This window comes from Rattus rattus, chromosome 7 (genome assembly GCF_011064425.1).
Source record: "Rattus rattus isolate New Zealand chromosome 7, Rrattus_CSIRO_v1, whole genome shotgun sequence".
In the NCBI taxonomy this organism is placed as follows: Eukaryota; Metazoa; Chordata; class Mammalia; order Rodentia; family Muridae; genus Rattus; species Rattus rattus.
The window spans coordinates 59,584,339-59,728,517 of NC_046160.1; positions in this window are offsets into that span (position 1 = coordinate 59,584,339).

Here is a 144,179-nt window from a genome sequence, read left to right on the forward strand (position 1 = left end):
ATCAGAGATTTAGATATGAATAGGATTGAAATTTTGTCTATGAGTTTGAGAAAGCCAAACAGGCAAAAGGGAGGAAAAGATACATGCTCGAACACAGATGAATTTCCTATGGAGATGGAAGATAAGAAGAAAGGGGTAGATTAGGGACAATAAAAAGAATATACACAGAAGAACAGAAGAATAATGAAAACATTATTTCCTTAGAATTATTGAGTTTCTTTCATAATTATCTACATTATTTAGACAATCAGTTAAAGTCAATAATTTTAAACTCGTTTTAAAATATAAATCTAATTTTCAAAGAATAGCAAAATGAGCAAGTTTCTGGTTACACAGAATTTCATCTGCCTGTAGACAGAAATTCATAATTTAATTTTATTTAAGTTATCAATATTATTTCCCAAGGACATGTCAGGTCACATAACTTAAAGACAGTTAGTGTCACATGAATTAAAAGATGAAATTTCTTGAAAAACTTTTAAAAAACAACAATCTCTTTCTTAAATATGTGTATGAACTACCTCTTAGAGACATAACCATTGTCTCCAGCTTTTATTTGTTTGGTCAAAACGTTCAACTTTCTATGTTATATAGTACTAGAAATATATTTTTATTGTTTTCTTCGTTGAATTCTGTTTATTTTTGTAAAATAAACATTAGTATAAGCTTTGGGGGTTGTTGCATAATAAGAATGCCTAGGGCAAGGCATAGTGTGGCAATGTGTGTTCTGGGTTGACAACAGTATGAATGGATTGTCTTTTGGAAATGAAGTAGATACTCAAGAAATTTTGAGGCAGACCAAGATTTTCTTTCAAATGGGCAAACAGGTAAAACCATAAAAAGGAATGTAGACATGAAACAGCTCTTTGCTAGCAATTTTACAAGGAATAGATATAAAAACCAAGTATGTACATCCTGTCATGAGACCTTGGTTTTTTTCTTGCTGTGATTGACATACCAAGATAAGGGCCCATTAATGCAAATGAAATATAAATATTGAAACTATAATGGACTATCAGTCTCCTGTCTTAGTGCTAAAGCTCCTGGAGTTTATTCAAACTATCACTAACTCTCAAATCAAAAGCATCAGAGGATGCCAGGTTGAAGAATAAGGGTAGAACATTAATCCAAAAGCACCAGGTATCAGTGCATTGCCCTTGATGGGAAGTTTTGTTCAGATCCTACTGTTGCAGACAGACGTGACTTCCCAGTAATAAAGCATATGTGTTTGTTCAGAAGAGTCCCAGATAAAAATATGATATGCTCAGAAAAGTTTCTAACAAGTTGTATTTAGACATAGAACATGTTGTAGGCATAAATTTCAAGAAGCTGTGGTTTATTTCCACAAATCATTCACTGTAGAAACTCCTTGACATCACTGACATCAGAAAAAGGCAAAGTGAATATTTCTCTGAAATTGGAAGAGGCCAGCAGGAGAGTCTATAAAAGAAGGATGCTTAAGATCAGCCCTCTCACTGATTGAGTTTAGTGGTTGAAGGTACTTTTCATGTCGCAATGGCAGCGTAAGGAAAAATGCTGGGATTTTTCTATGGATGGATAACTTAAGAGTCTTATATCACAAGAAATACCAAATTCTGCTAAAATTCATGAAGCATTGCATCAGACAGAATACAGTTACTTGCAGATATGAAAGCATAGAGACAGTGATCTGGGGATCTATAGATGTCTCAATAAGTTTTCATCTGAGTACCATTAGGATATGCTTGGGAGGAAAATACCAGTGCTGGGGCAGGAATAATCAAAGAAACAACAGGAGTTTGCCATATTTTCTTTTATATATAGTAGGTGGAAATAACTATAGTGGATAGACTATTGGATAGAGTTCTCAAAATGGTTATATCTCAGTAGAAGGCACAAGTAGTCCTAAACCAAGATCTGCCTATCTTCTGCTGAAAAGAACATGAAAGCAAGCAATAAAAGGATGAAAAAATCCAAACGGCTGTATTACATATCATGGCAAAACCCCAAAGTATTTAAAATAATACCCCAAGTACACTAAACAAAGGAAAGAGCATCAACAACAATAATGAATGTATAGCATCCGATTACAACTTTCTAAGAAGACAGGCTTTGTGATATAACACTTGTCCGGAATGCCTGAAGTCAAATGTTAACTCTTCAGTGTGCACATGTGCATATAAACATGTGTGCACATGCACATATAAACACACATGCACACATATACTTACACACAATACATATAAAAATTAAGTAAGTTGAATCTCTAATAAGAAAAAATTAAATAAGAATAACAGAGCTACAAATAATGGAGAAAATTTAATTTATATAGAAGTATTTTAAGGTTGCATTTAAAAATATGTTTCAAATGCTCAAAAATATTAGCAAAGAGTGAAATAGGAGAAACAGACACATTGATGACAGATACACTTACAAATATCTATTTATCCATACATAAAATACTTAACACATACTGCTTCAGACAAATATTACATTGATTAGGATGACAGAAAATTGAACACTGCACAAAACGTTATTTAACATTGGTGTCAGATAATACCTACCCAGATTATAAAATGAAACATGAAGAGAAAAGTAAGAAAGCGTCAATGAGTTGGGAATCAAGTAAAAGCAACCTACTTCACATGAAGCGGGGTCTCAAAGAGAGGAAACAAGGACATAAAGGGTAGAAAAATAAATTTAAATAAGTAATGGCTGAATTTTTCACAAAGTCAACATTATAGTCTGAAAATCAATTGAGCCAAAGTATAAGGCTGATACATCAGACTATACTAAGACATCTTATAATCAAACTACCTATAGCAATTAACAATGTGTATTTTTTTAATTGTTTGAGCTACATACTCACTATGTACAGAGGCTCAAAGATGGAGAAAGAGAAAATATATCTGCAGAAATAATGTAGCTCACAATGCAGAGGGGTATCACACTGTGATTCAAGGGTAGGAATGAGTAATACCCAAGAAAAGTGGCTTTCACAGTTAAGAATGAAAAGTTTTGTTTTTTTTTTTTAGTGTAAAAGCGAAAAAGACAGATAAAAAGGTTACTGTAAGTAATTGCTAATAAGATTTCTTGAAATTTAACAGAAACATCAGTGATAATAAATGAAAATGAGATCAAAATAAATACTAAAGTAGAGAAAGGAAATAGATGGTTGATATGATTGTATTTCTTTTAAATATGTATGAAATTCTCAAAATAAAATTTTAAGAAGACTACTCATTTTTACCACCTCTAGTTGGTATTATAGTATAAGTTCTAACCAGCATAGCATACAAGGAAAACCATGAATACCCTAATATAATTTTATGAAAAAGTAAACCTGGCTTTGTTCACAAACCACATGTACTTTTACATGTATGATATCAAAGAATCAGTGAATAATTACTAGAAAACTGAGATCAGCATGTAGACAGGAGCCAAAATCAATATCTAAGATATAATTTCCTATCTCTTATGTGTTTATTTAACAAAAGTAAATTTAAATTGGAAGTCAAGTGCTGTTTCTAACAAGATAAAAATACAACCAAAGTATATTATATATATGTATTAAAGAAAGAGAAGTTAATATCTCGAGGAAAATAATTGTTTAGAATAACTAATATACAGTAATAAGAAAATTAAGTAAAATGGAAAACATTAACTGTAAACATTTTAATACTCTTTTGGATTTATTTATTTTGACTTTACAGATATTTACATGTATTTCAGTGTACCACATACCTAGAGTTTTACAGGAGCTATAAGAGCGCCTCCAATTCCATGCAATTTAAGTTGTAGGTTGCTTTTAGTTGCCGTTTGGGTGATTGGAGTCACTAGAACCATCTCTTTAGACCCCTAACTGATAAATTTGGTGGAATATTGACCAATCTTATACAGCAAAGATGTACTGAGGTGCTACAGTCAGTGGTTATAAGTAACTTTGGTGTTATTAATTCGCCCCAATTTAATCTACAGAAGGAATAATTCAATCAAAATCCTTGGAAATTGTCTTGATGATTTGAGATTTATGTGAAATTTAAAAATATCGTATAACTGAGACATTTTAAAACACGAATCTCTCTCACATACATACATTCAACACATACTTCCTGATTTTATGATATTTTTCTTCATAGTTAAACTCATCAACAGAGCTGAATGGACATCAAGATAATACGTTCTAAATCTCTTGAAAGCATCATCTGGGGATCAAGTGTTGAAATGCATGAAACTATGTTGGACATTTCTTATACAAACCATGACATATCATCATGAACACTGAAGTTAGAGGGCAGTGTACAAATACTTGCCAAACATACATGAAAACCTGAGATTGAGGTTGAACTACAAACCTTGGTTGTGACAAATGCTTATCTTTCCTACTTAGAATATGTAAAAGATCATAACAATTTTAAAAGAGGAAAAAAACAACACCAAGTATCAACTACAAAATGGTCGCAAGTTTAAATGTACTCTTGAATAAGAAGGCATATTTATGGTCAATAATAGCCATTAGAGAAAAGCAATTTAAATCACAATATAATAACTAGTTATCTACTGCAATGATATTTGGAGCCCATGTAATCATAAATGCAATTATTCAGCCATGACCGCAGTAATGCATGGATGTGGTTATATTGAAATAAAATTTATTAGTGATTACTAAGTGGAAATTTTCATAAAGTTCCTTTTTTTTACTTTTTCTTAATTGATAAAAAGTAGAAGCACTTTCATAAGTTGCAGCAAGTACTGGAGCAGATGGAAGCCAGACTCAGCCAATAGAACATCGTTTCTAGAACCTTCATGTGCAGTGATAATTCAAGTGACAATTTAAAATAATCCAACTACTTTGAAAAGTATTTAACAGTTTCTTAAAGCATTGGTTAGGCGTGAGTCATCTGATTCAGCTCTTTTATTTTACATGTTTATCCAGGAGAAAAGGCTGGCCATGACCACATAAAGACCTGTCTAGGTGTCGATAGTAAACTGGAAATAACTCAAACATTAATCAGCATATGGATAGTAATGTAAATAGATGGTGTATATAAGAAATGGAATTTTGGCCATATGGAGAAAGAAGCTCTTAATATACAACAGAGAATGTCTCTTATATAACTATGCTCCATTACACATGGTAGATGGTTTTGTTTATAGTAAATTCAATTTATAGAACTTAGTTCAAGAAAGCAGGAATAGCCTAGGCAGGTGAGAGAAGGACTGATTAGAAAAGGCCACAGGGATGACCCTTTCGTAATGGATGGAAATATTGATTACACAGTTTCAATGGTAATGATTTCAAAGCGAATACAAGTCATGCACAAGGGTAATGATTTCAAAGAAAACACAGACTTGAACACAGAGGTAATAAACTTTAAATATCTAGGCTTCATTTTGGAACAATTAAACCTCAATGACAGTGTAAGAAATCTGTCCTCAAAAATAATTTTATACATTTGTACATCTTATTCTAAGCCAAAATTAATGGGAGTCCCACTAGGACAATTTCTTTTTACAGTCTGCTTCCAATTAAGCAAGTGTCTGCCTAATTCTGTAATTCTTTCAATAGCACACTAGGATTTAGTAAACAGCTTGGGGACATACTTAGATAGTGAAGCAGAGAGTAGCTAACCATAAGCATTTCTACATAGAAGAAGAAATAGGTTACATGAATACATAATATTTATTGTGTATACAGTACTTAAACATTTGCATTATTATGTAAAAGTCTGGAAAGTCTAAGAATCAAAAATTGAACTCTCTTCTTTCTAATCAGTCTTCCATTAACAAATAATACCAAAGTAAGTTGATCGTGAATTATCTCAAACACACACACACACACACACACACACACACACACACACACACACGTGAATGCTGTGCAGAATGAGTCATCGTGCAAAAGATTTATCTGCAAGACTCCATATAAAACAGTTTGATGGACACCTGTAAACTAACACATTGACCCTAAAGGTCAATAAGTGGAGTTTACAAGTTTAGTTATAGTCACACTGAGAGCTATTCTAAAAAAGAACAGAATGCAGTGTTTTCTGTTTTTCACATAACATAACTTGCATTCACCACTGATTTAAAAGGTTAAAATAAGTTCAGGCATTATTGCTTTCATTTTTACCGGTGACTCCCAGGTGGCAAATGTGAAGCAAAATTGATGTACAAAGCCCATTGTTCTCATGTGCTTCTGCCTTGTAAAACTTATAACCCAACACAGTATTACTTCATAAACAAAGGCTTTGCAAGGTTATCTTGTTTTTTGTCTGGTTTACCTTGAAGGTCCCTCATCACCTAAACTTGCATTACACATTCTGAATAATACCCTGTGAACACAATTAAGGGTTGCATCGATGATATAAAGAATAGAGGGTGAGGAATTAATTTCTATGTTTCTCTTCCATGGGCTACAGGATCGATTTGATGTCTACTGTTCAATTCTGCAATATGGAGCTTAATGGACAAGAGAAAAGTGGCTGTTTTCTCCATGATGAAATGGAGAAGAAAAGAGAGGAGGAGTGAGGAAGAAGAAAGGGAGAGAAAGAATAGTATTAGAGTTTATCAATTTCTTTCAAGGCTCGTTATAAATGAACAGTTCAGGGTGTGCACTCTGCTTAGAAATAGTTTCCTGTAAAGTTTAGAGCTAAGGAGGTTTTTGTTCAATGTCTTTTGTCTTTTGCTCCCAACTTCTGCTCAGCTCATCAACATCTTTAAAAGACAAAGTGCTCTTCCAGGTCTCATCTGCACAAACTGACCTATTCAGAAGGAACAACAAGCACAATCTAAGGGTGGTTATTGGTGATGTGAGGGAATCAGAGGAGCTGCATGGAGCCACTATTGCAAACATTCTGACCACACCCAAATGTGGTTTTGCAATGGAGTGTCTATGATGTCACCAAGAAGATTAAAACATTTTGAAAGACAATAACACATTAATCTATGTAGTAGTGACTGAGAGCAGCACAATAGTGGATTTGGTGGCAATTTCCTAACACGTTTGCATAAGCATGAGTCACTTCCTCCTACGTAACATTCTAGTGAGTGGGATTTCTCACACGTGGTATTGAGTTCCTGTCTCTGGATAGCAGCCAGGCTTCCAGGACATCGAATTAAATCAGTCTGCTTACAGCTTTGCGACTAAATTTACCAATTTGTCCAAGTATTAGTCAATAATTATGACAAGTCAATAGTGCTGCTTTTACTTGTGAAGTTATAGTACTTTGAAATAACAGATATTCATTGTCAATATTGGCAGAATCCACCATATTCCCAATAGAAGGGTACTGTATATGCTGGTTATATTCTATCTCCTTACTTCTGTCCCTTCTCCACATCAACATACTTCCCAGGCTTTTATTATCATTAATCTACTTTAAGCTAAATACTTTTATTGTTTTCTCATGAGAGAGAAGCTATGCACTTTTTTTTTGTAAGTCAGGCTTATTTTGCTTAACATGCTATGAATATATGCTATACATTTGCTGCAAATAATGACTATATTCTTTAAGCTGAAGACAGTTTGTTCAACATGTCTATCATATCATCTTTATCCAATTATTTGTATTGTTAACAGATTTGTAAGAGCCTATATGCTAATTTCTAAAATGGATATAATAAGATTGTTTATACTTGCTTTCTATATTTTTAATAATTTGTTTTTGCATTTAATCTTTAACCATTTCTTTTATTTCATTAATTTTCACTATGTATGTCTGTGTGCATGCCCGCGTGCATGTGTATGTGTGTATGCATATATGTATCTGTTTGTGGGTATGTGTCTGAGAGTACAGATGTCTCAAAAACCTAGAGGCATCAGATCCTCTGGAGTTAGAGTTGCAGGCAATTGTGATCTGCCAAATATGAGTTCCAGGTAGCAAACTCAGGTAACTTGGAAGAACAATAAGTTCTTTACCTGCTTAGGCATATCTTTAGCTCCTACGAATAAATCTTTTTTAAAAGTAAAATCTGTAGAAGCTTCTGGCTCCACCAGAGACTAATCCCTAGGTAAGACCCCACTAATAAACCATAAACACTTTCTCAAAGCCTGCCCAGCTTTCCCCATCAGTTCCCATTATACCCACTTACCACATTACCATAGTGTAGCCTACAATTCCAAGAGAAGTCACTGCTATATCAGAAATCATGGAGTTATCTAGAACCACAGATAATCCCTAGCTGGCAGACCACCGACACTTTTTCACGACCAGCCTAGTCTTTCCCCAACAATACTTTACTTTTCATCAACATATCCTAGCTCTCAACTGTATAAAAGCCCTATTCTCTACTACAGTCTATACCAATTACCAGAATCCAGGACCCCAAAGGCAACTCTGGAACTGAAAACCCCAGAGGTCACACTGACTGATGCCTAGGGTCACATAGGCCACTAAAACTTCTTCAGAGGCACCCTACTGGATAAGAAGACTCACCAGTCACCAGAAACACAGGGCACTCAGGCTAGAAAATTAGAGAAGAAACAGAAACCAAGGGAAAAAACATACTTAAGTATACTATTAGATCATCTGCAAATAGTGATATTTTTACTTCTTCCTTTCCAATTTATATCCCATTGATCTCCTTTTGTTGTCTAATTGCACTGTCTAGGATTTTGAGTACTATATTGAGTAGGTAGAAAGAGAGTGGGCAGCCTTGTCTAGTCCCTGATTTTAGTGGGATTGCTTCAAGTTCCTCTCCATTTAGATTGATATTGATTACTGGTTTGTTATATATTGCTATTACTATGTTTAGGTGTGGGCCATGAATTTCTGATCTTTCATCATAAAGAGGTGTTGAATTCTGTCAAATGCTTTCTCAGAATCTAATAAGATGATCATGTGTTTTTTTTTTCCCTTTGAGTTTGTTTATATAGTGGATTCCATTGGTAGATGTATTTCTGTATATTGAACCAACCCTGCATTCCTTGGATGAAGCCTACTGGATCATGATGGATGATAGTCCTCATATGTTCTTGGATTTGGGTGTGAGAATTTTATTGAGTATTTTGGAATCAATTTCATAAGTGAAATTGATCTGAAGTTCTCTTTACTTGTGACTTTGTGTGGTTTAGGTATAAGCATAAGTGTGGCTTCAGAGAAAGAATTGAGTAGTGTTTCTTCAGTTTCTATTTTGTAGAATAGTTTGAAGAGTATTGGTATGAGCTCTCCTTTGAAGGACTGATAGAATTCTGCACAAAACCCATTTGGTGCTGGACTTTTTTTAGCTGGGACACTTTTGATGACTGCTTCTATTTCTTCAGGGGTTATGGGACTGTTTAGATGGTTTATCTAATCCTGATTTAACTTTGGTCCCTGGTATCTGTCTAGAATACTGTCCATCTCATCTAGATTTTCATGTTTTGTTGAGTACAGGCATTTGTAGTAGGATCTGATAATTTTTTGAATTTCCCAGTTTCTGTTGTTATGTCTCCCTTTTTATTTTAGAATACCCAAGATACCACATGAAGCTTAAAAAGAAGGAAGACCAAAGTATGGATGCTTTGGTCCTTCTTAGAAAAGGAAACAAATATTCACAGGAGAAAATATGGAGACAAAATGTGAAGCACAGACTGAAGGAAAGGCCATCCAGAGACTGTCGTACCTTGGGATTCCTCCCTCATAGAGTCACCAAACCAGACACTATTGCGGATGACAAGAAGTGAATGCTGACAGGAGCCTGATATAGCTGTCTCCTAAAAGGCTGTGATAGAGTCTAACAAATACAGAGGCAGATGCTCACAGTCATTCATTGAACTGAGAATGAGGTCCCCATTGGAGCAGTTAGAGAAAGGACTGAGGTAACAAGGGATTTACAACCCTATAGGAAGAACAACAATATCAATCAACCAGATAACCTAGAGCTCCCAGGGACTAAATCACCAACCCAAGAGTACACATGAACCATGTCTCCGGCCAAATATGTAGCAGAGGATGGCCTTGCTGGGCATCAATGGGAGGAGAGGTCCTTGGCCCTGTGAAGGTTTGATGCCCCAGTGTAGGTGAATGTCAGGGCAGGAAGGAGGGAGGGAGTGCGTTAGTGAGTGGGGAAGCACCCTCACAGAAACAGATGGAAGGCGAATAGGGTGGGGCTTGCTGAAGCAGAAACTGGGAAAGGGGATAACATTTGAAATGTAAATAACAATATATTCAATACAAAAAGATTACTTAAAAATTACAAGAAAGACAAATTCAAAATTCAGCATCTAAAACTATGATTACCCTAAACCCAGTTGCCTAGAGGTCAACATAAAAACACACTCAACAACAGCCCAGGGAACACGACACCACCAGAGTTCAGCTATCCCATGACACAGCAAGACCTGAATATTCCAACACAGCTGAAGCACATGGGAATGACTGTAAAACCAACTTTATAAATATGATAAAGGTCTTTAAAAGGTAAAAGAAACCCGAAAGTCATGAAAAAAACAGTGGGAGAAAAATGAATAAATCCCTTAATGAAAGTCAAGAAAAAAACAGCTTTTGAAAATATACAAAAATATAAAACCACAAGAGGGTAGACTCCATAGAACCAAATAACACTATTAAAATGTGGAGTACAGAGTTAGAGAATTCTCAACCAAGGAATTTCAAATGGCTGAGAAACACTCAAAGAAATGTTCAACATCCTTAGCCATGAGGGAAATGCAAATCAAAACGACCCTAAGATTCCACCTCTCACCAACAAGAATGGCTAAGATTAAAAAATGCAGGGGACAGCAGATGTAGGCAAGGATGTGGAAAAAGAAGAACAATCCTCCATTGCTGATGGACTGCAAGGACCTCAAAGAACCAAATAACCCTATTAAAGCATGGAGTACAGAGTTAGAGAATTCTCAACCAAGGAATTTTGAATGAGTGAAAGCACTTTGGAAATCAGTCTGGTGGTATCTAAAAAGATTGAAAATAGTTCTACCAGAAGACCCAGCTATACTACTACAGGGCATATACCCCCCACCCCCGAAAAAACAATCCAACATATAACAAAAACATATGCTCTACTACGTCCATAGCAGCTTTATTTATAATAGCCAGAAGCTGGAAAGAACCCATACGTCCCTCAACAGAAGAATGGATGCAGGAAATGTGGTACATTTACACAATGGAGTACTACACAGTGATTTAAAACAATGACTTCATGAAATTTTTAGGGAAATTGATGGAACTGGAAAATATCATCCTGAGTGAGGTAATCCAGACACAAAAAAACACACATAGTGTGTACTCACTGATAAGTAGATATTAGCCCAAAAGCTCACAGTGCCCATTATACAACCCACAGTCCATATGGAGCTTAGAAGGAAGACCAGGGTGTGGATGCTTCAGTCCTGCATCAATGGGGAGAACAGGATGATTGAGGGAGGTGGAGGGAGAGGGAGACTTCGAGGGAAAGAGGAGGGGGAGGAAATAAGTGGAATAGTATCATGAACTGGACGAGATGTGAGAGAGGTACAGAAGATTAGGAAATAGAACAAAAATATGTAGTGGGGAGATGAGGAACTAGGGATAGCCCATGGAGAGTCCTAGAAAACAGGGAAAAGTGAAGCTCCTAGGAACCAATTTGGATGACTTTAGCTGAAATATGTAGAGAAGGGCAAGATAGAACCCGTAGAGACCTTCTCCAGTAGATAGGCATGCCCCAGGTTGAGATATGGGGCCATCAACCCATCTCAAAGTTTTTATCTCAGAAATGTTCCTGTCTAATGGAAGAACAGGGACAAAAAATGGAGAAGAAACTGAAGGAAGGGCCATCCAGGGACTGCCCCACCTAGGAATTCATCATGTTTGCTGACACCACAGGCAACAATGTTGTCGTGGTCAAGAAGTGCTTACTGACAGGAACCTAGTGTAGAGGTTCCTGAGGAAGTCCAGCCGGCAACTGACCAATGCAGATGTGGATGCTTGGAGCCAGCCAAGATGTGGATGCAGAGAACCTGGAGAACTGGAGGAGTGGAGGGTGATTGCAACCCCATTGGAAACAACATAGACTGACCTGATCATCCAGTTCTCCCAGACACTAGACCACCAACCACAGAGTGTACCTGGAGGGATCCATGCCTGTAGATACAGAGGTAGCAATGGATTGCCTTGCCTGACAGGGAGGTTTGATTCCCCAGCATAGGGGGATGCTGCAGCGGAGCGGTGGAGTGAGAGAGGATGTGTAGGTGGGTAAGCACCCCCCATACAAGCAAAGGGGATGGGGTGGGCAGATGTGGGAGTGCAGGTTGGAAGAGGGTTAACGGGAAGTGAGTTATCATTTGAGATGTAAACAAACGTAATGATTAATTTAAAAAAGAGAAAAAGAAAATAGAAACAATAAACAAAAACAAAAACTGACGGATTCCTGGAGATGGAAGCACTAAGCAAGAAACTACAGACACAAACCTCACCACCAGAGATAGAAGAGAAATATCTGAGGGGTAGAAGACATTCTCTAAGAAGTTGATCTGTCTGTCAAAAAAAAAATGTTAAATCTAAAAAATCCTGACAAAACATCAAGAAAATCTGTGACACCTGCAAAGACCAAACCTAAGAATGATAGGAATTGAAGGAGAAAAATCCAAGTGCTAAGGCCCAGAAAATATTTTTAAAACAGTTATAGCAAAAACTTTATTAACCTTAAGAAGAACATGCCTGTAAAGGTTTTTTTTAAAAGTTTATAAACACCAAATGATTTGGACTAGAAAAGAAAGTGCCCCTGCCACATACTAATTAAAAATTTAACATACAGAGCAAAGAAAAACTAGCTGCATGCAAAAATGGCCAGGCAATAAAGGCAGACCCAACTTCTCAGTGAAGACTCTAAAAGCCAGAGTGGCCTGGAAAGATATCTTATGGACTCTAAGAGACCACAGATGCCAGCCTAGACTAGTATGTCCAGCAAAACCTTCACCTATAACCATGAGTGGAGAATACAAGATATCCATAAAAAAGTCCAATTTAAACTATCTATTTACAAATTCAGCCCTACAGAAGGTAATAAAGGGAAAGTTAACATCATCCATGTAAACCCAGGAAACAAATGATCTCATACCAGGAAAACAAAAGGTAGAGAAGGATACACACAATCACCACTTTCACCAACTACAAAATAACAGGAATTAATCATTGGTCATTTCTCACTTTCACTATTAATGGATTCAACTTCCTATTAAAATGACACAGCTAACAGTATGGCTATGTAAATAGGGTCCAGCACTCCGTTGCATACCAGAAATACATGTTAACATAAAAAAAAAAGACATTATCTCAGAGTAAAGGGTTGGAGAAAGAGTTTCCAATCAAAAAAAAAATTGAAGAAAAAATCTGGTATAGATATTCTATTATCTAACAAAATAGACTACCAGCCAAAATAAATAAAAAGAAATAGAGGACACTTCATATTCATTAAATGAAAAATCCATCAAGATAACTTCTCAATTCTGAACATCTCTGCCCAAAATGTAAGGGCACTCACATTTGTAAAAGAAACATTAGTAAAGCTTAAATCACACATCATACCTCACCCAGTAATATTGGGAGACTTTAATATCAGACTCTTACCAAGGAACAGGCCATCCAGAGAAAAATCTGAACAGAGAATAAATAAAGCTAACAGATATTATAAATCAAATGATCCTAATATATCTACAGAATATTTCACCAAAACAAACTGACAAATAAATATACATTTGGCTTAGTACCTCATGGAAAGTTCTCAAAAATTGGCTACATAGCCAGGCAAAAAACAAACCACAACAGATGAAAAGAAGAAAGAGTTACCTATATCCTAACAAACTACTATGGAATAAAGCTTGATTTCGACAACAGAAACAACAAAATTCCTACAAACTCATGGAACGGACCGACTTGCTTTGCAGGCAAAAAATAAAGACGGAAACTGAAGACTTCCTAGAGTTCAGTGACAATGAAGGGAAAACATCCAACTTATGGGATAAAATAAAAGCAGAGCTAAGAGAAAAGTTCATAGTACTGCCAGTCGACATTTAAAAATGGGGTAGATCTTATTCTTTAAACTAAAGAGAAGATTGGAAAGCTCTAGAAAAAAAAACAAAAACAAAAACAAAAAAAAAAAAACAAAGGAAAAAACATCCAACTGGAATTGATCAAAGAAAATAATCAAATTGAAGACTGAAATTTAAAAAAATTAAAACAAAAGAACAATACAAAAAATAAACAAAGAGTTGATTCAGTGAGAAATTAAAAAAGAGAGAAATTCTTAACCAATCTAGCTAAAAGACAAAGAAAATGTACACAAATTAGCAAAATCATAAATAAAAAGCGGTCATAACAATAGACAACCAGGAAATCCAAAGACTCACTATATCATACTTTAAAAAAACCTATACCTCACAAAATTAGAAAATTTAAAAGACATGGACAATTTTCTCATTAGATACTATATGACAAAAATAAGTCAGTGTTAAATAAATAATTTAAATAGACCTAGAACCCCTGAAAAATAGAAGCAGTCACCCAACCAAACAAGTCTCCCAACCAAAACAAGTCCAGGTTAAGACAATTTTAAAGCAAATTTCTACCAGACTTTAAAAATACAGCTAACACAAACACTCTTCCAAGTATTCCACAAAATAGAAAGAGAAGAAACATTGCCAAATTCATTCTAGGAGGTCACAGTCACTCAAAGCCACACAAAGAATCAACAAAGAAAGAGAATTGCAGACCAATTTCCCCTTGTGAATTTTGATACAAAAATACTTATATATGCACAAATCAAATCCAAGAACACATCAAAAACATCATTGAAAATTATCAAGTAGGCTCTATTCCCAGAGATGGAGGGGTTCAACAGACAAAAATAGGTACATGAAATCCATCATAGAAACTACCTGAAAGTAAACAAACAAACAAAAACACATGACCATCTCATTAGATGCTGAAAGATGATGAGACAACATCTAATACCTTTAATGATAAAGGTCTTGGAGAGATCAGGGACACAAAGAACATACCTAACCAGAATAAAGGAAATTTACAGCAACCTAGAGCAAACGTTAAATTAAATGGAGAGAAATTCAAAGCAATTCCATTAAAATCAGGAACAACAAAGGCTCTCTACTTTCTTTAATCTATTTACTATAGTAATTGAAAATCTAGCTAGAGCAATAGCAGGAGATAAAGGAAATACATATTGGAAAGGAAGAAGTCAAACTATCAATATTCACAGATGATCTGATAGAATACATAAATGACCTAAAAAAAATTCTACCAGGGGAGAAAAACTAGAGCTGAAAAAAAAACTTCCGTAATGTAACTGGATACAAGATTAACCATAAAATCAAACAAACAAGAAATAGCAATAATCTAAAAACAGAACAGTAGCTCTCTTATATACGAACAACAATTTGACTGATGAGTGAAACAATACCCTTCACAATAGTCACAAATAATATAAAATATCTTAGTGCAGCTTTAATCATGCAGGTGAACAATTTACACAAAAATAACCTAAGTCTTTAAGAAAGAAATTTCAAAAGATATCAGAAGATGGAAGATTTCCATACTCATGGATCAGTAGAATTAATAGAAAAAAATGCTATCTTTCTGAAAGCAATCTATAGATGTCAAGCTGTACTACAGGGATAAAGGAACAATATCACATAGTTTTGGCATAAAATAGACATATTCAACAATAAAATTAAATTGATACCCTAGCATTTACCAAACATACTGAACCTAGATAGAAGAGAAAGGAAGGAATATTCTTCAACTCATTGGCACAGGAGACAACTTCCTGAAGAGAATACCAAATGTGCAGACATTAAGATCTATAATAAATGGGACCTCATTTATACAGTTCAATATTATCCAGATGTTAAAAATGATTGGATGGAACTAGAAAAAAAATCATCCTGAGTGAGGTAACACAGACTCAAAAAGACAGGCATACTATGGCCTCACTTACAAATGATGTCAGCTATAAAGTAAAGAATAACCATGCTACAGTCCACAGGTGTGGAGAGGCTAAGTATCAAGGATGGCCCAAGGGGGAACACATAAACCTCCCTGAGAAGGGAAAGTAGAATAGAATTTGCAGGTAGCCTGGGACCAGATCAGGATAGGAATAGGGCAGGTCAAATGGGGAATGAATATGGATGGACAGAGTCCTGGAAGAGATGACTGGAATTCGGAGCATTTCAGGGGTAAGGTAGAAACCTAGAGCAATAGATACTCCCAGAAATCTATAAGGGTGAGCTTAGGGAAGATTCATAATAACGGGAAATGTGGAGCCTGAACTGACCATCCTCTGTAACCGGGTAAGGTTTCTAGTGGAACACAAACTCAGTCACAAAACCCTAAACCTACAGTTTGTCCTTCCTGCAAGATGTGCCAGGGCACGGGTGGTCGAGAACGTTTTGGAGTGAGCAACCAGTGACTGGTCTAACTTGAGACTCATGCCATGTAGGGGGCCTGTATCTAACACAGACTGGAAAACCAGGAACCAGAGGCTAGATATCCTAGAGACCTAGGACACAACCAAATATGCCTGCCCCTCCACCCCAAAAAATATTCCTAATGATACTCTGCTATACTTGCAGACAGGAGACCAGCATTATCATCACCTGAGAGATTTCATCAACCACTAATGGGAGCAGATCCAAAGGTCTCAGAACCAAACATTAGGGGAAGCCTGGGAAATTCTGCCTAAGACGGAGATGAAGAATTTTAAGAGCCAAAAGGTTTAGCAATACCACAAGGAAATGGACAGAAATTAAGTAAACAAGGTCATGGTGTCTTAAAGAGACTGAATCAACAATAAGGGACCTTGTATGGATTCAACCTAAGTCCTCCTCATATATACTGTGGTTGTGTAACTTGGTGTTCTCTGGGACTCCTAACAGTGGAAGTAGGGACTGTCTCTGACATTTTACTTGCTTTTGGGACCTTTTCCTTCTTACTGAGTTGCTTCATCCAGCCTTAAAGTGAGGGCACTGGGATCCTTGTTCCTGTCAGAAGGAAAAAGCAGCAGAAGGACTAGATCTGAGAGAGGGGGGAGGTGACAGGGAGGAACACCTAAGAAGGGAGTAGAAACTGCACTTAGAAGTCATGTATGAGAGAAGAATATTTTAAAAATTAAAGTCCTGTGCATATATCTGGTTGTGCATGTAGACATACCATGGTGTACACATAAAAGCCAATTATGTGGAGTTATTGCTCTTCTTCTTCTATGTAGATCCCAGAGAATCAATCTGAATTTGTCAAGCTTGGCAGCAAACCCATTTACCACCTGAGCGCCATTTGCTGACCTTGTGTGTGTGTGTGTGTGTGTGTGTGTGTGTGTGTGTGTGTGTGTGTTTTAAATAACCTTCTAAAGCCTGGCACTGAGGAGGCAGAGGCAAATGGATGGCCAGCCTACAGAGTTGTAGGTGCATCAAGACTATGTAGAGAGACCTTTCTCAAAATCAATCAATCAATTAATTAATTATTTAAAAAACTAAAATAGCATTCTAGCTGAGTATTTTATGGTACTCTTGATTTTCATTTCCCTAATACTTAATGATATTATTGAACTGAACAGTTTTGTTTTTGTTTTTTTTATCTATTTATTTTATTGGATATTTTATATATTTACATTTCAAATGTTATCTCCTTCCCCCCTTTCCCATTCTCCCTCTCTCTCCCCCTGCTTCTATAAAGATGATCCCACTTTCACGCACTCACTCCCACCACAACATTCTGGCATTCACTTCCACTGGGGCAGCGAGCCTTCACGGGACCAAGGGCTTCTCTTTCCATTGATGCCCTATAATGCCATCCACTGCTACAGATTTAGCTGGAGCCATGAGTCACACCATGTGTACTCTTTGGTTCCTGGTTTATTTCCCAGGAGCTCTGGGGGGAGTGGGGAGGAGGGTCTGGTTGGTTGATATTGTTGTTCTTCCTATAGGGTTGCAAACCCCTTCGAGCTGAACAATTTTTATGCTTGTATTGGCAGTTTATAGTTTACTGTTGGACTATTAATGCAGAAAGTTGCCAATTCCTTCAGATAAGATATTTTCAGTTTCTTGCACTCAGTCTTCGTGTGTTGTGTCAAATGTGGCTCTCTTCTCTTACTCTGGCCTCTACCGTTCATTTATTCTGCTGAGCAGCAGCTTTTAGATTGCCGCAATCCCATCATTTGTCTTCCTTTGCGTATGTTTTCTGGGCTAAGGGCATCCTACCCAGAAAATCATTGCCTGTATTAAGATACACATGCTTCCTATGCTTTCCTCTGATAATTTTAGTGTTTTGGATCTTATAATGTACTTCAATTTTGTACTAAGAGTTAAATTCAAAGTCTCACCCATGTTGATCAGGGGTTTTGCCACTTAATTAATGTCCCTAGGCTTTTAGTTTAAATTCAGAACGGCCTTGAATGTGGCACCTTTGTGCCTCAGGCCCCTCAGCAGCTGAGACTAAAGGCATGTACCACCACTCCCAGCTTCATGAGACACTAAAAAAGATTTTATAGAGGGTAAAGAGAGAGGCCTGGTTTCCAATTTCTGCATGTGGGATTCCAGTTTTCGCATCCTTTATTGAAGAAGCTGTTCGTTCTCCATTGGTTGGTTTGATATTGTTGACTAAAACTGATTGGTTGTAGACTATTGGGTCTAATCCTTGGATTTGCATTGAGCTTAACAATTTATGTACGTATCTAAAAGCCAGTATGATTTTGTTTGGGTTTGTATGAATCAGTTACATATCTTGACTTTAGTATGCTGATGTCTTCATCTTTGCTCATTTTGCTGAAGACATTTTGCTCATTTTGTCTGTTTGGGTAATAACATTCCAGGTCAATATTTGTGTCAAAACATAATACTGACTGTGATTTTCCAACTTTTTTTTTTCGAGCTGGGGACCAACTCAGGGCCTTAGCATGCTAGGCAAGCGCCTACCACTGAGCTAAATCCCAACCCCATTTTCCAACTTTTATCCTACATATATTATTGTCCCAGAATTTTTTTAATTTGTTGAGTAACTGATTATGTGGCTCATCTCCAGGAGAGAATTCGTTTCCCACTCCCAGCTGTCATTGGCTGCCTCAGTTCCCTTGAAATGTGACCTTTCCTAGTTGGGATACTCACTGATTTTTTCCTTGCTCAGGTTTTCTTCAGGTATATTGTTGAGGTATCATAGTGTAGATTTATTGTCGTCAGAGGAGGTACAATCTCCCAGCAGGCTTCCCTAGCTTCTGACTCTTACAATGCTTTCTGCCTGGGGTAGGGCAAGGCAGTACAGAGGTTTCTCTGTCCTAGATTCTTTCTGAGGTCATTCCTTGCTTAATTAGAATCCGGGCTCCTTGCTTGAGAATCCCATGGAAAACTACTAAACTCTATTCTAGGAACCAAAGGCCATGTGGTCCTAGCTAACATAGCTTCTGTTGAAACTGCGTGCTTCAAACTGCTTACCCTATGGAATGTCCCTTTCCACTGCAACTGCCTAGCAAGGTACTAGGATATGCTCTTTGCCTTTTAAAACCCTGTATTCTGGATACTGAGGGCAATGCCCAGGTCCCTGAGCACTTGAGTATGGTCACAGAGAGTTGGAAGTAAAGACTTTCAATTGACTATACAGTGTGTCTGAGTGGTCATCTCTGCTGAACTCCCTGTAGCAATGCCCTTATTCCATTTAGCTCTGAAATCATATCCCCACCAGACACAGCAAATAGACTCAGCAGTATATAAATATACAATAAGTATGGTGTACATACACACCAATAATATTCAAACAAAAAAGAGGACATGATTTGAAGAGTTGTGAGAAACATATGGGAGAGGTTGGAAGGAAGGAATACGGGAAATGTTGAAAGGAAGAAAGGGAAAATGAAAGTAATGCAATTAGATTTTATTAGAGGAATGAAGAGAGGGTTTAACAGTTAAAGACACTGGTTACTTTTGCTAAATACTGGGGTCCAAACCCTAGAATTCAAATGGTGGCTCATGACAATCTGTATCTCCAGACTCAGGGGTTATACTCAAGGGGCCCAAATAGTACATAGACATCCATGCAGGCAAAATACTCAAACACATAAATATAAATAATATAAAATATTAAGTGAGTAAAAAGCAATATGAAATGTGAAAATAGATGTATTACTATGGATAGAATATAACTGAAACCATTTTCCTTTTTAAAATTTAATCTATAAGTTAAATATTTATTTATAAACAAAGACTGACTTTCATTTTTCTTTTTATTTATTTATCTTATTATTATTCTTTAATAGTTTTTTTATAGTCCAGTCGTTAGCCCCCTCTTGTTCCACCCTCTGACTGTTCCTTATCCCATACACCTCCCCCATCTCCATGAGGATGTTCCCCATGCCCACCCCACTAGAGCTCTCCATTCCCTGGGGCCTCAGGTCTCTCCAGAGTTAGGTGTGTCTTCTCTCACTGAGGCCAGACTGGGCAGTTCTCTGTGTAGGGTGCCTCATGTGAATTGATGTAGGCTGCCTGCTTGGTAGCTCAGTCTCAGAGGTCCAGGTTATTTGAGGCTGCTGGTCTTCCTATGGGCTCATTTTCCTCCTCAGCTTCTTCAAGCTGTTCTCTATTTCATTCACAGGGGTCCCTGACTTCTATCCATCGATGGAGTGTGAATATCTCCACCTAACTCTTTCAGCTGCTTGAGCCTGGCTTCTTTCAACATATTTCTTTCCAAAGGAGAGTGCAGGAATCCAACCAGTTGCTTTCCTGCCCAAACTCCCACCGATGTTGTTCTGTCTTCAACTGTATGCCCTGCATACAATATATATATTGTGTGTGTGTGTTTGTAAGAAAACTAATTATAGTACACAAACACAAAATAACTTCCAGAGCTGAAAATAATGAGCTAATTAGGAGAGCTACCTTACTTAAGAAGAGAAGATTGGAAGAGCTGAAGGGGCTTGCATCCCCATAAGAACAACAATGCCAACCATCCAGAGCTCCCAGGGACTAAACCGCCACCAAAGACTACACATGAACAGACCCATGGCTCCAGCTACATATGTAGCAGAGGATGGCCTTGCTGGGCACCAAAGGAAGGAGAAGCCCTTGGCCCTGCCAAAGTTGGACCCCCAGTGTAGGGAATGTTGGGGGGGCAGGAAGGGGTATGGATGGGGAGGGGAACTCCCTTATAGAAGAAGGAGATGGGGAGGGGATGGGGGCTTATGGACAGGAAACTGGGAAAGGGAACAACATTCGAAATGTAAATAAAAAATATTCAATTAAAAAAAATTATAAAATTCCAAGATAAGGAAAATGTTGAAAACATCAGGGTGAGAAGGTAATACTTCCTTTAATAAAGTATTCAGCACATGGCAGCACCTCGCTGCCTCTCAGTCTTGGATGCTAGAAAAATGGAGGGCAGTTATTTAAGTCTTTCAGATCTTTTTTAGAAGATGGTGTAAAAGAAAAGAATGGTTGGTTTTCTATGAGACCATACCAGCTTAATAGACTGTCTGGTTTTGTCCCGTGTTTTATTGTACATTATTTTATTTGGTTACCATACACTTAGTCAGATTCGTTATGACATTTTCATAAAGTATGTCATAGTATGTTCTTAGTCATCCTCCTGGCACCCTTAGTGTGCTACTCCTGCCCTCCACACAGTTACTGGTCACCTTTCTCTTAGCAAAGAGTCTTCCTTCTGCCTTCCTGAAGCATATATTCCATTTTGTTTCTTCTTTTCTTTTCCTCCTGTTTCCATTACCTTTTCATACTGGGCTTTTAGCCTTCATGTCTTACATACACACACACACACACACACACACACACACACACACACACACAATGCATGAGTGCACATGGGTACACACACATTTATATATATAAATTTAATCTAGGTTTTACATGTGGGAGAAAACAATATTTATTTTCCTGAGTATGGCTAATTTTGCTTTGCTTACAATAATAATTTATGTTCCCATTTATTTTTTTCTGCAAATGTAATTTTATTTTTCTTTACAGGTGCATGAAATTATGTTGTGTCAATATGCCATATTTCTTTATCCATTTATCTATTGATGGATGTCATGACTAGCTCTGTGTATTTTTATTATGTTATAAATAATGCAGAAAAGGGTTGAATACTTTTGGTATTTACCCAACAGCAGTATAGTTGGACCACATGGTAGTTCTTGTTTCTAGGTGTTTTGTTTTGTTTTTGAGCAATTTCCATGATGATTTTTATCGTAGCTGCACATTTATATTACAGCTAGTGGTGTGTAAGTGTTCATCTGTGCTCGCATCTTCATAAGCATTTGTTGTCATTTATTTTCCTGCTGGTAGCAATTCTGATTGGAAGGAGATGGAATCTCCGTATATATTCCTTATAGCATTTGCCTGATAGTAAAGATGCTGAACAATTTTTCAAATATTTATAACCATATATATTTCTTCCTTTGAGAAGTGTCTCATGAATTCATTCATTTATGTATATACTGAATGGGAATTTGGAGGGCGTCTGTCTGTTTATGCATTACTATCACCTGTGACTTAAAAACAGTGTTTAAATTTTAGAAAATAAGTATCACATATAAATAATATGTGACAGTTATATTTCAATATATAAATAAACCTTTGTCTGAATGTATCCAAATTCATTTATTTATGTTTATCCTCTGGTTGATAGGACAGGATGGAACATATATAGCATAATGACAGCACCCACCTTATCACGTTCAAAGCCTGATAGTCTCCCTCTGTCCTTTTCAGTGCCAGCCCCCATTTTACACTCTGTGACTTTTAACAATGTTTTGGTTAATCCTTGTGCATCTTATGAACAATATACAATGCTGTGTTCTCTTTCCCCAGAGCAGCCTAAATCTTTTGCTACCTAGAATCCAAGACAGTGAATACATTAGCAGCAAATAATCAATCTAAAAGACAAAAGACAATTCCAGCTACAATAATCTCCACAATCGAGTGTGAAAACAGAATGGAGTCAGTGTTGGACATGCATGGACCACTAAATTAACACAACCTCTCAAGTTGACATTCTCAGGCAGCAAAGTGGGCAGAAGAGGCTTTATGTTATTTCAGATTTAAAATGACAATGGTGGAGTGTGGTTCGGGTAAAACAGAGCAAAAGGAAATTAGAAGAGAATCCAGTGGAGCTTGACACACAAAGCATTTTCATTTGAGCAAGGATTAATAACAGAATCAAATTCACTCCTCCATCAGTTCAGTCACACTGACTGCATAGCTAGAGTGAACGATAGCCATATAAACCATCAAATGAGAAAAACTAGCCTGCATTCTGCTGAAGTTATCATACGTAGCCAATGGATAGAAAGTCATTAGGATGATTTGTACTTATAGGTCAGAAAATATACTTGATATAGTTGTTAATAAAACTGCAATAATAGACTTCATATAATAGTATGGATCTATGAAAATGATTCTATTTCTAGGCTCCAGCTGGTGAGGAAGTTTAGATTCTGGAATTTGTGAAGCCAATTTGATTTCATTTATATTTCAGAAATTCTGTTGTTTGGCTTCATACAATATACTGACAGTAAAAAGTCCTCAATTTCTTCTACTGCTCACAGTGCTAGCTGACACTGGCAAGATGACAGCAGATGGGATGAGGTACAGACAGGATTTGGAATTTAGGATTATCCTTGACTATATGGAATATTCCAGTGTAGTAAGAGAATGAAAGAAATAAAAGAAATTAAGGAAGGAAGCACAAAACAGACAGTAAAGTTGCCATTATATATTAGAATATAATATTTCAATAACACAAAAAGATAGAATTTTATGTAGCTAAAATAAACTAAACTATATATATCCTTCTTAGGTTAGAGATGAGAATAAGGATCTCAGGGCCTGTAATGGCCCATTCAAAGGACCTGCTCTTGACTCTAGAAGCAGTTGCATACTCTGCAACAGTTGCTTATAGGTAAGAAGAGATTGCTTTGACCTAAGGCTATTCTGGGATCAAGGTTCAAACAAATGACTGATAGAAGTACAGACTGAGTCAAACAATGGTTATTGATGCATTAATCTTATTTAACATTTGGCCTGATAGCCCAGGTGGTCATGTGGATGAATCGAAGAACATTGTTTAGTGAGGTAAGAAGTCAATTTGGATAAATTTTGGCATGTGATATAGATTCTGACTGGTAGACTATGGCTCCTTGGGCTTAACTTATCCCAATGTTCTATGTGCAGTCAAGGTTATCATAAAATAGCCCATCTCCACAATACAGCCACTGAAGGGGCAGGTGTCCCAAGAACAATATCTTTCCTTAAGGGCGAATATCAGACTAAAGTCAAACTAGTTCCTACTAAGCCCAGATAACTGGCTCACTCAGCCTGAGAAAGTCTTATCCATCAGACTTACTCTCTACAAGTGTTTTCTCTGTAAAGCAACATAAAATGGAAAGAGAGTAGCAACCAACCAAACCACACAGAGCAGAGGAATATCTTTTGTAGATAAATTACCTTGAGAACTAGGCTGATTTTTATTGTTAGTCTTGCATCTCCCCTGTTATTTCTTGTCTTCACACAAATACAGGGTTGTGGAATCTACCACACACGGGATTCACATTTTGTTTACTACCCATGTTTTGAAGAATTTCATGAGAAATTCGAAATTCTTGGGGGTATCGTTTTTTTTCTTTCTTGTTTTCATGGCCCTGACTTTGTAGTTTTAAAAGTAATTTTTATTTCCAATAGCCAAGGCTCCTATCTTATTGAAATTGACTTTCCTTCCTCCTTAGTTTCCCTATTTCCCCCTTCCTCTAGCAAGTTTCTGTGCTTCAGAAAGCCCTGAAGTATTTTTCTCTGTCTCTCTGCCTGTTTCTCTCTGTTTGTCTATCTCTGTCTGTCTCTGATTCTCTGTCTCTGTCTGTCTCTGCCTCTGTCTCTCTGTCTCTGCTCCCTCCTCCCTCCTCTCTCTCTCTCTCTCTCTCTCTCTCTCTCTCTCTCTCTCTCTCTCTCTCACACACACACACACACACACACACACACACACACACACACACACACACACATTCTACTTATCCTCCACTTTCTGGTCCCAACTGCTAATCATATCATTTCTCTACAGTAGATTAGAGAATTATCCTGGGGCAAGAACTTCCAACATGAACATTTCTTTGCAGTTCAAAAATATTTTAGGCAGCAGGTAAATGCTTAGTGAGAGTCCTCTCCAAGCTGTACACAGCACAATTCACTGTGGCTTAATTGAAGCTTCGGAAGCAGAAGATAAGGAATCATAACTTCATCACATTGTTTCTCCCTGTCTGCACTTGGTGCTTATCAGTGTTTCAAGGTCACCACTGATATGGCAGCCAATGACGCCTAAGTCCCTCTACTAATGAGTGACTCTCCTGACTCCCACTTCGTACCTTTGCAGGGTCCCTCTTTAACCTTCTGAGTAGAAAAGCAACTCTGCAGCCTTGTTCCCTTTTTCTTCATCCCTTAGATTTGCTCCAAATCTCTGCTGAATTATATTTGAATAATTCATCCCACTCAATTTTTACTGAGTGACTAATGTGCTAATTAAGAGAGGAGTCATTTTAAGGTTGGATTCGGTGCTCATTACTAAACATCACTATAAAATATTCATACTGTATTTGGGAATTTGGGGGGAATGCAAAAAAGGACAGACATGTGTAAGCATGTTAATACCTTTCCAGAAACCATTATGAGAATCAAGATTTTTCTGATTCTTGAAATGTTTATACCATGTGGTAAACCCTTGGCTCCTCGATATCTTGCTGGATAAAGTGCATTTAAGGAATGGATGATACGGTTTAAAGCAAAATATCCCAAGCCTGTCTCTCTGCCTGAATTGCTTAAGTGTGTCAAAAACAATTGACTCCAGGAAGCAGGCTGTGCTGACTCCATGAAGCACTCCCTATTTCTCGGTCCTGCTTCACTTTCTTTCCTGTGCTTCTGTAGCTTCTAGGCTTTATGTGGGGTTCCACACAATTGTACGAAGGATGTAACTTTTGTCTGGTAAGGAAATGGGATTTCAGAGAAAGTGTTTAAAAATTATATGTTAAATTCTACAAGCTAGAATTCTGGTTGAAGAATTTTTTCTAGAAGTTATAGTCTGAAAGCTGAAAAGAAGACCTGAAATTTTTGATATTTGAAATACTTCTCAGATAGTCTTGATTAGACTTCCTATCCTAAAATATAGTTAAAAATAATAATAACCAATGCAAAAGCTTTAAGAACAGCATGTTCTATTTATTTTAGTTCTGAAAAGAGACACCTCTTTCTGTTTTAATTAGTTAAAAGCATTTCTCACATGCATGATTCTTTTTTCTTTAATGTCACGAGGATCAGAAATCTACTTATCTTTGATGATGTAAAATTATAAAATCATCATCCTCTAAAAAACAGTGCACCATAAATTCTTACAGATGTGTAAAATTTAAAAGATTGTATATTTTTGCATACATACACACATAATTATGTATACATATATAAAATTTTGGATTCTGTACATCTCTATGTGTTTATTAATGCAGTATTTCATCTAAACCCCAGAATGTATTCCACATAAATAGCTGAGTTTGCATTATCCACTTATTAGTTACTTGATCAAGATATATTCTGTATTCTTTCCAGAACTGCTAATGAACTCATTTTTTCCTGGTAAACTAAGCTTTAGGAACATTCTAACACTTATGGAAGAACTGAGGATACCTTGCCTTTGTATACATTTGGGATTAAATACAGGCACATCTCAGTGTATTAAAATTTAGGAAATAAAACTAATATGCAGATAGATCCTTGACACAGTAGACATAAAAATGGTTAATAATTCAACTTCCTGTGGCGCAAGTTGTGACTTAGAGGTAGAATGAAAGCAGTTTCAGATTTCAGCAGTACCATATAAGAAGCTTCCCAACAGCTCAGACTCCTGTGGAATGGGCTTCTTTTTTCTTTCAAGACTAGCATTAACCTGAAAGCTGCATTCTCTCCACCAGAAAACCAGAGGACTCTATAACTTCCCTATTATAATGGAGATTAAAGAAATATTTCTATATTATGCTAAGTGACTTTAACTAGGCAGCAGAAATATCAAAATGTACAGAGAGAAGGGGAGACATTTCATAAATAAAAAGGTACAAATCATAGGTAGTGAAAGAAAAACATCTCAAAATTAAATACAAACTTTGAGAAATGTTAAACAGGGACAGTGGAGGCTTAAATATGACTATTTTTAAGAGTCCTCACCTGCTTCTGGAGAAGGAAGCAAACACTTGGGATGGTAGAAGAATGTAAGATAGATCATTGAAGGATGCAGAGCAAGAAACTCTCCACCATTCAACCAAGATAGTGGGGGCAGGGGGACCTGAAGCAGAGTCTGGGGTTTTACTAAGTCCTTGTGAGGCTGTTCAGTTAGAATGGGATGTGAGGGCTATGACACTTGTCCCAGGCTGTTAACAGATAATTCCTTGACTCCCAGTACTTTCCCATCAAAACAGTGACATTTGTCCTACAGGTTCAGAGATTTCAGTCCATGGTTCAGAGCTCCACTGAGCTTAAGTCAGAGGCAGAAAAAAAAAACGGTAACAACACCGGGTGGTAACATAGACCTGCTTACGCCCTGACAACTTGGAAGGGTCTGTAAAAAAAAAAGCTGTACATCTCAAAGCTATGTTTCTCTAATACACTTCCTCCACCTAGGCCACATGCTCTCCAGCAATGAATGGGTTAATTCATTGATGAAGTTTGCCTTCATGACCAACTTTTCCTTCAAAAGCACTGCCAAGTTGAAGATTAAGCTTTTAACACACAGGCCTTCCTTGGAGGGGTCCTCATATCTAAATCACAACAGATCCACTAGAAGACCAAGGCTTGGTATTAAGAAAGCAATTATTTTAGAGATTTGCTTATAGGTACTTAAGAAAAAAAATTCACAGCAATCATTTGATTTTCACAGCAGCATTGATAAAGTGACTTAGCAGCTTACAAATGGAAAAGTTATAACTGAAGGAGAATTTTCCCCAATGTAGAAATTTATAATCATAAGTTTTCTGAAGCCTTCAAAACCGTTAAGTAGGTCAGTGAGGAGTATGATTTGTTTCGATGTATAGCTATGATGGGACATTTCTTTCCAAGTAACAACGTAATGATTAGAGCCAGAAAAGGAGGCTGCTTCATCTGAGGAAATGCTAAAGCAGCGAGCAAGTCATAGAGAACTCCAACGTTGTAGATAAATGCTATGAATACTAGTGCAAAGTCTGGACCTTGACTTTAAATTTCAACACTAAGTAAAGTTGCAATGAAAACAACATTATCCAGGAATCAGGCAAAAAGTCAATTTGTATCTCCAAACACAGATGTCCTCCCAGTCATGATTTGTCAGTTATTTCATGCCTAGTGTACAGAGTATCCAGACCCCTTTAGAGTTCCAAGGCAGAGGCCAACATGGCTAGAAGAGTCCAACAACTAATGACTTGATAGCTTCTTGGTTTTGAGAATTGCATAGAAAGGTTCAGGAATCTAGACTACTACCCAGTTCAACATCCACACTTTTCAAATGAGAATTTGCAATTTCCAACAGAGAAATAATAGAAAAATGAATAAAAAACTGCAATAAACACCAAGCCTCCTGTTTCCTAAAGCAATCTTTGTTGTATCACCCTAAGCAAATTATTATTTATTTATTTATTTATTTATTTATTTATTTATCTATTTATTTATTTACTTAGTTATTTATATTTTGCAGCATATAATCTTCAGGCAGATTGTTCTACATACAAGCACAAGTCTTTTTCTTTCCAAACTGCTATTTCCACCTTTCAAAGTACAGAGAAGAGTCAAAGTGAAGATGGTGATTTGATTAGGAAGAAAAGGCAAGAGATTTGTTTGATGTTGGTCAGACCAGGCTTAGAGCAGGCTTAGGGCTGGCTTAGACCAGGCTTTCAGAATCTGTGACCTCTTTAGAGTTACCATGCCCATTTTTAACTTCAATGCCTCCAACTATAGCAATAGTAATCCTGTCCCTATGCTTTGTTGTGTATTGTGGCCAAGGACATCATTGAATAATGAGCTGCTATCAGCCGAAAAGATAAAACTATCATGAATCTCTTCACTAATTAAGGGTTAAGAAATTTATGGTATACAGTAATACATTTACAAGGTGAGGAATTGTCTCAATTCTTTCTGACAGTGCTGCTTCTACTGATATTTTAAATAGACTAGAGCAGATTTAAAGTATGTTTGAAGAAGGAGGTGTGCAAATACAAAGGTAAACACAAATGTCTTTTGAACACCTTATATTAAAGTCAGTGGGGGAAAACCTGCTATTTGGAATAAAATAGATATACATTAATTAAACATAAGAAAGATACCAGTAGCATAAAATAACGCAATAAAGCTGTCATAAGGGACTCAAAGAAAACAAGGGCATTTCACAAATACTGCAAATACCAGAGAGAAATAGGCCTCCTAATAAATGAGGAGCATGAAATTAATGATGAGTCTAAAATGGTAGAGATAATGAACTCATTTGTAAAATCAGTCCTTAACAAGAAAAATGAAGATAGGAAGTTTAAACAATTAAGGGGTAATGAAAGCCTTGCAAAAATAGCTGTTGACAAAGAAACAGGAAAGAAAAGGCCAGTTCTATTTTAGGCTGGACCAAAAGTGTTATCCCACAGCAATGAGGAAATTTATTATGTCAGTAGTAATGTACCTAAAATACAATGCAAAGTTTATGGCCACTTGATCAGCTTTATTCTGGAGAATAAGAACAGCAGAGGTCTGCTGGGTCTGGTCTCAGTGAGAGAAAATGCACCTAACCCTCAAGAGACTTAGGGCCCTAGGGCATGGGGAGGTCTGGGGGTCTGGTGGGGTGGGGGAGGTGGGGACATCCTCTTAGAGATGGGGTGGGATGTGGAAAAGTCGGTTGGTGGACCAGGAAGGGGATAGTCTGGACTGTAACAAAAAGGTTAAAATATAAACAAAAAGAAAAGAAAAACAAAAGAGAATTGATATACTCAAATCTTCTCCAAATTACTTCAAATCATGCCAAGACTTGGAACGAAGAGGAAAAAACTTATAAAGACACCATTTTCTTAGCTTGTACATGTTCAAATGAAGATAAATACGAGAAAGAAAGAAAAAAAATTTTTTGTGGTGCTTACTTCTTTCCACCTCTAGTAGATGTGTTACGATCTGAACAGTTGAAAAATATGATTTGCTTATAGAAAATTTTTAATACTTTCCTTTAAAAAAATGATCAGTGAAAAAAAATTGATTGGCAACTTTAACCAGGATAACAGAAAGCAAAGAAGGATGATGTAATGACAAATGTCTCTGTCTGTCCGATGATTACACACCTAACACTTGTTGAAAGGTATACAAACATGACTGAGAAATTCACAGTAAAGGAGAAGCCTGTGTCCCTTCATTGGCAAAGCCTCATTGTGCTCTATTCCAGATACAGCCTCTGTAAGTCAGATTTTAAGAAAGCTGTTTAAAGCAGGACGTGCTTCTCCTTTCAATGCTTACAGCCACACAGGTGGCTTGAGACAATCAGTAGAACCATGGTGGAACAAGGAGTAGAGGGCAGGGACTGATGGAGCAGGGAGGCCACACCTGAAGACATCAGGCTATCTCCCACCAGAAGCCTTAAACCAGTGAACAGGAGTAAAACAATATAGAGAAATTAAACATGCTGGTCATTTTTAACTTATTAAAGAAACAAGTTTTTTTTTGGAGACTTTATTATATGACATCGAAAACCAGGAAATAAACAGTCAAAATTTGTACTATAATAAGAATAAGTACTCAGACTTTTGGAGATCTAGAGAAAGAAACAAGTAAAAATAGCAAAGCTCGAAAGGCAAGAATAGGCTTGGTGAATCTACGAGCTCTGAAGAACAACAATATAGCTTCATCCTGTTAAAGGAGAGAGAAAACTCATCCTAACTGTGAAAAGGAAGAGTGAGGTTGGGGTGTATAAAGTCGAGTAATGTAAACTACGACTGAAAATTTAGATTGCATACTAAATGCAGAAGGAGCTATTGAAATATTTTTAAGTAAATTATGGTGATGTTGTTTACCCCTTTGAAAATCAACCTCCTTCTTAGCAAACAAGAATGATTGTCTTAGCCTCTGAGAAGAAAATGAGCATGAGATTGCTATTGGAAAATACCGCAGATGATTAACAGCTTCAGATGAAAAAGAAACCACAGCCATATATTAGGGAAGCCCTGTTACTCCTAGTGGTATCCAACAGGTAAGCTGGAGAAATTAAAGGACTCTTCCCTTCAGGATTAAAACACAAGGTGCCTTGGCCCAAAGTTCAGGTATTTTTCCTGAAGAATCAAATAACGCTCAGACTCAGTTCTCTCCTGCACTTTGAGAAGAAACAGGGAAACATGAGACAGTTTGGAGCACCGAATATATGTGGCTCTACGACATGAGGCAGGAACACAGATTCTCTAACTATACTCTATCCCATAGGATATGGTGAATAGTCACTGGGGATTCTTACCCTTAGGCTGTTGGAGGCTACCATGCTGAAAAGCAACCTCATTGGAATGCTGAAGTAATTCCTGTATGAGGACTACTTGGAGAGATCACAAGATAATCAGAGATGGAGAAGAGCAACATTGCTAAATCATGAGAGTATGGAGATGCTTGATGTAAGTGATGAAAACGATAAGAAGGAATGAAATAAAGAAATATATATGTAGAATAGAAACCACACTTTTCCAGGATTTGTTATTCCTGCCCCCTGCTCCAGATAGAAGCATGTGCCTTCCATGTTCAAGGCTTATGTCTTCAGACTGAGTTAAAAGAGTGCATAGCTCTCATATATTCAAAAAAAAAGGTCTGACTCCAAAACCTCCAGACTTGAAAAGGAAAGGAGTAGTCACTGCGTATGTAGCTTCTGCTCTTTTAAGAAACAGTAATCAGTCTGTGTATGTAATTTGGAGAGCAATGTAAATTCGGATAGGGTTTGTTTATAATTGGGTACTAATGTGGGAGTATTGTGCTAACGAAAGAGTCAAGAGGGAGGCAGAGGCTGCTCTTTAATGGATAGTTTGTAATAGGAGTTATTGTAAGACACAGTAATTTTACCTAACAACTACGCCATTAGTCGGTTTGTGAAAGCCCTGTTATATTTTTCTACACCATCTATTCAGTCATGTTAGGTAGAAACTTGGCTTAGGTTTTAGCAACAGTGTGTGGATTCATGGAACAGTTATTTCTTTCTATGGAAAGCATCTTCAGGTACACTGGGTGATGTTAAATGGCACCGCATGGTCCAGGAACAGCTGACTCAGTAACAAGCAGCAATGAGTAGGTGGTTTTCCTGAGACTGCATTACTAAGGTGGCTACTGCTCATAGGAGGTCCTGGGTCGTCCACTACGTCATGCCCATGGCCAGGAGTTTGGAGCTTAGATTTCCAAAAATAAGAAAATATGAGACCATGCTGGAGTTCTCCAACAATAGGCAGTGTAATGCAATAATAAAAGAGCCAAGTGGAAATTAAAACATCCAGGCTGGAGTCCTGCAATTCTATAGTGATTACTTTGTGGATGTAAGAAACTCTTTGAGCCTTAGTAGTAACGTAAAAGTAATAACATACAACCCCTTGTATTATAACCCTAGAATGAATTAATACAGAAACTGTATAATTTAGCTCCTGGGTTATAGAATCAAATTATTACTGGAAAAAGTCTTTCCTAAGTTCTTGTATAATAATCTAGAAACCAACTGATCAGTATGCATAATCTAAAACATGAAGAATTATGGCTATAAAAAGCTAGCTCCAAGTGACTAGGTAAAGCATGGAAGAAGGTGGACACCAACCTTAAAGAGCCACAATAGTGCTGTAGTACACTTTGCAGACTAGAAATGTAAATGGGAATGATAACTCCAAAATTTAAGCCATAAGTTGCCTCGGCAAGAAGATGAACAAAAGATGATAGGGCCAGTAAGAGAAGGAGGAGAGATCTCCACTGCATGGGGTGGGGTTTCTTAGTCTATGCTATAGGCAATGGTATCTTATTTACTATACTTTTCACTATGGACATTTTAAATTAATTTATTTTCTACTTCCATTTCTCCTATATTAGAAGAAAGTCATAGAAACTATCACTGCTTACTAATTCACAGTTTGCTAATAGCGGTAATTTGTAGATACCTTTATTGATATTCTCTTTTTATTGAATATTTCTTTATTTACATTTCAAATGTTATTCCCTTTCCTGGTTTCCTGTCCATAAACCCCCATCCCTCTCCCTCTCCTTCTTCTATAAGGGTGTTCCCCTCCCCATCCTGCCCCTTACCCTCCCTCCACAATCCCCTACTGGGGGTCGAAACTTGGCAGGACCAAGGGCTTCTCCTTCCATCCCAGCAAGGCCATCCTCTGCTACATAACAGTTGGAACCATTGGTAGTCCATGTATAGTCTTTGGGTAGTGGTTTAGTCCCTGAAAGCTCTGGTTGTTTGGCATTGTTGTTCTTATGGGGTTGCAAGCCCCTTCAACTCTTTCAATACTTCCTCTAATTCCTCGGACGGCGGTCTCCTTCTCAGTTCAGTGGTATGCTGCTAGCATTCACTGCTGTATTTGATGTGCTTTGGTTGTGTCTCTCAAGAGACATCTACATCCAGTTCCGGTCAGCCTGCACTTCTCAGCTTCATCCATCTTATCTAGTTTTTGATGGAGATATATGGGCCACATGTGGGGCAGACTCTGAATGGCTGTTCCTTCAGTCTCTGCTCTAAGCTTTGCCTCCATATCCCCTCCCCTCCTATGGATATTTTTGTTCCCCCTTCTAAGAAGGAGTGAAGCATCCACATTTTGGTCATCCTTCTTCTTGAGTTTCTTTTGGTCCGTGGATTGCATCTTGGGTAATTCGAGTTTTTGAGCTAATATCCACTTATCAGTGACTGCATACGATGTGCGTTTTTCTGTGGTTGGGTTACCTCACTCGGGATGATATTTTCTAGTTCATTCCATTTGCCTATGAATTTCATGAAGTCATTGTTTTTGATAGCTGAGTAGTACTCCATTGTGCATCTCTTAATCAATATCAATTCATTTAGACCAGATGATGAGATAGAAAAATTCCTCTTTAAGTTCTTACCACAGCACTGTTATCAATAATTTTTGTTTGTTGATTTATCAAACTAGAAAAAAATTGATTCTTACTCACGGAGAGCTTTCTGAAAATGGCTCATAAATATAGTGTATAGACAGCTTTCAAGTTATATAAATTCACCTCATACTTCACTTCAAGAAATCCCACAGTGAGACCTTCGAACTTTTCCTGAATTTCATATGATGAGAAGACATAAGTGAATCTTTGAAAATCACCACAACTCAAGTTCAGTTATACTCAACACTATAAAGAAGATAAAAGATGGTGACTGGCCAGGGGCTGATGATTACACTCATTACTCAAAAAGAACTGTGTTTAGGCTGCTTGACTGATGAGCACACATTGTTACCAACAGTCAGGATCACAGACACATAAGATTTGAGCCCTTTCCTGGCCACCCCCTTCTGTCTCTCTATCTCTTCCTCCCTTTTTCCCCCTCCCCTTTTTATGAGAGGAGGAGCTATGAGCCTTAAACTCACAATGTAGTTAAGGTTGACTGTGGACTTCTGATTCTTATGCCTCTATCACCATACTGGATTTTATGAAGTTTTCCATGCATGTTAGACTCTATCATTAGCCACTGAGCAGCAAGTCTCTTTTTAAAAGCTTATAAAAATTCAATTGCTTTTTCATTCTGGACAAAGAAATACATTGGACGAAGAATCATTTAAACTTAAAATGCTACAAGTATTAAATGATCTTTGTGCTAATCAGAGCATAGCCTACGAAAAGGCAAAGCAAAAAGTACCAGTGGAGCCATGAGCCAGAGACTGGCTCATTAGAACACATGACCTTTAGCTATGCCTCATTGGCATTTTCTTCCCACAAAATATGACCACTTATATTAGACACCATGGAATCACATACCTGTTATAGTTAGCTTTGTTAGGTTTGCTCATTGCAAATTGGACTGTGCAAACTAGAAATCAGAATAAGTGCTTTATCCAAGAGTGTTCTTTTCAAAAGAAGCCAAAGGTATATTCAATTTCTATGAAGAATGACAGCATCAGTCAAAAATTTATAACCCCACACAAATTCCTTAGAGCGTTAAGTCTTAAAGAAAATAATGTTTTGATGGGAATATTTGCTTTTTATGTCAAAAAATAAAAAAAAATATATTGTGGTGACATTTGTTTCTATTTTCAAGTATATACTTTTGAAATAGTGATATTTACAAACCAAAGTTTTTGAAATGTTGTATTATTGATAAAGGTACAAGCTGATGTTCTCGAATGCTGCTACTAGATATGCTATCAGTCGAGAGAAATTTGACAGTGATGTATAATCTATGCAATCTCATATACCTTTTAATGTAGCTTATCCACTGCTATGGATTTGGTGAAACAAAATCTCAGTAACAAGAGAACAGAAATAATTTGAATTCAAATTGCTCTTGTATTAGTTAAATGTACTGGTACTGTCAAAGATGATTTTTTTGTATATAATTAAGAAAGGAAATAGACCACACACACACACACACACACACACACATTTACACATATATATGTACTGTCTGGGCATTTGTGTGTGTTTGTGTGTGTAAAATTAGCAAAGTTAAGAAATAATTTACATAGAATATTACACATGTGCACACTTGATTATTCATAGAATATTTTTTAAATATTCCAGAAATAGTTGTTTATTCTGGAAAACCAATTAAACCTGAAAGCAAGAAGTATAACTCTTCCTTGTCTAGCCCTCACAATTATTTATTTCTACCATATTATGTATTACTTTTCAGTTAAAATAATATTAATGACATTGAAAAGGGCAATACATAAGCTGGATTCCATTTTCCTGCCTGAGTTTGAAACAAAATAAAAGTAAAAGAGACAAATGGAAAATGTAGCTGTCAGGGTATTATCTAACTTGTGTACTGTCACTCTATACTTGAAATAGACAAAATATTCAATCAAAGAAACACTGGGCAAATAAACAAGCGTTGTAAGAGTGTGATAGCCATAGAAGATCTATGTTTTATGGAGAGTGTTAAGTTTGAAATATACCAAGATACAAGTGTAATCTGATCCAATTATGTTTAGATCTCTTATCAGCAAGGTCCCTCCTCCAACTTGAAGTAATTTTCCTTTCATAATTCTCCCCAAGTAATAGGAAACTAGGAAGTAAATTCTTCTGCTAACATCACACTTTAAAAATTAAATACTATTTTACATTGTGAAACCTGTCTCATTACAAGTCCAAACTAACCTAATTTAATCCATAGGCAATAGTTATTGTCAAAACCTCTCCTATATACATGGTTGTTAAAAAAAAACTGTGCTTAGTACATAAACTCATGACCAATGTACCCATTGTAGGTCTGGGAATATCTAAGATATGAACTGGCCTGAAATCTAGGATAAGAATATCATCAGGAAGAAAATTCTTCTCCTTAGGTGTTTCAATTGCACTTTCATAAAGGTGAGATAAGATAATCTCTTGCCTGAGAAGCATATTGTCTGTCTTCTTTCCATTTGAGTAAAGCAGATTGTCTTAAATGTGGATATCAGGAAAAATGCCCCTCGTTGTCTTGCTCTATTAGAATACTACCATCATAGCTACCAACACACCAAAGTAATCTAGTGATACCAGTCATTTCTCTATGGTGACTCAGTGTTGGGGAAACAGAATGAGGATTTTTTTCTTTTTCTTTTGCTTCACATGTAAACTAAATAAGAAGTTCTTCTAAAACATGCTAGAAATCTCAGAGTCTCGATTGGAGTAGCATTAGAATGATACCAGATGTTCTTGAAGCTGTCCAAGCAGAAACATTAAGTATTAAAAAACTATTGTGAATTTAAGTTCCAGAGTTGGCAGGTAAGGGCATTAGACACTGCCAATTCATTCTAAGAAGTAAAATCCCAAACAAACTGAAGAATAAACAGTTCTTCTGGCACTCATCAGAAGAGTGAGATCACAGGGCAAACTGCCTGCCTGTAAATTGGCAAGAGAAACAAGGAGAATTTTTTTAAAAATTACTACTTCCCAGAACAAAAAACCATTAGTAGAACCCTCTTCAGGAACTAGTTTTGGATCAGGAAAAACATTTCATAATTTCTGAGAATGAGTGAGAATTAAAAATTTTCAGCTACCCAGTTGTGCAGTTTTTGAGTTTTATCTCCAAGAGCTTTACAATGTTTTAACAATAAATAGTAAAAGTAAAAATAAAGAAAAATATAAAGACACACACACACACATACATACATACACACACACACACACACACACACACACACACACACACAAACCCTCTTTCTTGCAGGATAGGAGTGGAAAGAAAACTAACAGGACATTTTCCTTTGCTATGAGATGCTGCTGGTTTATGCTGACATGCTGGGGGTTGGGGATGGGTCCTCAGCCATCCATGAGGACTCAACTGGACAGAGCCTGTGCCTGCTACTGTACACCTAGCCAAATACCTGTGCTGTTGAGGTCATAAACTCTAAAAGTGGATCTACTATTACCTTATTCCATAGATCAGCATAATTTCTAAAATATTTACAGTTTTATTCTTATATCCATGGATAAATGTAGGTCTTACAGTAGAAAGGGACCATCACATAGACCCATAACTGATCAAAATGAAGAAAACAACTAACTGATTGAGTTATGTTGAGATACATATAGATATAACTCTAATAGATGCAACTACAATACCACCTCTATGATCAAGAAAGATGGAGGGAAAATCACTGAAAAGAAGTAGTAAAGATTGTAAGAGCTAAAGGCAAGGACATCTGCTACAACATAGTGTATTCTATATAGGACAGAGGGAATTGGATTTAAGAAATCTTAACAGTATTTTCACTTACACAAGGTCTGAACAAGGATAATGCCAGTTGGTACCCCATTGTACATGGGAGAAATCTTCCCACTCGTAGAAAAAGAGCTATGGACAACTAATGGCTATGATAAAGAAGATCAATCTTTCTCTGATATATTTCTTCAATCCCAAGAAGACAGCCTTAACATATGAGCAACACTAAATAGAGACAGTATCATTATTTATACTCTCTTTATCTCTCTCCATGTGCATGCACACTCTCACACATGCACACGTACATGCAAATACATGCTCAAGCACTCAAATTCATACACCAATAATAAAGTAGAAGAGATCATGCAGTTGAGAGGGAATAAGAGGATATGGAAGAAGCTGCAGTTGGGAGAAATTGGGGTAAAAATAATGTAAATACAGTATATGTATGTGTATATATTTTTTCTCAAAAATAATAATAAAATTAATGTTTAATAAAACAAGAATCTACTTAAAAAGAAAAGGAATACCAACTTTCAACTCCATTCAACCTTTTCAGCAATGGAAAGGAAATATCTACCTCAACCTCTAATCATCCATCCCTGTGGATGAAGGAAAATTCCTTTTGTCTCTTAAGGCTTTCTCACCCTGTGAAGGAAAGGAGATACTCATGCCTTGAACTTCCTAACTGGGGGTGAGGGGTTGGGAGAAACTGGGAACTGCTACTGAAAATTACCAGCCAGGAACATGGGCTCAACAAAAGGCTGGGATTCATTTACAGGATGTAGAATGTCCCTCTCTTCTCACACCTTTGGATCGCAGTACAAAAGGACTTTGCACCACAGATTATATCCAGTACACCATGTTCTGTGTTGTGTGTGGTTTGAATAGGAATGATCCCTAGACTCATAGATTTGAATACTTGGTCACCAGGGGTGGCACTGTACTCAGAGGTGTGGCTTTGTTGGAAAAAATTGTGTCACTGAGTTGGACTTTAAGGTTTCAAATGCTCAAGGTAGATCCAGTATCTCTCTATATTCCTTCTGCCTCCAAGTCAGGTGTGGAACTATTGGTTCCTTCTCTAGAACCATGTCTATCTGCACGCTGCAATGCTTTCTGCCATGATAATAATGGACTAAACCTCTGAACCTGTAAAACCAGCCACAATTAAAGGTTTCCCTTTATAAGAGTTACTAGGGTCATGGTGTCTTTTCACAGAAATTGAACATTGAGTAAGACATATTGCCATACAAACTTTAAGGCATACAGAACAAAACAAACAAACAGAAAACAAGTAATACAATTTGAAGAGGTTCAAAAAGTTCCAGTAACATTCAGGTGCAGCAGAGGAGTGTGAATTATTAAAACAAGAATTACTTAAAACAGAAGATAGGGGAAGGGATGGGATGTTGGCTATTCTGATAGTGACTTGATAAGCCATTCATTCTGAGTGTAAGATAATGCAGGCCCCGCTGTGGTCATATTTTTGGTCTACCTTTCCTAAATCAAATCTATTAACAATAAATTTTCTATTCAAGTATTTATGTTTTCTGTCTCAGGTACAAATATCTCAAAAACTCTTGAACATCAAGGTAAAAGATGGACATTTATTTTTCCAATAACCTAGATTAAACCAATGTTGCTATTTTCTTTACAATTTCTAGCTTATTATATTGCTTTGGTGTCTATAAATAATACTAAGAATTCAAAACTCTGCAGTGATTTTAATACTATATCTTCTGATTCTCACGGAAATATTAAGGGGTTGGGGGAAAAGCAGTGTATTGAATATTTCATCTCAGTGAGGTCTAGGAGGCTTGATTTCCCTGTAGATCTAATTTCTTTCAAGCCTTGAATATTTGAGCTAGCTGAGTTGAGGTGACAAGAAGATATATTGAAATTTAGAAATCTATGGTCTCTTCAGTGAACATTCCTGGGCAGATTCACTTCTTTTTCTTGCCTGCCAGGCTAAAGAATATTTAACTAAAATGTGTGTTTCTATGTTAAATTGTTACTCCACAGAATGCAAATTGACTCTCTGGCTTACACTTCATCAGGACCATCAGCATGACGGAAATGAAATAAACAGTGAAGAAGCCATACTGATGAATGAGACACCCTGTTTGGATAGTCTAACATGTTTCATGGGTAAAGATAATTTTGATTTTCATTACCAAAGCTTATGCAGAGAAATTTGTTTTTGAAGATAATGTGGTTTATTTCTATCTTTAAAATTAGAAAATTCAGACCCGAGTTTGCAGTATGCGCCTGACCAAATTTTTTTAAAAACTAACTTCACAAGCCCAGGTGAAGATTTCCAGGAGTTGAGACATTTACATGCTTATTATGTTTCTCAGTTCAGTTGTGAACTGTCTGATGTTCTTCCTCAAAGCTGAATAAATGACATATGCTCAGAGTTCACAAATTAATAAGCGTGAAACAGTCACATTTTTTGTAATTGGATACAATTTCTAGAGTCTGTCTGGGTTTGCCACAAGCTCTCCTCAGCATTCTTAGAATGTTCTGTTTTGGCATGAAATGGAAGGAATCTAAGATAAAGTAGACGTATGAAACAAATGTCCAAGGAAGGGAGTCTCTAATAAATCTGAGAAGAGAGATAACACATCGTTTTAAAATGTATTTATTCACTAATTAAGTATGGTGGTGGGACCATGTGTATCACAGTGAGGCAGTGGGGCTCAGAGGACCACTTATAGAAATTGCTTCCCTTTTCCCACCCTGTGCTTCCCAGAGTGTGAACTCAAGTCCTCAGACTTGGAAGATGATGAATATCTTTCCCTGTTGAGTCTTCTTGAAGGGCCCGCTACTTTCAAAAAAAAGTGAGGGGATACACTATTCTATAAATTTGATTCTAAAGATAGCACATGCTTCTTCTACCAAGTGCCTTTCCAAATCCTTCAAGATTCATTTAAAAGTAATCAAATCTAATTAAGTCTGTTGGATTTCATGCCAGAGTAGCCCACCGATGCCCTAGAAAGACACCAAATTACAGAGAACAGAGCTAGGAAACAGAAGAAATGAGAAAAGGAAAGGTTAATATTATTGAAAAACTTAGAGATTGAGGATCGGTGTCAGGACCCAAAGGCAGAACTGGAGACCTGGAGGATTATGTTTCTGGAATGAAGGTGTTGCTGGTCTCAGAAGATGCATCCTGCAGTCCTGACCTATTTGCTCCCAGGAATGACCATCATTACTTGCAGTTCAAGGTACAAGCCTCTACACTTACAGAATCCTTAATACTAAAGGGTATCGACTGCCCGCAACCTGCATTGTGCCAATTTGTGGTTTCATTTCCCTGCTACTCTCTAGAGGCAATATTTTTATATCGTAGCAGCCTTGTTGTGAATATTAAGCGATAAAACTTTCTGTCTCTGAAAAATGAGTCAAATATATAACAAAAATAGTACGAAAGATTTTGTACTAATTAGTTGCAAATAAAGCCCAAACATCTCTTGAAAACCAATTGTCCCACAGCCTAATTCTATCAGCTGTTAGGATTCTGTTTTCACCATCCGCTAAATTATATGTTATTCATTATGTTCCTACTTTCCTCATCTTAGGAGACTTGGGAAGGTTCTAGCTTTAGCTGAGAAGATGCCAACAGAGGAACACCTGTGTCATGAAATTTCATGAGGCACCAAATTTCATTCTGACCAGCAAGCTGACATTTTACATTACAGTTCAAGTTATGACGTCATTAACAAAAAGAAAAATCTTGTATTTCATCCTTGCTCAATACAATTATCTCATGAAATCACAAGATTTTCAGCAAAGGTCGCAATGTATGTATACATGTGTTTTGTTTGATTGTTTACTGAGAATGAAAACAGCACAGAAGACAGGACAGAGGAAAAGAAAAGTCCAACCAGGGCCAACAAATGTTTAATGGGAAAAATTGCTCAGTATACCAGCCTGAAGACTTGAGTTCCATCCCAAAACCAATGTAAAACTGGAAAGAGAGAACTGACTGACTGCCCAAATTTGTCCTCCTATTTCCACACATTTCCACAACACACACACACAGACACAGACACAGACACACACACACACACTATGCACACACACATGCACACATACAAATTCACCACATATGCACACATGTATACACACATGCACACACAGAGATAAGTGAGACACAGAGAACAGACATACACACACATACATGCACCCATGCACACACAAAGAGAAGAGATGATGCAGACACACACACACACACACACACACACACACACAGAGAGAGAGAGAGAGAGAGAGAGAGAGAGAGAGAGAGAGAGAGAGAGAGAGAATAGGAATAATTAAATTTAAGATGGCAATTCACCAGAAAACTTTCCTGTGGATAATGCTAACAGGCTGTAATGGCTATTCTTTGTTATAATTTTGAGTACATCTGTAATTAATTAAAACCTCAAAATGAAAGGGCATGCCTGTGAGGGATTGTTGCTTAATTTGAAGTGGGAAGATCTACTTCTATTTCAGATCATTGAGATGTGAAGACACACCTTCAGATAAAAGCTAATTCAAGCACATGGAAGAAGGGAAGTTTTGCTTTTTAACTAACCCTTTAGCAAGTCCCTTCATTCACTGGCATTACAGCCTGCTTATATGGGATTCAAGCATATTCTGAAGAATGGCTGAGATGGGCTGTTATATTTATATGTGTTATATGTTTATATGGCATATAGAATATTGAATGTAGAGTGTGGAATAGAGTGTATATATGAAATTATACGTATTGTATATACATGCATAGAGAGATGCCTTCCATAAATTCTATTATTAATCTAGAGAAGTCTGTCTAATACATAGGCACAAAAATAATCGGGAAAAGATATTCCCTGAAGAGTATATGTCTCTAGAAACTGATACCTTTAAATTGCAGTAGATGTATTATGAAAAAGACCATATAATTGGAAAAGAAGTAGGGTTAAAACAAAGAAAAATGTGAAATTTTTAATCTAATGTTAATATAGATCTTGTTGGTCATCATATGTTGTGTAATGAAAGGACACATTTCTGGGCCTAGAGAGATGGCTCAGCTCTTTCAGAGAATCTGAGTTTGATTCCAAAAGTCTACAACTTTCTATAATGTGAGTACCAAGGGGTTCAATGCCCTTTTCTGGTTTCCATGCACATATTGTGCCCATAAACTCATGCAATCTCATACACATACAAATGAACTAAACAGCAAAAATCTTTCAAAATAAGGTTCATTCTTTCAATATACTACAATATTTGAGAAGTCATTTACTGTGCACACTTTATTAATCCTAATGACAGAAAATTACTTGTCCTGTTGGTAGAATAGTGACAATCTTATAAGTAAAGGCATATTTAGACAGTCTCCTATCACTTCTGGGCAATCAATACTTTGCCTGTTTAGCTGTTAGGCTGTCATTGCTATTGGGATAGGCTTCTTTCTTTTACTAATAGACACAATTAAATGTTTCAACTTTCACTGTTTGTATACATAGATGAAATTATTATGCTACTGTTAACAAACTGTTGTCAATCCTCATAATTTCCAGTGAGTCCCTATCTTAGTCCCTATTGCTGAACCCAAGGGTTTTAGCTAGCTGCTCTTGTAATTGGTCACCATCAGAAGGCCAGTCCTCCAATCTGAACAACTGTTTCAAAAGCACAGGAACCCATTGGTTTTGTTGATGCAGCCTGCAACTCTCAGAGCAATTTTTGAAAGTGACCACACTGTTGCTTCCTTCTTAACAGATATAGGAGAAACAACCTTGACTTTTGACAAACCCTGAAAGAAGGGCCAGGAAGAAAAGCAGTACACAAACAAATCAGGGTATAGTAGACTCTAGAAACAGTCGTTCTTAGGGCCACATTGCCAAACTCTTGGTGATGAGGACATTAAAGTTGTCTTTTTGTTTCTTCCTGTAAAAAAAAAAAAAAGATGATATTTTATTCTTCCCAAGTATCTCTCAGTGTAGATAGATACCAACAGCAAGGCCAAATAAGTCAATCCTAGAAAGATGAAGGTATCCATTCCTTGTATCCAGACTACAGATTCATTTCATGTTTCAAACTTTATATTCCACCTTCTGCCTGGTCCTTTCTACTGGGACAGACTGCTAGCTAATCTGCTTTCCAGAAGCCACCTTATCCTGAGGTAAGCCTGTAGATCTGCTGTACTCATAAGGACACTCCTGAAGTCCCACAACTACCACTGGGAGCTCAGTGGACTCAGGGACCCACCATCTCCCAAAACTGCCGCCTGCTGAAAACCACTCCCCTCTGCCCAGTCATTTCTGCTGGGACAGACTGCTAACTAGTCTGCTCCCTGGAAGACACCACATCCTGAGGTATCTCAGGAGTTCTGCTGCACACCGGATACCACAGCCTGAAGGCATCCCAGGAGTTCCTCTGTAGACATAGCAACTGGACAAATCACAAAACAGACTGAAGACCTCTCCAGGGCTCTGTGGCATGCAGGGCAACTGAACCAAAAAAACTGAAAGCCTCCCAGGAGTTCTGCTGCACACAGGGAAACAGAGACCACAATCCATAGGCCCCCTGGGAGAACAGCTTCACACAGGACAACAGATTGAATGTCCTCTGAAGATTCAAAAGTTTGAAGGCCTCCCAGGACATTCTATTGCAGCCAGGGCAGCAGAGGAGCAGCTTCCCTTCCCCTCTTATAATCTCCAATTGGAAGGCCCCACGGGAGGTCTGCTACAGCCACTACCAGGAGACCTGAAGCAACTCAGCGATAAAAGAGGCAGACTCCAGACAGAGTCACCCAGAACAGCAAACACCAGGGATAACCATATGGTGAGAAGCAAGTATGAGACCATAAGTAACAGAAGCCAATGTACATGGGCATCATCAGAGCCCAGTTCTCTCACCACAGCAAGCCCTGAATACACCAACACACCTGATAATCAGGAAGCTGACCTAAAATCCTATCTCATGAATATAATAGAATCCTTTAAGGAGGATATAAATAACTCACTGAAAGAAATACAGGAAACTGCAGGTAAGCAGGTAGAAGCCCTTAAAGAGGAAACAAATACATCCCTTAAAGAAATACAGGAAAACACAATTGAAAAGGTCAAGGAATTGCATAAAGTGGTCTAAGACCTAAAAGTAGAAGTAGAAACAACAAAGGAAACACAAATGGGGTTAAACCTGGAAATTGAAAACCTAGGAAAGAGATCGGGAATTACAAATGTATTTATCACCAACAGAATATAAAAGAAGAGAGAATCTCAGGTATAGAAGATACCTTAGAAAAGATTGACACAACTGTCAAAGAAAATTCAAAAAAACAAAAATCTCCTAACACAAAACATCCAGGAAGTTCAGGACTCAATGAAAAGACCAAATCTAAGAATAACTGGAATAGAGGAGAATGAAGATTCCCAACTCAAAGGACCTGAAAACATCTTCAAGAAATTCATAGAAGAAAACTTTCCCAACATAGAGAAAGAAATTGCCATAAAGGTAGAAGAACCTATAGAACACCAAACAAATGAAACCAGAAAAGAAAATCCTCTCATCATGTAATAATGAAAATACTAAGTGCACAGAACAAAGAAAGAACATTAAAAGCTGCAAGGAAAAAGGGCCATGTAACATACAAAAGTAGACCTATCAGAATTACACCAGACTTCTCAACAGAGACTATGAAAGCCAAAAGGGCCTGGTCAGAGGTCCTGCAGACTCTAAAAGAACACAAATGTCAGCCCAGGCTACTATACCCAGCAAAACTGTCAATCAAATAGATGGAGAAACCAAAATATTTCAGACAAAACCAAATTCAAACAGTATCTATCTATCAATCCAGTCCTACAGAGGACCTAGTAGGAAAACTCCAACACAAGAAAGGTACTTATACCAAAGAAAAGACAAGAAATTAAGCATCTCACAATGAAGCCAAAAGGAGAGAACTACAAGCACAGAAAGTTATCTAAAAAAACAAATATTACAGGAACCAACAGTCATCTGTCTTTAATATCTCTCAGTATTAATGGACTCCACTCACCTATAAAAAAGGCATAACTAACAGACTGGATACTCAAACAAGATCCAATATTTTGTTGCATAAAAGAAACATACTTCAAAACAAAGACAGACACTGTCTAAGAGTAAAAGGACAGAAGAAAGCCTCCCAAGCAAGTAGTCCCAAAAAACAAGCTGGAGTTGCCATAAAAATAAAATAAAATAAAATAGATGTTCAACCAAAAGTTATCAAGCATAATGAGGAAAGACACTTCATATTTACCAAATGGAAAAATCCACCAAGAGAAAGTCTCAATTCTGAATATCAATGCCCCAAATGCAAGGGCAACCACATTCATACAATAAACTTTATTAAAGCTCAAAACACACATTGAATCCCACACAATAATAGTGGGAGACTTCAACACCCCACTCTCACCAATGGAAGCTCTCACCATTGAAACAATGGAAATGTTTCAATATCATTGAAACAGAAACCAAACAGAGACACAGTGAAACTAATAGAGGTTCTGAACCAAATGGATTTAACAGATATCTATACAACATTTCACTTTAAAACAAAAGAATACACCTTCGTCTCAGCACCTCGTGGTACCATCTCCAAAATCAACCATGTAATTATTCATTAAGCAACCATAAACTGATTCAAAAAGATTTAAATAATCCCATTCATCCATCTGACAACCATGGCCTAAGGTTGATCCTCAATAACAGCGAAAAACGATAGAAAGCCCACATACACATGGAACCTGAACAACTCTCTAATCAATGATAACTTGGTCAGAAAAGAAATAAAGAAAGAAATTAAAGACTTCCTGGAATTTAATGAAAATGTTGACACGTACTCAAACTTACGGAACACAATGAAAGCATTGCTAAGAGGGAAGTTCATAGTTCTAAGGGCCCTGGTAAAGAAACTGGAGAGATCTTACAATAGCAACTTAAGAGCACACCTGAGAGCTCTAGTACAAAGGGAAGCAAACTCACCTAAGAGGAGTAGACTGCAGGAAATAGTCAAACTCATGGTCAAAATCACCAAATATAAACAGAGAACAATACAAAGAATCAACAAAATCAAAAGCTGATTCTTTGAGATTATCAAAAAAATAGATAAACCCCTAGCCAAACTAACTAAAGGGCCCAGAGACAGTGTCCAAATCAAGAAAATCAGAAATTAAAAGGAGACATAACAACAGTAATGGGGGAAATTCAAAAAAATCATCAGATCCTACTATAAAAGCCTATACTCCACAAAACTGAAAAATGTAGATGAAATGGATGGTTTTCTAGACAGATACCACATACCAAAATAAAATCAAGAGCAAGTAAATTATCGAAACAAGCCCATGTTCCTTAAGGAAGTATAAGAAGTAATTAAAACCTCCCAATCAAAGAAAGCCCAGGGCCAGATGGATTCAGTGCAGAATTTTACCAGACCTTCAAAGAAGAACTGATACCAATATTCCTCAAACTATTCCACAAAGTGGGACAGAAGGAAGACTACCTAAGTCATTCTATGAAGCCACAATTACTCTGATACCTAAGCCAGCAAGACCCCAACCAAAAAAGGGAACTTTAGACCAATCTTACCTATGAATATCGATTCAAATATAATCAATAAAATTCTTGCAAACTGAAACCAAGAAGACATCAAAATCATCATTCACCACAATCAAATAAGTTTCATCATAGAGATGCAAGGTTGGTTCAATATAGAGAAATCCATTAAAGCAATTCATTATATAAACAAACTCAAAGAAAAAAAATCACATGGTCATTTTCTTAGATGCAGAAAAATCATTTGACAAAATATAACACCCCTTCATGTTATAAGTACTAGAAAGATGAGAAATTCAAGGTCCATACCTATACATAATAACAGCAATTTACTGCAAACCAACAATCAATATCAAAGTAAATGGAGATATACGTGAAGCAATCCCACGTATTGTGGACAAGGATTCTCACTCTCCCTATATCTGATGAACATAGTACTTGAAGTGCTAGCTAGAACAATAAGACAACAAAAAGAGATCAAGGGGATATAAATTGGCCAAGGAGAATTAACAGTATCAATATTTGCAGATGATATGATAGTATATATAAGCAACCCTAAAATTCTACTGGAAAATTTCTCGAGCTGATAAACAACTTCAGCCAAGTGGCTGAATATAAAATTAACTCAAATAAATCAGTAGACTTCTATTATACAAATAATAAACAGGCTGAGAAAGAAATTAAGGAAAAAATCTCCCTTCACAATAGCCACAAATAATATAAAATATCTTGGGGTAACTCTAACCAAACAAGTGAAAGATCTGTACGACAACTTCAAGTCTCTCATGGAAAAAAAAAATCCAAGATTTCAGAAAATCGAGAGATCTCCCATGCTAACGGATTGGCAGAATTAACGTAACAAAAATGCCATCTTACTAAAGGCAATATACAGATTCAATGTAATCTCCACCAAAATCCTAACATAATTCTTCAAAGACATTGAAAAAGCAGTTCTCAAATTTATCTGGAAACCCAGAAAACACAGAAAAGTGAAAACACTTATTGTTAATTTTTTATTGGATATATTTTAAAAAAACTTCTTTTTTTCTATAGGATTTTTTAAAATTTACATTTCAAATGTTATTCCCTTTCCAGTTTCCCCTATCCCATCCCCCTTCTCTTCTTCTATGAGAGTGTTCCCCTCCCCTCTTGCCACCCCTCCAATATTCCTGGTTCAGCCTTGACAGGACCACAGGCTTCTCCTTCCATTTGTGCTCAACAAGGCCATCCTCTACTACATATGCAGCTGGAGCCATGGGTCAGTCCATGTGTAGTCTTTGGATAGTGGTTTAGTCCCTGGGAGCTCTGGTTGGTTGGCATTGTTGTTCTTATGGGTTGCAAACCCCTTCATCTCCCTCAATCCTTTCTCTAACTTCTCCAACAGGCATCCTGTTCTCAGTTCCATGGTTTGCTGCTAGAATTCGCCTCTGTATTTGACATCATGTTCTGGCTGTGTCTCTCAGGAGACATCTATATCCGGTTCCTGTCAGCATGCACTTCTTAGCTTCATCAATCTTATCTAGCTTTGGTGGAGATATATATATATATGTATATATATATATATATATGTATATATGTGTGTGTGTATGTGTGTGTGTGTGTGTGGGTGGTGTGTGTGTGTATATATATATATATATATATATATATATATATATATATATATATATCAGGTTCTGAATGGCTGTTCCTTCAGTTTTTGCTCCAAACTTTGTCTCCATATCCCCTCCTAAGAATATTTTTCTTCCCCCTTTTAGGAAGGAGTGAGCGTCCATGCTTAAAACACTTCTTAACCGTAAAAGAATGGCTGCAGGAATCACCATCACTGACCTCAAGCTCTACTAAGAGTAAGAGTGATAAAAACTACATGGTATTGGTACAGACACACACAGGTTGATGAAGTAGAATTGAAGACCTAGAAATAAAAGCGCACACGTATGTACACTTTATCTTTGAAAAAGAAGCCAAAAATATACATGGTTTAAAAAAGTATCTTCAATAAATTGTGCTGGTTTAATTGGCTATCTGAATGTAGAATAATAAAAATAGACACATATTTGTCACCATACACAAAGCTGAAGTCCAAGCAGATGAAGGAGGTCAACATAAAACCAGATACAATGAATCTAGTAGAAGGGAAAGTGGAAAGAGCCTTGAACTCATTGGCACAGGGGTATATTTTCTAAACAGAACTCCAATGGCTCAGGCTCTAAGATCAAGAAATGATAAATGGGACCTTATGATACTGGACAGCTTCTTTAAGGCAAAGGACATAGACAACAAGACAAATTGTTAACCTACAGACTGAAAAAAAATCTTCGCTAGCCCCACCTCAAATAGAGGGCTAATATTCAAAATATATAAAGAACTGAAGAAGCTAACCACCAAAAAAACAGACAACCCAATCAAAAAATGGGGTATAGAACTAAACTGAGAATTCACAACAGAGGAATCTCAAATGGCTGAAAAGCAGCTAATGAAATGTTCAAAGTCCTTAGTGATTATAGAAGTGCAAATCAAAATAAAACTGAGATTCCACCTTATACCAATCAAAAACTCAGGTGACAGCACAGATTGGCTAAGATGTAGAGAAAAAGGAACACTATACCATTGCTAGTAGGATTGCAAGCTGGTACAACCACTCTGGAAATCAATTTGGAGGTTCCTCAGAAAATTCAAAATAGATCTACCTAAAAACTCAACAATACCACTCTTGAGAATATACCCAAAAGTTTCCCGACCCTGCCACAGGGGCATGTGCTCCAATATGTTCATAGTGGTCTTATTTGTGATAGCCAGAAACTAGAAACAAGCCAGGTGTTTCATGAAAGAAAAATGGATACAGAAAATGTGGTTCATTTATACAATGGAAAACTACTCAGCTATTAAGAAGGAAGACATCCTAAGTTTTGCAGGCAAATGGATAGAACTAGAAAATATCATCCTGAGTAAGGTAACTCAGACCCAAAAGGACATTCGTGGTATGTACTCCCTAGTAAGTGGATATTAGTGAAATAGATACAGAATACCCAAGATACAAAGATATCTCAAACAAGAACTCAAAATGGTCAACAAGCTGGCCTCAGTCCCACTTGGGAGGAGAAGAAAAAGGCAAGCACAAGGAGGCAGGGTGGGAGATACCTCGGAGGGAAACGAAATGGACGGAGAGGGGAAATGATCTGGTATTGGGTTAGGGGAAAGAACTTAAACCCCGAAGACCAGCAGAAAAAAATGGAAAGCGGTAACCTTGGCAGGTAGGAGGTTGGGGGTATCCTCCACAATGTACCAGAGACATGGGAGGTGAGAGACTCTCAGTACTCAGTGGAGGGACCCTAGATGAAATGCCTTACACTGGGGAGAGGAAATTTGTAGAGCCCACCTCCAGCAGAAAGACAGGGCATCAAGTAAAGATGGGGTTGCTAACCCACAGTCAAAATTATGGCCCATTTCTGTCTGAAGGAACTTCAGAAATAGAAATGGAGAAGAGCCTGAGGAAAAGAAAGTCCAGCAACAGGCCCAAAGGAGGATCCAGCTAAAGTGGAGGTCCCAAGACCTGACACCATTGCTGAAGCTATGGGGTGCTCACAAATGTGACCTATGATGACTGCCCTCTGAAAGACCCAACAAGTAGCTGTTAAGAATCAGATGCAGATATTTGCACCCAACCAGTGAACATGAGCTGCTGATTCCTGTGGTTGAATTAGGGAAAAGTTGGAAGAAGCTGAGGAGGAGAGCAACCCTGCAGGAGGACCAGCGGTCTCAATTAACCTGGATGCCTGAGATCTCTCAAACACTGGATCACCAATCAGGCAGCATACACCAGCTGACATGAGATCCCCAACTAATATACAGCAGAGAACTCTCCAGTCTAGGTTCAGTCAGAGAAGATGCTCCTAACCCTCAAGAGACTGGAGGTCCCAGGGGTTTAGAGGTCTGGTGGGGTGGGTGGCGTGGGGACATCCTCGTGGAGACAGGCAGGACAAGGAAGAAGCATGGGATGTGGAACAGTTGGAGGGTGGATCAGGAAGGGAGTAAAATCTGGAGTGTAAAAAAAGAAAAATATAATAATAAACTTTATCTTCCTAGAGAAAGTGGCAATGGCAAGGTGCACTGTCATATGGACATAGAGTTCCTCACCCTACAGTCTCAAAAGAATACTCACAGAAAGTATGATAATCTTTTTATAAATGCTATACATAGGCAGTAGATCAATGAACAAATAGCAGTTTGTAGATATCCAAATACACATTTGGAAATGCAAATTTTGTTGTTATTGTTTTTGAGAAGAGAAACAATGTATGTTACAGAAATGCTGTTCTTCTGACTACACAGATTACATTTTCTATAATAGCTGGAACTAGTTTACCCTACAGTTGTAACTTCTCAAATACTTCCTTCTCTAATTATGACATCAGTTTGCACAGCTGAAAGGCCCATGCAGTAACTTCTCTTAGAATACAAAAACCCCAGCTTCTAGAAAAACAAGAAAAAAATATTTGCAGCTTCTAATGTGGTTTCCTAACACATTCCATCACACCTATCCATGGTTTTAGGAACTTTAAGCTCAAGAATTTGCAAAATTTAAGATCAAGTTCTCACATGATTTTTAGCACTCTATTGGCTGTCTATTGAAGAAGCTTGTTGGAGAATGGGAACTCAGCACTGAGGTGTTAAACCTCTATGTATTTCTCCAGAGATTTCTAGTTTTCTCCTATATAGGCTACAAGTGACATTCTCAGTCTGATACCAGTTAAATATTTCTAATAGCAAACTCTTAATTACAATTATTGTATAGCACAAGATCCATAAGTTAGTTGACTTAATCTGTTAACAAACAGTGACAAATCTATTTACTAAGTCATATGCAACATACATGCATATACATATCATATATATATATATATATATATATATATATATATATCTTCTGAGAGTCAAGGCCTATTGTAAAAGTCAGAGAAATCATCTTCCCAGATTGTGTAGAAAGCAGTAACAGAACAATTCAACCTTGAAATTTTTACCCCGGCATTATTACTTCATTTTTTACTTTAGTGCATCCTAAGAAGGGAAATCATACTATTTTCCACACATTCTGATCTTAAAAGTGGCAAAATTAACTTTAAGTGCTTCAGCCTGGCTCCATCTCACTTAATTGTACCATAGGTTTGCACTAGTGCATGTTAGAAGGAACAGGAACGATGTGTGTGATCTATATGTAGTATGTGGTGACCTTGTTACATTCTAGACACGGAGTGAACTATTTGTCATGAATAATATCTTTTGATTTTCACATGCCCTTGGAATAGATGTCACATTTTTCTAAATATGCAACTGTAGCTGTGAAGGGTTAGGTAAATTTCTGAGTGCCACTTAAATGTTGAGTCTTAGAAGTAAACTCTAAACCAGGTCGACAGACTTATGGCCTTGCCAACAATATTGTATAATTTCCAGGATACAATTTTCATCCTGGAAATATTGGGTTAGATATGAATCATGATAGTTTAATGAGATGAAACTATTTAAATTATGGTGAAAGGTGAAAATTCACCTCCACCCCCATGTATGAGTCTTTTGGACTTTTTCCATGTAATTTGTTTTACAGTGTTTAATAGATCATGGCTAAAGTGAATGGAAAAGAGGATGACTCCTTGACTACTGGTTTCTAAAATATGAAAAGTCTGTTAGCAGTTTTCCCCTTTTAGATTCAACTCATGAAATGTGAGATTTTACTCATTGCCTCCTCAGTAAGAGGCCCAATTTACATGCATGCATTGCAGTTCAGTATGAAAACATTATTCTTTGTTGTATAATTACTTTGACCCAGAATTCAACAAATAGAAACATGTTTATAAGATTGCAATGCTAATTTACATGAAATGGGAAAGCTTCCAATGTTAAACATTTAACAAAAGAAATATAATCTCAAGAATAGCCAGCTATTTTCCAAAGAAGTCAAAATAGCATCAATACTGCTATTATGCTTGTAATACCTTTATATTCACAGGGTTTTCTTATTTAAGGAATCTTCAAGACATGTTTTTTATTTACAAAATCCTTTTCCCATTACAGACAGGGACTCCAATATAAGGCAACAAGAGATAGGCAGTAAAAAGTATTGTGTATAGTGATAGAGCCCACTATACTATAAAGAACACAAGCATTACATGACATTTATAGAAAGCAAGCATATCAAAATCTTACATTTATTTTTGTCACAAGATTACAGCACTTTGATTTATGTGTCTAAATTGGCTGCCAGAAGGCAGTGAGAACAGACCAACAGTTTCAAAATCAACTTTCAAATGGTTTATTGGCACACTTTCTTTCTGCCCAATACTATTTCCTTTGGGTACACAAAGTCAGCACAGTAACTTTTTAAAACATATATTTGAAATCCAATGACTAGAAAGATATAAGACAGAGCTTAAGATGTGGAATCTAGGTTTCACAATACATGCACGCGCGCGCACACACACACACACACACACACACACAAGTGTATGATGTACATGTATATCAAATGTGTTCATATCTCATAACATGATACCAAATTCCATGCAATTGTAATTTAATTTTATCTGTGTGAGAGCTTCATATATTTATATGTATGTATATATATGTGTGTGTGTGTGTGTGTGTGTGTGTGTGTGTGTATTATATATACAACATTTGTACCACTCTCTCCCCTATCAACTCCTTCTATAATCACACTTCATCACAAATCTGTGACCTCTTCTTAATTGCTCTTGTCATACACACAACACATACATATACATACATACATACATACATACACACATACACACACACACACACACACACACACAAATACAATCTGCTCAGTCCATCTATTGTTGCTTATCAGTATGTGTGCTAACAGCTATCCACTTGGATAACCTAAGCTACTGTGGTGGTTTGAATATGCTTGGCCCATCCAAAGTGGCACTATAGGAGGTAGGGCCTTGTTGAACTAGTTGTAGTCTTGTTGGAGAAAGTATGACACTAAGTAGGTAGGAGGTCTCCTCGTGCTCAACTTCTTTGCAATGTAGTAGAGCCTCCTCCTAGCTGCCTGCATATGACAACCTCCTCCTTCTGGCTCCTTTTGAATCAAGATATAGAACTCTCAGTTCCTCTACCACTATGTCTGTCTGCATACTGCCATGCTTCTTGCTATGAGGATAATGGGTGAACCTCTAAAACTGTGAGCCAGTTTCAGTAAATGTTTTCTTTTATAAGAGGTGCCTTAGTCATGATGTCTCTTCACAACAATGAAACACTAATTAAGATACCTACTGATGGATAACCTACCAGTGTGTTCATCACTGGGGAAAACTGATCTCCCTCTCTCAGAAGCTGGTAGATTCGAGTCTGTTTTCATTGCCATATTAACAACACTATTGCATAGCAGGAATCCTTGTGTCCTTTATCATACATTCTCTCTGAGCCTTATGAGGAGTTTTTTTGTATATGTACCAGTAGGTGTTTAGAACTCTAAATGCTATTCTTCTTTGTACTTTGACTAGTTGTGGTTTTCTGTAATAGGCTCTATCTGCTACAAACAGAAGCTTCTTTGAATGGGAAAAACTATAGTTATATGTTGATGTGGGAACAGGTCTGAGGATGGGGAGTGAGAGACAATGGAGTCACATGAGGAATCAGACTCCAGAGACTGCATCAAGGTATAGATCTGAGTTTATTGCATAGTCTACATGTTTACATACAGTGTTTGAGCCAATCCCAAGCCCCTAAATCCTTGGTCTGTAGTATCTCAGAACACTATCACTATCCTTCAATGAAAGCATTACCTGATGAGGTAACATAGAAAGAGTAGAGGGAGTATTATCCCGTGATAACTTCTGTGAAGACTTGGAAATGGGAAGGGGCAGCCACCACACTGGCTTGAGTTCAATTTGGCAGTCTCACTGATGTGCTGGGAGCGTCCTTAGATCTAATGCCATCAGGACATGTTGGGAAATCATAGGAGCCTAGGGTGCTTTGCTCTCAGTCCTACTTTACCCTTCACAAGGTCAACTTCTGCATCCCCCACATGTAGGTATAGAGATAAGTATTTTTACATAAAAAAATCACCATGCTAAAAGGTAATTATACTTCAATGATTGAGGGAAAATTTGTGTCATATTCATACATTAAGACTGAACACACCATGTTTACACAAAGCATGGTGAATTATCGGAATACAAATTTAAGTGAATGAAACCAGACCAAAAAAAAAATCAAAAACATAGTATGACTCAAATTTTTTGTTGTTCAAAACCAGGAGGAGGGGAAACTGATTTCCTGGTAAACATTTCTATTGCTCTGATGACATCATGATCAAGTTTGCAAAAAACGCTTACAGTTATGAATGTTATTGTTTATAAGTGTGGAAAATATCATGACATGAGAGTTTATATCTTCATCCACAAGTAGGAAAAAAGAGAGAAAGCCTAGAATGAAGTGGAGGTGAGTCTTTTGAAACCTTAAAGCCTGCCCCAACCCTCTCTAACAAGGCCAAACCTCCACATCCTTCCACTAACTAGAAACCAAGTGTTCACACATAAGAGCATATGAAGAAGGGTCCTTCTCATTCAAACTACCACATTCGTCTCTCTAGCTTCCATAGGCTTGTGACCATATCATAATACAAAATAAATTTAGTCCAACTTCAGGAGGCCTCATAGTCTTTTACAATATTTTTACTGCTTGTGTCCAAAGTGTCTCCTTATACTTCGGCAAATATTTAATGAAAAATAAAATTCAGAACAAACTAAATATTTTCCACATGTAATGGCACAAAATATACATTACCAATCCATAAAGAAGGAATGATGCATAGTAAGGAAGTACTGAGCCAAAGTGAGACCAAAGCCTATCAGGTCAAACTCAAATCTATGCCTAATCAAAGGGTTAAGTTAGCTCCAACCTGTTGAGTTGGGTGTCTGTAATACATTCTGCTTTCTTTGACTGTCTTCACTGCCTGTCTGTAGCTCTCTTATGCAATATCCTATAACTCTGGCAAATCTAACATCTCAGAACCTTGAAAGCAGTCCAGGCTTCAATTCCATAGGTTCATACTATAGTCTCTCAGGGTTTCTAGGCAGTGGCTCCCCTGCCACATGTAGCCTCAACAGCTTTCCTATCCACACATGAAGATCCATAACCCCTTTAGTTTTGTCTACTGGAGAGCCACTGTCATATGCAGAGCACTGCCAAGTTCAAATTCCCATTTGGAGTGAAGACTGTCCTGCTACATTTTCAGCAAAATTTGTTTGTTTTTGCTTTTTTGAAGCAGAAATTTCTCATGCATTTTTAAAAATGAATTTTGTCCTGATCCACTTTCTTTATTCCATTCCCAATCAGATTTACTTCATCACTTTTATCACACACCTTGGTTTCAACTTTAAAGTTCCCATTAAAGTTACTATTTTTCCCCAGACTGTAAATTTTGTAATTTTTTTACCCAATTGTTCTTTTTTTTTCTCTGTAGACACTCATGAGAGTGATAACCACATGGCATGACTAATTACCTCATAATAGAATCAACATTAGGCTACCTTGAAATCTCCTCCACTAAGGAAAGTAGTCCATTACTTTTAAATGTAGCTTCATACAAATCTATGTTAAAGGAAAAATATAGCCACAGTCTTTGCCAAAATATCATAAGACAGGTTCCTAACCCAGGTGCTAATTATTTTTCACAGAAACCCTTTTGTGTGTGCCTCCACAGACCACATTATTATCATCACTGTCTTCCAAGTTCTGTCTAGAATACCCCATCAATCTCTGCTTACAACATCAAACGGACTTCATAGTTCAAAGTCCCAAAGTCTTCCAAATTCCTCCAAAAAAAAGACACACGATGAGGTCTGCCACAGCAATAACTTGCTGCCTGGTACCAACTTCTCAGGTTTTTTTTCTGCTTTATTGTAATGCTGCTTTAACATAATGTATAGTGAAAATATTGTCTTCTACATTAAATGTAACCATAGAGTCAAGAAGCACAGAAATCACTAAGATTCTTCTCTTCACATGGCAGGACGTCTTTTTGTTCAATTGACAGGGAGCAGAGTGGTGAACTGTATGCAAAATGTGTATCGGGAAATATTTCCTTGTCAATACCAAGATGTTGTCATATATACATATGTGTGTATGATATATGTACACACACACACACACACACACACACACACACACATATATACATATCAAGAAATGAGGAAGTTAAAAGATCAGAATGGCTCTGAATGCCACTACCTTTAGAATGATGTGATTTTCAGTTAAGACAATGCAGAATTTGAAACAGCACAAAGCTGAAGATATACAAAGAGCAAAGCCCACAGAAGGAAAGAGAAGGAAATTCAGAGGAAAATCACTTATTCCATGAGGATAGAAAGTTTTGCTGCTGGGAATGAAGCATTGGGCTAGCAACTTGGAGTTCTCCCTGGTGACAAGGGCAGTAGGCATAATTAAGTAAAAGTATAACATTTCCTTTGGGAACCACTTTCTCTCGTACTAGTAGCTTTCTCACGAATCCTGGTCTAAAGTGAGAGAAGGGAAAAAAACCTTCCCTCTTTATCTTCTCCGGCAGTTACAGTTTTGACTTCAGTGCTGAGATAGACTTCAGGTTTTGGAACAAAACATATCCCTTCTTTCTCCAAGTTCCATGCCTTGCAGATATCTACAGTTCTGTTTCAGTATTCTGCATCTTTTTGTTCCATTAGGACACAAAACTTTAACAGCAACTACAAATAAAAAAATAAAGAAAAAACAAGAAACAAGTAAGAATAATTCTGCTATGTTTTAATAAGAATAACAAAATTTAAACTACCATTCCTTTGTATGCAATTAACAGAAAATATTGTTAATGAAAAATGCATTTGATTGGATTTTATAGTGAGATTTAAATTCCAATGAGTAATCGCTATCACAATTCAGTTAGACACACCACAAGTGTACAGTAACCATGGCAGCCAGTGGTGCCTGGACTGGAGTGCAGCAGACTGGCAATCCCTAACAAGGAACGTAGAAAGTTATCTAGAGAGACAAACCTGTTCCAAGGAAACATAAGAAGTTTCTCATAAAACAAATAGTGCAGTAGATATGTATTATTTTCAGTGTAGCATTCACTTCTTCCCCTTTGGTGATTTAAACTAAGCTCTTTTTTTCCATGGGTCCAAAAAGAATTAAAACTGGTATTTACATTTTTCCAAATTAACTTGGAAAAGTAAAGGAGTGTTCTTATTGTCTACTTGATTTTTCTTTTCTTTTGTTTCTTGTTTCATTTTGCTGTTTTATGTGCATTGGTGTTTTGCTTGCATGTATGTCTTTATGAGGGTGTCGGATCCCTAGAACTGAAGTTCCAGACAGTGTTGAGCTGCCATACAGCTGCCGGAAATTGAAGCTGGGTCATGTGGAAGAGCAACCAGTGCTCTTAACCACACAGCCATCTCTCCTGTCCTTCAACGTTGATTTTTTTTATTTTATTTAATTGTGGTCTCTGGTATATGAGTCCTTGAAGTTCATTTAATCTTTTTTTTTTCTTAGCTCAAGACATGATCAATATAGCTCACTGGCTTTGTGTCTGCTTGGGGCAAAAAGCTCAAGGTCATTACTTGCACTGTGCAAGTCTTCAGCACTTAGTTCATTTTGTGTGAGGTAAGATGGTTGTCAAATTGTCGACTATTACTTATTCAGCCATTGGCATACTCCTGTTAGTATTTTGTTTTCATATGCCATGAAACCTAGAGTTGCTGAATTTTTTAAACCTAAATGATGTTTTGTATGGTACAATCTTACATTTTGAAGCTACATGCATCAAAGTTTAGAATTCTTTTCTTCGAAGTTCCTTTTATATTAACATATTGACTTCTCTTTGTTTGATATGCCACTAATTTTTATTGGCATTTATTTGAAAGACATTACATGGTTTACACACACACACACACACACACACGCACCCTATCAGCTTATTTCGATTAATCATTTTGGTCATGTTTTAAGCACAATTGTTTTGGCATTCACATATGAAGACATGGTCTCACTGTATGTAGACCTGGAAAGCTTGTAACACACTATGTAGACCGAGCAGGTGGCCTTGCACTCATAGAGATCTGACTGACTCTGCATTTCCAGGACTGAAATCAAGGGTCTTCACCACCATGCACAGCCCTTAATATGTTTGTAGTAAACAATATATAACCAAGTGTATTTTATCAGAATTTTTCTTGGAACCGTTAGACACTCAAAATCATAGTGTGATGTGGACATCCTAAGGTTGATTTTATGATGCTGGACCATGGCTCTCAAAGCACCATGCTACTCTTTTAGATTGGTTATTGTTCAGCTAATCATTTTCACTGTATTATCTGCTCTTCCTACTGATAAAACAGTTATAGTTTATAGTTTAATGCTTTGTGAGCATTCTTAACCCACTATTGTGATTCTTGGTTACCAATATAGTAAATGTTGCTGATTTCTTCTTATAAAAAAAAACAGCAAAAATATTTACCTCTGATCATTCCCATTTCTTTTGCCTTATATTTTATTATTTTATTTTCTACCTCATTTTAACAACCTTAAATTATTATTGTGGTGGTATCTGTTTTCAACATTAAACACTTTACTGACTTTGAACCATTTACTGATTCTTTGCCACATAGGGTATTGCAGACACTTATTCCACCAGGAACAATTTCCTATTTTCTGAAAGTAAGTCTTTTGTAGTTCTGTCAGGATAACATCATAGTCTTCAACACATCCGTTCACCTTTTCTTTTCTCACTATACTACTTTATTCATGCATATAATTCTCAATTGGCTGTTATTTCTGTTAACATTTTGAAGACATAATTTCCATGGGTTTCTGGCCTCTTTTGTGTACTGTCAGTCTAATTCTGGTTCTTTTGTAATAGATCTGTCTTTTCTCTTTACTTGCATTTTTTTTTAAACCACTGGCTTTAGCGGTGCATTTCACCACAACGGACCTAGTTTATGATTTGTTTATATTAATTCTGCCTAGTTTTAAAATATAGCTAGAGCCTCAGATTATTACCTTGTAATCATTCTCTTTATTCTTTTTTGATGAAATGATTCTAAATATATGTTGAAATTTGCATTTTCTTCCAAGTACATTTAACATTACTTTTCATTCCTTTCTTACTTCATTTGGACAATTTAATTATCAATTTCATATATTCAATACTTAGTTTTTACTGGTTTATTTAACTGGACCACAACTCCCTTTTAAAGGCTGTATTTGTGGAAGAGGAAATAAGGGAGCATATACATCTACGTGTATGTAGGGGTCAGATTATAACCTTAGTTGTCATTCCTACATTGCCATCCACCTTGAGATTTTTGAAGCAATACCTTTCAGTGGTCTGCAGTTCACCAAGTGTAGACTAGGATACCAATACAGAAAGCACTAGAGGGCTACCATCATGCTTGGATAGTGTCGTAGTTAGAGTTCCATTGCTGTGAAGAAAAACCACGACCACACTACTGTTATAAAGAAGCACATTTAATCGGGACTGGCTTATGGTCATGCCTTGGACATATGACACTTCAAACCCTTCCCTCCACAGTGACAGCCTTCCTCCAATTAGGGCAGACCTACTCCCACAAGCCACACTTTCTAATAGTGACACTACTTATGAGCAAAGCATTCAAACATGTGATGATTCTTTGTGAGGTTGGGTGGTAAGAAGGCATTCCTATTCAAATAATCACGCATGGCAAATGATTTCCTTGATAAAGTCTTTCTATAGCCCTGGATTATAACTCTTCATTTACTGTCCTAGCTAGAGTCAATATCAATATACTAATTTCAATTCCTATGCAAGTATCACTTATTTAAAAAATATTGAAATATGATCATTGTAGCTTGCTTTTAAAAACATATGTTTAAATATTTATAATTGTAATATATCTTCTTAAATTTTCATTGAACATCCATGTACCTTTGGTTAAAAAATAATCTCTGAAATATTTTATCTGTCAGTTTGTATCCAGAAATCCAGTAGCATTGCCAGCAAGGAATTGGGTGCTCATCTGGAGGCTATGTTGGTCACATAAATTCAAGCTTCAAACCTGTTTTTGATTTCTGATCTCAGTGAAATTTGCATGTCTCTTCCCCATCTTGTGTGAGGAAAGCCCCAATTCTCTTCCTGATCTATGGGTAGATATTATTTAAATTGAGAATGAAAGGCCAGAAATATGTCTTACCAAACCTGATGGTTTGATTTGTGTCCATAAGTACCACATGATGGAAAAAGATACTTGCCTCCTACAAGTTGTGTTACTTGTATATCATGCTCCCTCACATATAATATAGAAAGATAGATAGGTAAATATATACATACATACATACATACATACATACATACATACATACATACATGCCTAAATAGGATAGACAGGCAGGCAGGCAGGCAGGCAAATAGACAAATAAATGTAACAAAAGTATTGAAAATGAAGTGTTTTCTAGTGGTATCAGTTGGATAAATTTAAACGCATAGTTTCAAATGTTGACTGTTTTGCCTTTTTTCTCCAGATGCAGAGAAGTTAAAACTTTTTCCTGTTGACAAAGCCATTCACAGGCCCTGCCTTCATGACAGAATTTTATTATCACATACCTAGCTTGAAAGGTTCCTTAGTTTTTCAGGTAAGGTGGAACAAGATTAATTCCTGCTTGCTTCTCACCCAAATGCAACCAAAAGTTCTGCACCTAGAAACAAAATCTTACTTTCTGTTTTATCATTGTTCTCATTATTTTTATTATTCCTTTTTCTTATTCAAATTTCAGTTATGTTTTGACATATTGTCATGAGTGATCTTACACTTTCTTAAATAATTCTAACTATATGGTCATTGTAGTCTACCCTCTTAGTAGAATCCTACATGTCATTTGAATTTTCATCTACTTTAATATTAATGAAGACTAAGACATGTTCCTATTCATAATAGTTATTGATTTTGACACAAGTATGCCCCCATAGGAAACATATATTTACAAAGACCCCTAGGGAAGTATTACTGAATCTTTAATAGGCTCATGATTCACCTTAAAAATCTCATTAAAATGCAGATCCCTTGTTTAGAAAGTGAATTATTATGTGATGTCAAGGTCACTGAAACCTCAGGGCTCACATTTTGAGGAGTAAGGCTCAATGAGGTTATGCCATACTTTATTTAAGGAGATGACCCTCCAACACCCATTAAAAATATTAATAATACTACCTAATTCTTTCCTCAAGGTATTCATATTATTTATATTTAATGTATTATTTCTAACTTTCCAAAGAGATATACAAACATTCCTCTTAAATGCTATGTGTCATATTTTCCCACAGCTATTTGGGGTAAGTAAGTCTTGTAATAGATATTATGTATATTTCTGTATCCTTGAGTTTCCCTACTCAGGGAAGACCACAGAGAAAAAACTGAGAACACAATCACTTATTTAAGAAAAATAAGATAAAGAGAGTCGATGGACATTATCCAGGGATGAACATGATATCAATGGCCTTGTTTTCTGCTTTTTTGAAAAAACAACAATAATATACACAATGACAACAGCAATTTTTACCTGTCTACCAGCTATGCTGGACACTTTAAAAATTAGAAACAATCTGAAGATACCCTGTGGAGAGTGAGTCTGGTGTCCTTAAGAATTATCTGTCTTGTGTTATTAAAGGTGAACATTATTGCCTGTGGTGAACCATAATACATTGTTTTCTAGCTGTGATATTGCTTAAGGAAAAAATCTACAGTCTACTAACTTCCTTACTTCATAACCTGATTGAAACAAACTCTCCAAAGAACCTTAATGGAATGGTCTTTTTTATATACTTTAATATGGATTACTAACTGCCCATATAATAAGAATCAAAAACAAAAATGGATTTAAAATGTAGAGTAGAATCTTGGAACTCAAGATAATGTTTATGTCAATCATCAAAAAATGAATATTATCTTTCATCCTATTATTTCACTGAGTTTGATTTATACCGATGAGAATTTTAAATTGTATGTGTGTGTGTGTGTGTGTGTGTGTGTGTGTGTGTGTGTGTGTGTGTGTGTGTGTGTGTGGTTCTATTTAGAGAGTATATATACACTTACATACATACACAAACACACAGATGCACCTTTTCAAAATTTCTTAACACAGTAAAATTTGTTTAGTTATTATGTAATATAAAAGGAAAGGGTCACTTATATTTAGAATTAGAAAAAACTGCATGCTTGAGAGAATATGTGTTTGTGTCAAAAACACAAAATTCTTCTGAAGAACCTTTATAGGTTATATTTGGCACAATTCAGGGCTTCCTGCCAGAGCATAGGATAAAACTAAGTATGTGCGTGTCATTCAAGCTGCAACTGTGTTCTCAGATTCCCAGCAGGCCATAGTTTGATCAACAAGTTGAAAGTCAGAGTCATCCAAGATGCTCTGCAAGCTACATACTTTATTTTTAATACTGCCCCTATAGTATGCTTCTTTTATCTGTGTACAATTTCAATGTTAACTCAAAGTATCTGCAGTAAGAGTAGTCCAGCCTCTTTCTCAGGAAAGTATCCAAGGGGATCTTATCCACCACAGAGGTGCTCTGGGTGTTAATAGACTCCCAGGAAACTGATGCAAAGTGTTCATAAAATACCCACTCATAGTTAAACTGTTGGGGAATGGATTGCACTGCAGAACTGATGATTTTCTCCTACCCTAGATAGCACTATAACTCTTTTACAATAGTCCCCCTATCCCATTAGATATATATTAATGATCTATAAGTGATTATTCTTTATGAACTGAAAAGCAAAAGAAGCCTAACAATGTTTACCATTTTTAAGAAGAACTTGATTGCCCTATCCAGAATTAACAGTAAATGCTGGTTCCTCTTAATCCAAAATGTATTAACCTTTAAAGGGATTTATTTGCACAGGCTAGATACAAAAGAAATGAGACATTTGCCTATGGAAGATTCTCAAGTTCCACTTTCATTGGTAATGGATACCAATACCTTAACAGAAGAGAGCTAATGTAACTGATGGAAGTTATTGTCTTTTCCATCCTACCACTGTCTTTCTATAGTAGAATTGCCCACCTGCATGAATTTAAGACACGAATCTTCAGAGAACAAATGGTTGCCATGTTATCAAGAACATCTTTCCCTGTGTGGATCTCTTGTCTAGTAATTCCCTCCAAGATCAAAATATTTCCTCATGGAAGAAAGCTTCTGAAAATACATGATGTTAAATGGGAGGCAAATCATCAGGAAATTTTAAGACAGATATTTTAATGGAGGCTGTCTTAAGGAAGAAGCTCATTAAGAGGTAGGGTGTTTATAAGTAGGGAAAACAATAAGGTGTTCTAAGGGAAGGTGGAATAATCCATCTTGCAGGGAAGCTCCTTAAGCTCAGGAAGTAAATAACTCTTAATATCTTTAGGAAGTCCCTGAAACTGACGAAATTCAATAGAACCTTTCCCTTCTAAGAGTATATAAGGAGTCAAGATTGAAGAGAGTTACTTTCAAACAAGCTGTCTGCTTAACAGAAAAGCTACGTAGCCTGAAAGAAGCAGACACCAGGAAAGCTGCATAAAGGGCTCTGCTTCGAGAAGAAGGCTCAGACCAACTGAGCTAATAACGAGACACATAAAGGAGCCTGCTGAGTTGCCTGCAGGTTGGGCATTTGGTGGTATCCATACTTTTGTCTGTTATTGGTTCCCTATCTGTGGTGAGTAGACATTTTTCCATATTCCCACAGGAATAGTGAAACACAACAGTAATAAATTATGAGTGTCTGGTAATACTCAGTCTACAGACCCTAACAAGGCAGGGAACTCTGTGGAGACTCACTGGGCTATGTGTTCCAAAAATCAAGGACATGTCTTTTTATTTTGTTTTCTATTACTTAATTTTGTCCATTTTTATTTAGTCCACACTAGATAACATATTTCCTGGTACATGACAGATCATTAATTTACATGCAACTTTGTATCAGAGATAAGAAAAATATTGGAAAGAGGGGAGAAGAATGAGAAGCATTGAGATGTGTCTATCAGGTTATGCAGTGAATTTTGTTGCTTCTTATTGATGGAGTAGCATGGCGTCCTCTATTTTTAATTTTGCAAAGATGCTAGCAGTTTTTGAACATCATGGTGTACTCTTGACTGATCCTTTATCACCGTATGCCCTCATCACCCATTGAGGTCTGAATTGGCAGCTACTCAGTGCACCCCAAGAATAACTTTGTGACCACAGGAGTCAGTGTTTTCTGTAATTATGCTCCTGGGCGGTGAAATCTGTTTCCTGTTGAGATTAAGAGAGGAGCATCTGTTTCAAAAATTAGGTTAAAGTGAAAGAGGTTCATCTATTTGCTGACATCTTTAATCTTCACTCTGCTGTCATTTGATTTTCATTTGATTTTATTCACCCATAGAATCGCCATCTGAAAAAGTTTAGTAATTGTAATAACAACTCACAGAGTTTTCCTGAGTGCCAGACAGCATTTAATCCTCCTATAAGCTCCTTTAAATGTCTTATATTAGCATCATTTTAAAGATAAAAAATTTGAAAAGCAAAGAGGTTCAGAAATCTCACCATTGCTTTTGAGCAACAGAATCAGAATTCTGTCAAAGCTGTCTCCAACTAAAAATATAAATTTCAATTCTATATATAAATATATACTTTCTATATGTCTATGGCTGAATATGTAAATATAAAATAGGCAGTGGTAAAACTTTAACAATGTCAAAGATTGAATTAGGCAGCAATGTAGAAACAAATGTACAAGAACAATCAACATCATAGTTTAGACACCATTTTTTAAATAGTATATCATGATTCTATTTTAGAGTAGATAATTGGTTTGTCCAACATTGTTTCAAGGTATCAAACTGTAAGTGTCATTGTCATGACTCAAGTTAAAACTGACTCTAAACTATACTCTTAGAGTATATGGACATAATATCTCACATAGTTTATTCACATATTTAAAGACTAATTTATTAGGATTCTGAGTTGAACATCAGGGAAAGACTTGGTAGTTGTGTTATAGACCTGATTTCTTGCTTTCTTTCATTATATCAGCATACATCATCTAGAATCATCTCCATATATCATGTCCAAATATTACATATATGTGCAAACACACCACATACAAAGAGTGGGAACTAGGTAAAAGAACTTCTGAGTGACAGAATCAAAGGCTGTGAAAAGAACAGATGAAAGCCCTTAGAGAAAGAACAATGGCCTGTCATCTATTAGGTCTACCTATTATGTATCACCATTTGTGATTTAGTTTTTGCAGTATTTCATTTTTCCTAAAGAAGAAACAATTAATAGTATATGAATAAAGTGGCTCAAGAGTCTCTGGAATATATAGCCTGTGGATGTATTGCTATGCTTAATCTTTGATAATTCAATATCCAGGGGTGTCCCTTTTTTTTTCTTCATTCTCTTAAATATAGGTTGAGAGCTGTTTATGTGAATTCTTCCAGGATGAATATAGAACATATGTAAAAGGCCCATGGGCTTGAAAGTACTTTTCTCTACTAGGTTTTATCGAGTATATACCAAAGAGTTTATCTGTTTTCTGTATTCCTCCCACCCCAAGAAGATACCTAGAAGGCAGGAGTACACCAAATCTAGAGCTTCTATATAGTCTCTGGCCCATTTTATCCTTTTTTTTTCAATAATTAATTATTCAAATTAAGGGACTGCAAGATATCTGTTTGTAAGGCATCTTCCACACAGCCTGAAGTTTAGGAATAAGTATCTACAAAAAAAAAAAAAAAAAAAAGACTGGCATGTTCATGTATATTTGTGACCCCACTATTTTAGAGACAGAGACATTTAAGATCCTGAAACTCACTGGCCTGTTAGCTTGACCCAATCCATGAGCTTCGGGCTCAATGAGAGACCCTGTCTCAAAAACTAATAATGATGAAATAATCAAATGATAGAGAGATCTCTAGGAAAGCTACACCAAGCCTACCTTACCCTCCCTATATGCATAGCCACTCACACCACCCCCACATACATGCTCCACATGTATGTGTGCATATACCTATACTAACACATGCATATACTACACAAAACACACACACAAACACAATTAATGTAGCCTTCCAATAAAGTATGTATGTGTGGTACACATGTGATTTATTTCAAATAATAAAGATTTGATTAAAATTAAAGAAAATGTAAAGGCCTGGATTAGTGGGATTGCTTTGCCAGCTTGAAGCACAGAAGAAAGTTTTGTGGGTAGAGTCCACAAAAACAATATTCTAGATGAGGAGTACAGAGATGTTAAGACTAATTAAATTAAGGATATGCTCACACTGCTTAGCTTAGTGATATCAACCATAATTTCTGGCTCATAATAGAGCAAAAATCAGCCCTCTAATGACCTTGATCAGCTACAGTGATCCAGCCAATCATCTCTCAGGACCTCTACACAGAATGCATATTTTGTTTACAGGTATCCTTCCAATTTCATAGCCAGAAAGACACCAAGAAACATTATAGATGATGTTTTCACTGTGCTATATGGAAGATCAGAGTTTTTCTATGAGTGTTTCGATATGAGTATAAATTGTTTCCCAAACAACATGTGTATTAAGGATTGGTTCCCAGCATGAAAGAGCTAAATTAATCAATGGATTAAAATGCTATAAAAGACAGAAACTTGGTCTAGGAAGCACATCATTGAGGTTATGACTTTGAACTCTACTCCCCAACCCTCCTGACTCAACCTCTCTTGCTTACCCCTGAAGTAATCAGGTTTTGTCTATCATGCCTACATTTATGATGTTTCCCCTTTACCACTGACTGGAGGAACAATGGAACCAATAGAGCATGAAGTGGAATTGTAAGTGAAAACAAACATTTCCCACTGTGTTTTTCTTGGGTATTTTGTCACAGCAATTATAAGCAGCTAACTAACACAGTAGAAATAAGGTAATACTTGAAGTCACCCTACAGTCCTGATCCCATGCAGCTTCCAAGAGACATCATGAGGAATCTAATTATTTTCTATTTATTTGGGGAAGGGGACAGAGGCACAGGCCCAATGTGCTCTTTCTCAGATATAAAAATTATGGTCAAAAAGGATCCCAAAAGAGAACTGATGAATTTTCACCCAGGAACCAGGGACTTAATGGCAAATGTCATGTGGTATTACTTTATAGTAGATTTGTATAGCATCTACTGTGAGGATAACATGTAGACATGTGTAGAAAGGAGTGGTGTAACCTCAAATCTATTGGATTTAGGAGGTATATTTTTGTATGTGTTTTTATGGGGAGTTTTTTATTATTTTAGTTATATGTAACTGATATCTAATTTTCTATCATCTCACTATGTATATATCTATCATCTATCATCTATCTACCTACCTATCATCTATTAATTATATACTGAATACCTGAATATATGTAATGTATAGTTTCACAAATGTGGCACTTACATACAATTTCAAACTATTATAGTAAGGGCTATTTGTTTCCCATAAATTTTCATGGATCTCTTTGGATTCTTTCTTTAGCCTCTCAATTTTTCTTCCTCTCTATCTTTAGGAACTGAGCAATCATCATTTTGTCACTATAGATCAGTTTGCATAATTTAGAAAAGTATATCAATGAAATTACATTGTATACAATGATTTCCCAGATGGTTTAATTAAGTAAGTTATTTTAAGTGATCAACATTACAGCCAATATGTTTTCAATCTACCGAGCATAGACCTGTAAACAAAATTTATTCAACTTAGATAGGAAACCAATGCTAGATCAAAATAAGGAAGCCATAAAAGTCCAACTTTGTGAGTGAATGAGTTTATTCTGATTACTTCGAGGTATATGAGTGAGATATTACTGACTCAAAGGCATTGTATAACAAAAATTCCAACCTAGAGTGGGTGAGGGCACATGAAAACTCCAGCCCTGGAGGTCTTCTCAAAACTTACAGGCAGTTCTATGGGCCAGAGAGTCTTTTCTCCTGAAGAGTAGTTACTAATTATACATTCATTAAAAAAATGTCCTTGTAAATCTAGAAATCTTTGTGATTTCCTGAAATTTGTGTGTTGTTTGCTTCCTGAGTCTTAACGATTTTTCCTCATTGATGAAATGCTTCAATCTGTAGACAGTTGTTATACAACATAAGTGTATTTTAAACACAATCCTCGGGTTTGTCTTCCCTTCAACCTGCCAACATAAGAATCTCCTAACAGACTTTCAAATTGACCCTTGGCCTTTCACAAATTCACTGGAATTAGAAATTAGTCATCCTTACTCTTTTGCTGTATGTCTCCTACACTTTCTTAAACGATTTATTTATTAATTATATATAAGTACACTGTAGCTGTCTTCAGACACACCAGAAGAAGATATCAGATCTCATTATAGATGGTTGTGAACCATGATGTGGTTGCTAGGATTCAGTCAGGGCTCTTAACCACTGAGCCATCTCTCCAGCCCTTATCTCCCACACTTAATAATCTTAAATAACATCAGTTCTCGTCATCATTAAAAATACTGCTCGTCCAATTCTTGAATGTTTTAGTTATTGCATTTTCAGAAAGTCTCCTCCACAAGTATCCTGTGTGGTTTACTACTGTTAGAAGCTTTAATAATCCCATCAGCTTGAGTGCCACTAATAGTGAGGCTCTCGATGTTAATGAAAATATGCTGATCCAATCACTGATATTTAGTTGAATACTTCCTTATAAGTTATCGTGATCATATTTCCTAGAAATTCCCTAGATATGATATACATACACACACACACACACACACACACACACACACACACACACACACACACATATATGCAGGAAGCCAACTGATAGCCTCTGGAACTATCTCTGTGAGGAAATAAGGAAAGCAAGCCTCCCTAGAGTGAGATATTGAATGGAGATACTTTCGTAAATTGAAATCTAACCTGTTTATAATCTGGACCTACAACTGGATTTGTGCTTCAAAATCTTACTCAATTGAGTTAAGCAGCATGCATTTCTGAGCTACATCTTGATATGCTGTGTTCTTAGGGCCAAGGAAAACCACATTGGGCAAAGAAGCACCCTGTGTCAAAGGCAGCCTCTGAAGTTGTTAATTTGTATATTGTCTGATTTTTTTTTCAGTTGAGGAGATGGGGTCCTGAAAGCAGGATCAGCATGACACCATAGCATATACTCTCAGTTCCCGAGTCAGAGATCGGCACAAACATTGAAATAACTATCTTACTTTATGTTTTGGTCTTATTATTCCTATTGCTGATATACCTTCCCCATTCTCTTCCAGACTAATTGCCATAAATGTTTCTGATCCGTTTTCTGGGCTGCTGTGGTACTCTGTATTTACTGACTTGTTGCTGGACACCATTTTGAAATACATGGTATTTTGGAGTGCATGATACTCTCTCAGTTGTTCAGTTACTCACTTCTGCTGGAAAACACCAATGACTCAGTATGACCTGAAAATATTTATTTTATTTAAACCGTTAGTGATTTTGTTTCTTAAAGAGTATCTTTAACATTTATTTTAATTTATTTAAAATTCTATACATAAGTGCTGTACTTACATCATTTTTACACCACCCTTTCCTCCCTTCTCTAGTCTCTCTCTAAACTTCCAGCTCTCTCAACTTCCAGACCTCTACTTCTTTAACTACCATTGTTACATATCAGCATACACACATAAACACACACACACACACACGCGCGCACACACACACACGCACACACATACACATAAACACACACACGCACACACACGTACACACACACACACATGCACACACACAAATACATCTTGCTAAGTCCATTTAATTTTGGTCATCATATATGTATGTGTATGTGTATGTGTATGTGCATGTGTATGTGTATATGTATATAGGGATGATCACTTGGAGATTGGTTAACACATAAGGGACTCATTCTTAAAGAAATCTGAATGCCCAATTTCTTAGCAGTCATTAATTTCATATAAGCACTTCATTTGGTGGGGGAGATTTTTCACATTCAAGTTGACTGTTGATGTCAACTGGTATTGTCATTGTGCATTATTTATGAGACAGAATTATTAACATTTTATTGAGCAGCTTCCCTATCATATGTAGGAAACACGTACCTGGCAATATATTCTGATCATCTGATTTTTATGATCTTATCACTTCTTTTATCTGTAATGTACACTGAACTTTAGGTGTAGTGGTTGTGTTATACTAATTTTATAGAATCTCTCAACTTGACGTCTCACTCTTTTGATTGTGTATACACATCAGATTCAAATGCAATTAAAAGTATTGTTCTGCCAAATATCTTCCTGAAAACTTCATCTTCCTATATGACAGTAACTTACCTTTTATGTGTCTTGAGTTTTTCTTTTCCTTTCTAGCAACTATTGTCTTTTTTACCACATATATGAGTGAGATGTCACATAAAGCAGGTAACAAGTACATTAGATGATGTGAATGAGATCAAAAAAGAAAACTTGCTAAATCAAGTCACATCTCTCCATATGCTAAACACCACCTTACTTGGAACTCTGAAAACTAAACAAATCTGTTATTCACAGATAGTTTTTGTCAAGTAGAGATAACAATTTTTCTCATAATATATTTTTTCTTCTGGTTTGAACAATGTATTTGTGTGTACTGTCTTTATAAAGTATGGTTCATGTACCACAAGTTTAATTGCTATTTTCTCATAGCCATTATAGCATGAGCTTCCAGACATGAATTTTAAGGAACACACCATTTGCTTTTGCAGAGGTTTATGTAATCAACTTTGAACCTCTAAGTCAGTGGTTTTCAACCTTCCTAAGGCTATGACCCATTAATATAGTTCCTCATGTTGTGGCGACCTCCAACCATAAAATTATTTTTGTTGCTACTTCACAACTTTAATTTTACTACTGTTGTGAATCAAAATGTAAATATCTGAAATGAGACTCCTGAGAAAATATTGTTTGACCCCTAAAGAGGTCATGACCCACAGGTTGAGATTCACTGCTCTAAGCTAATGTAGGCAAATTATGTTGAGAAAAATATAGCTATTCACTAACTGCTAGATTAACTCGATTTTCAGTTTTACCTTTAATATAAAGAACTGAAATGGAAAGGAAAATATTGAACCTAATGTTTTTCTATTCATAGAACAAATTTTTTGTGAACATTTCTTTGATACTAAATAGTAAAGAGGATTTTTAGCTCATTTCCTAAGGCCTCAAATTAGGATTGATTGATTAATATTTCGGTATAACTTCTGTCATCTCGTTTCATCCATGTGGCACTTTAGGCCTTTTCTCTCTTGCATCATTATGCACTGACCTTTCCATTGTTAATGCTTCTATTCTATGCCTGAGTAGAGAGAAAAATTTCCCTCTTTTCAGAGATTAGCTGCAAAGAAAATTTATGTGACATTCAAAGGAATTATTTTCAACCCATCCTTTCAAATGCAATTCTGACATTTAATGATGTAATTGACCACATTAATTTTAGGAAGCACCTATATTTGCATAATAAAAATTTGATTTTAATGTACTTCAAAAGTATGCATTGTTTTAAAATTAATGTATTATTCTTTCAGGACTTACTAAGTGAGTCTGTGCTTTGAACATGGTGTTACAAAATCTGAACCTAAATCGACACTGCAAGATTTATTCCCCCTGATCCTTCATTAATATAAAAATATTCTAATTAATAGTCATTTGCTGGGGTCAAGAAAACATGACACTAACAAAGCTAACTTTTCTTAAAGAATGTACATAAAATAACATACCCTAAGATTCATCTCCTCAGTATTTGTCATGCACAATTTTAATTCTTGGAGCTGAAGGAATTATCTCAAAATAAAAACAATAATATTTTTACTATGCCAACTAAAGTAACAAAGTAAGATAAAACACTTGTGTGGCAGCAAAAGTAAAGTGAGACGAGCATAAAAATGAGGACCGGTGCGATGCTGATGGCTTGTTTGGCCACCCAGCTTGATGACAAGGACTCAGGGCAGTAAGAAAGAATCTACACATATGTTCATAATTAAATGCATACAAAATAGATAAATATAATGAAAGATATCGTGACAAAATAAAGGAATGGGTAACATTTGCTTCGAATCTCAAAAAAGTTGCATTGCCTTCACACTAAAAATTTTCCCTTTCTTCGCAGACTGCCTTTTTATGCTGGAATATATCAGTCTTACCACATGTGTATTATATCAAGCATTTCCATTTTCCAGGGTATTTTTGTCTGATTTTATAAATTCTGTGGTAGCCATTCTTCAATGCCAACCTGACTACATCACGAAATTATAAACCCAAGTGATTTAGTATATGGTTAGTTGGTTGTTGTTATTGTTGTCATTTATTATTGCTGTTGTTGTTATGTCATTTGAAGTGGGAAAACCCACTTTTAATGCAAATATTTTAAGATGGGAACATAACCTTAAATCTGGACTACACTTTCGGCTGATAGCCTATATAAAGTGTAGGGAGGAAGAAACTATGTTTAGTCTTTGCCTGTTTGCTCTTCCTCTCCCAAGCAAGCCCATTACTTTGATAAAATTAATGCCTACTTCTTCAGGAGTAGACCAGCTGTGACACCCATTCTCATAGGTTGAATGATTATTGCATTCTTGGACTATTTTGTTGCTAGACAGCTATTGTGTTAGCTTGATCACAGTCTGTAAGCCATTCTAATCTCTCTCTCTCTCTCTCTCTCTCTCTCTCTCTCTCTCTCTCTCTCTCTCTCTCTCTCTCTGAGTGTGTGTAGTCATATATCATATATATGCTGAAAACACACACACACACACATATTCCTTTTGTCTTATGATAGAATACATGATTAAAAGCAACTAAGGGAGGTTGCTGAGGTTTTTTTTGTTTTTTTTTTTCTTTTTTCACTTTATAGATTGGAGAGCTGTATCTCATCATGGTGTGGTCAAGCATACCAAAGGGAGTAAATGCCTTCTGGTCATAAGAGACTGGTAGTCAGGAAGCATGTAATGATCAGATGAGCCTCATTTTCTAGCTACCAGAGACACATTTCTTCCAGCAAGACTCCACATACTAAGGGTTCAGCACCCTTCCTAAACAGTGTCAGCTGAAGACAAAGTCTTTAAACACATGGACTTAGAGGAATGTGTCACTTGTAAATCATAAAAGCTCATATGCTGATGCAGTAGCTACTTAACTACTTCTATTTTGGTAGTGTTAAGTCAAGCCATTGTCATTCCTATGAGTATTAAAATAAGACTTTCCATATTGAGGGCTTCCACCATTACTCCTTAGAATATACTGTTGATATAGAAGCTAAAAATCCTTTTCATAGAGGGAAAGGGGATGGGGGCTGAGATGGACGGTCATTGGTGGGGAAACTGGGAAGGGGGGCAACAATTGAAATGTAAATCAACAAAATAACCAATAAGAAGAATTTAATAAAAAAAATCCATTTCTAAAAATATATAGTTTCAGGCCATTCTTTAGTAGACAGTAAAAAAATGAATCCTAAAAATTCTGCAAACACACAACACACATTATTATATTGTGCATGCTACATAGCTGTAGGAAAATATGTAGGTGGATTGCTCAGCTCGAATAAACCATCTTAGCATTTCTGTAATTGACCTTATACCTCTGTACTACAAATTTGTTCAGCAGACATCTGTGTGACTTATTTACTTGCTTCTTTCAAATACTAAAGAAAGAAGATGAATAACCTAGGAAGTCACACAACTTTTTGATTTGTTCAAGTGATTTTTCTGTGAGGAAGGAGTACAACCAATTGATATTTGTGATGGAACATTAAGAACCAGCCTGTTCGGTCTAGTTAGCATGTCAATATCTGACCCCAACTCAAGTTCTCAGTGATCCTAAAGTAGATAGAATGAGAATTTAGAAAACTAAACCCAGCAGCCTAGAACAGGATCCTTCCTGTCTCCATCTGCACCTAGAGCTAAGGCTGTTCCATAGCACTCCCTAAACAAATCCAGTTGTACACTTACTCCTAAGATTAAAGGCTGACAGGCCCAAGAGAGGGACAACCTCCAATCAGAGAAAACAAGACCAACTAAAACCAGAAATAACTAGATAACAAAAGGCAAGCACAAGAACCTAAGAAACAAAATCTAAGGCAACTTGGCATCATAAGAACCCAGTTCTCCCAGCACAGCGAATCTTGGATACCCCAACACACCAGAAAAATCAAGATTTGGGTTTAAAATAACATCTCATAGTGATGCTAGAGGACTTTAAGAAAGACATAAATAAATCCCTTAAAGAAATACAGGATAAGACAAGTAAACAAGTAGAAAGAAGCCCTTAGAGAGGAAACACAAAAATCCCTTAAAGAAATACAGGAAATCACAACCAAACAGGTGAAGGAATTGAATAAAACAATCCAGGATCTAAAACTGATAATGGATACAAAAAGGAATCATGAGGACAGACAACCCTAGAGACAGAAAACCTAGGAAAGAGATCAGGAGTCATAGATGCAAGGATCACCAACAGAATACAAGAGATAGAAGAGAGAATCTCAGGGCAGAAGGTACCATAGTAAACATTGACAAAATAGTCAAAGAAAGTACAAAATGCAAAAATCTCCTAATCCAAAACATCCAGGAAATCCAGGAAACAATAAGACCAAACCTAAGGATAATAGATACATAAGAGAGCAAAAATTCCTAACTTAAATAGTCATTAAATCTCTTTAACAAAATTGCAGAAGAAAATTTTCATAACCTAAAGAAAGAGATGCTCATGAATATACAAGACGCCTACAGAACTCCAAATAGATTGGACCAGAAAAGGAAGTTTTCTCATCACATAATAATCAAAACAAAAAAAAATGAAGAAAACAAAGAAAGAATATTAAAAGCAGTAAGGGGAAAAGGTCAAGTAACATAAAGGCAAACCAACCAGAATTACACCAGACTTATCAAGAGAGACTGTGAAAACTAGAAGAAACTAGGCAGATGACATACAGACCCTAAGAGAACAAAAATGCTAGCCCAGGCTACTATATCCAGGAAAACTTTCAATAAACATAGATGGAGAAGCCAAGATATTCCATGACAAAAGCAAATTTACACAATATCTTTTTACAAATCCAGCCCTAGAAAGGATAATAGAAGGAATACTCCAACACAAGGAGGGAAACTATACCTGAGAAAAGCTAGAAAGTAATCTTGCAACAAACCCTAGGGAAGAGAGACACATAAACATAATTTCACCTCTAACAACAAAAATAACAGGAAATAATAATCACTATTCCGTAATATCTCCTAAAATCAATGGACTCAATTCCCCAATAATAAAACATAGAATAACAGACTGGATACATAAAGAGGACCCAATGTTTTGCTGCATACAGGAAGAACACCTCAATGACAAAGACAGACACTATCGCAGTGTAAAAGGCTAGAAAAAACTATCCAAGCAAATGGTTCAAAGAAACAAGCTGGAGTAGTCATTCTAATATCAAATAAAATCGACTTTCAACGGACAGTTATCAAAAAAGATAAGGAGGGATACTTCATATGCATCAAAGGAAAAATCCACCAAGATGAGCTCTCAATCCTAAATATCTATGCTCTAAATGCAAGGGCACCTATATTCATAAAAGAAACCTGACTAAAGTTCAAAGCACACATTGCATCTCACACAAAAATAATAGGAGATTTCAACACCCTACTCTCATCAATGGACAGATCATGGAAACAGAAACTAAACAGAGACACAGAGAAATTAAAAGAAGTTATGAACCAAATGAATTTAACAGATATTTATAGAACATTTTACCCCAAAACAAAAGAATATACCTTCTTCTCGGGACCTCATGATACATTTTCCAAAATTGACCATATAATAGGTAACAAAGCAGGCCTCAACAGATACAAGAAGATTGAAAAAAATCCCATTAATCTTATCAGATCACCATGGACTAAGGCTGGTCTTCAATAACAAAAAAAAAAAAAAACATATGCAGGAAAGTTGAACAATGCTCTACTTAATGATAACTTGGTCAAGGAAGAAATAAAGAAAGAAATTAAAAACTCTTTGGAATTTAATGAAAATGAAGGCACAACATACTCAAACTTATGGGACACAATGAAAGCAGTGCTAAGAGGAAAGCTTATAGCTCTGAGTGTGTCCAAAAAGAAACAGGAGAGAGCAGACATTAGCAGCTTGACAGCACACCTAAACGCTCGAGAACAAAAAGAAGCAAATACACCCAAGAGACACAGAAGACAGGAAATAATCAAACTCAGGGCTGATATCAACCAAGTAGAAATAAAAAGGAATATACAAAGAATCAAAAACCTAGGAGCTGGTTCTTTGGAAAAATCATCAAGATAGATGAACTCTTAGCTAGACTACCAAAGGATACACAGAGGGTATCCAAATTAACAAAATCAGAAATGAAAAGGGAGACATAACAGAATCTGAGGAAATTCAAAAATTTATCAGATCCTATTTATAATCCAGTATTTAAAAAAATTGGAAAATCTGGATGAAATGGACAATTTTCTAGACAGATGCCAGGTACCAAAGTTCAATCAGGATCAGATAAACCATCTAAAGAGTTCCATAACTCCTAAAGAAATAGAAGTAATTATTAAAACTCTCCCAGCCAAAATAGAGCCCAGGACCAGATGGGTTTAGCGCGGAATTCTATCAGACCTTCATAGAAGACCTAATACCAATATTTCCAAACTATTCCACAAAATAGATACAGAGGGAACACTAACCAATTCATTCTATGAAGCCATACTTACTCTTATACCTAAACCACAGACTCAACAAAGAAAAAGAACTTCAGATCAATTTTCCTAGTGAATATCGACGCAAAAGTACTCAATAAAATTCTTGCAAATTTAATCCAAGAATATATCAAAACAATCATCCATCATGATCAAGTAAGCTCCATCCCAGGGATGCAGGGATGGCTCATTATATAGAAATCCATCAGTATAATCCATTATATAAACAAACTCAAAGAAAGAAAAAAATCACATGACCATCTCACTAGTTGCTGACAAAACATTTGACAAAATTCAATACTCCTTCTTCTTAAAAGTCTAAGAGAGATCAGGAATTAATTCAAGGCCCATATCTAAACATAGTAAGAGCAATATACATCAAACAGTAGCCAACATCAAACTAAATGGAGAGAAACTTGAAACAATCCCACTATAATCAGGGACTAGACAAAGCTGCTCACTTTCTCCCTACTTATTCAATATTGCACTGGAAGTCCTAGTCAGAGCAATCAGACAACAAAAGAAGGTCAAGGGGATACAGATTGGAAAGGAAGAAGTCAAAATATCACTATTTGTAGATGATGTGTTACTACACATAAGTGAATCCCAAAATTCCACCAGAGAATTACTAAGCCTGATAAACAACTTCAGCAAAGTGGCTGGGTATAAAATTGACTCAAATAAATCATTAGCCTTCCTCTATTCAAAGGATAAAGAGGCTGAGAAACAAATTAGAGAAATGGCCCCCTTCACAATAGTATCAAATAACAGAAAATATCTTGGTGTGACACTAACCAAGACAGTGAAAGATCTGTATGATAAGAACTTCAAGTGTCTGAAGAAAGAAATTGAAGAAAATCTCAGAAAAGAGAAAGATCTCCCATGTTCATGGATTGGCAGGATTAACATAGAAAAATGGCCATTTGGTCAAAAGCAATCTACAGATTCAATTAAATCTCCATCTCAATTCCATCAATTCTTCATATTGTTAGAAAGAGCAATTTGCAAATTCATTTTGAATAACAAAAAACCCAGGATAGAGAAAATTACCCTCAACAATAAAAAAACTTCTGGGGAAATCACCATCCCTGACCTCAAGCTCAATTACAGAGCAATAGTGATTAAAAAAACAAACAAACAAAAAATGGAAACCCCCCCAAAAAAAAACCCACAAAACTATACCGTATTGGTACAGAGACAGGTAGGTATCAATGGAATAGAATGGGGAGGGTTGGAGGGAACACCCATAAGGAAGGGAGGGGGGAGGGGATGTTTGCCCGAAACCGAAAGGAATCATTCAAATGTATATAAGAAATACTCAAGTTAATAATAAAAAAAAAAAAAAAAACTACAAAAAAAAAAAAAAAAAAAAAAGAATTGAAAACCCAGAAATGATCCCATACAACTATGGTCACTTGACTTTGACAAAAGAGCTAAAACTATCAAGTGGAAAAAAGATAGTATTTTTAACAAATGGTGCCAGTTCAACTGGAGGTCAACATATAGCAAATTGATCCATTCTTATTGCCCTGTACAAAGCCCAAGTCCAAGTGGATCAATGACCTCCACATAAAACCAGATACACTCAAACTAATAGAAGAAAAGGTGGGTAAGAGCCTTGAACACATGGGTACTGGGGAAAATTTCCTGAACAAAACACCAAAGGCTTATGTTCTAAGATCAACAATAGGCAAATGTGAACTCTTAAAATTTCAAAACTACTATAAGACAAAGGACACTGTCAATAAGACAAAACATCAACCAACCAATTGAGGAAAGATATTTGCCAATCCTACAGACAAAGGATGACTAATATCTAATAAATATAAAGAACTCAAGAAGTTAGACTTCAGGGAACCAAATATACCTATTGAAAATGAGGTACAGAGCTAAGCAAAGAATTCTCAGCTGAGGAGTATCAAATGACCCAGAATCACCTAAAGAACTGTTCTATATCCTTAGTCATCAGGGAAATGCAAATCAAAACAACCCTGAGATTCCACCTCACATCAGTCAGAATGGCTAAGATCAAATACTCAGGTGACAGCAGATGCTGGTGAGGATGTGGAAAAAGAGGAACACTCCTCCGTTGTTGGTGGGGTTGCAAGCTGTAACAACCACTCTGGAAATCAGTCTGGTGGTTTCTCAAAAAATTGGACATAGTACTATTTGAGGACCCTGTTATACCACTCCTGGGCATATACTCAAAAGATGCTCCAATATATAACAAGGACACATGTTCCATTATGTTCATAGCAGCCTTTTTTTGTAATAGCTAGGAGCTGGAAAGAAACCCAGGTGCCCTTCAACAGAGGAATGGATACAGAAAATGTGGCACATTTACAGAATGGAGTACTATTCAGCTATTAAAAACAATGACTTCATGAAATTTTAGGTAAATGGATGGAACTAGAAAATATTATCCTGATGAGTTAACCCAGTCATACAAGAATACATATGGTATGCACTCAGCCATAACTGGATATTAGCCCATAGATCATACCCAGAGCTAATATTTACTAGGCATGGATTCTATCATAGATCTATAGCCTAGTATCTATGTTCAAATCTTGATCTGTTGATCAGGGAAAAATGTAACTTTGTCATGTATGTGACCTGGAATGGAAATGAATGTCCTGAGAAGAGCATGTATTGTTGGAGGTGTGGAAAGATTGTCTGTGAATGTTCAAAATTGTATAACAAAAGAGGGCTGTGTGGAAGAAGAAGAAGAAGAAGAAGAAGGAGGAGGAAGAGGAGGAGGAGGAGGAGGAAGGAAGGAGGAGGAAGGAGGAGAAGGAGAAGAAGAAGAAGAAGAAGAAGAAGAAGAAGAAGAAGAAGAAGAAGAAGAAGAAGAAGAAGAAGAAGAAGAAGAAGAAGAAGAAGAAGAAAAGGAAAAAAAGAAATACTTGCTGACAGGAGCCTAATATGGATGCCTCCTGAGAGGCTTTACCAGAGCTTTACTGATACAGATGAGAATGCTTACACCTAACCATCAGACTGACCATGGCAAACCCAATGAAGGAGTTAAAGAAAGTATTGAAGGAGCTGAAGGGGTTTGTAATCCCACAGGTAGAACAATAATATCACCAACCAGACCTCCAAGAGCTCCTAGGGTCTAAACCACCAACCAAAGAGTACACATGTTAGACCCATGGTTCCAGCCACATACTTAGCAGAAGATGGCATTGTCTGGCATCGATAGGAATAGAAATCCTTGGTCCCATGAAGGCTCATTTCCCTAGTATAAGGGAATACCATGATATTGAGGTGGGAATGGGTGGATGGGAGGTGGATCATCCTCATAGACGCAGTGTGAGGGGGCATGGGAGAGGGGGGACTGGGAAAGGGATATCATTTGAAATGTAAATACATAAACTATTCAATAAAATATGCATAAAAAAGAAAAAAACTAATGAGTGTACTAGTCCCCAGTCAAGAGTAATATATCAGAAGAGACTGGGAGACAAATCCATTCAACCAGTCTTTCATTTGATCAATAGATTCCATTGTAGAAAGACTAAGAATAATTTTAGAAATCATCCACAACTTCCCATTTTCAAATAAACTGAGTCAATAAAATAGGTGTTTTCCAGAAATTTCACAGCTATTTTTTAGAGGAATCATTTGTAGGATACACATTTTTCTATCCTCAATCTGGTATGGATTACAAAACTCAGGTATTTTACTTTTTATGTCTGTTGTGACACGCAGTCCAAGGGGCCTATACTGGTCACAGGGCTGTAATTACATCTTTAGGGCAGAAGCAAAATTAAATCTTGAATACATTTCTTTTATGGCTGAAAAGAGAAATCTGCTGAATATTCCCTCCTTGAAACTTGAAGTATCTTTGGAAATGGCTTCTACCATGTTCTATGGGGGGATCAAGTAAAATTAATATGAGACCGCTGAGAGTTTGCACATTGATGTATCAATATTTTGTTGTGAAATTGAAATAGCTCTAGTAAAAGATCTATACATGTCTTTAGCAGAAAATACCCAAGCCTTTAAGTTATTTTTCATTAGTAACTTCTCAATATTCAGCAAAAGATTTCCACACGGGGAACACTCTTTAAAGTGCCAGGCAGGTTTATGAACAAGAGTGAAAATCATTCTTGTTTCTGAACAAATGTGCGGTATTTTTGTGTTCCCTTTCCCTGACTCCCACTGACAATTATTGATGTGTTACTCTTAAGTTTTAAGGAGAATTCTCTGAAGAAAAGTTATAAATGTTCTTGACATTTGGAAAAGTTACAGTATACTCAATCAACTGCCACACTCAGTTTTTCTTACTGTAGTTGAGTGAGAAATTTCAGCTCAGGAAAAAAATCTCAAACATGGACTTCCGTGGCTCTTGACAGATGCATTAATAGATAAAAACAAAGGACATAAAATATTTTATGAAAATTATTTGAGGGAATTTTAAAAATAGTACCTCAGATAATTCTATGTCACTTGGGAGAGACTGTCCTTGGCTTTTTCTTGGAGTGCCTTCCTCTTTCCATTTTCTCAAGCCACTTAGTCTAAGATTATGAGAAGGACTAGTACATTAAAATTTCCATAACCATACAAACAATAAGCCCTGTACACTTTACTGTATTCATCAACTTGCACACAACTAGAGTAATTTCTATTTTCCAGTCACGTTTATTCATACTTGCTTCTTTAAAAAACCTCTCAAGGAGTAGAGTCATTCAATATTATTAGTGTTTCCACCCAATCAACTAAGGCAGCTAAGGCCACTGTTCACATAAGAAATCAGCACAGCCTGAGGAGGCATACATCCATGTTCACACTGCCTTGCTAGGTTTCACTATGCCTCCTCCTTTGCAATTCATGTTTTCTTTTCATCAAATCTAATCACCATTGCTTTCTGTCACAGGTGTTAAATTCACATAGTCCTACTACTACATTTTCAAATATACATTTTTAAAAACTGAAGGTATGAAATAGCTTATGTGTCCAAGAAATACCCAACCTGAGTACTAAAGGAGCTATATAGGGAATTGTTTCCCTAAGGGTACATATGAACATGTACATATATACATTTCCATATTTTACAAATTGTATATCTAAACATGTGTAATCATAGATACACACAGACAATTCTTTAGTGAAATCCCTGAGAATTTTGAAGACAGACTGACAGCATCCTTCCTGGAAGCCAGAAATCAGGGAAGAAACCTGTAACACTTACCAGGTGGACTTCCATTTGTGATCCATGACAAAGTCCGCAGATTTCTACTTTTACTAGCTTATTTAGGAAGCTACAAAGAAGAAAGAGAAGGGTGAAATAGTTTAACAGTTATTAATTTAGAAAGGCTTAAAAATTAAAAAACCAAGAAAGCTTATCAGGAATTCGAAGGGTCCTCCAAGACAAAGTAAAATTTGTCGAAGTCTTGTACACAGAACCTACGAAGTAAAATGAGTATTGATGTGGTCTTTGTGCCCTATGTTCCCATTTTATCCCTGCTTTGTTCTTTCTTTCAGCCTCATTTCCTTGGCCTGTTAATGAGAGTTTTCTACTTCCCCTGAAGAAGAAAAAAAAGTGTGCTCATCTGTTATTTTTCATTTCCAATTTAGCCAGAAAGGTCACAAAGACATTTTAAAATAGTTCTTCTTTGCAATATTTCAAGGCTGTTAAACATCTCTTAATTCTCAAAAGTTCCACTGAACCACCCAACTATTTACTTGATGACTATCCACAAGAAGAAATATCCTTTTCCATTCATTTTCATGTGAAGGTGTCACTGGTTCTCAAAGGTTTAGTACATTCGCATTCTACTCAGACTACAAACATGTGGAAAGCATGATTCATTTCAGTTCTCAGATTACACTCAGACAAGGGGCAAAGAGTTCAAACATAGTCTTTAGTAGTAAATGTTGTATATGACTATCATCTAAGCCAAGCAGCCACAATTTAGGGGAATTCAGCTGTGCCCCCTTGCAAAAATTATTCAAAGCTAGGCTTGTTGACCATGTACTCACCGCATAATGAGTTGGGAAGGGAAGAAGATACTTACCTGAGTATCCAGACACTCCCTATTACTTGTTGTATGCGACTTTGTCTTTGTTGCATGTAGTTATGAGAAAGGAAGATAGTATATAGGGCAGGATAGATGAAGAAAAGGGGACCCCATCTATGTGGTTAAAAGAAGAAACTCTCATCTGTGAAAGGTATGTCTTTTTCACGTGTGATGTATGATAAACACTCATTCTCCTGTAAGTAAGCCTTCACCTTATTTCTGTCAGGAAGTCTAATAATCTTGTTAGTCCCCTGAATTGATGGTGGTGGATCTGTGCCTTTAATTGTCATTGGAACCTTGGAAGTAGAAATAAACATCGTTTACATTTTCCCTTGGAAAGGAATTTTGGCAATATTTATTATAAAGTTGTTTTCCTTTTAAATGCTTTCTTAGAATTATATTCCCTCTTAAATGTATATTGAGCCATCTTTGTTGTTCAAACAGTCCCCCCCCACACACACACACACCAAAAGGTTCTCCATTCTGGAAAAATGAGCACAGACCAGATATCTTCCCCAGTCTTCCTCTCTAACTGGAGAGTTTATTTGTTGGCTCTGATCTGTGGTTGGAAACACTTAATAAGCTAAGGTTAATTAGTCTGAAGCTTTTGAGCATCTTCCCCAAAGATCTTTAAATTCTCCCACTGTAGTAGAAATGAGTGATTAATTTCTATCTTCTCTAGCTCACCATCTGGATTGCTTGCAACTTTTGGCTTGAATGTGATTTTTTTTTAAAGAAAATATGCAAGTATCATCTTTTCTTTTTGTAATTTGTTTTTGCTATAGAAACATCTAATTCTCTTTATCTCATGTAATTGTCTATACCTTGTCTCCAAATGATAAAATCTCTTATCAGAGCAATTGCAGTTGGAATGGCCTGTTTTCTGCCATCGGGGACTGAATTTGGAGTTCATCAGTTCATATTCTTTGCTATGTATGGCATTCTCTAGGGAGAACGAGTAGATCCAACTGAGAGGGAAACTGAATTGAAGACCTCACTGTGCTGAGCCCTGTGATCTTGTTTTATATGTAACATTATGCTTAATTTTTGTAGAAACTCTTTGAATTAAGTAATCCTCACATTATAAGTGCTAAGAATCAAGATTATGCTAATCACTGTGATAGCAAAATCTGCAGCATAGAGCCATTACGGCAAGCACTTAAAGGGGTTGTTATAAAAGTAGTGTGAGTGCTCTCCACCCCCAACTACAAGTTATAACTTGAAGCCCTGAATTCTGGTGTGATAAAATTTGAAGATAGGAACATTAAAAGAATGGCAAAGTTAGATGCCTTCATGAAGATAGGAACCTCATGCTACGTTTAACTCTGTTACAGAATGTCTTAGTTATTGTTCTATTGCTGTGCTGATAAACCATAACCAAGACAACTTATAAAAGAAAATATTTATTTTGTGGCTGGTTTAGAGTTTCAGAGGGTTAGTCCATTATCATCTTAGTGGGGAATCACAGTGGAATGGAAGGAGGGCAGGCAAGCATGGGGGTGGAGTAGTGGATAAAAGTTATATCTTATTCTTAAATTGCAGAGGAAGAGAGAGAGAGAGAAAGAGAGAGAGAGAGAGAGAGAGAGAGAGAGAGAGAGAGAGAGAGAGAGAGAGGCGCATGAGCTTTTGAAACCTCAAAGCCCTCCACCAGTGACATACCAACTCTAATCCCATAAAAGTAGTCTACTAACCAGGAATCAAACATTCAAATAGGTGAGCTTATGGTTAGCGCCATTTTCATTCAAAGTATTACATAGGAATACCAGAAATAATTTTAACATCCCTTTCTTTCCTCCCATTCTCTCCTTTTTTGTTTCTTTTGCTGTCTTTCTTCCACCCCATCCCACTGCAGAGTTCATTTAAGGACACAGTAAGAAGGCAGTTGCAGTTTGCAACCTTAGGACAGAAACTTCCCTTGAAATAGATGCTGTTGGCCTCTATCCCAGAGACTCCCAACCCTCAGAACATGAGAAACCTGGTTTCTGTTAAATACCAAATTTTGTTACAGTGACCTATGCAGTATAAGGCTGGGGATTTCTCTGGATCTCAGTGGAATGACTTTATAAGGCTGAAATTCCATACCTAAAAATGTGAAGGCCGGTAAGACTTACCTAAAAACATGGACATTTATCTGGAAACGTGAGAGATTACTTTTTGCAAGGCTTCAACATTCATCTCGTATCTAGAAATTCTTAGAGAACAGACATATACAAGAAAGAATATGCCAAGAGGCCACTGCACAGATCTGCCATCCTCCCAAGAATCTCCTGTTTTTTGATAGCCCTGAGATTGTTTCACTGAATGAAGAAGTCCCAGTGTAATCTATCCATGAAGGAGAGCCAGAGCCAGAAACTCAGACTTTAAAGACTAAACATTTTTAAAACTTAGGCTCGGGTTATAGTTCAGTCAGCACACGAGCTCAATTCTTAGCAAGTAGAGCCTTGTATAGTGGGGGTGCTTGAAATCCCAACCCTAGGGAGTCAGAGTTTAGTTGGGGCTTACAGGCCAAGCAGCTTAGCCTACTTTTTATATGTATAACAATTTTAAATACCACCTACACACACACACACACACACACACACACACACACACACACACACACACACACGCAAACAGATACACAGACTCACATGTACAAATAAGTGTATGTGCATGCACCCATGTATCTGTAAAGATCGTGAGGATAACTATCTGTTTTCGTCTTAACTCTGAATAAAACGAGGAAAATCTTGTCTCCTCAGAGAGTTCCTAAACACAAACCTACCTTTAAATATATAGAATCCAAAAATCTCATTACCTGTATAATTTTTACTTCCTGATCCCAAAATTACACCAAAGGAGATTGACTTTGACAATGACAAAAGCAGAAAGCCTGCGGGAAAGAAAGTAGAGGAAGAGGTGGGATGGAACAAGAAGTTGCCATGGACCAGAAGCAATATATTCTCTAGTCTATGTCATGCTCAAAGCCACCCATGAAATAATACCTCATCTATCTAAAGATTAGGTTATTAAGAGTCAAAAGGATATACCCAGTACATGATAAAAGTATAATGGTGGTCTTTAAAAAACTGTTCATGGGATTATCTATCCATGGAATTAACACTGGACGGAGTATGTATATTTTACACGGACATCATTAAAGTCTGAGTGGGCTTCTGCTCATACTTGTTTATTTTACTGTCATGTCATCACTAGGCAACCTACGAAAGATATTTTTTAGAACTCTAGGTCATTTTACTGGTCGTGGAAATTGTAAATCAAGTTGTTGTAAACAGGCTTTTTAAATTGTTTCTTGGCAGGAATCAAATAATCAAGTGCAATGAATTTAGTGCATTACAAAAGAGGGTTTTTTTTTAATTAGTGTGGTGAGTGTGGTCTGCCTTTGGATGGAGCTCTGAACTGATGCATCCATCCATGTTAGGCTTTAGTGTTTGAAAAGGCTTGGGAGGGAAAAGCTGAAAGGCTGTTAGGCAATTGATACTGTTTACAAAGGAAGCCATTCTATGGGCAGCTGTGATTGTTCGCATAACCTCCTCTCTTAAGTCTCCCTTTGCTCCATTTCTTGATCCTTCACAATCTGATTCTCTTAGCAGGGGCATGGTTACAATTATGGAGGGCTTACCACTTTCACTTCCACCATTAACTAATTAAATGAGCTTCCTTAGGTATAATCCTGCACTCCCAACCCCCGTTTCAGTGTCCTCTTTCTGAATGTAATACCTTGACAAAAAACTACCAGGAAAAAGACGTGTAATCAGTAAATATTAGCTCATACCATTGGAAGTTAAAACCAGTCCCCAGACTTTAGTAGATCTCAAGACCTTAGCCAACTGATGCCATGGTGGGATGTCCCATTCTGTCCCTGAAACACAGCAGGTAGGTAGAAACACCTACCAAATTGAGAACAAACATTCCATTAAAGCCCACACTTCTGGAAAAGACCCTAACTGTAGTAACCTTGGGTTTTGGCTTCTGTGGATCTGCTCCTTGATAACTGGTTTTGCTAATTGAGGTATTTAATATAGGATGTGGTGTTTATGCTTTAAAGCTCATTCTGAAAAACTTTCAGGGCTCCAGTAGGGTCCCAAACATCTAGTGTAGTTGCCATCTAATAAGACTTTCTCTTGATGTGAACCTGTGTTTAATTGGTCTTTTCTGGTGCATACCTGCCAACAAAGTAAAAATGTTAAAACTTCCAAAATTTCACTGGAAAGATAACACTTGGCACTAATGACTGTTTGTAGAAACTGGCACTGGACTTTGAGGTTTATAAGTAGTAAGAGGACCTACCAACCTGAAGATGGCTTTAAAAATCATACACAGGAAATTAGTAAAAAGATAATGGCCTAGAGGGCCATTTAGCCAATAGGGAATAGTCATAGGAAGTAATCTCTTCTAGGCTCTTTTCTATGCTCCAGATTGACTATGTTGGGACCTGCCTTCTCAGATAATTTCCTGGAATTTCTTCCATAAGCTATGTATTTTCAGAATAGAAGTGCATTGCCCTATAGCTGTAAAAGCCAGAAGTTAGAGAGGTTAGTTCCTTTGCAGAGCTATAAGCAGGATTGTTCCCAATTTTGCTCTTCAGCTAGTACATGAGTGTCTTTATATTGTGACATCCAGGCTCAAATGCCAGAAAAGGGTCAGAGGAGGCGAGGAGGTTGAAAAAGAATTGAGGAGACATGGGCAGACAAGATATATTTTATTCATTCTGAGCTAAGGCCCTTAGGAACCTAGCAGGAACCCAGGCATAGGCCACACACAGGAGGGCACAGGCCTACACACACTCACATGCACACATAACATGAAATAGTCCTAAACACAGACAGGCACAGGAAGGCTGGTATACAAAGGTTTGGGCCTCTGACCTCAAGACCATATTTATACAGAATCACACAAAAGTGTCACTCTGCCAAAGACAGTTATATAACAGATTACACCACTGTTTACTTCTGAGGTCCCCAGACATCTGGTACTGGCCATTTGGGGCTGATTCCTATTCTTCGGTTTCCTGTATTAGCTGTCTTGACCTGTGCCAGGTACCATATCAGCATCATGTTGTTTAAACATAAGCGTGTACTTCTGGTTCTCTGTTCGTAACATATGTCCACATGCTATCCTCTACATAACTCTAGATGCTTTTCTTGCTGTGTATGGTCATGTACCAAAATTCTTCCTTGTTATTTAAAAATACTGTCATATTCAATTAGAACCACTTCTAATAACCTAAATTTTGCATGATTATTTTTATTAAAAGTATTTCCAAATAAGGTCAGATTCTGAAGTCCTCAGGGTAAGGAGTTTCACACATTGATTTGAAAGAGATACAATTTGAATGTTATACTGTTTTCTGCCCAGCCCTAATATTGTCCATTCCAACCTCCTGTACAATGTAACTCAGTTGAACATCACTATTAAACTCAAAATCTCAGTATCATTAAAATAAGGTGAAAAGGTGATTCGCCCTCAAGGAACACTTCTCCAGCTGTGAGAAGTGAGTGTAGAAAGCAAATCCTTTGGCTAAGTAAGGGTCGGCGAGTAGAGTGTGTATTTAAAGATTTGTGCTGTAAGCATTGCTCATAAGGAAGTCAGGTGATCTAATGTCCAGGTTATATTTTGAAGATAGTAATAAATGTATTAACCTTTCATGCCCATGCACACACACATTTATTATAAAAATTAGAGACACTAGAAACTTGGAGAAACACACTCTGAAAAGTCTGCCTTAGGCTTCGAAGGGGAACAACATCATCCCTCAGTACAGATCTTCAAAGAGAAATGAGTCCTTGAATCTGTGTGATGAAATTCTGCTGGGTTCTTGGTGAAGGGTATACTTTTATGTGGAAGGGATATCAGCACAGTTGTAAAAACACCCAAAAATCCAAAACCCAACACAGCAGTTCTGTCTGCACAACAGAATTTCTTACAAAAAATATGGAACTACCTAATGCCCGGTCTTGCCCATATAATCACCTGAATGCATTTATGTAATCAAAAGCAACCTCTGGGGATGGAAATTGGAATGTGGAAGCCAGATTTGAGAAAGATTTCATCACTGCACAAACAATTTCAAATTAAGCACTAATCAGAAGGGAAAATTAGGTTTATTCACAGGGGCCACTCAAAATAACCCTCTTAATAATGTAGAAATTGGCTGTAGCTAAAGCCCCACAAGTCTAGACACAAATACATTTAACATCCAGCAAAGCCAGTCAATATAAAATGTACCAAATATGAGAGTCAATGTAAAATAGATTTCTCCAATATAAGGAACATGCTCCCAAGACTGTAAGAGACTCAGGAAAAACTGAAGAGCTGTAGGTCTAGAAAAAACATTCCTATTTTACTGATACATTGGTTCTGAGGTGCCTGTTCCCATATCCCTTTGGCTAATGAGAGCAAATGCTGACCTCCCCCAAAGTGATCACTAGCCTCAGAGGACGGACAGTCTACTGAGAAAAGAAACATTGGCAGAAGCGCTGAAAACAGCACCTGGTCTACTCCAGGGCCACCTTAGACTCATGTGTAGTGGAAGTTAGAAATCTTGAGGGATACCTATCACTAACCTCAACTCCTTCCCTCACCTCCAGAACCTTACCTCTGCCTGAGGAATAAACATCTGTGATTGATTAAAAATTTGGTTAATAAAGTGATTGCCTGGGCATTGAAAACCAAGGGCAAAGCTGTGACAAGGATTTCACTTTCAGAGATATTCTGACACATTCTTCTATTATTATTTTTTCTGCTACTTCTCCTTCCTTCTTCCTTTCCCTTCTTCTCTTCATGTTTTTTCCTGGCTCAAGACACTTGTACCAACATTATTTTTTCCTGCAGATAGCTAAGGACATTTCTGACCTCTACATTTGCTCATGAAAATTTGAAAGACACCTACTCACATACCTTAAAAATGAGCTAAGTCTGAACCACCCACCAGGGTGTCCTGATTCTCTGGCTGAAGAATATCTAGTCTCCAGGCAACCAGAGAGAAAGGCTCTATCTGCAGAAAGGACTAAGTTCTTTCTTGCCCCCACCCTAAAAGCCATCTTAAGTTGAAGGAAAGACGTCGGTAAATATTTAAACCAATGTTGTAATCCAGACCGAGTGTCTTTCCTGTTAACAGTTCTTGAAAGAGGAGCAGGAGTGAGGAAGGTGACTGGGAATGAAAATTTCTAAAAATTATATAAATGTACAAAACTGTCAAACACTAAAAACTCAGAATAAAGCAAGCATTGGCACAAAGAGGATTTCAACTTTCAGTCATAAACATATGTGTAATTGTTCATATTTGATATTAGAGTTTGATAATTGGTTTAAAGTTGTACTGGTTAATTCCATACTTATTAACTGTATATAATCATTCAAAATAAGTTTTTGCTGTATTGTATTAGCAATATTTCAAGTTCTCAGGAGCCATACATAAAAAGAAGCTACTGCATTGGACATTTCAAGTATAGAACATTTCCAATTTCACAAGACTGGTCAGCATTTCCCTGGTTAGATTTTGTAAATTTGACACAACTTGGGGTTATCTAGTAAGAGGAACTCCAACTAAGAAAAATGCTCCCAACAGATTGACTATAGGGAAATCTGAAGGACATTTTCTTGATTAATGATTGGTGTGGGAGGACCCAGCATATTGAGGGTGGTAATAATCCTGGGCGTGTGGTTCTACAGGTTCTATGCACTATAAAAAACAAACAAACAAGAACCAACAACAACATCAAAACCACAGGCTAAGCAAGCTAGTAAATAAATAAACAGTGGTCCTGTGGGCTCTGCTTTCAGTGTCTACATCCAGGTTCCTGCCTTGGCTTCTCTTCATGATGGACTATAAACTGTAAGCTTAAAGAACTCCTTTTCTCCCTGAATAGCTTTCTGTCATAATGTTTATCATAGTGCTAGAAGAAAAATGGGGGTATGGGCATAAAAAAAAGAGGAAAAATGGAACAGAGAAACAAAGAAAAAGGAAAAGAAACAGAAAAAGACAGAGGAAAGAATAATTGAGAGAATACAAAGATTTTCCCTCCTGGCTCATTATTCTCAATCCTAAGGTTAGCAGTTTAAGAGGCACATTCCATTCAAATGTAGGACTAGAAGATGTTGTACTGACTATACCTGAGTATGAAACCTCATCGTTAGAATTTACCTTTGGTGTGTGTGTGTGTGTGTGTGTGTGTGTGTGTGTGTGTGTGTGTGTGTGTGTGTGTGTGTGTATGCTTATGTGTGTGTTGATGGTATATTGCCTGCACACATATCTGTGAACAATATGTGTACCTGATACATAAGGAGGCCAGAAGAGGGAGTTTGTTCCTCTGGGATTGGCATCAGATGATTGTGAGCTGCTGTGTGGGTTTTGGAAACTAAACCCTGGTCCTCTGATAGGGAAACCAATCCTCTTACCCACTGAGCCATCTCTCCAGTCTTTGTCAGATGTTTTGATTTGAATCTGTTCATTTTTCTTTCTTTTCCTGTTCTTTCTTTTTCCCATCTGCACCCCCATGCATCATTGAGCCTCTGCGTGTGTTTTCTTTCCTGCCAAATATTACTCTGCATATCAGAAATGATGGTGACAGAGAGGCTGGAACAGCACGCATGTTAGCAGTGAAGAATATCATCGGAAATTTAGTGCTATGTCTGCTTTGTAAGAACCCAAGGGGAACTTAAGGAAAGTAATCAGAGTGAGTAGGGATGGATACATAATGCAAATGTTTCCCTCCAGTAACTTCACTTCTCCAAGAGCAGGAGTGTTTCCCTGAAGGACATGAGTAATGTCAGATATAACTGCTCACTATGCTTCTCCAACGCACCTAATGGGCTTTTATGCCACATATTCCTGGGGGCTTACTCATTGACTGAATATAGAAACTATAAATCCATTTCTTGTCTAAGTTTGCAATGAAAATCAGACTATGTTGAGTTGCTGTGCAGTCTGACTGATACATATAATTCAATGAAGGGGTTGAAAAACAACAACAGAGTTAGCAACATCTCATTTCAGGGGTTTGAGAGTCTTGGGTTAGTTTATATGGAATCTGGAGGACTCGTGCAGACTCTGAAAAAATTTGCAGACAATAGTGTGAAGTAAAAGTGAACTTTATTCAAAAGCAACAAAACTAAAGACATAATTTTCTTTTGTAATCACTTAAATGTAATGAACCTCACCAATCACTATTTCCTTGGTCCAGGTTGAAGTATACACACTCTGGTCAGAAGAGACAACCCTACTGATTGTACCTCAAAGCTCTTCTGCCTGCCACCTCTTCCTTCAAATCATTTTTGCATCAATCTTACCCTGTCTGTAATTTCTCAAGGAGCCCTGAGAGTCAACAATAGGTAAAGGGGTGTATTGATATAGATACAGTGCTTCCCACTATCACCTGTCGAAAGATTTGGTTTTGTCCTCGCTGTTTTCAGATTCTCGTCTCTGAAAAATCCAAAACAGTACAAAAACCATATACAAAGATTATTTAGAATCGTTTAGCAGTATTACTATCTTGGTGTTATTCCTAATATACATGAAATCACTTTATATCTCTGAATTTCAGGTTCTCTGTAAAGTATCTAGAAGAGTTAATGAATTAATATATCTAAAGTCTTAGGGGAATCACAAAAGTAGGTAAGTAGTTAGAAGGACAGATATGTACATACGTTTATAAATATATTAATAGGTAGAGAGAGAGGTGCATATGTGGATGATGGATAGATGGAGTGCATTTATTCTTCATCAATTTATCTCTATATGAAACCAATGAAAGAATACAAATATATAAAACATGTTTTAGGCAGCTCAAACTTTAATAGAAAAACCTATATTTATAATATGCTACAAGAGCTGGAGTGAAATAAGAAACTCACCAACTTTACCATCACTATAGAGAAAGAAATGAATCATTCTCCTCGGAGGCTTAAGGAATGACTCATGAATTAACTTCAGCACCCATGCAGTTAAAGCTTCTAGGATGATATCATAGGCAACATTAATAAGAAAAAGTGAGGCCACACCCATGATTGAACGTCTCCTTTTATGGTCCCCCTCCTGGGCTATTCATACACACATACCCTGCCAACAAACACACACAGAATATTTTGCTCAGTTCTTGGCAGCAATAACTTGAAAATTTAAAGCTCTTCTCTACCTCCTTCAAAGCAGTTTCCATTCTTCTGTTGAAAGAAGAGAGGACTCATTAATACCACAAGAAAACATTTACACAGTCATGTTTACATTCTTGTACACATGTACCAACATAAGTACATTAACTTCAATTTATATAGACATTTGCTTTTAGTTTTTCAAGACAATATTTTAATCTTTGCTCTAACTTGTTTTAACACAAAAGTATCACTTCAATCACTGTGTACTGAGTTTATATATGTGTTCTAATGCATCCATCCACATATAATTGCATTAGTTAAATTTATATCTGTATGTCTATTTGTGTGTGTATATTTGTGTCTATATGTTTGCTTGTATGTATGTATGAATGTATGTATGTATGTATGTATGTATGAAGCACGTATATGGTTGGCAGTTTTACTACATTCAGGTGATAAAAACAATTACAGGGCACTAACCTATGTTTTATGTTGTGAAACACACCACATGGCATAGATTGCATAGACCTCTGTCCAAAGGGATTGGGGAAGTTATCACTATTATACTCTTTATAGCTCAACCATCTGGCAAGAAATTTGAGGAATATATTATGACCAAATCATAGTATTCTCAAGTATTAGCCCCCTTATACTCATGAAGAAACGGAGGTGCAAATAGAAGAAAGAACAGCTGTCAGATACACACACTCTGATCATCTATTTTGATTTTATTTTTAAGTAAAAGGCAATTATTTCTGGGTTAAGCACCACAGCACACCATCTTTCCTTCTCACCGTATCTATGGACACAAGGAAACAGCTTTCTAGTCAGCGATCAGGTACATCGGAGAAGAGCTCTTATTTGAGGAACAGGAAATCTACTCTATTTCAAGAATGGCTACTGTCTTTGGTCATTTCATGCCTGTCAAAGAGGCATAAGCTGAAGGTGTGTCAGGAGTAATGCTCTCCTTGTAGATAGAGTGGTAGTTACCATTGACAGGGTTAGTAAGTGAATAACTCTAGAGGGGATTAATGTAGTACTCTGGCATCTGAGTAGTTATCTGATTACTGTATTCTTGGTCTCTCTCATAGACTCCTACCATTTTGATATGATTTACCTATCTTGGGGAACTTCCCAGCATTTGCACATTACCACTAAATTTACACAGCTTTGAGCTAAGCAAACCACTTTTCTGTGTAAACTATCCAGCCTCAGGCATTATATTTCCTTATGGCAATAAAAACAATGGACTAATACAATATATTTTTTCATGTTTAAAAATAAGTCATTTTGAAGCAATACACAATTATCATTTTATGTTATTTTAAAGTATAAGGTAGTCATTCCTGGATTTGATACCGTATTACATAGCCTTCATTTCTGTACTGCCCTTTTCTCAGAGGTACCATTCAGTTTTGTGGCAGAGTAAGTCAACCTACACAACCTCTTGACAAGCCATCTTGGACTTCTAAAATTTTTCAAATTTAAAGCATTTCTGTATCAAATTTTTCAATAAAAGATATTCTGGCAAAGAAATCACAGAAAGCAAAGAACTTCTACCAAGTCTGGGCAATATTGCATTACTTGATGGACTAAAACATAATGTCTACATGACTTATGCATTAGAGGCATAATTTCTACTCTCTACTCTCAGTCAAGACTGTACATTTCATCTCCCATTTACTCTTGGTTCCATATGCTGGGTAGGCTAGATAAGTAGGCAGAATATTTTTATTTTAAAATGTTTTCTACAAGATTTGTCCTTCCAGTCGTATTAGATTGAATCTGTGGAAGCTCTTTAATATCTATTGTACTATACATAGGACAGAGTTCCAGTATCCAGCATGCTTAGAATGATTTTTTTTAGAATCGTTGCACTGTATCTTCTCTCACTTCAAATCACCCATTAAAATAAGTTACATTCAGTTAGCACCCAGTAGCACTTTATACATTAAATGATAGGAATAAAACAATAGGTCTGGTTTGTGTCATTTTCTGTTAGTTACAAACAGTGACATTCATAATTTGGTTCTTCGGCTTTGCTCATGTCAGGCACCTGTCATCTCTAGAGAGAGAATTGCCAGGGTATGTTCCTCAGAAAATGATTAGGACATCCCTGCCATGAAGGCAGCCCCAATGATGTGTCTGTGATCGCTGGGCCTTTCTGTAGTATACTAAATGATGACCTCATAATTAATCAACGTGCCCATCGTCACGACAGGTAACACCACTGATCAGATTATCAGTCGGTGGGCATTTTGTTTATGTTAGACAGGGCTTTCTAGGGCAGCAAACATTAACAAGAACTACAATTGCTCTGATTCTGTGAGCACCTAGCATGCTGTAGGGCTGGAATTACTTGCTCTTAAAATATAATTTACTAAAGTATAAGTGACAATTTTTTTTCTTATCTTGACCAATTTTTGGTAGACGCCTTCCTGCCTTGGCGTCGTGAATTCCTTTTCCTTAAAGCAGTTTCTTCAGAAAATTTGAAACTATCAGGCTTTCCCCTATTCCTTTAAGATGCAAATGTCTTTAAAGATTTCGTGCCAGCTTTACAACCTAGAGATGTCTTTCTCAAATTCATAGGAGGCAGTTTTTGAAATGCAAACCTCCTGTGGAATGATAGACTTTATCTGCCACTTTCCGTAAGATGTTTGAAACCTAACCTTGATTGGTGCCTTCCTCTGCATTGTCAAGTTATTACCAGTCTAGGACCTAAAATAAAGTTTAATTATTTCTTGGCTAATGTAACGTAGCTAACAGAGTTGACAGGTGATATACTCTGACCCTACTATTCTAAACTTTCCAGCTGTTGTCTTACCAGAATTGATTGAAATCTGTTTTATGAGTAACAAGAATTACAAATAACTTTGTTTAACACTGGATATGCAATTTTCATTTGTCATTGTGCCTCTTAGGACACCCCTTTTCTGTGACACATTAGAAATTAAACTTGTGCCTTTCTGGTATTGGAATGATAGCTTTCATGAATAAAGGAAGCTGCTACTACAGTACCTGCATTATCATAATGGTTGTTCCAAAGTCTGGTTCATATTCTCAAGAATGAAGTCTCTTAACCTAGTGACTGATCCTATAATCTATTAGCCATTATATTTTCCTAAAACTCCCCAATCATCATTTTTAAAATCACAAATTTTAAAAAAGAGAATTAGAACATCACAATTCCATTCCTGATCTTCCCTACCAAATGTCTTCTTACTATTCTATGATTGGATGAGTCCATCTATTTGGACCACTTTAGTTACCTCCGACTTTTCTGAACCTCATGTCTCTTCTGGCCTTAGCCAATTCTGCTCTCTCGCCTTCAAACATATTTAGAAAACAGCTGTTCCCCTCCATCTCCATTGACTTGCCTTTAGTCAGAGTAACTAATACCGCTTACTGGAACTACTGCAGATGTGCTGCCTGGATTTGTAGGCTCCACCCTGCCACTGCTATTGTCTCAACACGGAAACCACAGCAAAGTTGTTTGGAGAGTTCAGGTGTGTTTACTCTCAGGTCTTGCTGACCTTAAGGCAAATGCTTAAAGTTTTACAATGGCAGCAACAGCATCCTTAATCTGATTCTCTGTGAACTTCCAAGTGATTCTATTTCTTCTGCTCTCCTGATCACTCAGATTTGATCACAGAGCTTTTTGGTGTTTTCTAAAATGGGCTATTATGATCCCACTTTAGAGACTTTCTATAATTTCCCAATGCTTCCAGATTATTTTTTTTTTATGTTCTAGTATTTTCCTCCTAGCACTGCAACTGTCACCTTCCAACATTATATAACTTTTTATATTTGGAGCCAGAGTGCTTAGGATCTATCCATGTTAGGCAAGTATTCTATCACTGAGTAACATGTCCAGACACATGCAATTCTTTCTTTTTTCATCTTTACTAAATTAGGTGTTTCTTATTTACATTTCAAATGTTATTCCCTTTCCCGGTTTCCAGGCCAACATCCACCTAACCCCTTCCGTTCCCCTTCTATATGGCTGTTCCCCTCCCCATCTTCCCCCCATTACCACCCTCCCCCCAAGAATCCTGTTCATTGGGAGAACAGCCTTGGCAGGACCAAGGACTTCCCCTTCCACTGGTGCCCTTACTAGGCTATTCATTGCTACCTTTGCAGTTGAAGCCCAGGGTCAGTCCATGTATAGTCTTTGGGTAGTGGCTTAGTCCCTGGAAGCTCTGGTTGGTTGGCACTGTTGTTCATATGGGGTCTCAAGCCCCTTCAAGCTCTTTCAGTCCTTTCTCTGATTCCTTCAACGGGAGTCCCGTTCTCAGTTCAGTGGTTCATTGCTGGCATTCGCCTATGTATTTGCCATATTCTGGCTGTGTCTCTCAGGAGAGATCTACATCCAGTTTCTGTCAGCCTACACTTCTTTGCTTCATCCACCTTATCTAGTTTGGTGGCTGTATATGTATGGGCCACATGTGGAGCAGGCTCTGAATGGGCGTTCCTTCAGCCTCTATTCTAAACTTTGCCTCCCAATTCCCTCCCAAGGGTATTCTTGTTCCCCTTTTAAAGAAGTAGTGAATCACCTGCATTTTGGTCACCCTTCTTGAGTTTCATGTGTTCTATGCATCTAGGTTAATTCGAGCATTTGGGCTAATATCCACTTATCAATGAGTACATACCATGTGTGTTTTTCTGTGATTGGGTTACCTCACTCAGGATAATATTTTCTAGTTCCATCCATTTGCCTATGAATTTCTTAAAGTCATTTGTTTTGGTAGCTGAGTAATATTCCATTGTGCAGATGTACTACATGTTCTGTATCCATTCCTCTATTGAAGGAAATCTGTGTTCTTTCCAGCTTCTGGCTATTATAAATGAGGCTGCTATGAACATAGTGGAGCAGATACATGCAATTTTTTTATTAACTTGAGTATTTCTTATATACATTTCGAGTGTTATTCCCTTTCCGGTTTCGGCAAACATCCCCCCCTCCCCTTCCTTATGGGTGTTCCCCTCCCCACCTTCCCCCCATTGCCGCCCTACAATCACATTCACTGGGGGTTCAGTCTTAGCAGGACCAAGGGCTTCCCCTTCCACTGGTGTTCTTACTAGAATATTCATTGCTACCTATGAGGTCAGAGTCCAAGATCAGTCCAGATACATGCAATTCTTAAGTCAAGATTGCATTCAGAGTATAATTCCCTTTGTTAGCATGCAAGATCCACATTGGTAGGTATTTTTCCTAAATTCTTTATGATCCCAAACATATAGAGCAGTGTCTCATTCATAGTATGAATATTAAACTATTCAGTGTCTCCTTCTTAAATCCAGAAATCTACTAACTTCAGTACCTCCGAATATGACCATATTAGGGCATGAACTCTTTGAGAAAGTGATTTTGTTAAAAATCAGGCTGTTAGGGTGAGATCTAATCCAAAGGGGCTGATGTCTTTCTTAGAAAATTAAAACATCAGAGACCCTTGGGCATGTTTGCACAGAATTACAACCACTCTAAAAGGATCAAAGATGACATCCAACTGCAAGTCAAGAAGAGAAAACACAGTTTATTACCATACCTTTTCCAGCCCCAATGTTATACTCCTAGCCTCTAGAATGTGAGAAAAAATTAATTAATTCATATTGTTTAAGCTCTCTAGTCCATGGTGCCTTGTTATGACAGTTTTAGCAAGCTGAGATGGTATATTCAATGAATAAAAATAAATTCATTTTTCTGAATCACCAATTATTCAAGCAGCACAATTCTGTGTGTTTAAAAATATGATAAATTACAAAGAGGTTCAGGAAAAAGTATTCAAATAAATGATTTCAGAATATTAAAAGTTCTACCCACCCATTATTTGTATTTGAAATTATTTTCTTGTCTTTATAGAGATAAACACTACGTCATCAACTGTAATGATCACTTTTGATGAACTAAAATTATCTGAATTATGCCACCTCTGTAGACACTTCACAATGGAGTCAATTGTCTGTGAGAGGAACACTCGTTTCTTTGTAAGTTACTTTGAACAACAACAACAACAAAAAGTATATCAGAGGATCACATGATATAGTATATTTGAAATTATCTAATGAACAACATCTTCCTGAAGTATACTTGGGTTTCATAGAATATTGACTAGATTGATACTTTTAAGAGGAAACTAATACCTAGCTTCCTTCACATGAACTACAGTCTTCCAGCTGTCTGAAACCTCTCAGCAAATTCAGTCCACACTAGGGTTACTACAGAGATGGTGTTGTGGAATGGTATGGTATGGGATATGCTTATGTCCAATTTCCTTGCACAATCTTTATGACAAAAGAAAAATCAGAGAATTTTCACAGCCCAATCTTGGGCACTATTTTCATTCAGAGTCACTGGTTTTTAATAACTTTGATATAGCTTATCTGTATATTTTTCTCACAGAGGAAACATTCATTTGCTTTCTCACAATTATGAGCTCTCACTTGTCCATCTCCGTGTCTAGCCACAAAACCAAACAGAGCTTTCCTGTAGGCTTAAGTTATAGCTAGTGCCAGCACTACTGTACTGCCCAGTGTGATGGCTGGCAAGGTGTGAACTTATCAGCCTCTTAACTAACTGTCACTCACAAAAATAAACAGGTAACTGCTAACAATAAATGAATCTGTGACTTATTCAAAATGTTTCTGAATTTGCTGAGGTAGATTCCTGATGAAATCATACCAGTTGGTGGTGGTATTCTCTGATATTAAAATGGCAGGGCGCTATGCCTGAGATGACTCAGCACAGGACCAATAGAGGCAGCACTGAATGGATGGAATATAAAGTCAGTAGTGAGCTTCTGAGTCTTCCGGACACCAGTCAGACACCCACATGTGCATGGAGATTTTTTTCTTTTTTTATCAGATATCTTTTATTTACATTTTATTTTTTTTTATTAACTTGAGTATTTTTTATTTACATTTCGAATGTTCTTTCCTTCCCGGTTTCCGGGCAAACATCCCCCTAATTCCCCCCCTCCCCTTCGTTATGGGTGTTCCCCTCCCCACCCTCCCTCCATTGCCGCCCTCCCCCCAATAATCACGTTCACTGGGGGTTTAGTCTTAGCAGGACCAAGGGCTTCCCCTTCCACTGGTGAACTTACTAGGATATTCATTGCTACCTATGAGGTCAGAGTCCAGGGTCAGTCCATGTATAGTCTTTAGGTAGTGGCTTAGTTCCTAGAAACTCTAGTTGCTTGGCATTGTTGTTCATAAGGGGTCATGAGCCCCTTCAAGCTCTTCCAGTTCTTCCTCTGATTCCTTCAACGGGGGTCCTATTCTCAGTTCAGTGGTTTGCTGCTGGCATTCGCCTCTGTATTTGCTGTATTCTGGCTGTGTCTCTTAGGAGAGATCTACATCCGGCTCCTGTCGGCCTGCACTTCTTTGCTTCATCCATCTTGTCTAATTGGATGGCTGTATATGTATGGGCCACATGTGGGGCAGGCTCTGACTGGGTGTTCCTTCTGTGTCTGTTTTAATCTTTGCCTCTCTATTCCCTCAAAAGGGTATTCTTGTTCCCCTTTTAAAGAAGGAGTGAAGCATTCACATTTTCATCATCCGCTTGAGTTTCATGTGTTCTAGGCATCTAGGGTAATTCAAGCATTTGGGTGCATGGAGATTTTTAATGAACATCCATGATTGCAGAATCTATACAAAAGGAGGAAGTGAAGCTGAATTAATGTATCTTTTCTCTGAAAGAAACCAATACCTGCAGCTGGTCTATGAGTGCTATGGGATCATCAATAAACAAGGATGGAGTGCTTTCAATGCAACAGTTTCAGAATAAGCAATGGAAGAGTGGATGGATAAAAGAAAATACCCAGGAAAACATGAATTCTATTTTCAAATGATTATTCAATGCCGCCTTACCTTTGAGGACTGGCTACCATGCCAACAAGAAAAAACAGAAGGACATACAAAAACAAATAACAACAAACATCAAAGATTCTTTTGATTTCATTTTCTAAAACATACAGCTTTTCTATAGTGCTCTCTTTGAAGTATCAGTGGTGAAGTGGCTCCGAGCAGATACCTGCAATCTGGTGCATGCTTTTTAGTTATTCTGTGTTTTACTTCTGTTCCACTTGGCTGCACTGTTCTCCCTCCAGGTTAATACCTCACTGTCAAGGCTAGTGCCTCTCAGGGAAGTTCAGCCACTTCTTTCAGAAGCTTTTCAGATCCTACCACTCACTGTCAAAAATTCTGCCATCTTCTATTGGTTTTTCATTCCCTTTTATGTATCATCTTTTATTGTTTTTTCTTCTTTATATGTTTTCCCCCTCTCCTCCTGCTGTTCTTGTTATCTTTAGTCCCACTGGTTCTCAGTTGCTGTCTTCTTTGTCTTCTCCTTTTGACTGGCAGCTTCTTTGACTCCTTTACAGAATCTCTGGGATTCTCTGCTACCATTTTCTTTTCCTCTAATCAATGTCATCTTTGTGTAAAACTACAGCGCTCTTTGGTTTGTCCTGTCGGCAATTTGCCTTGTTTTGCCTGAAGGATAAACTGTATTTTGCTACAGACCTACACCGTACCCATCCATCTACCTGGAGATGATTTCATGTACTTAGGATGCCAAGGGACAGAAACAAAATAAATAAACAGTATTTCCCTAAAAGTCCTAATGTGTTTTCAAATATCATCTACAGATTGCATTCCTCGCTAATAATAATTGACAAGAGAGAAATTGAGTATAAAGGAAACTTATTTTCATTAAAGTCATGGGCAGTATAGGTCTGCCATTTTTTTTGCAAAGTTCCAAAAATGAAATACATGTGCACATAAATATGCTTGTTACTTCTATAAACAAAATAAATTCTCTCTCATGTGTAACTGGTATGTGATTGGTATGGCTGAGAATTCTGTATAAACACATGAGGAGCATGAAAAACTGGCTTCATTCTCAAAACTATAAAACAACACTCTTCAGTTCTTTCATTATTCAAACTGTTGAGATGAGATATTTTATTTATTTGGTCCATTCTCAGTTAAGTCTTTATCCAGTGTATTGAGTTTTAGTTTAGCATATCTTTTTCCTTTGGTTAGTATTCACTTCAATTAAACTATAATCACTCACTCCTCAACGATCATAGCTCTTACTCTTTTAAATTTCCCCCTCTGGCCCTGAAATGCTCAGGAATCCTTTCTGATTCTCAGCCTCTGGAAATAAGAGCAAACAGAGAATGAAATGCTGGCCGTGTAGTTCAATTTATTTCCTTCACTTCAGTTCACTTCTAATGGTGGGTCCTGCGCCACCTTCATCTACTGGTATATGTCTGATAATTGAAGAAAATATCTCATAAGTCAGATGTATGACTTCTCCATCAACTTCATCTCTAGAAATTCTGAAAGCCAGAAGTCAAGTGAGGTAGACATTCCCCTTCTTTACTCTTTGAGTAAATATTCTGCTTCTACTAACCTGCCTTTCAGAGGAATTGAAGTAAGCCTTTAGACTTGAGATTTGAGGCACTAGTCTCAATGCTTAAGTATCCAAACACCTTCCTTACACTACCTAAGGATCTAGCATGAAATAAAAGCACAGGATTCAACTGTTTAAAGCTCCTTGAGAACTTTACAACAACTACTACAAACCGTTAAGCAACAAATTTGAATGCAGGGCCCTGTATGTCTCGATGGGTCAGGTGCTTATATTATGTGGGCGATCCTCCAAGTCCTGGCTCTAAGAACAGCCCTCATAGACATAGTTACCATGCTTGTGGTGCATTTCCCTGGAAACAGACTGGCTCACTTTCCCATGAAATTTTAGCTCATCACAGAATCTCAAATCAAGTTCTCTTGAACTTGAACTATTTCCAAAAAAAAAAAAAATGTAATATTTGTGTTGCACAGTCATTAAGATGACTGCTTTTCTGCCTTGGATTGGTTTCTGGTTTTGTTTATTTGTACTTTATTGCTTCTTTTAGTTTTAAATCATAACTATTAGATAAGTATTTCCTTTGCATAGTTCTTGTCTACCATGACAGTCATGGTGAGGAAGAAGTATTCTTTTCAGTAACAGTGTTAAGGATATCAAACAAAGAAAAAAGGAAAAGGGGCCTCATTTTTTCCTAGACCATTGGTTATGGGAAAAAATTGAATATATGGAGAGAAAGAAAAGTAATTAGAAGTTTGATATAATCTGTCCTTATGTAAATTTGTTATGGCAAAAAGAAAAGAAACATTTCTCTACTCCTTGCTTGGGGATGTAAGAATGTGACTGCTATGTGTGTGGAGCCCGCCACATCTTTAGAAAAGAAGAGAGCAGATAAGACTAGAGCTAATCTACTATAAATTGTCAATGCAAAGGCAAAACTTTTGCCTCAAAAGAGATCTATTTTCCGGCCAAATATGAGTGACCATGGCCAGGGAATACAGATTTAGGTCACCCAAAATTCTGTGTCCCAAAATGATAACTATTCATTTGGGTTTTTGCAAAAAGGGTAAAAAAGAAAGAAACTAAGGTACTTTTAGAATACATTGGTAGATCCTATAAGTAAACAGGCCTTGCAGAAGCTTTAGTGGAATGTGCTACTCTCTCTAGGAACTTTCATTTATAGTGTGCATGTATTAAATGTGACTTCTAGGCCAATTCATGTTAAGGTGGAAGCTAAGAGAACCACCTATATGTTTATTATGATTATTGTAAAGAAAAATCTGTAAGGCGATCCTATGGTAGGAGGTGCAAGGTATCGAGGAAAGAGATGCAGAGAAGACTTAGAGAGATAATTCATCATTTAATAGCTCTCTCTGATTTATCAGAGGACCTCAGTTGAATTCTCCACACCTATGTCTGTTGACTCACAGCTTCCTGTAACTCCAACTGTCTCTTCTGGCCTCACATACATGACTTACACTGACAAGATTTACACATATCCATATAAATATATTCTTTCAAATAAAATATAGAAGTATTTGGGTGTCCTTAAAAGCATGGGAAAGTTTCAGACAACATTATGATCCTGAACAAGTCAAGAAGAATGACAAGACTTTTGGATCCTCAGGTATAGCGAAGTATGGCAGCAATGACAGCACAAAATATCAGGGCTACCCTCTTGACGTTGCATGAACCAGTGCTCCATCTCAGGACCAGCACCAGGTCAAGGATCACACCTTTCCTAGTTCTGCAAAACGTTACTTCATCAGCTTCTTTACAGTGAATTAAGATGCTGTCAGAAGACAGAACAGAAGTGTTGCACCTCGGATTCTTGTAAAACATTTTTTCTATTATCCAAAAGTAACACATTAAAATAGCCCTGTAAATGAGATAAATATTGAAATGAGTAGAAAAAATGTTGAAATGAACATAGAAGGATATGCTTCCTAGTTCTAGTGCATTTGAGTAAAGAACTCAGCATGTTGAGGGGCTAAGACACAAGTGTTAAAACATTAACAGATACCCATTAAGAAAAACATCTTGGTCAGGAGCATAGATTAGATTGTGTCTAATTGATGAAAACAAACAAATAAACTAATAAACCAACCAACTAACAATTAACAGCAACAACTTCAAAAAAAAAGCACAAGACAAATGTAGAAGAGAATTCCTGGAGATGACAAGAGGAGATGGAACATATTCTGTAGTAGAGGACATAGCTTTTCAAAGGATGCTGGACATCTGATCTATGTAACAGTGAGAAGACAGGTTCTGACATGCCCACAGTTTCCTAATACCTGAACAGAGACTGAATATACTTCCATTTTCGTTTTCAAGGTGAATAATCTCGCACAGTGATTTGCAAAGGCAAAGGAGGCAATTTAACATAGAAGCTATGAGTACTGAAAGAGTAAAAAGTATGGGCTTAGTTTTGCCTTGAGAAACATAAATTTTTGATCTTCTAAAAGTCATGGTGTGAATTAAAAGACAAATCAGTGTGTTTGAGCATCTAGATTCTGTACTAGATATCCATAGGCCTCAATGTGTCACCTAGGAATGGTGGCAAATAAGAACGGATCCTGCCCATACAGATAATAGCAGAGGGTTAGGTTTGGTCCAAGTTGAACTAAGTTTCTTTCCTTCTTCCTTTTCATTCATCATCCTGTCAAGGGTGCACAGAGTTTGAAGACATAGAAGATTGTAGGGCCACTGGTCAGAGGATGAATACCTTTTGACTTAAAATGAGCCAGAAATATGCTTTTATTACCTTTATCCTCTAAAATTCTTGGCTAGTTTATTAGATGCTGAAGAATTAATTGTATCTAACCAATCCAAGATATATTTAATAAAATGTTAAACATTACCAGTTAATGTATGTAGTATCAGAGAAATCAAGTAAATTTAGGATGGAGATCTGCAAACACCAACGTCTCTTCAGCATTAGTTTAGCGTTTATAAGAGTCTCTCCTGCTACTGCACTGCTCACAATACAGGCAGCTACTTTTCCTATTTCAGAGAACCAACAGGTACCCTACTAAGATGTTATCTGAGTCCTTGGCTACCAGAAATTCCCAAGCCCAGGATCCTCTCACCTGAGAAGTGTGTTTATGTCAAAGCCACAAATCTTGTTCCTCATTCTCATTATACCTCCTGCCGAGGAATCACTGAACCTGATAGCATGCTTGCCATGTGAATTCTCCCCTCTGCTATGTGGGTTCTGATTTCTCTCTGCAAAATCTTTACTCTGCTATCTCTGCTGCTGGGCACTAGGCTCTCCTCAGCCATCCTGAACATATTATTACCCATATGTCTGTCTGTCTATGAATTTATTTAAATCTTGTGGTCTGTCTCCATGCCCTTTATTGGGTCCAAGACCTTTTGATATTCTCATACAGCTTGTCTTCTGTTCTCCTGCATAAGAAGCCATCATTCCTCCCAACACATAAAACCTACTGTGACAGTAAATGAAGAGTGGCGTTAGGTCTTGTCAGAAACTCAGTCTAAAAGCCATCTTAAACAGCCAGCACTGTTTTCTTGACTCTTCTCTAAGTAGAAATGCAACTGAAATAAATAATTGAGGGTATGTATCACTGAATAAATCAGGTTATGAATATCTAATTTATTGATGCCGAGTATCTGCTACTCTGAGGTTTATATTGCAAGTAGGTCACAAAGGAAAACAGTGCCACTTACCATCTCTGTGTGGACAGACAGGAGGTGACATTTTTTCAATTAGCAATATTATAATTGCCATCCTGGAATTTGCTTAATTTTTCTAATTCAAAAGGAATCCAATTTTCTTTTTTTATACCTTTCTGCTTATTTAATTGGAGCTTAACATTAGGAGGAACTCTTTAATATTCAGGAAGCCTGTCTCAGATAGCATCATGTCATGAATATTCCCCACAGTAAAGTCATACTTCTTCTTTGACCTTGTTGTCATTGTTTTGTTACATAAATTATTCACCCCGGTATGTCTTATAGATTAAATACCCTGGAAACAAATTAGAAGCATCCCAGTGGCTTAGAAATGTCAAGTAAGTCTTCTTTTTTTCCAAATACCTCCTGCAAAACGGGATGCCAAAAAATATCCCCACAAAATAGGCAATGTGAGGTTTAGGGATCAAATTACACCTCTGCACTTTAAATATTTTTAGTTGATTTAAGAGGGACATATGCATGTTGATTATTGATATGTAGAGGAGATAAATCAATATTCCTTCTCTTGCCCTTTGCCTGGAGCAGACTGTGCCAAACTTCCTTTACCCAGGAACTGAGTGTTTGGCAGTAAAACACCTGTGCAGTTCAACAATAGGATGGGCCAATGTGCCCTGGCTACTGCAGTGACTCCAGGTCATTCTCACCTAGAAGCTGGATGAGCATTCATTCTCCAAGAATAAAAAGATTCCGCAAAGGAACAGGAAGCTCATTGGCTCATTGCTTCCCAATAACAAAGGGAAAAGAACAAACAAATCTCTATTAAGCAAGTAACCCGAGATGCTCAAGGAAAAGGCAAAGATTTTTAAAATACTTTGAAACAACTGACACTTTCTATGCCCAGATTTATTCTAATTTTATAGATACTAATTGATTTCATTAAAAATAACCCATGAAACTTTTGTTTTTAAAGTCACACTGTAATTGAAAACTGAAGCTAGAGAGAAAAAACTTGGTCATTGCACACAGGCAGAAAATTAGAGGAGATTTAAATGTAGGAAGTATGATGATGATTTATACACTGTTGCCTTTATCCTTAAGCCTGTGTGCCACAGTATATTTAAAAAGGCATAGTTACCATTTGATGTAGGAGAATTTACATCCAGGTTTATAATGTGTATGTCTAAACAAAGATGGGCTGGCTATAACAAGGGGAGCAAAAAGAGAATTGATTTTCAACATGTACATTTGTTACAGATTATATAACATACTACTGTTGGGTGAAATGGTACCTAAATAAAGGCTTTCTACATGGACAAAGGAAATCAAGCTTCCCCTTCTTTGCAAAGGCATGCTGGTGTGCAAAGATTGCTATGAACATTGACTAGATCTAGTTAAGTCAGTTGTTTCAATGACAATAAGGCCAAGACATTAAGACCAAAATAAAACAACAACAGCAAGCAATATAATAGTTCATTGAAACTTTAAAAGTCATCACAAAGACATAATGTATGGACTTGAAAACCATTGTGGTGAGACAAGTTATAATGTCTTTTCAGATGCTCTACCAAACTGATTTTTCTAAAATCCAGTAGATTCTGAGGTTATCTACAACTTTAAACTGCCTTCAGAGGCAAAGGCTCCAATTAGCAGAAATCCTGTAGCTATGCATGGTGTGTTGCGTCCCACCATATCCACTCACATGCCCACTGGAGACCCACATAAGGACAGCCTTGCAGTGCAGGCTGGGATGCTTCAGAAAGCAGGCTCTTCTTTAAAGACGGCTGCATGTGGTTCTGCGCTATAGCTACAAACAATGTTTGTTGTGCTCCTTGCTTCACAAATAACTTCTCTAATTGAGAATAATAATTACCCTGGAAACCCTAAGAGTTTAGGAACCATTGTATCTTGCAGATACTACGTAGGAAAAGAAAACCTGAAACATATTTAACCCTTCAAGATGCCATGACCTTTTATACAGCAGGGTCAATTTTGGACTGACTTGTGTAAAAAAGATTTCCTCAGAGGCATGAGGAAGATGGCAGTGAATAAAGTGATATACCTCTCATTTAAAGAAGTGCACACTCTAGATGGCTTTAACACCCTCTTTACCTCAGACATAGGCAGCATTCCCATGACACCTCTGCAGTGGATGGGATGAGTTGTGAAAGTACTGCCACACGGTCTGTGACATCTGTGCCCTGAGAGCTCTCATGTTGCTCCCTTTTTCCTCATGTAGAATAGATCATAGATGATATGGGATAGGAGCAATCTGTGTAGCATAATTGGGCTGTGTCTGTACGCTAAGAACAAAGGTCTGAGGCCATACTGGTTCTCAGGACTGTGTTGCCTGCCTTCTTACTAAGATTCACCCACCAGAATTAACCCTTCAATATCAGATTTGAGAACCAAATGGAAGGCTGACGCATGTGCTCTACAAACAGCCCACTGGAAGCAAATACTACGGGAAAAGACCTCACCTTGAATGAATATTGAATTGGGTTTGTACTGCCACAGAAAAATAATGAAGTCTCCAGTTATCTAATAGATTCATAGGAAATCTTTAGAAATACCTAATGTTTTTGCTAGCACCAATTATTACTAGGAGCAGAAGGAATTCTGGTTTGCATCCCTCTGATAACTGCGTTCTCCTCATGCATTTAAAAAGTTCATTAGCGTGATAACAAAAAAGGCAATGGAAAATTATGCTGTTCATATACAGGTGTATTAATCTTGCCTACAAGGAAGCCTAAGCTTGATTCATGAGAATCCTGATAAATATCTCAAAAAAAGTTGAATATTCATTTGTCTTATTCCACTGCTTTCATCTTCATTATGTAACTTAAATTATATTGTCTATGAGCTATATGGCTCCGCTGGTTAATTTATGCTCTCCATGAGATTAACTTTTGCTGTGCATCTATTAAAATTTGAATTAAAATTTTCACCACTGAGTATGACCACACTATTTTTAGAGACTTCTGTATTCCATATTTGTCCTGACAATGGAGACACAAAGGAGAAAATAATAGATAAAATCACCTGATTAGAGTTCAATGCTCTAACGAAGACTTGGTAACAGTGACTAATGTTATTGTTAGTATTCCTTGCTGAGCACTTCCCTTCCTCTTCTTATTCTCTTAAGAAGCAAGAAAAAAAATTCTATCATGGAGAGGGTCAGACAATTTTCAGCCTATACTCCCTTATCTTCCCATCAAATCCTGATGCTCATACAGAGCAATGAGCCTTTGAAAATAATGGTTTGTGGCCTTGGTAACTGAAGGCAATAAGCAATATAGCCATGGCCAGATCTCATGATGGGAATGAAATAAACTCTGTCACTACTTTTTATCTTTTTTTTTCCCAGTTCTTTCACACCTTTGAATCATTCTTCATTTTCTAGCCTTTAGCATTGGTCTTCATTATTTTTTTTCCAAAAGTGTTGTACCAAGGTCCACAGCCAGAGGAATTGCTTTCAGAAGAGAAAACACAATTCTTTTCTCAAACTGCTGGAGATGAATGTTTTGACTTGCATTGCTTTGGATCTAGGAAATGTAAATGGTGTTTCATTCACGGCACAAAGCTGACTGTTTTAATTTTCAGAATGGCATGAAGATGCTCTAAAACATCACCTCCTCTACATGGCTCCAAAGCCTCTGCCTGGCATTCAGCCTTGCAACCTGGCCTCCTTGCAACACTGCAGCTTGCCCTTACCCCTTTGTGTCATGAACATAGTATGTCAAGGGCATATCAGACTAGTTTATTTTTCCAACAATATCAGAATTTATTGCAGAAAAATAAGTTCACTGACTACATTGATTTTATTGGCAAGTTTTACAAGCAGTCCTGATTTCCTGTGGTTGTTATTCAAGGCAAGTACAGGTTTTCTCTTTCCTTTCTTTCTCTCTTTACTTCTTTTTCTTTCTTTCTCTCTCTCTTTCTTTCTTTCTTTCTTTTTCTTTCTTTCTTTCCTTCTTCCTTCATTCCTACCTTCCTTCCTTCCCTCCGTTCTCCCTTTTTTATGTCAATATTTCAAATCATACATCACACATCACATAGAAAATTTTCTCTCCGTGTGTGTGTGTGTGTGTGTGTGTGTGTGTGTGTGTGTGTGTTGGGGTATGTGTGTATTGATGTTTCTATGCATGTGTCTCTGTGTGTGTGTCTATTTGTATGTGTGCTTATGTTTGTAGGTTAGTGAAAGTCTACAAAGGTCTGAGAAGGCCAGAGATGTCTTCTGCAAATTCTGGTCAAACTGCAGTTAGAGCTCAGCTGAACTTCTAGCTTCATTCCAGGTACAGGAATGAGGGTAAAGACCTCAAATCCCATAAAGGCAAATAGTGGAACTGGATATAGATGGATGGTTGGAAGACTGACAGACAGACAGAAGTACCAGTAAAGCACATCAACAGTCTGGAGTAAGCGGAACCAAAGCTCCTAGAGCAGTACAAGTTTCTTATGCTTGTAGAAGTTAAGTATATATTTTCTGGATTGCCAGAGTCCTTAGAGAAGGCTGAAGCCTCTCAAGTCTTCTTTGCTCCTTCCTGCCATCACAGTTACATCTCCAGTCATCCTTGGTAATCCTTGGGCATGATAGTCTTTTTTTTATGAAAGCATCTTCTCTTCAATGCAAGTTCTCTAGAGAGAGAAAAGGCATTAAGTTATTTGCTTGTGAGAGTCCACATAACTTGCTATCTCTTAACTCATTTTCTTCCTCTAATGTTCTATTTAAACAATTCATTAACATATTACTGGGAAAAATAGTAAAGCTACTTTGGTTGGTTCAGAACATTGAACAGTTATAAGCACAGGCTTGGATATATAGAAAAAACCTCCATGATAACTTGTGGAATGAAAACAATGTCAATAAACAAACAAAAAAGCCCAGAAAGCAGAATACACTAGAAGAAACTTGCTCCCTTATCCTGTTATCTGGGGACAAAAAGTGCTTGGCATCCCAAATAGTTACAACTGAATAGTGAAACAACATTACACTAAAATACAACACTTTGATTTTTCAAAACTGCTTCAAGACATGCATTGTAACAAAACAAATGAATAGTAACAAATTCAAAAAAGAAAAATGTGAGAAACAGTAAATGTCAGGGAAATTTCTGTGCTGACTTAACAACTTTTCTACAAACCCACATTCAGTCCAAATAGAAACTTACTTAAAACATCGGAAAAGTTGAAAAAGAAAAATGGACCACGATATTAAGGGTAAAGATAGGAAAGGCTTGGTAATATTTAATAAACTCCACTCCCTGCTAGGCCCTGTGCTAGGCATCATAGCAGGTGATTTGCTCATTAAATCTGACAGCACTCTTCTGAAGTAGATATCATTCCCATCTTAAGATGAAGGAGATTAAGAATATAGAGGATAAAATTATAACAACATAGTAGTGATAGAATTTAATTCAGTTTTAGATTTCAAATTCTCTGCTATTTTCCTCTGTTCCGATTTCACATGGTCCTCTTCCCTTTGGATTTCTTTCCTGTCATATAGCTATTCAATGGATACCTATCCCATCAAATTTCTGTCCTATGCATTTGATCTTGGTTTTTATGTTTTGGCACAAAATACGCTGCTCTTGTGAAGCATCCCTTTCAGTGTTTAACTTTGTAAGGCGATGAGTTCAAGGAAAACCCAGCAGAGGAATCCGACCCTCAGTGCTGTGATAGTTGCATTTTATATCAAATAGTCCTTTAATATTCTCTTTGACAAGTAGAATCCACACTCCCTCATGTTAAATTCTTAATGGCTTCCCTGGTGGTTGGCTGTTCTGATTTCATCGTAATTTAGGCTGCTCATTTCATGTCAGTAAAATTGTCTGGAAAAGTATCACAGTCCTTGACTAGAATGATGTGCCCAGGAAACAAAGGGGGTGGGGGGCTCCCTTAAGTATATAACTTACTTTCTTCCTCTCCCCTTTCTTTCTGCACTGTCCAAATCTTCAGCTTCTGATGTTTCTACCAGTTCAAAGTACACACTCCAAGTGTTTCGGCAACTTTCCCATGCTGTTTATTGTTAGAGATTTCAAAGGATATATCTATTCTCAAAATCCCTAGTTGTGGTTAAGTGACACACCTCATGACTTTTGGGGTACATGCAAACATTATGGCCAACAGGAAATAATCCAAATGAGGTAAAGTCACCACCAGTTTAGCTGACTCTGGATCAAAACCGTTCAGAGTCTGACTTGTCTTTTTAAGTACAATAAAAATTGGAGGGGAAAAAGTCTCCATGTGAAAATTGTCAAAACAATTCAGGAATGTTTACATATAAACTCCCTTTCAAAATGCCCCTATCTAACAAAGCCCCCATAACTTTCCTCATAAGAATGAGTTCTACTCACTGATTAACAGTGTTCAGGCTAATAGACTAGGAAAGAATGATGTGTAATAAGCATAAGGAAGGGTCTATGACTGGAGGATACAAAATACACGAGACTCCCTTTATAACGATAGATTCTATTCGCTGCGAGAAAAGGTCCCATATTAGAGTTGAAACAATGCTCAGAATTTGGGGGATTCAGGTGAATGCTGGATCTATAGAATAGCAAAAGATAACCAGGTTGTTAGACAACATCCACTCCAAAAGACATCAGTCATCCATTGTCTTCCATGGGTGGGACAGTAGCAAGGGAGCCTGTGCGTTTAACAATTCTGTTTTCTCCAATCCTTTCTGTAAGCTGGGCCTGCCCCAATGACAGCTTTGGGCATTCTTGTCCTGCAACTGTTGCCATGTAGATACTGGGTTAGAGGAAGAGAATAGAAACATAGTGCCTCTTCTTTCTGTCATTTGAAGCAGTTTTGATTTTACTTTGCATATGGTTCAAAAAATTCTGTTCAGATGACAGCCTTCCTTCAATTTGAAAACACAAACTCCTCAATTTGTATAGGAAGCATTTGCACTATAAGTGTTCTTCTCTAAAATCTAGCACAGAAGGATGCACTTATAAACCAAATGAGAATATTTAAACGGAAAGATTTGATTATTCAAGTGTTTTAGAAACTAAAACATTAAGCATGTAAACAAAAAATCTATTCCTGTAAATCAATAATTCTCAACTTGTGGGTCACAACCTCCTTGGATGTCACCTAAGGTCATAAGAAAAAACAGATATTTATTTTACAACTCACAATAATAGCAAAATTATAGTTACAAAGAAGCAACAAAAATAACTTTATGGTTGGGACTCAGCACAACATGAGGAACCATATTATAGGATTGCAGCATTAGGAACGTTGAGAAGCACTGCTCTAAATCATAGACTAGCAATGCTCTTAAAAGATCCAAGATTCATGCACTTGTAGCACTGCACAGAAACAACAACAAAGAAACAGACACATAAGGAAATGAAGCACTCCCTTACTTTTTCTAGCTAAGGTGTTAGCTATGGTTAACCATGTTTGCCCTGCAATTTCCCTCTTGTATATGACCCTGCACGTGGGCTCATGCTCTCAAATGCTGTTTGATGGCAAATCATGAAGTACAGATGACAAGAAATTATTAGAGGAAAGAAGAGTGCAGGGAAAATTCTTCAAATCATATATGTTGAGAAGGACACAAGTGACTCTTTCAAAATATCTGCTAAAAAATTAGCATATCTAAGACCAAGTATTAAATATGGATAAGCATCTGGGCAACCAGAGATATGGTGCCACATTGCTATCTTGTATAATGTATGTTTGTTTGTGATGGGGCCACTTAGCATAACCTAGACAAGCTGCAAACTCATGATACTCTTGCCTTGGCATCCTGAGATTACAGGTATGGGCTGTTATATCCAACTAGCATAATTATCACTCTCAAAGTGTCCCCATTTAAGGTAAGTGTTTATATTTTTAGTTCTTAATTTTTTATAGTCTTAAGACCATGTTACCTTTAAAAATTAACAGAATACAAAAATATATTTAATGTGGTTTATGTCTATCAATATTTATATAAATTAAAACTAAGAATGCCATGTTAGTGAGATTTTAGGTGTGCAGCTACTGATGTGCCTAGTAGTCACATTTTTACTGAAAACTGCTTGTTACTCTGGCTCTTGAAATCTTTCTGCCCCCTCTTCGGCAATGTTCCCTAAGCTTCAGGTGCAAGAATTGTATTGCCAATCGATCCACTGGGACTGGGCTCCGCAATTCTGCATTTTGCTTGGTTGTTGTTTCTGTAATGGTCTTTATCTGCTGCAAAGAAAATTTTTCTATAAACTGAACAAGGGAAACACCAATAAACTTGCTAATGTGGACAGGGGAAATCTGAGGAGGCCTCGAACTTAGACAAAGAACTACAAGCAAGTATAGAATATTTAGATCAGAAGAATAGTCTTCCCCAGGGAGAACCATATCAATACCACATAGTCAGTATTGTACAAGGAAGTGTATGTCTATGGAAGTAAATTAAGTTTATATAGGCTGACCAGGTTTTAGTCATGCACTTGGAATATACATACATATAAACACATACACAGAGAGAGAGAGAGAGAGAGAGAGACAGAGACAGAGAGACAGAGAGAGACAGAGAGACAGAGAGACAGAGAGAGACAGAGAGACAGAGAGACAGAGAGACAGAGAGACAGAGAGACAGAGACAGGAAAACTGAGACAAAAAAAGATATGTATAGTAATAACTAAAGGGAAAATTATAAATTTGAAATACCAATAGTGATGAATTAAAGGGTGTAGAAGTTGGAAATGGAAGGATAAGAATCTTTATAGGAACCTAGAAAGTCCTTTTACCCTATTGGTACTTGATCAATCAATAAAGATGTCAATGGCCAATGACTGAGCAGAATAAGTGGGACTTCCAGTGTTCCCACAGTCAGGATTCCAGATGCAGGAGAGGAGGAAAGATATTTGCCTGGCTTTGGAGGGAAAAAAGCCACTGACCATGTAAAATCCATGGTGGAGTGGCCATTGGCTGCTTCCTCAACTGGGCTTGGGGTAGCAGGCAGCAAATTAGAGACCTACTGAGCTGAGGTCTCTAATTTAGGATGCTAAGCTAGGACCAAAGGTAACAAGCAACTAGGGTGGAGGGCAGATTTAGAGAGCTAAGTTGAGAGTGAAAAGAAGGGTGCAACAGCTAAGGAAGACTTAGAAGACCCCAGTCATTGAACTAAAGCTCTTCAAAAATAGGCATGCATCTGTGTGTGTGTGTGTGTGTGTGTGTGTGTGTGTGTGTGTGTGTGTTTCATCAATGGATTAGAGGCACCCTTGGAGAGGCTGGAAGGACAACCTACCTGAAGCTTAAGGCAGGGTAGAACAAACTACATGCTACAAGAAATAGTCTCGTTATATCATAATCTCAAAAATTAAAGAACATCACTAAGTAATTAACAACATATTTTATTAATAACTTAGAAATAAAAATTCATTATATGTCACGCAAATAGTTGAATAAGTCCTGATTTTGAAGACTGCTAAGTAAGAAGGGTGACATTGTTCCACATTTTTTGAAAGGACAGTTAGATTTTCTAGTGTACTTTAAGATTAAATGTTAGTGACTTACATATTTTGCAGCTTCTAGAAGATTTTCATAAAAATCAGTCAAAATAAGCAAACGCTGCCACGCTATGCTTATAGAAGAACATTTTGACCTTGTTGACTACTTGATGGTAACTCAAGAATGCCAGGATTTTCATTTGTCTTAGAGATAGCAGGATGTTTCAGCTATGCTGAAATAAAAAATAAAAAGCCTTGCCCTTAAATTTTTATTTATTTTATTTCCATAAAGATTTACATGCTTTGTCTTCCATGTATCAGTGCTTTGTCTAAAGGCATGTGTGTGCACCATGTGTACACAATGCCCATGGAGGCCAGAAGAGGGTGTAAAATTCCCTGGAACTGGAGTTATGGACAGTTGGGATCTGCCATGCAGATGCTGGGAATCAAAGCTGGGTCTTCTGGAAGAACAGTCAGTGCTCTTAACACCTAAAGCATCTTCCACTCTCCCACTTACCCTGCATTGTTGTCTTCTTCCCTTGGCCAATTCCTTTATATTTTCATTTATAAGCTTTAATGGAATTTTTGGGGGTGGAGTATACTGCCTTTTCTTCATCTTTGTAGTTTAATGAGAGTGTTGACAGAACCATATCTTCCTCATAGTTTGCATGACTAATATGGGTGATTACAGCATCCATCCTATACTTTCAACAAAATACTGCTTGACTTAGAAGAAGAGCTTAAGAACTTGTGATGCACAGGTTACTTGATGAATAGCAACTTGTTGAATGTGCCTCTTCAATATGTACTTAAAGCCAGAAGCAAGAAACCCACTTGTCTGTGACAGTGAATCTAAAAGCATGATATAAATCTCACAATTTCAGTTTAAGTTGCACTAAGCACAAAGAAACAGATTTATAAATAAGAATAAAGTAAAAACAGACAAACAGTAGAAAAGCCCATCTTGAGTTACACCTGTAACTTTCATGAGCACAAAGCAGGATGATTGGAATATGCACACACTACTCGCCTTTTCCTTAGGAGTTCAGATATCTCCTCAGAGATTTTGTCCCTTTTCAGAACTTCTGAACAGCTGAGTATTTAGAAACCTAGGGTGCTTTATAGCACTGGCCATATATTGTATGTTCATCCTCTCATAAGCTGACATGTTCTTTACTATTAGCTAGAGAACAAAGTGTCTGCTTTGTAGCTTATAACATCTTCTTTTCTCATAAGGTCTACCATTAATGCATGCAGATTCTGATGAGTTAGTATGTAGTGCAAAGGTATGCATTGCTAGAATGTTACATTGCGTTGAATATTTGAAAAAGCCACAGCAACAACAACAAAGGAAACATACATAAATCTGTACACATATATGTGCTCACACACACTGCCTCTCTCTCTCTCTCTCCCTCTCTCTCTCTCTCTGACTCTCTCTCTTTCTCTTTCTCTCCTTCCCTTCCTCCCTCCCCCTTCCTCCCTCTCTCCCTCCCCCAATTCTCTCTCTCTCTTTTCCTGGAGCATAGCCATGTGTCCTCACTGAGACCCTTTGTGATGAATACCCAACCTAAAGCAACTTAGATGCCCAAGGGTATCCATGAGGGAACAGAGCTCCAACTCCATATTCTATGCTCAGCCTCAGGGTTCAGGCCATCTCATCCTCTCTGAGTTATGGGTCCCTGTTCTTTCACTCAGATTTATGAGTTCAGACAGTGTCATAGGAGGCAGGTACGGCACATAAATCAAATAACACAGGCACACGGGACAAGCTGCTAAATTATCGGTGTCCCTTTTCACACTTCACAATGTCAAGTGAGGATATGCACAATGGTTCAGAAGCTTGCAACAGTGAAAACAGCTAAGTGCCCAGCATATTATGTAGCTTTTATTTGGGCACAAACACAAAAATCATGATTCATCAATCTCCTTGGTCGGTGATTGATTTACACACCTGCATTATATAAAATATGCAGTTCCCTTTGTGAGAAAATGGTGTTGGAATAAACCTGTTTTGGGTTTATTTGGTGCTCAAGTTTAATCAGATAATATTTTCATTTTTAAACAGATACAAAACTATGCAGTTTCCATATACAACATGCTATTTTGAGCATATGCTCATTGTATAATAGTTAAATTTAGCTTAACATTTTCATTAGTTCACATTTATCCTTTAGTAGGGTAAACACGGATTCACCACTGCATTCTCCAAGAATACACATGTTGTTATTAGCCATAGTCATACAATAGATCTGATAGAAAATATTTAAAATGATAATGCTAATAATGACCCTGATAATAATGTTAATAGTTTAATGAGTACATTAAAAGCAATTTTCCCATCAAACATAGCATTTGGTATTTCTCAATTGCTTTTTCAAATATCAGCTGATTTCCAGTATTCAGGATATAAACTGTGATAAGTGTTAGCAAACAAGCCATTACCTTTCCATTACACTTCTTGAAAAGCCTGTATCAAAATAGTTCTGATAAGGATAGCACAGATAAGTAGCTTTTCACCATAAATGTCTGTTCTGGTTTGCTGCTTTTATTTCCCAGTGTTTCAAAATTGAGTTTCTTCAGTATCTGGGAGATCAGTGGCAATTAGGCATGTGTGATGCATATCACTTCCAGAATGGCCCAAATAAAGCCTGAATATAGCCCTTCTTTCTTTACTCTCAGAGCATCTTTCAAACTCTGGAGTGATGGTGAGATCTCCATCAGCATGAATAACTACATAGAGAACATCTCACTACCTATCATGTCAACAACTCATCCCATCTGTATCGCTAATGAGTGGAATTCATATGAGCAAGAAATATGCTGCCATTTATAAATCATAGACAGTTGGATTTATTCACTATATTGAAACAATCGCTAACAGAGGCAATACAGTAGTGGTCATGCTGTTACTGTTTTACCAAGGAAACTAAATAGAATCCATTCTTTGTTTTGGAATTCTAAGTAGTTCTTTCTTTCCATGAATCTTGACAAAGATGCACATTTATATAAAAAAGAATGCTTGTATATAAATTTATATACACACATTATATGTAGATATATTATAATGTACGGATATATTTTTTAAATGCTGAAATTTAATATTAAAAAGTTTTGAATTATGTAAAAAGAAAGATGCTTTCTTCTAGGTATTTAATGGCTAAGAGAGAGAGACAGAGATGACAGAGACAGAGAGAAAGATGCACAGAATGAGAGAGAGAGAGAGAGAGAGAGAGAGAGAGAGAGAGAGAGAGAGAGAGAGAGAGAGAGAGAGAGAGAGAGAGGAAATGAAAGTCTCTAGCAGGTCCAAACAGAGTAAGTCAGTTTCATGGCCCGTGGAGCAACCCATTTTAACCCAGGATACCTCTGTAATTCCAATTAAAGCAACTGATTTTAGCATGTTGATAAATACTAGATTTGGGGTTAGAGCAGTGACATACCCCTTCAATCCCAGCACTGTGGAGACAAGAAGATCTTCATTGGAAGCTGGTCTTGGTTTACATAGGAAGTGCATGGACATTCAGGTATACATAGTAAGATCTTCTTTCTGGGGTTGTAGAGTGAAGGAAGGAGAGAGAAAACCATCAATCTAGAATAATACTCCATTGTCATTTCTTTCTTTGGGAATAAGCAATGTTTTTAATGTTTCATTTTTGGCTAAACTAAAAATCCTTACATACCTACAGGTAAATTCTCCCCTCTCTGCTTATCATGGAACTATCTGCACTGTAACACTGTAAGTATTCTTCTCTTTTGCTAGCTAGTCTTTGACACATTTTAACAACTCTATCAACAGTTAGTGTGGAGAAAGTCTATTTGTGTTACTTTCTGGGAAGATTTGAATAAATGTCTATGCATGCCAAATGCCGATCAAAGTCCAGAGAAATGATTCTACCCACATCTGGCTTAATAAATAGTGAGTGCTTGAGGTTACTAACAGGAGCATGGGTAACTCGAAGGCAGGCATGTAGCTGTACAGCACTCCCAGCAGCTACATAAAAGCCTGCCCCAGTACAAGCGACATTCATGAATGTTGCCTGGAACTAGCAGGAAGCTTCACCAACTGAGAGTGTCTTACCTTAGCAATTGTTTGTTATTTTGAGACAGGCTCCCATGTTTCCTAGGTCTGCCTGAAACTCACTATCTTGTCAAGGTTGTTCTTGAACTTCTGCTTCTCATGTATTCATCTCCAGAATGCTGAGATTAAATGTACATACTGCCACACCCAGGTTATGTACTAGGGGGCTGAATTTCAAAACTCACAAAGTCCAAGAAGTACTTTACTTGTTTACCTCTTTTATAAACTCAGGGAGGGACCTTTCTAGATTTCTTGCGTTTTTTTTTTTTCTCTTGCATACATTTGCAAGAACTTGCTGAGCTCTTTAAGTTTCCTTGACTTCAGGAGTTTCAAAGCCCTTCCTTATGTATGCACATGCCATGGCCATGCACAGATGTTTCCAGAAGTGCAGGTCAGAGATCTTCTGCAGTACTCAGTCATGCCTGCCTGCATTTCATTTTTCTTGCTTTCCTTCAGGTTTCAGCAAATTGTTCCAGGTTTCAGCAAATTGTTCTACTTCATATAGCCTACCCCAGTTCAGACAGAACTTTAAGAGAAGTTGAAGTTATAAACTTTAATATGTAACATCTAAGGAGAACTTATAGTCTTTCAATTTGATGCCTTTCAAAGATTTTTCTGGGATCTCTGCTTTTTCTTCTTTGTGAAAAACTGCGTGCTAAACAGAGTATTTTTCAATGTAATGGCTCTTGGTTCCATTAGAACTGTAGTATTCTCAAAAGCACATTTTGATTCTGGCTTTGCTTTTACATTTCTCTACTAGGCCATACACTCTACAAAGCTATTTCAGAGAATCTGGGTAAAAGCCGAAACTCTCTCATCCTTTCACAAGAAATTTAATTCATAAGGGAAAGGGAACACTGGAGCCTGTAGACACCATGAGTACAAGAAAAGTTTTAGTTATGGCTCCAGGCTATCATCAATACCTCTGGCCTTTGTGAGCTTAGTAATCTTGGATTTCATTACACCCTGCTGGTGCTTACACACCTATTTTCACTTCTGTTGTCAGCCTTCTCAAACATGACACAAATACAGTTTGCTTTTCCCATTGTGTCCAGGATATTAGATGGAAACACTGTTAAAAAAAAATCCACATTGAAACAAGAATGATTTTTCTACCATCATTTCTGTACCGGGTCTTAAAATGTTCTATGCAAGATAGTAATTTACTAAGTAATTGTACATTAACTGTGAAGAAAATATTTAAAATTTCTATTCATTTCCCAAAACCAGACTGCCCAGGGCCAGTAGCTTATCTTAATTGAACATTGATAAAATAGATGGCTATAAAACCAAAAATAGCAGTTCACTTGCTTCTAAAAACTGGATGCAAGCCTAATACTTACAGAGTTAGATCAGAAACATACACAAGTAAAGTGGAAAAGATGGATCAGCCGTCAGCTGGCTGAGCTTATTTTTTTTTAAGCAAGGAGCCACCATGAGCTAGCTACATATTGGGGCTTCTTGGAACTTAGGTTCTCATTGTGAGTTTATCTAGTTTTAAAACAGATGTAGGAATCTGTTTTGTGGGAAACATGCTTTCTGAATGTTGCCATCCAACTCAAAATAGCTTTAAACATTCATACCATGAAAAAAAAATGCAAAGGAAAAGAAAATACTTCAGTATAGATTATATCTAGAGTTCCCAACTTGTTTTAAGAAATTTAGTGTTCCTTTTGGTTGGAAGAAGTTTCTTTTAGGTAGGTATAGAGAGAGGGGGAGGAGGAGAAAGAGACAGAAAGAGACAGACACACAGAGACAAGCAGAGAGAGACCAATTCATTTATTCATTTTATAAGTTCTGTTATTCCAGAGAACACTCACTAATACAGATGCTAAAAAGGTTGTCAAACATATTCATAAATGAAACATTATGTATTAAAGCTTTAAAGATATGGGCGCCTGAGCAAACAGTATGATGGCAGTATCTCTGAAAGTTCAAAACATATTTCCTATCTGATCCAATAATCCACAATCCAACTCGTTACTAAAATTCAAGAAAATTAAAAAGTATTTCAAAATGCTAAGCAAATAGCTATGTCCAAGAAATATAAAAAAAATCCAATGTTTAATCCATTGGTGAATAGGTAAATAAAACATTCTATCTATTCACATTTTAGTGTCGTTTTGAGATTTGGAGTCTTGTTGTGTTTCTCAGACTACTAGTATTTCCTTTATTCAAGCAATCTTCATGTTCCCATCTCTCTTTTGAGAACTGTAACTAGAGTTGTGTCACCAAACCCAGCATGGGAATTACCGTTTACAAAGGCTTGGTACGAGCAAGCAGCCTTTTATTTCCTCAGCACTGATTGGAGTCACCCATTCTTTCACTCTGTGAAGTATGCTGTTATTAATGTTAATCACATGTTAAGAGTGTTATTAGATATGAGATTTTCATATAGGCTTTCCATTGGATTAAAAAGCTTCTTTATTCATATTTCACCTAGCATTTCATCTTTCAAAAGTATTTTCTGTTTTTATTAAAATATATGGCTTTGACCTTTGTAAATTAATATGGTGAACTACATTGATGAATTTCCAGATATTAAGTAAACCTTGCCTTCCTAGGATAAATTCCATTTGGGTATGGTGTATTATTCTTTCTATAATGTTGCTGAATTCAGTTTGTTGGGAAATTTTCATTCTATATTATATTTTCCACTGAAGTACTAGGTGGAAGTACTTGGCACTAAGGAGATTTTAAATTGAAACACTGAATCAACAATGTTTCTCTTATTTCTTTAAAAGAATTCTAGAAGTACAGTAATAATTAGCTTTTAAATGTTTGGTATAATTAATTGGTAAAGTCCTCTGGGTCTGAGATGTGTTCTGAGTAGTTTGGAATTTAGTAATTCAATCTCTTCATGAATTACATACCTCCCCAGTTTTTCAATTCATCTTTCTATCAGTTTCTGTACTATATGTCCTTTTAGTATTTTATTGATTCCCTCCATGGTACTTGAACACAGCTGTTTGTAGTCCTCCCTAAAGATCACTTTATTCCTATAAAATTGGCCACGCTAGTTTTCTCTTAAATCCCTGATATTATAAATTTGACTTTGTGCATTTTTTTTCAGTTCTACTAGAAGTTTGTGAGTTTCACTGAGTTTTTTTTAGTCAACTTTTGATATCATTGACTTTCACAAAATTCTACACCTCTTCCAGAAAATCAGGTAGAAATACTTCTCAATTTATAGTATGGACCAAATACACTACTATGAAACAGGCAAGACTATTTCAGGAAAAGAAAATTTCTCCCTAAGTTCAGATGCAAAATTTCTTGACAAACCATTAGCAAAATAGTACAGTATACGAAGGGCATGGTATCTTGGGGGATATCATGGCTGAATGTGAGCTAAACACAAGTGGCAGGTGGGTTTTCTACTACAAAATCAATGTTGTTTTGCTGTTTGGTGGTTTGAATAAGAATGCCACCATAGACTCATTAATTTGGATATTTAATCACTAGGAAGTAAGACTGTGTGAAAAGGATTAGGAGGTATGACATTGTTGGTGTCAGTGTGTCCCCTTGTTGTAAGTTTGTCACTTGGGATTGGCATTGAGGCTTTAAGAGTCTATGCCAGGCCCAGCCTTTCTCTTTGTCTCCCTGCTGCCTGTGGATCAGAATGTAAAAGCTCTAAGCTATTGCTCAAGCACCATGCCTGTTTGCTTTCCATTATGATGATAATGTACTAACCATTTGAAACTGTAAATGAGCCCCTAATTAAATTATTTTTTAAATAAGAGTTGCCAATAGTTTTGATGTACCTTCACAGCAACAGAACAGTGCCCAAGACAATTGTTCATACTAAAAAAAAAAAAAGCACAAAACCTCCTGACCACCTAAATTATACAAAATACGCTTTTAAAAATTATGTACCTATGCCCAATAAAATTTATCAACAAATTGAGACTAGCAAAGAGCCTGCTCAACCTAGTAAAGAATATATATTAAAACAAAACAAATGAAACAAAAAAACCAAACAAACGAAATCAGAATTATCACAGGTAAAGATCACAGGTGAATGTTTACAATTTAAACTTAAGAACAAATCAAGGACATTTGTTCCCATCAGCTCTCCTGGTTTTTATACTGGATGCTTTAGCCAATATAATAAAGAATGCTAATCAAGGAGGAAATCTCAAGGTTGGAAAGAGAATAATATTCTCTTGGATATTTTTATCTATATGGGAGTTTCTACTGAGTTTATAGAAACAGCTACTAGGATTAACAATACATTTAACAAGACCTTGGGATATAAGCACTGAATATCACAATCAATAATAAATTAAAATTTAATGTGTTTAGTGTTATTTACAATACTTCAAAATATTAAAAATCTAATAAAATGAAGTTTTCAGTCTTATACAATAAAAATGACAAAACAGTAATTAAAAAATAATAAAAGTAAAATAAATCTTGAATGTCCATGCAAGTTATTAGACAACTCCTCGTACTAATGTGTTAATCTTCCCCTATTTAATAAACTGTTGCTGTTGCTTGATCGTGCTCTTTTGCATTGGCCCTCCTATGCTGCCCAGGTAGATTTCAAAGCCATGGTTTCATATATTTCTTCTATCTTAGTCTCCAAGTACCTGGAAATACAGGGGAATGTCCAACAACTATATAAATGTTTCCTATTTGAAAATATCCTAAAATTTATATATTAAAGAAAGGGACCTAAAAATGCCAAAACTATGAGAAGGGATCAAGTGAGAGAATTTTATTGCCTTCACAACAATGCAACCATAGTAGCTAAGAGAGGGTAAGACTGACATCATTTTAGACAAGTAAAGGAACAAAGTCCAACACCAGACCACAAATATATATTTTTAATTATTTAAGTCATATTTATTGATAGTAATCATGGTATTAGTGGTGGTAATGGTGGTGGTGGTGGTAATGGGGTATTTATCTGTCTCTGTCTCTGTCTCTGTTTCTCTCTCTCTCTCTCTCTCTGTGTGTGTGTGTGTGTGTGTGTGTGTGTGTGTGTGTGTGTGTGTGTGTATGTTTAGATGTTATATGTTAGTGCAAGTGTTCATGTGCTACAGTGCTGTGGATGGAGAAGACATCTTCTTGGAGTGAGATCTTAGCTTCTGCTATGAGATATGGAATGGAACTCAGGATGCCAGGCCTCAGTGTCAAGTACTTTTTTCTATTACATTTTAACTGGGTTATTTTCCTTCTTTTTCTAAATATATTTACTAAGTTTTTAAAATTTTCACACAATGTACTTTGATAATATTCAGTCTACACTCATACCCCACACTTCCCATCTTATGACTTTATGTTCTCTTTTATTTTTTTTCTAATCATTTGAGTCCAGTTTGTGCTCCCCATATATATCCTCAGGTATATGGGCCATCCTCTGGAGCATGGTCAACCTAAATGAGGGCCACACCTTTAAATGAATACTAACTGATCCTCCCTCAGAAGCATCACCTGTCAATAATCACTCAGTTACAGGTAGGGACCTGTAACTCACATCCTCTTCTGTGGTTAGATAGAAACTGATATCTATCATCTTTTAAAATTCTCATGTAGACAGCCATAACTGCTGTGTTCATGAGGATCCTAACCAGCCTCTGTGTTTTACAATCTCAATACCCTCCTCATCTATGACTGTCCCTGAGCCTTGGGGAAAGATGGGGAATGATATAGATATCCCTTTTGTGGCTGAGCACTTCATTGATACTCACTCTCTGAACTTTGAGCAGTTGTGAATATCAGTCTTAACCACAATCCACTGCACACAGAAACATGTCTAATGCAGTCTAAGAGCCACAGTAATCTATGGGTAGAGGGAGAAGAATTCAGGGGATAGTTTGTTGTTTTGTCTATTGAACAGAGTGATAGTATTACCCTCTCTAGGGCCTATGTTTACTTTCATAGAGTGAAACTTTAATCAGGCAGTGATTGGTTACTTCTCATAGTAGTTTGAATGATAAATATATTACATTGAATGATAAATACATACACTGGCCATTTGAACTCTCAGTCTCCAGTTAGTACCACTGTTTTGGGGAAGTTGAAGAGATATAGACTTACTGGAGGTAAAAAGGGCAGGCTTTGTGATGGCTTCTATATACTTAGGTCAGGGAGTGGCACAATTAGGAGGTGTGGCCTTGTAGGAGTAGCTGTGTCATTGTGGGTGTCAGCTTTAATACCTTGTCCTAGCTGCCTGGATGTCAGTATTCTGCTAGCAGCCTTCAGAAGATGTAGAACTCTCAGCTCTTCCTGCACCAAGCCTGCCTGGATGTTGCTATACTTCCACCTTGATGATAATGGACCGAACCTCTGAACCTGTAAGCTAACAGCAATTAAAGGTTGTCCTTATAAGACTTATAAGGTGTCTGTTCACAGTAGTAAAACCCTAAATAAGACAAAAGTTGGTACCATGGACTGGGTACTGCTGTGATAGACCTGACCATGCTTTTGTTTTGAGGAATGTGGATTTGGGGGCTTTGGAAAGCAGTGGAATGCTTTAAGTTGGGCTTAATGGGCTATCCTGAAATGAATATGAAAGACTTTGTTGCCGAGTATGATTTGAACCGTGCAGACCTGACCCAAGAGGTTTCAGGGGAGAAGAATTTGAGAATGTGCCTTAAAGACTGTTTTTGTGGTATTTTGGTGAAGAATGTGGCTGCTTTTTGTCCTTGTCTGAAAAGTCCATTTGAGTCTATGGTAAAGAGATTTATATTAACTGCAATGAAAAAGGAAGTCCAAAATAAACCCCAGCCGAGACTTTGTTCTCTGGTTAAGCCTCATAAAGAGCATTTTGAATAAATGTAACAGCTTAGAAGGGAAAAATATAAAATATATGGTTCAAGTATCAAAGGGACACCAGAAAGGGAAATGGAGCGGAATCCTGTGTTGCAGGAGATAACAGATTTGGGGGTAAGAGGACATCCAGCTAAGTTTAGATTTAGGCATGTTGGTATACACCATTAATCCAGACGACAAAGCCAAGCAGATCTCTGCGTTCAAGGCCATCCTGGTACAAAGCAGTTTCTAGGTGAAGAAAAACTTAAACCTAGGCATGGTGGTACAGGACTATAGCCCCAGCATTACAGGAGACAGAGTCACGCAGATCTCTGTGTTCAAGGTCAATCTGCAGAGCAAGTTCCAAGAAAGCCAATCTTAGCCAGAGAGGCAATCGGAAAACAGGAAGCTGATAACAAAATAGGAAGAGGTAACAAAATATTCCAGCCCCAGCAAGCTTCAGAACACAGAGGTTTCAGTCATGTGGCTCTGGCTTTAGAGTCAAGAATAGAAGGAACTACTGGGAGAATTGATGCCGTTTAGCTAAGAAATTAGTGATGATTAAGAAGAGACCAACATTACTGAGGTAAAATCTTCTGGGAAATGTTTTCTGAGAGCACAAAGACGCTGTCCTCCAGAGATAGCCAAAGTTGTACCTCATACTGGAGCTGTACTTGGTCATGTATAAGAGTCACACAGGTGATTCTGGTTTTGACAGCATGAAGGGGTCATGAAGAACAGCTGAAGCTTAGCAGTACGAGAGGCCATGAAAGGCCTTTGGTGAAGGTTTAGCCTCAGTTGTAGTTGATGGCCCAAGGCTGAAGGGGTCATGCAAAGGACTTGAGACATGGCCGCATGAAGAGAGCCTATGAGAGGCTATTGGTGAAGCCTAGTTGCAGCAGAAGAACCCAGGGTATTGGAAATCCCAGTATCATAGGATGATCACCAAGAACAGCAGTGGCAATGGAGTGGATCAAGCTGAACTTAGAGTATAGAGCTGAAGAAGTGACACCAGCCCTTTGGGGGAATCCAGAAGATCATGTGTGGAGCCCAGATGTTGAAACAAGAAATTATAACATCGAAGTTTCCTTGGATACCCCAAGATATTTGAGATGCTAGGCAGAGGGCTACCTGCTGAGGAAAGCAGCTAACAGAGATTGGAACCAGCCCAGATGAAAGAAGTCTGTTGCACTCAAGATGAAAAAGGAGTGGGAGATCTGAAGATCACTTTGATATCAGACACGGAGATGGAGAGTTTGGATTTGTCCAGCTGGCTTCCTGTTTTCTTTGGGGATTATAGTTAAGTGATTGGATGAATCTCAGAAGAGACCTTGAACTTTGGACTTTTAACATTGTTGAGACTGCTATAGACTATGGGGATTCTGAAAGTTGAACTAAATGCTATGTTTAGGTATGGCCCCATAAACTCCTATGTTTAAACAAGCTTTTGGGAACCATGGAGTGGAATGTGATGATTTGTATATGCTTGGGACAAGGAGTGGCACTATTAGGAGGTGTGGCCTTGTTGGAATAGGTGTGTCACTGTGGGTGTCAGCTTTAATACCTAGCCCTAGCTGCCTGGATGTCAGTATTCATCTAGCAGCCTGCAGATAAAGATGTAGAACTCTCATCTCCTCCTGCACTATGCCTGCCTAGGTGTTGCTATGTTCTCACTTCAATGTTAATGGACTGAACCTCTGAACTCGTAAGCGAGGCTGAATTAAATATCCTTATAGCAATTGCTTTGATCAGTGGTGTCTGTTCATAGCAGGAAAACCCAAACTAAGACAGACTTTAAGAGTGAAAACCTTAGGCCACTTAACAGTTTGCTCTCTCTGTTTTACATTTTTGGTTCAAGATGTGAGCTCTCAGGTTCCCACTCCTGAAGCCATACCAGTTGCTTATTACCATACTGGATCCAACATTATGACTCTCACCCTATGAAGCCATCAGTCAAAATAAACCCTTCTGTAAGTTGCTTTGGGCATACTGTCTATCACACCAATAGAAAAGTAACCCCTTACTTACATACATTCCCCTTAGTATGTCCCCTTAGCAATCATGTCACTGTGACACCCATGGGAATATCTTGTCATTCTGGTCATTATTGTAGCTCTCAAAGTTCACAGCTGAGATAAGGTCGTTGATGAGTTTTCCCCCAGAAGCATACATAGCAGCTCCTAGTACTATGAAAATGAATTAGCAGAAAGGGAGATTCCTGTTGAGTATGTGATTCCTCTAAAGTCTTATAACAGATGTGTATATTTTCTTCAATAGACCTTACCTTCATGCTCTAGTGGTTAGAAAAACACAATGAAAATAGCTATACTATTTTTGACAGTCTCTGGGATACCCTTGACCAATAGCTTCAGGGAACACATCCCATACCCACTACTGGTTTATTCAGTACTGCATTCTGAGAGAAGCAGTAACCCCTGAATAGAGTAACTCTACTTAATCTCATGTAATCATTTAAAATTTTTTTTGAGAGAGGGCCTCACTATCTAGCTCTGACTTACCTGGAACTTGCTATATAGATCAAAGCTAACCTCAAACACATGAACATTCTCCTGCCTGTGCCTCATAAGTACTGAGATTAAAGATGTAGTTCAACTCACCTGGGTAATATGAATTAGCCTCTTCCCCCAATCTTATCAAATTGAGTTTTTAGAAAGCTACAGAGGCATTTCAGAGAAGAGGGAAGGACAATAATCATGAGCGGCTTCTGTGTGCCTCTTTGTACTCCTTACTTCCCTTACTCCGTACAGATAATTCCTGAATTGTGTTGCTTACTTGCTTCATGCAGCAGTATAAAGATAGACAGGAGTGTGCTCACTTGTGGAAGTTCTGAATGTCTGGCTTGAAAATATTTTTCCCAGTGTAAGACTTCTCACACTGTATATTTTGGATATTAGCCCTCTATCAGATGTAGAATTGGTAAAGATCTTTTCCCAATCTGTTGGTTGCCATTTTGTTCTAATGATAATGCCCTTTGCCTTACAGAAGCTTTGCAGTTTTATGAGGTCTCATCTGTCAATTCTTGATCTTAGAGCATAAGCCATTGGTGTTTTGTTCAGAAAATTTTCCCCAGTGCCCATGTGATCGAGACTCTTCCCCACTGTTTCTTCTATTAGTTTAAGTGTATCTGGTTTGATGTGGAGGTCCTTGATCCACTTGGACTTAAGCTTTGTACAGGGTGATAAGAATGGATCAATCTGCATTCTTCTATATGCCAATCTCCAGTTCAACCAACACCATTTGTTGAAAATGCTATCTTTTTTCCATTGGATGGTTTTAGCTCCTTTGTCAAAGATCAAGTGACCATAGGTGTATGGGTTCATTTCTGGGTCTTCAATTCTATTCCATTGATCTACCTGCCTGACTCTGTACCAATACCATACAAGTTTTTTTTATCACTATTGCTCTATAATATTGCTTGAGGTCAGGGATGGTGATTCCCCCAGAAGTTCTTTTATTGTTGAGTATAGTTTTCTCTATCCTCAGTTTTTTTGCCTTTTGAACACATGTTCAAATGTCTTTTGAAAGCAGAAATTCTTAGATTTGACACAACATTATAAAAAGTTACTGTTTTATTTTACAAACTTTATTTAGGTATCATATGTATAATTAGAATCTGTTTTAGATTCAGTTTTAAATGCAACCTGAAATAATAGCCAAGGTTTAGTCTTGCATGCGGATATACAAATTCAACAACTCTAAGAAAAATTACAGTCATGTGTATGTGTGCATTTGTGCGAGTGCACACACGCACATGCATTTGCTCCAGCACATATATAGAATTCATAGGGCAATTTGTGGGAATTAGTTCTCTCCTTCACCCACCTGAGTCCTGAGGATCAATCAAATGGACTTGTGTTATCAAACTTTGCAAGAAGCACCTTTTCCCACTGGTAGATATCATTTGATAAAAGACTATGCCTTTTCTTCCTTCATACTCAACTACTCTGATGCTTAGGTAGGTTTTGGTCATATGTATTCAGAATTTTTTTGCCATAGTATAAAAGTTAAAGCGTCCAGCCACACACTTGATATTACAAAAGTTTTAATTTTGATAGAGAATACATGAGTACCTTATTCCAGTAAATACTGGTATGGGTGTGTCCCTGCACTTGCCCCTATATGTGCTGGGCTCGTCACTGACATGTATCCCCTGTCCAAGGAGTAACCTTTATTCTAAAACAGCTCAAAGGCTTGAACAAACTCAGTCTTTCAAACCTACTTTTTCCAGTAATCAAGTTCAGGATTTCTATTCTACAGCAGTAGATATACTTTGTGCACATGATTTCTAATTTTACTCTCAGGATGGTGCATATCCCAGGGTGACGTCTCATGATTATTTATAATCTGTGCAGACAAGAGGACTTGCTTTGCCTCAGGACCAAGACAACTACACAACCTCCTTCGATTACATTTTTTCTCTCTGAATTTAAAATGTGATGAAATTGATAATTTTTCACTCTGTTAGGAATTTGTTGCAAAACCTATTTATCATTCTATAAAATATATGTTTTTAGTGAATCTGTGAACTTGTTGCTATCTGAAAACTGCACACAGAAAATTAAATAGCCTAGTTCCTTCCCATCAGGAGATTACAATCAGCTACCGATATGAGCATAGGCATTAAACTTCTGCAGATTTTCAGTATCAAGGTAAGCGATATGGGTTACAGAGTTTCATCTGCTTTCTGAGAAGAAAAAGTTTCTAAAAGCAATGGTAGATATTGGCAAGAAATCACCAATGAAATAGTAATAAAATGGGTTTCTGCTTGTTTTTTTTTTTAATTCAGACTAGTTAAGAGGCCTTCAATATTTAAAATCAAGCATCGAAGGAGATATAAAATAAAAGCCAAAGACATATGCAGGAGAATGTTTCAAAAGAGCTGAAATGATGCTACTTTCTTTTTTATGAGCTACTTTTTAAGAAGTAGCTAGAATGATTTGCTGAATGTTGAATTTGATGCTGTGATATTAATGTAATATTAATATAATTAATATGGCAGTGAATGTTTTCATTCCTGTTCACATGTGAATTCTCTGCAAAGCCCTTATTGTTTTAGAGCAGCACTGATCATACTTTCAAATGAGCTGCGTTGGAAGAGAAAAAAAAACAAATAATGTTTACTGATTATAAATTATTAAAACACATGCATAGCTCCAGTCGAAACCACTTGTGTACTAACAATTTCAACTATGGAGTAAATCAGTTAGCAACATTTTGCATATCTACTCTGCATATGTTACAGAAAATAGTTGTCAAGATGTCTAAGCTGTTAAAATAAACAGATTTGTAGTTCAAGCAGCCAGATTGAGAAGAGAGGGTTAGAGAACTGATTACCATAGAGACCATTCTCCATGGGCAAATCCCTCAAGTTCAAAAACCTGCAGCTGGTTAGTCTTGTTGTGATAAAATATAATGTTTCACCAAGCAGCTAAAAGCAATGCATTTGGCTCAAAAAGTGAGAGACAAAGACCTACACTTGCTGAACTCTGGAAAAAATGGAAATTCGTTTTCAAAGAGAAACAGACTTGAAGGGGTTTAAACTACTGAGTGAGAAAAGAGAAAGAAAAAAAGCTGTTAGAGTATAGACTTGGCAAGTGGAGGTGCAGTTGGCTGAGCTCTCACAGCGCCTGCCTCCTGACTGAGCATCAGGAAGGCTTAAGGTTTAAAAGCAATTAATAGAAGGTGGGAAGGGAAAAGGATAGGGAGTTCTCACACTAAGTTGGGAATTAGATTAAACCCTTAAGTTCAGCAAGATATGACAAAGTGGGTTTAAAATTTGCTAAACCCTTGGGGAGATAAAATCTTTTAAAAGAAAACTAAAATAAAATAAAAATCAAGAAAGGTTTATTTCCTCTTTTATCTATGCTAAGAAAAAGTTAAGTGTGATTTATAAACCCTACTTGTTACTGTCATCTTCTCTTAATTCATGTGGCAACAAGTTTGCTTATAGCTAAGGACCATTATGTACATGCTACCAACAAGTTGCCCACTGTATCAACCTTGAGTATACTAGCTGCCTTTGGACAGAGCTTTACATATTGAAAACTGTATTTCTTAACACTTATCCATTTTCCTCCGAGACTAAGAACAGGAATTGGCAAAGTACAGCCGACAAATCAATCCATTCAGCCACCTGCAATTTTTTAATAGATAAGGCTTTACTATATACAGGCTGGCATTGAGCTAATGAATTCCCTGCCTCAATCTCCCAAGTGCTAGAATTATAGGAATGAGGCACTTTGCCAAGTGCCCCTTGCTTTGAAATTGTATATGTATACGTGTGTGTGTGTGTGTGTGTGTGTGTGTGTGTGTGTGTGTGTGTGTGTGTATCACCATTTTCTATGGATATTTTTATGCCTTAAACGAGGCCTTGTTAAAATAGAAATGACTCCACTGGAAAAGACTAAAATACTTATTCTCTTTCCCTTTGAAGCGAAGGTTAACTGAGCCGCCCTGTTCAGTGGCTCTGTGCTGGAACACACTTTAAGCCAATTATATTACTGGCATTTGTTTTCAAATGATATTTATAATTACATACGTTTTCAGAAGTACAACCTATATGGAGAAAACAGCTGTGTTTGACGTGGGTTTTTGTTTTGTTTTGTTTCGTTTTGTGTTTTTGCATTTTTACTCAGTGACAATTATTAAATATAAACAAACTGACTTCTGTCATTTGACTCTCTTAAATGGTTCTTTAAGATAGACGTCCTCCTTCTTCAGCTCTGAAAATACAACATCATGAGGTTGCGTGTTCCTTATTCTAAAGCAGAGCTATTTTAAAGTACCTTTCATGGCAGTCTCAAGTTCTCTGAGGAAGAGGAGACTAAGGAATGGGGGGAGGGGTATGAAGTTGGGACTGGGAGAGGAGGAGGAATGTGGCTGTAGTCAGGCTGTAAAGTGGATAAACGAATAAATTAATGAGGAATAAAATGCAATTCAAATACATTTTTAAGACATACTTTTTTACTTTATTTTCAGACATTATTGAACACAGCACGTTCTTTATGGTAAGACAATTTGTTGATAATGTTGTATCTTGCTTCTGCAACCAGAGCTTACAAAATCAATGTATAGTCAATATTTCATTACCTTGTATAGGGATAGATAAGGTTTCTTTGGTTTATAGCTGCAATAATTGTTTGAGGCTTTCTCTGATTTAATCTAATATGCACTGGCTAGCGTCCTCAGAATAAGCTTCGGGCACAGACAACCATAACTAACAATGATAGGCTGTACAACACAGAAGGTCAGAGGTATCAGTGAAGCTAATCTTCACACTTAGACTCCATCATTTTTACACACAAGTCTCGTTCTTGTCTTCACTTCACATCTCACAGATCTGCAGGCTCAGAACAAGGTATAACCATCAGAGATTTGAAAAAGAATCAAGAACAATTCCCTGCGATTTTATTTTTATTTTTTGAAAATAAAAACAAGAATGCTTTATCTCATCACCTTAATAAAAACTCAGAAAACACAGCAGTAGAAAGAGTAATTACAGCCTAATATTCCCACTAGACACATATGGAAAAATTCTCAGGAAAATGTTGAATCAAACCTCAAAATGGATAAAGATAAGGATATAGTGCAATCAAATAAGATTTAGTAGATTGGTACAAGGCAATACTTCAATATTTAATTCAATAGTTAAAAAAGGCTGGGGATTTAGCTCAGCGGTAGAGTGCTTACCTAGGAAGCGCAAGGCCCTGGGTTCGGTCCCCAGCTCCAAAAAAAAAAAAACCAAAAAAAAAAAAAAAAAAAAGACACAGAGATAATTTAACATGTCAATTGCTCAAAAAGAAAAATATCATATTGATATATGTTTAAGACATAGACAAAATCCAACATACATAATGTTTTCAGAAAATTAGAAGTTAAAGAGTCTAAACATGGTTAAGCATAGAGAAGCACTAAAGACATTAAACTGAGTTATAAGAAACTTGATTTAAGGAGGAACGCAAAAAGACAAGGATGTTTCTTACCACCAATCCACCCTCACACTGAAGGTCCTTCTAGTTCAATAGGAGAAGAAAACAATAAATATGCTAATTCAAGGAAAATATATTTTTCTTTGTTTATAGAGGATATGCTTATCTATGTAGAAAATTGAAGAGGAATGGCAGAATCATGACACTAATAAGTCATTGTACCAAAGTTATGAGGTACAAGATCAAAACTGGCAAACCAGATTTCTTGAATGAAAACCAAAACATTATATATAATAACAACCATCAAATTAATATGCATTAGTGTAAAATTTATAATTTTGTACAAGATAAGTAAATCATCATGACCATAGATAAGAAAATATATTTGATTCACTGAGAACAAAATGTCTAGCAAAATTAAAGTTATTTATTTCAGGTAGCAGAATACAGACTTAATTGTTCATATGAAAACCTAAAGATTCAGAGGAGTGATGATACATGATGCTTGAGAGGAGTATGTAAGAATGGTAATAACCACTCATTACTTAATATACGTTTATTGTAAATAAGATAGGATCAAACTAGAGAAAGATTTAACAGGTACACCTATTAAATTGCATATAAAATCCATGAATGAATTAAACAAATATACAACAAGTGTCCTTTTATTTTTGAAATGGTCAAAGAAGTTCAATGGAGAATAATAATTTTTCAGTACATGGTACTGAAGTAACTAACCATTCACATGCAAAGACAACAAAAGCAATCTAGACAAAGATTCCAAAGCATTATTCCGTTTGCTATGTGGATTATATATTTAATAAATATAGAAATGAAAAATACAAAATTTCTGTAATGTAGTAGAAGGAACACCCAAGTGGCTTGGATTTGGTGATGACTCTTAAGATTGATATGACATCATAAAGATAAGCTTAATAAAGTGTATTTCACTAAATTTAAAAGTATTGCTTCTTGATTGGTATTGACTAAAAAGTCTTGCGTCAAGAGAAAATATTTTCAGCACACACATTTGATGAAAGCCCCCATTCAAACAATACAAAGAAGTATCTAAATTTCAACTATTAAAAAATGAATTGAAATAGAAGACAGATAAAACACCTGAATGGATTATTTACCTGAGAAAGTACGTATTTATCTATAAAACCTAGAAAAACATGCTTAACATCATATGTTGTTAGAGAATTACAAACTAAAGTAAAAATGAACATTGAACAACTATCAAAATGACCAAGAGCCAGTGGCTGAAAACATTAAATGCTCATGAGTATTTAAAATAATAGGAAATCATTGTTGACAGGAGTGCAAACTTGTATGGTTGGTCACTTTAGAAGATATTTATCAATTGTTTCAATGTTGAGCACATAGAGCATCATAAAGTCAAGTCATCATACTTTTGACTATTCAAATAAAATGAAAAAATTTGCATACAATGCACATACATTGTTTAGATCACTCTATTTGTAATTGCCAGAAGTTAGAAAACACCAAAATATTTTAAATAGGTAAAGAGAAAAACTGCAGTATACCTTTACAGTAGGATATTATTATGAAATGAAATGAACTATTAAACTATAAAAATGCAAACAACTTAAATACATATTTCTAAGTGAAAGAAACCAGCTTGAGGAAACTGCATATTTATGATTCTATTTATGGCTTTCTGCGAAACAAAACCATAGAAACAGGGAAAGATCAAACAGATTGGTGACAGGCAGGTGCTCTTTGGGAAAAGGTGAGATGAACAGGTCAGCAGTAGCATTTACAGAGCAGTGAAGTGAAGGTAGTGATATTGCAATAGTGGATACCCAGCGCTGTGTACTTGTTCAATCATCTACAAACAAAAAGTAAACCCCAACGTGAGCAGTAACCTTTATTTCTTTTGTCAGTGTTGGATGTAGTTATGGGCATCCACAGCTCTAAATTACAGCACTTAGAAAGTAGAGACATAAGGATCACAAGTTCAAAACAGACTTGGGCTACATGGTGAATATTGGGTAGGATATATACTGAGATTCTCTCAAAACAAAAATAAAACAAATATTTGTTCATTGTTTAAATGTTTCACATTAATGTAAGATTAATATTAAAAGAAGAAAGCATAATGAAAGTAGATAAAAGACAAGTTTTTATACTTTTCTTTTTAGTTTTTCTGTAAACCTAACACATATTTAAAAATAAAATTCATATAAATGTAAGTTTCTTTCCCAAGACCGAGATTTCTTGTACCAAATAGACTCCAACTCTGACTTCCCAAATTCTGCCTTTGACAACTTTGACCTGTTTTTCTATATTGACTTCTACAGAAATAGACATTTCCTTGATTGCTTTGGGGACTTTCCAACCCTTTCTCACCTGGCCACACATCAATCTTGGTCTTGGCTTTTCCTGTTCAAACTTGTCTTGTTGATGAATAGTCATGAACATCATGCTAGATCTCAAGCAGATGACAAGTAAGTTGGACCCGTTGTTCGGTCTTTTGACCATCAGATTAGGGGGCACCGAGAAGTCACTGTACTTGAATAAATAATGGCTATCCTTTAGTGTCTTGACCCACAAATAATGAAGTCTAATTTTGTTCATGCCCTTAGCTATAGATATGTTTTCTTTGGTGCTAGCAAATTGTGAGATTGTTCTTAGCCTGCCTTGACCAAGCACTTCATGAAGAATGTCCATGTATTATTTAAAATAGCCAGAGGAATGAATTCCCATGGTGATGCTTAAGAAAAGCCTTTCTACTTTCAGATATTTTGCCTGGGTTTTCTTGAAAAAGCTATAACTTCTTACTGCTTGAATCTACCAAGTTTTACACTTGTCATTACCTTTTATCAAACAACACTTAGAAATGTTGTGTACTTGCCCCTTCCTAATCCTTTATTCTAGATGGTTTAAGCCTATTTTCCTTAACCGTATGAGCCTTTACACTGTCCATTCCAAGGGAATCCAGGCAAGAGACTGTCACACAGAGCTGATTCATATCCCATCACCATCTTTTGAAGAGCTTCCTGTCTGTACACCAAGTTGTTAAGTGTGACTTTCCCTTCAATGCACATGTATACTTCACCCACTGGGAAGATTAAATCAGCTAATAAAACACAAAATAAAGTAACATGTCTAAAAGAAGAAACAAATGTACAAGTAAAGAAGTTGTTGAGAACAATTTTTCCTGTTGTATAAAGAGTGGCTTTTCGGGCTGTTCAATGCTCCAATGTACCCCATTTTAAACATAGCTTCATTGTGGGAGAAAAGGATGAGTGCGGCCCCTGGAGAGACCTAATAGCTACTTGATATGTCTGGCACCACCCACGCAGCACAGACTGATAAATGGATTGTTTCTGGGAGTTAAAAAGGAAACACCTTTGAAGTTTACTGGGATGAACTGAAACTGTGGGAGCAACTGGGTATATTAAATTCATAATTTGCAGTAGCATGATCCCACCCAGGCTCTCATCTGATGCCTATTCTATGCATGGGGGAGTGACAACAGAAGACATCCACACTGTTTCTTAAGTTTCAGCTCAGCTCTGTTGCCTGCTGTTGCCATGAATTTTTTGCTGCTTACCTGTCTTCTTGCTCACCTGTCTGGACTGGGCCTGAGTAAACCTTCTGTTCCCTGCTCGTGGGCCCTATTTCAGCCTTTCACCTCACAGCTGAATTCTAGGTGTTGTTTCTCAAACCTAACTCTAGCAGCAGCTCCTCCTAGCACTTGTCTGGTTGAATATTTTATCAATACAGGCTCAGCCCATTTCTGAAAACTCTTATCAACCCTTTTTACTGATACTCTCTAAACCACATCTATGTATACATGCATGTACATATGTGTGTATGCATACATGTATGCATGCATATGTATAAAAAGAGACATATTTACTTTGTGTTGTGTTGTGTAATAAGTAATATTAACGATTAAGATTGGACTAAAAGAACCTGCATTTGCCTTAGCCAGATTATCATGGCAGGTGGGATTATATAATTGATAAATTGCTGTCCTTAACTGATAAACTCTGTAAAACTATTATTATTCAATAAATTCTGATACTGTGTAAACACACAAATATATTTTCTATGTTTCTGGCATTGCACACTCACTATTATAGGCTAAAATGGTCTGGCAGTTGAAGTTAACGCTGCTTAAGTTTTGTATTGTTAAGGAGGAAATTATATGAACAGCATATTGTAGGTAATTTTTCTTGGGGGAACCAAAGGTTTTTTTCTAGTCTCCAAGTCTGAAAGTACTGTGTCATGTTGGGTGTTGTATAGAAATCAAAGACTTCGGTAATTTGCATTCTCCAAGCAGTCTCAAAACAAACCCAAATGTTATGCAGCACTTGTTTGACTTTATGTTTGTTAATTTTATTTTTACTGGATATATTATAATATTTACGTTTCAAATCTTATCCCCTTTTTCCCTCTCCCATCCCCCCTGCTCCCACACCCACTCCCACCTTAATGCCCTGGCATTCTTCTACACTGGGGAAATGAGCCTTCACAGAACCAAGGGCTTCTCCTCCTATTGATGCCAGACAATGCCACCCTCTGCTACATATGCAGCTGGAGCCATGGGTCCCTCTGTGTATACTCATCGGTTGGTGGTTTAGTCCCTGGGAGTCCGGAGGGGTCTGGCTGGTTTATATTGTTGTTCTTCCTATAGGGTTGCAAACCCCTTCAGCACCTTCAATTCTTTCTCTAACTTCTTCCACTGGTGTCCCCATGCTCAGTCTGATGGTTAGCTGCAAGCATCTGTAACAGTAAGACTCTGGCAGAGCCTCTCAGAAGACATCCATATCAGTCTCCTGTCAGTAAGCACTTCTTGGCATTAGCAATGGTAACTGTGTTTGGTGGCTGCAGATTTAAAAGTATAACAGTTTGTGCCAGGCACATGGTCCAGCAGATAAAAACACTAGACACACAATCCTGAAAACCCACATTTGATCTCTAGAACCCATGGATATCAGGTATTTTTGTTTATACATCATGCTAACTTTTCCTCGGAGATTTGAACAAATATCTTCTAACCACGGACAAGACCAAAGTACAATTATATCGAAGTCCAACTTGGTGAACCAATGTGTTTCTTGGGCTGAGAGCATACAGCTGGCATTTGGAAGGAGCATGGGTAACCCCAAAATAGCTTCATAACTGCAAAGTCCCACCACATCAAAGATGACATCATTGTGGGATCTGCACCATAGTCTTCTTGCAGTTAAACTACTTCCTATATACAATCTCCTAGGCTCACCCCAACTCTGATCTTGTAAGACGTAATAAGGGCTGAAATCTATAGTGAATCTCTTTGACCTTCTCTTCCTCCATCTACTAAGTAGTATCAATGGCTCCCTTACCATTTCCAGGGACCTGGCTCCCAGTCTGTGGTCTCCATGGCTACCAAATGCAAAGTCTAAGATGGCATACATCTTTTCATGCCTGAGGAAAACTAATCTATAATGCTTTGTGTATAATTTCAGCACTAATATAGAAAGATAGAAGACAAAATAGGAAGGTTTTTCAGGTGCTATGGGTCAGATGGCCTGGAGCACAGAATAATACAGAAAGGCAAGACACTGCCTCTATAAGATACATGTGATATAAGATACAAGTGATAGCCTTCTGAAATGCTTACGACCTACTCTTACTAGGAAGCCACCCTATAGGTAACTCTTAAAACAGTATCAGTCATCTTTGCAATAAACACAATGAGACTTCTATAAGGAGACACATGTAAGTCATGCAACTCTCCTTACGGAACGAGATTTATTGTGACCTGCTTTCAGATATGGTAGTTTCTTAGATATTAATTGTTAGAATGTGTCCTGACTTCCCAGTGAACTGAAAAGAACTCCTTATTTGAGAACAGAAGAGTCAGTCAGAAGATTACACAGTTCAGCCAGATATGTGAGGCAAAGAGGAACTTTATACCTAGCCTTATAAAGTGCAGGATAAAATAAGGCAAGAAAAATAGTGCCTGAAAAATAATTTATAAGTCTGATGAAGCTCCAGCATGCTCTTCTCCAGAAGAACAGAAGTGCTTCTTTCTTAAGACAGTAGATCTCTCCTGAGAGACACACCCAGAATATGGCAAATACATAGGCGAATGCCAGCAGCAAACCACTGAACTGAGAATGGGACCCTGTTGAAGGAATCAGAGAAAGGACTGGAAGAGCTTGAAGGAGCTTGACACCCCTATGAACAACAATGCCAAGCAACCAGAGCTTCCAGGGACTAAGCCACTACCCAAAGACTATACATGGACTGACCATGGGCTCCAACCTCATAGGTAGCAATGAATAGCCTAGTAAGATCACCAGTGGAAGGGGAAGCCCTGGGTCCTGCCAAGACTGAACCCCCAGTGAATGTGATTGTTGGGGGGAGGGTGGTAATGGGAAGAGGATGGGGAGGGGAAGCACATATAGAAGGGGAGGGGGAGGGGTTAGGGGGATGTTGGCCCGGAAACCAGGAAGGGGAATAACAATCGAAATGTAAATAAGAAATACTCAAGTTAATAAAGATTAAAAAAAAAGACAGTTTCTTCATTTTCATTTAGACAGCAGAATTCTCCCTACCTCCATCCCAATCATCTAGGCCATACAAAGCTGGCTTCTCTGCAAACCATGGGTCAAAATTTGTATTCTTTTCCTTGTCCCTTGTTACAGCCTTAAAATGATACAGTAAAGCGAGCAGAAAGAGCTAATATATTAAATACAGAGTCCTTTACCTTCCATAATCGAATACCTCGTAAGCTTTCTTAATACTGTGCTTTACTCCTACAGCAAACGGCAAGGTAGTATGCGAAGTGCAGCATTAACATTCAATCTAAGCTCTGATTAACTTTTCCTTTTACCCATAGAATAAAAGTACACTCAGCCTGGCGTATGGCCTTGACTTCTCTGTTATGCATCAAACAACTACTGATGAGTGTTCTAATTTATGACCTTCAAAGGCCGTTATCAGTCCAAACACACTTCTAGTTGTGAACATGGAGAAGTCTGAAAAAGGCCTATAGTGTAGGGGGCATTTGTAGAATCCCAATTCTCTACATCTGAAAACAACTATATTATATTTAAATGAAAAATACTAGAGGTTTACTGTGTTTCAAAAGTTCAGGAAGCTCACCAGTGAAGAACTGTGGTCAGAAAGATGCCTTGCAGATTCTAGCCTTGCAGATTCCTGGCTTGCATCTTGCCCTACCTACTAACCATGTTAACTTGCACGTTTGTGATTGTGATCGAGTCACAAGAGCCAGATAAGCCTAGGATCTTAGAAGCATTTTCAGAATTTATAAAGTATCTTGAATGCTTCAATCTCTTCTAGGTCAAAAGATAAAAAGCCCGGTCATTTCCTCCTTTCACAAATCCATCACTGCTGTAGTTTGCTTTTTCACACAATAAAGCATAAATGAAAAGGTCCTGGTTCTAACAGCCTTGAAGAGCTGTATTTTATCTTCTAGAAAGAACAATGTGTTTGTGAAATTTTCAAAACCGGTGAATAAATGAGCTAACTGTGGAATTGTCTCTACTATGAAAACTATACTATGGAATTCATGATGTGTTAAACAGTTAAGGATGGAAGCGATTATAGATGAACATATACAATTCTTAGAATTTCCTTTAAAATAATACTTGATGGAAAGTAGTATCCAGAAGAAATAGGACTTACCAGAATTTGATAATTATTAATGTCATCGGGACTTTATGCACAGAAACACATTTTGTGGTCACATAGAAATACTACTTATTATTTTATCTGGTTTTATCTATGTTTCAAAATATTCATAACAAAATTTTAATTGTATTCAATGTATCCTAGGTGTTTTTTGTTGTTTGTTTATGTTTTCTGTTTTAATTCATCTAGCATTCAGATGGTAAGTGTTCAAATTGACTATACTTTTTAATAATAAATTTTAGCCCAAGATGTATAGGTGCTTGTGCTGAATCACAACCATATTTCTAAGTAGGGCATATTTTCTAGCAGCACCAGACATACCATTCATTCAGAAGCATGGTTTGTCAAGAGAAGATACTTAGTTTCCATTAAACAAATTGTTTTTACAAAATTCCTCGACATTCATAAATGCATGTGATGAATTATTGTCATCTTTGTGAGGGCATAGTAAAGAAACCACCAAAATAGCCACTTTATGATGTAGTTGGAAGCTTTTTTTGTTGGTGACTGAAAGAGAAAGAGAGAGATACAGAGAGAGAGACAGAGAAACACACAGAGAGAGAGAGAGAGAGAGAGAGAGAGAGAGAGAGAGAGAGAGAGAGAGAGAGAGAGAAGCTACAGATATCTGGAAGTATCCAGCAGAGACAGAAAAAAGCAGCAGATTTGATATAGTCAGAGATAGCAAGAGAAAGAATAGTTGAGAATGGCGGACATGGACATACACACAGATCACTCTAGACTAATGGGTATCTGGGAAGAGGGAAGCCTGTGAACCTCAGCAGCCTGGGGAGACCTAGCATAGTGGGGGAGTAGCGGGAGAGGAACTGGAAGGAGAGGAGGTCCAGGATGATAGCATGGGCTTTCAGGTGTATAACAAGTACCTGAGAATAGGAACTGAAGAATTCTGGAGGGAAACATGAAACCAAAGATATATGCCAGTGGAGAACGAGATATATTTTCTGCCAGAAGCAGGGTAAATGACTTACTTTGGCAGATGGATGTGGATT